Raw genomic sequence first — 121,896 nt, 5'->3', positions numbered from 1 at the left:
CCACCTCATGCGAAGAGTTGACTCATTGGAAAAGACTCTGATGCTGGGAGGGATTGGGGGCAGGAGGAGAAAGGGATGACAGAGGATGAGATGGCTGGATGGCATCACTGACTCGATGGACGTGAGTCTGAGTGAACTCTGGGAGTTGGTGATGGACAGGGAGGCCTGGCGTGCTGTGATTCATGGGGTCGCAAAGAGTCGGACACGACTGAGCGACTGAACTGACTGACTGACAAACAGCTCATAGCAAACAGCTCATAGCACTCTCAAAGGTCAGGCACTGCTTGTGCTTTGCAGAAGGCCCGATGCCTAATCTTCATAACAATCCTATGAAGTTCCTTTTACAGAGATGATAACTGGTGAGGGTCACACACCCTCTCTACTGCACTTTCACAGCAGACATGTTTTTAAATCACTTTTAAATATTGTTTCTCATAACAAACAAGAGTCATGGCATCCTAACTTTCTAAAAGTCAATCTGGATTGTCCAACAGGTACACAGTTAAGGGAGGACCAGACCCCACTGGACACAGAGCAGGTTCATGATTGGTGAGTGATATTCCTGCTGTTCCCTAGTGCCCTGTTCTCCCAGATTCGGGGTGGGGTGGGGGGGAGGCGGAGGATTACAGGTAGTGGCCCCTTGAATCGGAAATAGAAAGGTGGCTGTGGGCAGACCAAGTGACTATGTGAGATTCCTTTCCCTAAGGACAAATGTTCTCATTATTTATTTCCGGATCCATCAATACCTTGATTAGACTGACTGACCTACAGCAAACTAGAGCAGGAACTAAATCCCCACAGTTTAAATGCTGCTGGTGGTGATGGTTTAGTCTTGCAAGCCCATGGACTGTATCCCTCCAGGCTCCTCTGTTCATGGGATTTCCCAGGCAAGAATCCTGGAGTGCACTGACATTTCCTTCTTCAGGAGATCTTCTGGACCCAGAGATCAAATCTGGGTCTCCTACGCTGCAGGCAGACCATCAATGGAGCCGCCAGGGAAGCCCCTCTAATACTGGGGCCTTTGTTGAAAACAGCAGCTAACACTGAGCTCTTAACCAGGTTCGGGGCATTGTAACAGACATAAAACCTGAGTCTCGTGGAAGAGGCAAGATTTTAGCCCACGTCTCTCAGGCAAAGCTGCTGCCCTCACAAGCCATGCTGCCCTATCCCTGCAAGGCTGCAGAAGAGGCATGTGACCGGTTGTGCTGAGTCCTGGAAACCAGTCCATTGGGCTTTGGATCTGTGTTTGTGCTGTGCGTGGGTCATGGTTGATGTCCGCCCTAAGTCCGTCCAGAAGCTGACTTATGGCAGTGATTCATGTAAGTCCTCTAGAGCCAGAGTAGCATTTTTTATGAACCTGTATTTTAGTATGTATGCAGAAAATAAGTGAAACACTGTTGTAAGCCAGGAATGAATATTGATTCATAAAAATCACTTAAAAAGGTTTGTTTTGCTTAAGAGTCTCATATGAGGCAGTCACACTTGAATCGTGCAGTTCATATGGACAATATTTGTATGAAGAAGTCTTGCAACAAAATAGGGGTGTATATACACATACATACTATAAAAACTCTAGCCTTTTCTATGATTTGAGTGTTCATTCACATTCTCATTGAATAATATTATCCTTACTAAGACAAGCAAGATTATGAAGCATAGGAAGCTGTCTATGGAGATCTAGTGACAGGCGTGGCATAGGGACTTTGAAATCACACAGACTGAGGTTCCAATCCTAACTGTCACTTGGCAAGTCCTAAACCCTTCTGAGCTGCTTTATATTTAAAATGCAGGTTATGTTTGCCTCATAGACTTGTTAAAGCATTAAACAAATACACATTAAACTACAAGCAGAGATATTAACACAAAATGAGGTCTCAACAGAAGGAACTACCTCCCACTCCTCCATTTTTCTTTTGGAATCTACCTGCCAAGTTTGATAGTGTTTCCTGACTTCTCCTCGGTTCTTCAAGCTTCTTTCTGCACTCCATTTTGTAGTTCTTTATCTCCTGAGTATCTTGATTTATTCAAAAGTTTTGATTGAACACATACCATATACAAGTTACTGGGTAAGCATTAAGAATACAATAGTGAGCTAAATAATTCTTTTTATGGCTTCATGAGAGAGACGGGCATTAATCACACACATGGGAGCATCTAGTTGCAATCTAGCTGCAATCTAAGCTAAATTCTATGAAGGAAGGGAACACATATCTAGGTTGAAGAGTAAGGGAAGTGAAGGTGAGTGGAGACCTGAAGGAGAAGTGAGAGTCTCTATGGCAGGTGGGGACGGTGCTGGGGACGGTGCTGGGGATGCTGAGACGCCGGAGACGGTGGAGATGGTGCTGGGGAGACGATGGAGACGGTGGGGATGGTGCTGGGGACGCCGTGATGATGGAGACGGTGGGGATGGTGCTGGGGACGCCTGATGATGGAGACGGTGGGGATGGTGCTGGGGACGCCGTGACGATGGAGACGGTGGGGATGGTGCTGGGGACGCCGTGACGATAGAGACGGTGGGGATGGTGCTGGGGACGCCGTGACGATGGAGACGGTGGGGATGGTGCTGGTGATGCCGTGACGATGGAGACGGTGGGGATGGTGCTGGGGATGCCGTGACGATGGAGACGGTGGGGATGGTGCTGGGGATGCCGTGACGATGGAGACGGTGGGGATGGTGCTGGCAGAGGTGGTGGTCACAGTGCTTCCAGCTGTTCATATGGAGGGGCAGGGGAAATGTTAGTCACTCAGTTTTGTCCAACTCTTTGTGACCCCATGGACCATAGACTGCCAGGCTCCTCTATGAGATTCTCCATGCAAGAATAGTGGAGTGGGGTGCCATTCCCTTCTCCAGGGGATCTTCCTGACCCAGGGATCGAACCTGGTGGTGGTGATGGTGCTTCCAATTGTTCATATTGAAGGACAGGGAAGATTCTGGAGATTGGGGGGAAGGAAAACCCTCTCCTTCAACCCTGTGTTTGGCGGCACGATTGACAAAAGAGCCTGCCTGTGTGGGAGGTAAGGGTGATTCAGAGATTCTGAAGTCAGAAGAGCTGCATCATCCCAACTTCCCCCAGGCTTCCTGCTGGCTACTCTGGTGCCCCTGTGCAGCACACATGCATATTCAGACCATCTGGAGGCCACACTCAGGCTGGTATTTTCCCCTCAAAAAGGGGGAAAAACCTAGTGAACCAGAAATTTGGGGTCAAGTATGACTCTCCATAGAATGCTTAGAGAATAGGAACCCCAGGGTCTGCTAGCCCTTCCACTGTGAGCTCCAGCTTGTGCCAAGTGCTGGCCTGAATCTAAAGAAGGAAGAAAGAGAAGGTAAGAAATGACCAGTGAGTTGGAGGAAGAGGCAGGACAAGTGGACCCTGAGAAAGATGCAGGAGGCCAAGTGAGTCATTTTGAACTTGGACAACTGTTGGTAATGTCCAGGTTCAGGGGGTGACCGAGGTAGTGCTGGGGAGGAGGTCTGGAGGAGCTGGCGTAGGAACCAAGAGGTGACGAGGAACTCATCTCTATGACCAGGGAATCTGGGCTCCTGGTAGATCTTAAGAGGTCTAAGAGCAAGTGCCAAAGTCTTTGACAAGTGAAAGCAAAGGCATAGGAGGTGCGCAGGTGGTGAGACGAAAGAGGCTGTGAGGGCAAATGGTGTGTGTGAGCCTGGAACTTCAGAGGAACTGGTTTTCTTACAAGTAGTTGGGGAGATAAGAGTCAGTGGCTCTCACATCTCAGGAAGTGGAGTTCCTGGGTCTGATGATGCCTTTTGGGGGACACTGCGGATTTAACCCTATAGATTTAATCCCATTGTATAAACCAAGATTTAGTTCAAATCATCTCTTAGAAATCTAAGAGGCCTGGCACTGTTAACAGTGTGCGGTAAATAATGGATACGCAGTTGAATCTGTCCCAGTGACTGACAGTTCAGGGAAGCCACAGCTGAGGGGAGGGTGGAAGGACACCAGCAGGACACGCAGGAGCAGACCAGAAGACGAGGTCTGAGGTCAGGAAGCTGACTCAGCTTCGAGGAAGCCGTGGGGACAGGCGGCAGGAAAGGAAGGAAGACACGACAAACTTTAGTTAGTGACTCAAATTTAATTTTGTCAGCGTTGGCTTTTTAAAAAAAGTCTTCAGAATTTGTCTGCAGAAGTGAGAATTTGGAAATTTGCTTTGGCTGTATGATTTTAATATCTAAATGACTAACTTTGCCATCTTTAATATCTAAATGACTAACTTTGCCAACTTTAATATCTAAATGACTAACTTTGCTGTATGATTTTCATATCTAAATGACTAACTTTGCCAAGTTAAAAACTTTGTCCTTCCTTAAGTGTTCAGGTTCCACTATTCATAAATCTACCAAATTTAAACATCACTTTAAAAGGGACTTTGGCTTTTGTTTGATCCTGTTTACAAATTTTGCTAATTAAGCCTAAATAATTTTAGCAGCATTTATAAGTGTAATGTATTTGATATTCTCTGTATTAGTTTGACTTAGTAAAACTTTACTGAGTTCTTAAACAATGCTTATATAACTAATACACTTATAAGAATGATAAACTGTAAACTCTGTTAAATGTTTCAATGTATGACAAGTACTTCGATACATGTTTATACAATGAAAAATTTCAGCTTAAAATCACAATAAATGAAGTAAGCATTTTAAGTTGGAATTACAAGCCTGACTCTAATAGGCCAAATTAAAAAAAAAAAGCGACAAGTCTTTAAAAAACAAATACGGATTCCTTAACACAAAATATTAATGTAAATACTAATTAAAGTCTTCCAGAGTTTGCATCCAGAAACTTTCTGGGTCAAGCATAACCATCTATACAGTGTCCAAGAAGACAGCAACCTCCAGGCTTTGAAAGGTAACACAAATAAGAAATCATTACATCATCATACATAATTTGTGAATTCCTTCATAGAGAGGTGGCCAATGATATGGATTATGAAGCTGGCAACATTCTTGTCTGTGACCGTGGTTGGTACACACTGAGCCCTGTTTGTGCTTTTTAATAGGACTGAAGCTAGAGAAGGCAGTGGTCACACAGCAATGTCCCTGGGTTTGAGTCATTATCATGAGCTCATTTTTTCCATCCACACGGAAGGCAGCGACTTCTATGCAGGTTGCCACATCACATGGTTGGATTTAGCAGCTATCTGATTCTTAAAATATTTCAACGTATTTCCCCAGGCGCTCCAAAGAACTGGGAAATTGATAAAATTCTGCCTTCTTTCCCTATTCTTCCTGATGGATGAGGCCACGCAGAATTAAAATGATACCAGCTGCTCACTAGTGGCTTCGTCTGACTCTGTGGTTGGAAAGAATACACCAACATTTCTTCATTCTTGTTTTTAAACAAGGTCAGCTATCGTGTGGCAAGGATAGGAAGTTGGGGCAAGAAGTCACTGGTCACACTTCTGTCCCTTGAAGTCTCACTGTGTCTGTAATGTCCACACTCCATTTCTCTAGACCCAACTAACCCTCCGAAAAGACTCATCAACCCATTACTCAACAAGTAATAGTTGATTAGCGCGTCCTGCAATCTCAGGGCTGCTGAGGCGTCCCTGTACAGAGGAGCACAAAGGCCACGCCCTCATGAAATATACTCCAGCCACAACCAGCTGCTGTATGCGAATTTGAAATCTCCTTGTCTGTCGTCTAGTACATGTCTTGCAACAGGTGAAGATTATTGCCTTGTCTGGATTCTTGTATATTTGAATCTAACTCATAACAACTGACCTCATATGTCATCTTCGTGGTTTGGCCCTTTGCATCTGGGATAGTGCATCAAAGAACTTGAAGAAAAGTCTCTTTCCCTCTTTTTTCATCTTTCCAAGTTGTAGATTCCTGAAATACTTACAAATTCTTTAAACTAAAAAAGAATCACAAATTTTTATGGGCTTTATGTTCTGAATTAACTTAAGACTGATGCTTCTGATCCTTAGAAATATGTACCAACAAGTTTGAAATCAATGTAGACCAGTCACTTGGACTAACAGATGAAATAGTCAATTTTACTCTGAGAACTTTTGTCTTTTTTCTTTTCTTTCTTCCCTCCTTTCTTTTTTCTTTTTTAAAAGAATGAACATTTAGGCCATCAGGAATGGTCTAGGAATACATTAATTCCTGGAATCATTGTAGCCCAATGAGTCTAGTCCTGGAATGGATTTTGTAAAATTTGGGTGATGAATTGCTCTGACTATGCATGGAGTAGTATTGGCAAGACAGAAAGCTGAAAATGAGCATTCCAGAAGGGATAAAGCCATCTGAATATGATATTAGAAGATTTTATGATTTATACTTCTGTGTAGTTTAGACTTCCTGAGCTACTTAAGAAATAATTTTCTTTCCATCAAGAAATACCCTAGTTAGATCTCTTGCAAGTGAGAAATTAATGTAAACTTATTAAGGTAAAAGTAGATGTTTTATAAGCAAGGCAGAATGACCTGTTGGAGAAATTAGATGTTTTCTCCTTCCTTCTATAAAAAACAGACAAATGGTCCTCTATTTTGGAGGCCTGATATACCCATTCTTTGCTCTTGGAGAGAAGAGGATTATTTAAACTCAGTTTTATTGAGATAATTTGTATAGAATAAAATTTATCAATCTAAGAAGTACCGTTTGATGAGCTTGACAAAGACATACAGTCGTGTAACCATTATCACAATCATGATACAGAACATTTCCATTATGTCCCAAAGCCCCTTATTGGCCCTGATAGTCAGCCCTCTTCCCAAGCTGGTTTCCTGATATCTCTGCTCTCTGTCATGATTTGTGTAGAATTTCATATAAATGGATTCTATACTATGTATTTGCCCGTGTCTGATTTCTTTCACTTAGTATCATTCTTTTCAGATCATCCAGTTCTTGTATATTTCAGTACCTCTGTCTTCTTATTGTTGAGTAGGAGAAGGCAATGGCACCCCGCTCCAGTACTCTTGCCTGGAAAATCCCATGGATGGAGGAGCCTGGTGGGCTGCAGTCCATGGGGTCTCTAGGAGTCGGGCACGACTGAGCGTCTTCACTTTCACTTTTCACTTTCATGCATTGGAGAAGGAAATGGCAACCCACTCCAGTGTTCTTGCCTGGAGAATCTCAGGGACAGGGGAGCCTGGTGGGCTGCCGTCTATGGGGTCGCACAGAGTCGGACCCGACTGAAGCGACTTAGCAGCAGCAGCAGCAGTAGTCTATGGTATAGATATACAACAATTTATCTATTCACGAGTTGATAGATACTTGGGTTGTTTCTAGCCCTGAATGAAGAATATGCTTTTTTGTGGATTTATTTTTCATTTCTAGTCGGTAAATACCCAGGATTGAGACTACCGAGTCATTGATAAGGTGTTAATATAATTTTACAAGAAACTTTCAAACTTTCTGGGAGTGTCATTTTGCACTGCCAGCAGCAGTGTATGAAAACATTTGTTATGTATCCTAATCAACACATGGTATTGTCAGTCTTTATTTCTTTAGCCATTCTAGTGAGCACGTGGGCTTCCCTGGTGGCTCAGTGGTAAAGAATCTGCCTGTCAATGCAGGAGATGCAGGTTTGATATCTGGGTGGGGAAGATCTCTTGGAGAAGGAAATGGCACCACACTCTAGTACTCTTGCCTGGAGAATCCCATGGACAGAGGAACCTGGTGGGCTAGGTCCACGGGGTCACAAAGTGTCGGACACGACCGACAACAACACAGTGAACAGGCCGTGGTATCTTGATGTGTCCCACCTCCCAGTTTTATTGAGACATGATTGACATGTAATACTGTATTAGTTTAATAATACAACAATAATAATTTTGATATTATTATTATTAATAATTTGATATATGTATGTGTTGTGAAATAATTATTACAACCTTTTTACATAATATCCAGCATGTTAACAACATCCATCACTTCAGTTACCATTTTTTCTTGTGTTGAGAACTTTTAAGACTTATTCTCTTAGCAACTTTCAAAGTTATAATAACAGTATTATTAATTATCGTCACCTTGCTGAACATTACTTTCCCAGAATTTATGCATCTGATAACTGAGAATTTGTACCTTTTGATCACATATGAAGAGGTCAATTTTATTCTGAAGGTTTTGGTAAATCTTCCAAGTTTCCAAAATGTGTAAAAGTGAAAAATATTGCTCTTCATATGAGATCATAGGCAACAGAAGACAATCTCACATTCGGGCCCATGAGAAAACTAATAGTTAAAGAAGTTGTAGCTATTAAACAAGATGATTTGAAAATCTGTTTAGAGGATATAGAACTGGAAGACTGTACTTCAGGAAAATGGAAAATGGATAACGAGATATCTGAAATTCCATGATCAGACCAGGCTGAATAGAAACTGTAATAACGAGAGCTTAGCTATGAGAATTTTCCACCATGACAGAACTTTAAAGACATGCTTTTTTATACTAACTAAAGACATTCACGGTTGAAAGTGCCAAAGTCTGCTCAATGTCATATCTTCCTTCACAATATTTAAAATCCACAGGATACTTGGATCTCAGTGAAAATTTGATGATTGGAGAATAATTGAAAACAGTTCAGAGGATGCCTTGTGCTACCTACATACTTTTCATTTAAGACAAAATAATATATAAACTTTGGAGAATGTTACTTTCTTTAGAAAAACCTAACATTGAATTTGGTCAGTGTCAACTTGGTTCTTCACTTAAATCTTATCAGTGGCCAGAAAATTTATCCAATGCAAATATTAAGTAGAATCTAACACCCAGTGTTTTCCAGACACTAGGCATATTTGATGTTAGCAATATTGTTGTTTTCCAGTTGCCAAGTTATGTCCGACTCTTTGCGACCCCATGGACTGCAGCATGTCAGGCCTCCGTATCCCTCATCATCTCCTGGAGTTTACCCAAGTTCATGTCCATTGAATCAGTGATGTCGTTCAACCATCTATACTCTGCTGCCCTCTTCTCCTTTTGCCTTCAATCTTTCCCAGCTTCAGGATCTTTTCCAATGAGTTTGCTCTTCATATCAGGTGGCCAAAGTATTGAAGCTTCCACTTCAGCATCGGTCCTTCCAATGGGTATTCAAGGTTGATTTCCTTCAGAATGGACTTGTTGGATCTCCTTGCAGTCCAAGGGACTCTTGAGAGTCTTCTTCAGCACCACAGTTTGAAAGCATCAATTCTTTGGCACTCTGCCTTCTTTATGGTCCAACTCTCACATCCATACATGACTACTAGAAAGACCATAGCTTTGACTATGACCTTTGTCAGCAAAGTGATGTCTTTGCTTTTTAATACACTGTCTAGGTTTGTCATAGCTTTCCTGCCAAGAAGCAATTGTCTTCTAACTTCATGGCTGCACTCACCATCCCCAGTGATTTCAGAGCCTAAGAAGGGAAGTCTGTCACTGCTTCCACATTTTCCCCTCCTATTTGCCATGAAGTGATGGGACTGGATGCCATGATCTTAGTTTTTTGAATGTTGAGTTTTAAGTCAGTTTTTTCACGCTCCTCTTTCACTTTCATCAAGAGGCTCTTTAGTTCCTCTTCACTTTCTCCCATAAGGGTGGTGTCATCTGCATATCTGAGGGTATTGTTATTTTTCCCAGGAATCTTCATTCCAGCTTGTGCCTCATCCAGCCCAGCGTTTCTCATGATGTACTCTGCATATAAGTTAAATAAGCAAGGTGACAATATACAGCCTTGACGTACCCTTTCCCCGTTATGAAACTGGTCCATTGTTCCGTGTCTGGTTCTACCTGCTGCTTCTTGACCTGCATACGGGTTTCTCAAGAGACAGGTAAGGTACTCTGGTATTCCCATCTCTTTCAGAATTTTCCACAGTTTGTTGTGATCCACACAGTCAAGACCTTAGTGTAGTTAATGATGCAGAAGTAGATGTTTTTTCTGGAATTCTCTTGCTTTTTCTATGATACAATGGATGTTGGCAATTAGATCGCTGGTTCCTTGGCCTTTTCTAAATCCAGCCTGAACATCTAGAAGTTCTTGGTTCATGTACTGTTGAAGCCTGGAATGGAGAATTTTGAGCATTACTTTACTAACATGTGAGATGAGTGCAATTGTGCGGTAGTTTGAGCATTCTTTGGCATTGCCTTTCTTTGGGATTGGAATGAAAACTGACCTTTTCCAGTCCTCAGCCACTGCTGAGTTTTCCAAATTTGCTGGCATATTGAGTGCAGCACTTTCACAGCATCATCTTTCAGGATTTGAAATAGCTCAACTGGAATTCTATCACCTCCACTAGCTTTGTTCATAGTGATGCTTCCTAAGGCCCACTTGACTTCACATTCCAGGATATCTGGCTGTAGTTGAGTGATCACACCACATGGTTATCTGGGTCATTAATATCTTTTTTATATAGATCTTTTGTGTATTCTTGCCACCTCTTCTTAATATCTTCTGCTTCTATTAGGCCCATACTGTTTCTGTCCTTTATTGAGCCCATCTTTGCATGAAATGTTCCCTTGGTATCTCTAATTTTCTTAAAGAGATCTCTTTCCCAGCTTCAGGATCTTTTCCAATGAGTTTGCTCTTCATATCAGGTGGCCAAAGTATTGAAGCTTCCACTTCAGCATCGATCCTTCCAATGAGTATTCAAGGTTGATTTCCTTTAGAATGGATTGGTTGGATCTCCTTGCAGTCCAAGGGACTCTCAAGAGTCTTCTTCAACACCAGTCTTTCCCATTCTATTGTTTTCCTCTATTTCTTTACATTGTTCACTTAGGAAGGCTTTCTTATCTCTCTTTGCTATTCTTTGGAACTCTGCATTCAGTTGGGTATAACTTTCCTTTTTTCCCCTTGCCTTTCCCTTCTCTTCTTTTCTCAGCTATTTGTAAGGCCTTGTCAGACAATCATTTTGCCTTTTTGCATTTCTTTTTCTTGGGGATGGTTTTAATCACCACCTCCTGTACAATGTCAGGAACCTCAATCCATAGCTCTTCAGGCACTCTGTTTATCAGATCTAATCCCTTGAATGTATTTGTCACTTCCACTGTATACTCATAAGGGATTTTTAAGTCATTCCCTGGTAGCTCAGTGGGTAAAGAATCTGCCTGTAGTCAGGAGAACCAGGTTCGATCCCTGGGTGAAGACCTCCTGGAGGCGGAATGACTACCCACTCCAGTGTTCTTGCCTGGAGAATCCCATGGACAGAGGAGCCTGCGGGCCGCAGCCTGTCGGGTTGCAAGAGTCAGGCATGACTGAACCACCAGCACACATACCCGAATTGCCTAGTGGTTTTCCCTACCTTCAATTTAAGTCTGAATCCACACTCAGCTCCTGGTCTTGTTTTTGCTGACTGTATAGAGCTTCTCCATCTTTAGCTGCAAAGAATATAATCAATCTGATTATATTCATTTTACATAGGGACTATTAAATTCTATTCTTCAAAAATTACAGATGTTATTGACATTGTTCAAAGTAGAAACATTTTGAAGAATGATTATTTGTGTACAAAGATCTGTATATTAATTAGTGCAAGGATTACAGCAGATTTTCATTAAGTGATTTTTGATCGATGTTATTTTTTATTATTTTCTTTAACTAGTACAAAATATTTTATGTGAATAAGACACAGACTTTTTTTGATAACTTCATTTTAGAATTTCAGTCAGATTCTCAAAAATATGGATACCATTAAAGTTATATTTAAGTGAATACATTTTCATATTGTGTTCATTTAAAAAAAAAAAAAGTTTTGTGGTTAAATAAGTTTTGAGTTAGAGAAGGTCTGATATCCTACCAAAAAGAAGCTAAGGTATTTTGGACTCTGACCTGGGTTTTGCCACTTGGCTGCGAGCCATATGGCTTGAGTCAAATTCTTTAATCACTTGAACTGAAAGGTGTTATAATATCAAAACTATTTATTTCACCTGCTATTGGGAGACTCAAGTGAAAAGATTCATGTGAAAATGCTTTGAAAACATGAAGAACTGAACACGTACAAAGATGTGCCAGAGGAGAACGTGCGGAGTTTTGAGGAGAGTGTAGGAGAAATCTTCATTGCGAGGAGATGATACTGGTAATACGTTGTGGGTAAATACATGATTTTTACCTTATTTTGTCAGAATATTCTAATCGACTTTGGGATTACAAAGCAATAACATCAGTCTATCTAGGCAGCTCTACTAGAAAAGATTCACAGAGAAAGAATAGAGGTTTTAGTTTCAGGGCAAAAAAATTGGAAAGAAGTTTTCCCAAGGATCCACTTGAGAAATCATGAGGAAGGGTGGGGGGGATTTTGAAGTAATAAGAAGGAAGTCTTTCCGACAACTGGAGAGCCAGGATGGTCAGGAATGAGGAGAAAAGTCCACAGGTAATCAGTAAACTGTACAGAAAACCAGATTCCACCCTCTCAAGTTCACGTTCATGCCTGTAGATTAAGTTTGCCTGAGACTGGGGCCTTTAATGAGACCTGCTGCTGCTGCTGCTAAGTCACTTCAGTCGTGTCTGACTCTGTGCAACCCCAGAGACAGCAGCCCACCAGGCTCCCCTGTCCCTGGGATTCTCCAGGCAAGAACACTGGAGTGGGTTGCCATTTCCTTCTCCAGTGCATGAAAGTGAAAAGTGAAAGTGAAGTCACTCAGTCATGTCTGACTCCTAGCCACTCCAGCCTACCAGGCTCCTCCGTCATGGGATTTGCTAGGCAAGAGTACTGGAGTGGGGTGCCTTTGCAATGAGGACTAGGCATGTAGAAGAGAAAGAAAGAAACCTTAGTTTCGGGTAAAATTCTGGTTTCAAGTCTCATTTCTGCCACTTAGAATTTGCATGGCATTTCCTCCTGTGTCAAAGAGGAACAAGAATGCTTCTTCAGTCTCTGATCTCAATTTAGGAAGGGCAAATGTAATTATGAAAATAAAATGTAGTTTATGACTATCAAGGTAGTTCGTTTCCCTTACAGACACGCTTCACTAGTTTCTGTGGCAAAGAAGAAAGCCAAACTAGGCTGTTTGTTTTGGGAATTACCCACTTTGAGAAACAAGGATGGAAATGCTTAGGCTCAAATCGTAGACGCTAGTGGGAGTCCACATCTTTTCACCGTAAGAGCAGGGATGGCAGGTGGCAGGCAGCTACGGACGGTCAGCGCACCACAAAGGGACCACCACAGGACTGAAACGTTTAAACTCCGTCTCATCCTTATCTGCTCTTCAGGCAAAATTCTGCTGCGTTGGTTTGGATAGTGATTGACGAGTTATTCTAATGCAGGAGACTGTAAACTTGAGAGTGGAGGTGGGCCGTGTAGATATGCTGACGGGGAAATAGTGTTGAAGAGGGCATAGGGGCAGGGGGGAGCCTGAATTTGGGCATCCACGGGTGCAGAAGAATGGAGAGGTGGAGTTTAAAGACCGAGTGTTTCAGGGTAATAGGCTTTGGGTGCTCGAGGCTTCAGGAAAATACTGGTTGGGTAATAAGCCTTCTCGTTGGTTTCGAAGTCTAACTGTGTGGTGGGGGAATCCCACACGGAGGCGTGAAGCATCTCCCCGCAACCCGGGCCCCAGAGCCCTCCTCCGACCCGGGCAGCACCCGGCACCTGTGCGGGCAGCACCCGGGTCACGGTCCCCGCCGGAGACCGTGGGGAAGCGCGGCGGCGCGCTGGGCCACAGGGGTTACGCGCACTCCGCGGAACCGGCGGTCCCGCACCCGCGAGGAGGGGGTGCGCACGGTCCCGCGCGCTCTTCCCGGGCCGCTCCCGGCCGGAGGCTGTGGAAGGCGCTGCAAGGCCGCGCAAGTCCCAGGTACGTCGGTCAGGAATTAGGATCCGCCGGCATCCCCGCTCCGCAGTCGTCTCCGGACCCGGCGGGTGGCCGAGCAGGCAGGGCCCCAGGGTGGCCGAGCGCGGACGCGGGCGCTGGGCATCCCCGCTTCCCGGTCGGCGGCACCCGGGACCCCCGTCGTGCCGCGCGGGTCCCTGGGAGAGTGGGGCACTGGGCCCCGAGGCCGCGACGCTCCCGCCGCCCCGCCCGCGCAGTCCCGGGGAGGAGCGGGGGCCGCCCGGAAAGGGACGGGGGCGCGGCCGGGGTTCGCCCAGCCCTCGGCGTCCTGGTGTCCGCGGGCGGCGGCGGAGCGCAGAGCCCTCGAGCCTCCTAGCGGGGCTCCGCGCTGCGGGCGGCCGCGTTCCCGGAGGCGAGGGGCGGGTGGCCAAGTTTCCCCGAAGGGCCGCCCTCTCGCCGGCCGCTGTGCCTGCCCCGGCCGCTCCCGCCTCCTTCACTCGGAGCGGCTGTGACGGGGCCCAGGTGGAAGCTTTCCAGGGTGCACAGGTGCGTCTGCGCTCACTGCTTACCGCAGAGACCCGGCTTCCAGGGCTGGGATTTCCCACCAGGGCTCAGAAGTGGGACAGGGTCAGGACTCGGATCTGCCCAGGACTCTCGCTCCCCGCACCCCGAGCCTGGCCTCTGTCCCCGGGGTGGGCTTCACGCCCTTTCAACCTCTATAAATGAGAACTTATGTTTAGAACTTCTATCCCAGGCAGGAAAATATTTTTCCTGTTTGGGGAGAAAAAAAAATCTGAGAGAATAGAGAGAAATTGTTCTGGGTGTGAGCAGTTCAGGTGGGTGAGATGCTTGTAATCTTGTAGAAGGTCTCCTCTGCACTGCCTGCAATGTTGCTAACTCAGATCTTGGCAAAAAGCAACTGGGAAGTAGGATGACCTGACTTGAAAGTAGAGACAAAAAAAGGGCAGATATCCTTATTCACCAGTATTTTGTTTCTTCCTGTTCTGAGCAGAAAACATTTGTATCTTTAAACTTTTTGTAGTGAACGCATTTTACAAACATTGCCTGAAGTTGACAACTTGTTTTGGAAGTTTCTAAGCCGTCAGTTAATTTTTTTTTCATTGTGTTACTTAAGAATTTGATTTGATTGGTTAAATATCTTGTTTTGATTTTGGTGATTGAGCATAATTAATTATATGTGGCATCTTGGTGTAACCTCTTCATAAATATCTTTAAGTAAATTGCTTGTCAAAAAATTTTTTTATCTCCACAATATCATTTAAAATTTACATCACTGTGCCCTCATACAGAAGAGGCATGTCTGAGTTTCTGAGTGCTGTCTTCTTCCTTATCTATCGTTATGTTTAAAAAAATCCGGTTGTTGCTTCTTGCTGTCTATTCTTACTAGGTTTATTTTCCATGTTGCTAAAGAACATATGTATTTGGGTACTTCTTTTAACAACTGTCTATGCATAAAATTCTTTAGGTCTTTAATGTCTGGAAATGTCTTAGCTTTACTCTTGGATGATTATTTAAATGGATGTAAATGTCTAGACTAACAGGTATGTTTTCTCAGCCCTTTGGGGCTATTATTCCATTGTTTTGAGGTTAGATGAGAAATTTCTATTCTTTTTTTGCTTGGGATTTAATATACATTTATAATTCATGAACTTACATTTTTCTTAAGTTCTGAAAAATTCTTAGTTATTTGAAAAGACCCTGATGCTGGGAAAGATTGAAGGCAGGAGGAAAAGGGGACGACAGAGGATGAGATGGTTGGATGGCATCACCAACACAATGGACATGAGTTTGAGTAAACTCCGGGAGTTGGCGATGGACAGGGAGGCCTAGTGTGCTGCAGTCCATGGGGTCGCAAAGCGTCAGACACGACTGAGTGACTGAACTAAACTGATATCTTTTAATATTTGGATCCATACCAGCATTTGTGGCAGACCTTATGGGAGATTTCTAGGATGCTAGCTTCTAGCCAGGTGGAGACCGAGGGTCAGAGGGCAGAGATTTGTGAGGGCCCTGTTCACAGAAGGTGTAGCCTCTTCTCTGCGCCTGGCTTTATGGAGAGCCCACTTGCACTTCTCTGCCAGGCATCTGGCCACCAGCCTGTCCCTCTCCAGTCCGGCTTCACCTCGGCATCCCAGCCCTTGCCCTGGAGAGAGGTCTGCTCCTGCTTTCACTCTGAGCCACAGGGCTTCAGCTTCCTCTCAGCTAGATCACCTCTAATGCCAGGCTTACTCCTCAGACTCCTATCCTATCCTAAGTCTGGGACCAATAATTCCTCACCACTCTGGCAACTTTCTGAATTCTTTAGGCACATGATTTTTATACTTTGTGTAGGTCCGCAGCCTTCATTAGATGTGACTCCACTCCATCTAACTTGAGCATCTCTTCCCTTTCCTGGTGTCTTACATTGAAGAGTTCTCTGCCCCCTGCTATAATGTCTTGAGGAAATGTGAGGAGAGACAAGTAATTCTAACCTTAAGTATCAAGTTGTTAACCATAGTTTTAGCATTATCAATAATTATTATTTGTTGAAAACTGGTCATGCAATAGGTGTCATATAACATTTATATGAAATAGCCCAAGACCTCTGCTCATATACACTTCACCTTTTAAAGAGAAAAAGAAGCGAGGAAAAATTTTAAAATGGGCATCAGTTCAGTTCAGTTGCTCAGTTGTGTCTGACTCTTTGCGACCCCATGAATCACAGCACGCCAGGCCTCCCTGTCCATCACCAACTCCCAGAGTTCACTCAGACTCACGTCCATCAAGTCAGTGATGCCATCCAGCCATCTCATCCTCTGTCTTCCCCTTCTCCTCCTGCCCCCAATCCCTCCCAGCATCAGAGTCTTTTCCAATGACTCAACTCTTTGCATGAGGTGGCCAAAGTACTGGAGTTTCAGCTTTAGCATCATTCCATCCAAAGGAATCCCAGGGCTGATCTCCTTCAGAATGGACTGGTTGGATCTCCTTGCACTCCAAGGGACTCTCAAGAGTCTTCTCCAACACCACAGTTCAAAAGTATCAATTCTTCGGTGCTCAGCTTTCTTCACAGTCCAACTCTCACATCCATACATGACCACTGGAAAAACCATAGCCTTGACTAGACGGACCTTTGTTGGCAAAGTAATGTCTCTGCTTTTGAATATGCTATCTAGGTTGGTCATAACTTTCCTTCCAAGGAGTAAGTGTCTTTTAATTTCATGGCTGCAGTCACCATCTGCAGTGATTTTGGAGCCCCAAAAAATAAAGTCTGACACTGTTTCCACTGTTTCCCCATCTATTTCCCATGAAGTGATGGGATCGGATGCCATGATCTTTGTTTTCTGAATGTTGAGCTTTAAGCCAACTTTTTCACTCTCCACTTTCACTTTCATCAAGAGGCTTTTGAGTTCCTCTTCACTTTCTGCCATAAGGGTGGTGTCATCTGCATATCTGAGGTTATTGATATTTCTCCCGGCAGTCTTGATTCCAGCTTGTGTTTCTTCCAGTCCAGCGTTTCTCATGATGTACTCTGCATAGAAGTTAGATAAGCAGGGTGACAATATACAGCCTTGACGTACTCCTTTTCCTATTTGGAACCAGTCTGTTGTTCCATGTCCAGTTCTAACTGTTGCTTCCTGACCTGCATACAGGTTTCTCAAGAGGCAGGTCAGGTGGTCTGGTATTCCCATCTCTTTCAGGATTTCCCACAGTTTATTGTGATCCACACAGTCAAAGGCTTTGGCATAGTCATATTTGACTTTAAATCTTAGTATAATAAAAAAAAAATTGGTATAGATTCCTTAAGATTTGTGTACTATCTTACAAAGTGGACAAAAATCAAGTAAATTTTGGTTGTTCAGTAAAATTATACTAAGAGGATTTTTCCTCCAACAACTGATTAAGCAGGAAGACAATGGCATAGACATAGGCGCAAACAGTAATAGTCATCTCATCTTAACTCTGTTACTTTTAGAGGTGGGGACAATGCTGGATCTGTGGCCTCTGTGGGTTCGTGTCTATTGTCTGCTGTTTCTGCTCTTCTTGTGCTTATTACCTTGCTTCCGTTAGTGCCTGGTTGTTTTTGTTTTATACTGGACATTGTATCTGAAAACTTGTTTCAGATTTTCAAATTACATCTGAGGCCTAGGATGATGCTGTCTTCTTCTGAAGCAAATTTTCCTTTGCTACCTAGTGCTAGGTACCCGTGAGCACTAGCAGTCCAGAAATGATCTTGGTCCTTATTCAGAGATTGAGGCCGCCTGAGCCATCTGGATAAATCAGAGCTGTGATGGAACCTCTGTAAGGACTTATCTTCCTCTAATTTGGCCTTTCCTATCCAATCCATGACTGCCCCAGACCTTAACACTTAACTCCCTGTCTTCTGAGGCTGTCAAAAATGCTCTGCAGCTTGTCAGACTGTGATACTGTGTTCAAAGTGATAAAAATCAAGGCTGAAAATTTTGGCAGAGAATTTGAAACTATCTTGCCTGGAGAATCCCATGGATGGAGGAGCCTGGTAGGCTGCAGTCCATGGGGTTGCTAAGAGTCGGACACAACTGAGCGACTTCACTTTCACTTTTCACTTTCATGCATTGGAGAACGAAATGGCAACCCACTCCAGTGTTCTTGCTTGGAGAATCCCAGGGATGGGGAGCCTGGTGGGCTGCCGTCTATGGGGTCGCACAGAGTTGGACACGACTGAAGCAACTTAGCAGCAGCAGCAGCAATGACATGGCAGATGTGTAAAGGAACCAAATAGAAATTACATAGCTTAAAACTGTAATAATAAAAAAATTTAAAATCAGTGGGTAGATTTAACAGTAAATTAAACATAGTTGAAGAAAAAAAACTAGAAAATAGATCAGAAGAAAATGTTTAGACTGAAACTTGAAGAGACCAAAGTATGGAAAGAACAGAGTGGAGAGAGACATGGAGACATAGCTAAACTAGTGCCCAGAGGAAAATCCATGACCTGAAGCAGGTATGTCAGCAGTGAGGAACGGCTGAAAGTGAATGAGGAAACATCTGTCCAAGGAAGCGCAAATGAGAACGTTAAAATAAATCCAGAGAAAGCAGAAGGAAGAAAATAGTAATATAAGAATAGAAATTAATGAAGTAGAGAATCGAGGCTCTGTTGACTGAAAGTTGGTTTTTTGAAAATGCTAATAAAGATGATAAACCTCTGACAAGACAATCGGAAAAGAAAGCAGGCATGAATAACTCATCTAAGGAGTAGAATAGAGGTCCTGTAGACATTAAAATAATAAGAGGATGTAAGTAACTATGTCAGTAAGTTTGACAAATTAGGAGAAAATTTGATAAATTCCTTGAAAAACATAACTGACAAAAGAATAAAAAGAAAATCTGAATCATTCTGTAACTGTTAATGTATTTAACAACAACAACAGCATTAGGAGGAAGGAAATTCAAAGGGCAATTTTATTTATGAGTGTAGATTCAGAAATTCTAAACAAAATACTATAAACAAAATCCAGAAATATATAAAAAGGATAATCAGTTCAGTTCAGTTGCTCAGTCATGTCGGACTCTTTGCGACCCCATGAATCGCAGCATGCCAGGCCTCCCTGTCCATCACCAACTCCCAGAGTTCACTCAAATTCATGTCCATCGAGTCAGTGATGCCATCCAGCCATTTCATCCTATCGTCCCCTTTACCTCCTGTCCCCAATCCCTCCCAGCATCAGAGTCTTTTCCAATGAGTCAACTCTTCACATGAGGTGGCCAGGGTACTGGAGTTTCAGCCTTAGCATCATTCCTTCCAAAGAAATCCCAGGGCTGATCTCTTTCAGAATGGACTGGTTGGATCTCCTTGCACTCCAAGGGACTCTCAAGAGTCTTCTCCAACACCACAGTTCAAAAACATCGATTCTTCGGCGCTCAGCTTTCTTCACAGTCCAACTCTCACATCCATACATGACCACTGGAAAAACCATAGCCTTGACTAGACGAACCTTTGTTGGGAAAGTAATGTCTCTGCTTTTGAATATGCCATCTAGGTTAGTAATATCTTTCCTTCCAAGGAGTAAGCATCTTTTAATTTCATGGCTGCAGTCACCATCTGCAGTGATTTTGGAGCCCCAAAAATAAAGTCTGACACTGTTTCCCCATCTATTTCCCATGAAGTGATGGGACCAGAGGCCATGATCTTCATTTTCTGAATGTTGAGCTTTAAGCCAACTTTTTCACTCTCCACTTTCACTTTCATCAAGAGGCTTTTGAGTTCCTCTTCACTTTCTGCCATAAGGGTGGTGTCATCTGCATATCTGAGGTTATTGATATTTCTCCCAGCAATCTTGATTCCAGCTTGTGCTTCTTCCAGCCCAGCGTTTCTCATGATGTACTCTGCATATAAGTTAAATAAACAGGGTGACAATATACAGCCTTGATGCACTCCTTTTCCTATTTGGAACCAGTCTGTTGTTCCATGTCCAGTTCTAACTGTTGCTTCCTGACCTGCATACAGGTTTCTCAAGAGGCAGGTCAGGTGGTGTGGTATTCCCATCTCTTTAAGAATTTTCCACAGTTTATTGTGATCCACACAGTCAAAGGCTTTGGCATAGTCAATAAAGCAGAAATAGATGTTTTTCTGGAACTCTCTTACTTTTTTGATGATCCAGTGGATGTTGGCAATTTGATCTCTGGTTCCTCTGCCTTTTCTAAAACCAGCTTGAACATCTGGAAGTTCACGGTTCATGTATTGCTAAAGCCTGGCTTGGAGAATTTTGAGCATTACTTTACTAGCATGTGAGATGAGTGCAATTGTGTGGTAGTTTGAGCATTCTTAAGGATAATACATCCAGACAAATGGGTTTATTTTAAAAATGCGAGGTTGCCTTAACACTAAAGTTTATCTGTGTAGTCACCAATGTTTATTAACAAAGTAAAGAAGGAAATGTTATTATCTCAATAGTTACAGGAAGAAAAAAAGAATTTGATAAAATTCAGCATTTATGAATAAACAGAATAAAGTATAAGGAAAAAGGAAATCAAATGAAAAAAGGAAATAAAATGATCATTGTGCCTGGATGATATGATTATGTATGTAGCAAAAAAACAGGAATTTATAAACTGTGAAAATTGCTGAATTAGTTTTGCAAGGTTGCTCAATGTATGGTAAATATGTAAAATTTAATTGAATTTCTCTCTCTGTATCTATAGGTATATGCCATATATAAGTAATACTATTTTTAAAACTTCAAAAGTGTCAAATGCCTAGGAATAAATATCACAAAAATATGCCAAGACCTCTGTATGGAAAAATCATAAGGTATTATTGCAATAAAGAAGACCAAAATAAATAGAAATATATCATGCTCATGAATTGAGAACTTCAATATTATAATGATGTCAATAATTCCCAAATTATCTATAGATTGATGGTATTGCCAATTAAAAATCAATGGATTTTGTTTTTGAAACTGTTAAGCTAATTCTGTAGTTCATAAGAATATACAGAGGGCCAAGACTAACCAAGGCTCACTTAAAGAAGAACAAGGAGGAAGGCCTTGCTCTTCTGGATATGAAGATGAGTCATATATGTAATGTTGCCAGTACAAAGACAGATGCGTAGACATCGGATTGGAATAGAGAGCCTTGAGGAGGCACACTCACCCTTAGATGGACGTGTGAGTATTGGCAAAGGTAGTATTGTTGTTTCCCCAAAATGATCTTTTGAAAAAGGTACTGAGTCAAACAGCTTCCTCAGTGATTCAGCAGGTAAAGAATCCTCCTGCAGTGCAGAGACATAGGAGACATGGGTTTGATCCCTGGGTCAGAAAGATCCCCTGGAGGAGGAAATGCCAACCCACTCCAGTATTCTTGCCTGGAGAATTTCATGGACAGAGGAGCCTGGTGAACTACAGTCCATGGGGTTGCAAAGAGTCAGACATGACTGAGCCACTGAGCACGGGCGTGCGTGCACACACACACACACACACACACACACACACACACACCGAGTCAAACACTGCTTTCTGCACTTAGTTTCTCAGGAAGAGAAAGTTCTGATGGTCTGATTGTCCCTCAACCCAACAAACCCCCTTGCTCTGCCTGGGATTCTCAGCATCCCTCCTGTCTGCTAGTTGTTAAGTGCAAAACAGGTTGAAGAGCATGGAACCTTTTTCTTTTGGTTAAAGAGCACACTCTTCCTGGAGCTGCTTCTAGTGAAAGGTGGTCAAAGAGAGCTGTTGTTTGGCTTTGTGAGACCTCTAACTCTTGGGGGCATCAGGTCAGACAAGAGGTGTGTTCTAGTGGAAGATCTGAAGGGTACAGGTAGGAGGTGGTAAATCCACTTGGTTAAGCCTAGCCCTTTTCTTAAACTGCTTGCTTTTTCATCCTCTATAATTCATTTACTCATTTTTCAATCCATGATTGGTCCTGCTCCATATTCCTACGTGGTACTGTGCTTTTTATGTCATTGTTCAGTGGTGGTCTACCTGTGTTAGTGTTGTTGGAGGTGTTAGGGAGTTCATTTTTTATCCTATTCATACATTCCATTTCCCTCTTGGTTATTTCTTGGTGTATATGTGTGTGTGTGAAGAATTGATGCTTTTGAACTGTAGTGTTGGAGAAGACTCTTGAAAGTCCCTTGGACAGCAAGGAGATCCAACCAGTCCATCCTAAAGTAAATCAGTCCTGAATATTCATTGGAGGACTGATGCTGAAGCTGAAACTCCAATACTTTGGCCACCTGATGTGAAGAACTGACTCACTTGAAAAGACCCTGATGCTGGGAAAGATTGACAGCAGGAAGAGAAGGGGATGACAGAGGATGAGATGGTTGGATGGCATCACTGACTCAGTGGACATGAGTTTGAGTAAACTCTGGGAGCTGGTGATGGACAGGGAGGCCTGGCGTGTTCCAGTCCTTGGGGTCACAAAGAGTGACACGACTGAGTGACTGAACTGCGCTGATGTATGTTATATCTCATTCATTTATGGCTGGCTCGGTCTGTGTTGCTGCATGTGGGCTTCTCATTGAGGTGGCTTCTCTTTTTGTGGAGCATGGATTCTAGGTGCATGGGCTTCAGTACTTGCAGCACATGGGCTCAGTAGCTGTGGTGCAGCTGAGTCTCCTGCATTGGCAGGTGGCTTCTTAACCACTGGACCCCAGGGAAGTCCCATGTTTTATATCTTACAGAACATTTCTCAAGAACTGGAATTAAGCCATGATGTCAAACATAGTCATTCATTTGAACCTCTTTTCTTTGTAGGTCAAATCACTGGACAATGCCACGTGCTTTGTGGACAGCCTGGGTCTGGGCTGTCATCATCCTGTCCACGGAAGGAGCCTCTGACCAGGCTTCTTCTCTGTCTTGTGACCCAACTGGTGTCTGCGATGGCCATTCCAGATCTTTAAACTCCATCCCCTCTGGTCTCACGGCAGGTGTGAAAAGCCTTGACCTGTCCAACAACGAGATCACCTATGTCGGCAACAGAGACCTGCAGAGGTGTGTGAACCTGAAGACTCTGAGGCTGGGGGCCAATGAAATTCACACAGTGGAGGAAGATTCTTTTTTTCACCTGAGGAATCTTGAATATTTGGACTTATCCTATAATCGCTTATCTAACTTATCATCCTCCTGGTTCAGGTCCCTTTATGTCTTGAAATTCTTAAACTTACTGGGAAATTTATACAAAACACTTGGGGAAACATCTCTTTTTTCTCATCTCCCAAATCTGCGGACCCTAAAAGTAGGAAATAGTAACAGCTTCACTGAGATTCATGAAAAGGATTTCACTGGACTGACTTTTCTTGAGGAGCTTGAGATCAGTGCTCAAAATCTGCAGATATATGTGCCAAAGAGTTTAAAGTCAATCCAGAACATTAGCCATCTGATTCTACATCTGAAGCAGCCTGTTTTACTCGTGGACATTCTTGTAGATATTGTAAGTTCCTTAGATTGTTTAGAACTGAGAGATACTAATTTGCACACTTTCCATTTTTCAGAAGCATCCATCAGTGAAATGAGTACATCGGTTAAAAAGCTTATATTTAGAAATGTGCAATTCACCGATGAAAGTTTTGTTGAAGTTGTCAAACTGTTTAACTATGTTTCTGGGATCTTAGAAGTAGAGTTTGATGACTGTACCCATGATGGAATTGGCGATTTTAGAGCACTGAGTTTGGACAGAATTAGACACCTAGGTAATGTGGAGACGTTAACAATACGGAAGTTGCATATTCCACAGTTTTTCTTATTTCAAGATCTGAGTAGTATATATCCACTCACAGGCAAAGTTAAAAGAGTCACAATAGAAAACAGTAAGGTTTTTCTGGTTCCTTGTTTACTTTCACAACATTTAAAATCATTAGAATATTTGGATCTCAGTGAAAACTTAATGTCTGAAGAAACCTTGAAAAACTCAGCCTGTAAGGATGCCTGGCCCTTCCTTCAAACCTTGGTTTTAAGGCAGAATCGTTTGAAATCACTAGAAAAAACGGGAGAACTTTTGCTTACTCTGGAAAATCTGAATAGCCTTGATATCAGTAAGAATAATTTTCTTTCAATGCCTGAAACTTGTCAGTGGCCAGGCAAAATGAAACAGCTGAACTTATCCAGCACAAGGATACACAGTTTAACCCAGTGCCTTCCCCAGACCCTGGAAATTTTAGATGTTAGCAATAACAATCTTGATTCATTTTCTTTGATTTTGCCACAACTCAAAGAACTTTATATTTCCAGAAATAAGTTGAAGACTCTACCAGATGCCTCCTTCTTACCCGTGTTATCAGTTATGAGAATTAGCAGAAATATAATAAATACTTTCTCAAAGGAACAACTTGATTCTTTTCAGCAACTGAAGACGTTGGAGGCCGGTGGCAACAACTTCATTTGCTCCTGTGACTTCCTGTCCTTCACACAGGGACAGCAGGCACTGGGCCGTGTCCTGGTTGACTGGCCCGATGACTACCGCTGTGACTCTCCCTCCCACGTGCGGGGCCAGCGGGTGCAGGACGCCCGGCTCTCCCTTTCTGAATGCCACAGGGCGGCCGTGGTGTCCGCCGCGTGCTGTGCCCTCTTCCTGTTGCTCCTGCTCACGGGGGTGCTGTGTCACCGTTTCCACGGACTGTGGTACATGAAGATGATGTGGGCGTGGCTGCAGGCCAAGAGGAAGCCCAGGAAGGCTCCCCGCAGGGACATCTGCTACGACGCCTTCGTGTCCTACAGCGAGCGGGATTCCTACTGGGTGGAGAACCTCATGGTCCAGGAGCTGGAGCAGTTCAACCCTCCCTTTAAGCTGTGTCTTCACAAGCGAGACTTCATTCCTGGCAAGTGGATTATCGACAACATCATTGACTCCATTGAAAAGAGCCACAAAACCATCTTTGTGCTTTCGGAGAACTTTGTGAAGAGCGAGTGGTGCAAGTATGAGCTGGACTTCTCCCATTTCCGTCTCTTTGATGAGAACAATGATGCTGCCATTCTGATTCTGCTGGAGCCCATTGACAAGAAGGCCATTCCCCAGCGCTTCTGTAAGCTGCGGAAGATCATGAACACCAAGACCTACCTGGAGTGGCCCGTGGATGAGACTCAGCAGGAAGGGTTTTGGTTAAATTTGAGAGCTGCAATAAGGTCCTAGGATCCTTCATTAAGGGTCAGTCTTGGTCTGGTGGTGGTCCTTCTATCACTAGTTATAACTGAGTCCATTCTGACTTAATTATATGTAAACCATCCAGTGAATATTCATTGGAAGAACTGATGCTGAAGCTCCAATACTTTGGCCACCTGATGTGAAGAGCTGACTCACTGGAAAAGACCCTGATGCTGGGAAAGATTGAGGGAAGGAGGAGGAGAAGGGGACGATAGAGGATGAGATGGTTGGATGGCATCACTGACTCAGTGGACATGAATTTGAGCAAGCTCCAGGAAACACTGAAGGACAGGAAAGCCTGGTGTGCTGCAGTCCATGAGGTTGCAAAGAGTTGGAATTTAGCGACCGAACAACAACCATATATAAACTATTGAATGAGGACCTGCTTACTAAAATGACTAAAACTGTTCAAATTTTGTCTAGAGTGCTGTTTTATCAAAACTGCGACCAAATTGGAAAAACATGGTTCTAGGCTTTTATTTATCCTATGAGACAGTCATGATCTCAGTCCATTATTTATATGTGAATTATCTGTAGCAATTGGCTTAGTTCATTAGGAAACAGCAGAAATGAATAGATTTTAAGTGACTTTCCATCAGCTTTCTGCCAGGGGACTCATCCATGTCTGGAGAGGGTGTTCTTTGTCCCCCAGCTGTCCCTTCTGTGTGTGACTGCTCTCAGGAGCAACAAGACAAAATGTTAAAGTCCTTCAGCCAAATGTATTGTTCTCAGAAAAAAAAAGTGCTGTTTTGTGTCCCCATTAAGCTTTACAGGATACTAAAATACCTAGAGGGTATATTTTAAAATGAACTGTGTGCGTCTTCCTCAGAATTTGATAAGTTTCTCCAGCCATAGTTACTTGAGAGAGCGTATATAACCCAAGGTGCAGTAAATTATGTATTTCTATGGAAATGAAACTGATGAAATAAATACTCAGTTTTGAAGAATTTAAAGCAGTCTTCTATATCCCTGATGCTGATCTTCAGCCTTTAGTTATGTGTGAGGTTCTCATTACTGTCTGGTTACTCTGCTCCCTGAATCATATTGCTTTTTCCTTCTTTTAAAAAGTCTTGTTTCTAATTCTAAAAAGGGCCCTCTTTTTCTCTTTCTGAAATGTTATAGAAGTATGTGTGAGCTAAATAAATTTTTAAGCAAGCATCGACCTAGAGGTTCCTCACAATGACTCAAAAATATTTGATACACAGTGATTTAAAAGAAAGATACTACTTCCATATGTTAATTTTTAGAATCTAGATAATAAGGCATTAAATGAATGCATTAAATTTAAAAGCAAGGAGCTGATCCTGGATTTTGTGCAACTCTCTTGGTAAGCTGGGAACCATGTGTGAAGGAAGTGACCTTGCTTCATCTTCAGCCAGAACTGGGTCTGTGTGGTTTACTGGGGTCTGAAGTCAGAAAGCCCTGGGTTAGGACAGTGCATCTCTGGGTAAGTCGGTCTGACCGCAGATATTCCCTGTCACAAAGACAGGGCAGTAATGAATCCATCAGAGGGTCCTGTGTCGAGACTGATATTCAGCAGAGTCAGTGAAGCACTGGGCGTGTGCCCCGGGGTGCTGTTCAGGCTGAGGAGGCAAGAAGAACGCCCGCAGGAATGGAGACCCGGGTGCCCACACAGGCCAACAGGCGCCTGTGGCGGATGTTAGCGATTATTATTTCCACGGAGTGGTTCATCTCATTAGATATTATGGTTTGTAAATGAACATTTTTGTGTTATGGGTCCTAGTGGGGATCTCGGGTATATTTTCTGCTGTTTGCAGAAAGTTATACCAAAGAAATAAATCCATTAAATGCATATAGGTTTTAGTCCTTGGGAAACCCAAGGGTGGGTTCTTCTCTCTTACAAACTCCTGGGAGCATGCAATGGAGGAGACAGTAGCCAGTCTAATAAAAAACAGGCAAGTTCAGGAAGAGGAAACGAGAGATGCCACAGAAACCAAAGACAAAATGGACTTTTTGCTTTACTTCTCTATTTCCTATGTAAGTATAACATTGTCATGAGAACCAGACAAATTTAACATGGATGTGATCTGTAGATTTAATTTCAATAATTTAAACAGCAACAGGAACAGCTTCATAGTTAATTGATAGATCTAAAATAATTTTTTGAAAAGAATCTTTATTTTTTTTCATTACAAATGTTAAACTGTAGAAATTTTGGAGAAGAAACTACAGCATATAAAAGAAATTAAAGAGTCAGCTCTTATCCCTTCACCTTGAGCTAACCTCTGGTAACTGGAGATAGGTTAGTGCTCTCCATAATTTTTTCAATGTGTATATATATATTACTTCATAAAACTGAGATTAGATTTTACATGCTTAAACTGTATAAAGAAAATAGCATCTCTTTTTTTGCCCCTGATATTATTTGGTAATTATCTAACATTTCTAAGCTCTGAAGTTCAGTCACAATTCCATGCAGACATCTATTGGTTTACTTGCTCAGAGTTCTAAAGGGCCATCATGCAGCTCTCCATAAAAAATAAGTGGCAAATACCCCAGAGGTCGAACACATCAGAGGTCACATACAACAGAGGTCATTTAAGGACTCTTGTACAGAAGAGAAACTAAGTGTTAGTTGGTGTTTATCCAACTGCAAGGTGCTTTGTCAATACCCAGTTCAAGAATCTCGTTTTCTCTCTTTAACCTTGCACATGGCTGCTATGTAATATATATGGAATTGTTGAAATGTCTGCTGAGTAGGGAAATAAACTAGAGTTAAATCTTCTAATAATCTGGATGATGAGCCAGTTGTAATACTGAAGCACTGAGTAGTTTCAAGAAGGAAAATTACCAAAAGGTAGAAATCTTAATGTGAGGGACTTCCTTGGTGTTCCTGTGGTTTAGAATCCACCTTCCAATGCAAGGGATGTAGGTTTGATTCCTGGTGGGGGGACTAAGATCCCATATACCTCGGGGCAAGTAAGCTTCTGCCCTGCAACTAGAGAAAGCCTATGCATTCCAATGAAGACCTGGCACAGCCAAAAAAACATCTTAATGTGAGATCTCATCATAACTATGATGGAATTTTGTATAAAGGACATTGCCAACATTTTTTTAAATTTATTAAGTACAATTGATTTATAGTGTTGAGTTAATTTCTGCTGCACAGCAAAGTGATTCATTTATACATATGTGTCCATTCTTTTTCATATTCTTTTCCATTATGATTTATCACAGAATACTGAATATAGTTCCCTGTGCTACACAGTAGGAGGTTGTTGTTTATCCTTTCTATATATAATAGTCTGCATCTGCTAATCCCAAACTCCCAATCCAACAGTTACCTGGCCCCCCTCCGCACTGGCAACTCCAAGTCTGTTCTGTCTGGGAGTCTTTCTGTTTCATAGATCAGTTCATTTGTGGCATATTTTAGATTCCACATATAAGTGATATCAGGATATTTGTCTTTCTGATTTACTTCACTCAGTAGGATAATCTAGGTCACCTATGTTGCTGCAACGTGTTGCCCGTGTTTTGGCAATAGACGTGTTTCCTTTTTACTTCATTCAAGTGTAATGTCGTCAAGTGTTGCAGATGTCTGGTGTGATGTATAGTGGTGACTATTTAGTAAATGACCAGTAATTTAAAATGAATTAATTTGAGGGAGTTAAACGTGGTAATACCATTCTTAGGTTAATTTGTTCTGACTTGTCTTCTCAGTTCTGTTCATTTTTTCTCTCTTGTTGGATTGGTTCATTTGTTCAGCAGATATTTATTAGTGCCTCTTATGTGTCAGATGGTGCCCAAGTGCTGCAAAGATAGTAGGGAACAAAACATAAAATCCTCTGTGTTCATGGAGAGGAAGAAAGACAGTAGACAAATGAGTCTATGATGTGATTTCAGGTGTTGAAAAGGGCTGGGATAGAAGTGAAAACAGTATGGCCATGGAAAGAGAGTGTGTGTGTTTACGTGTAAACAGGTGGCCCCGAAGAAGAGAGGGGTGCGCTCCCTCAGTTACCCGTGCGTGGGCTGAGTGTGCAGCAGCCCCAGCGGACCCCGCGCGGCTCTGGCCATTGTATGGACGGCAGCACCCGGTGCTAACGGAAGGGCTCAGTGGTACCAAAGCTGCCGTGGGGTAACAAGAACAGAGACCAGAAAAGACCGTGTCCTTAAACCATAGATTTAATGACTCTACTTCTTTGAAGATGTTCAACCGATAAGACGGCATTTGTTATAACTCAATAAAATTGTATGTGAGAAGCACTTTGCAGACCTCTGAAACCCATCCCAGGTGAGATCACTGTAAGCCAAGCTCGGGATGGGATGTCCACGGTGGGTGGTACCAGAAGCGCCACAAGCCCGGATGAGACAGTGGTTGTAACCGGAAAGATGCAAGGCCTCTGTGTTTATTCCACTGCTCAGCTTCTGCTTAAATTCTTTCCACACAGACCCAGTGCCAGCTTTTATTCAGTTCTCTGAATTCTTGGGATCTCTAAAAATTAAAAGAGTGTTAGAAAATATTTCCACATGCAGTACATCGCTTCTGGGGTAAGCGTGCTATGCTATTCCAGCCCTAGTGAATAGTTAATGCCTTGGACGATCCCGATGACCACGGGTTGCCAGGCCACCAGGTAACGAAGCCAGTCCAGGATCTGTCCGTATAGAAAGTGTGTGCGCTCCCAGCTGAATCTCAGTTAAGGAGGTTGCGCTACATCTAGCCACGTAGCAGAAATAGTCACTGTTATTTATACTACATCTGATTTCTAAAAGTAAAACGGTCTACAATAAAATCCCCAAATACAATCCCAAAGAAGAATAAAAGGTAAGGGTCACATACTGAAAGAAAGAGGAAGCGGGGGATGATGAACGCGGAAAACGAAGGACGATGAAAACTACCGTTGAGCGAGCAAAAACAGCTCTGGGCTATTCTGCCCTCGTTCATCAGAGGGAACTCACTGCATGTTAAAAAGGAAGGCATTAGTTCACTGATAATACATATCCTATCCTGGTCCCTCGGCTAGACTGTGCTGAGGGAACTTCATACGTAGTATCTCTATTAGCCGTGTTATACACGGAAAGGCAGACTTTTCATACGTATCGTTTATCTTACACTGAATCTCAATGAGGAGTGCATGTGTTTCTTTAGCTGCCTTGGAAGAATGATGCTTGTTGTTAGATGCTCCATTCAGAAACACAGTTCTGTATTTCACAGAAAAAAAAGTACATGTAATATTCAAAAGTTTATTCTCTCAAGACCGTTTCGTTCTCTCAAAGAAATCAATTGTCTTTTATTATTTAAATGATCGTTAAGGTGACATTTATGACCACATTATCACCCATTTTATGACAAAGACGCATATACTGAGGTTTCACAAGTGAGTTACTAGTCGAAAGCTGTTCTGGCTCAGCCTAGTGAGGAGAGAAGGTGCATGACGGCCTTCTGCTGGGGCTGTTCTTGGCCGGGTTCTGAGACAAAAGCCAGCTGGGAGGGAGCTGAGCGGGTTCTCTGTGCTGGGGTGTGGCTCTGAGACCCAGGGCCCACCTGCGCTGCCGCCCCTGCGGCTCTACTGACAAGTCCTTCCTTACCTGCAGCTCTCAGCCACGGCGGCGCTTCTGCAGATAGCCACTGGTGAACCTGCACAGTGAGGGTTGGTGAAGAGTCAAGGGGGCAGGGATGGGGGGATCTCCTTTAGCACTGTGAAAGTCGGGTGACTGGAACTTAGAAGGAATACGGTAAGTCCCCTGCGTATGAGTGAGTTCCGTTCAGAGAGTGCTTTCATAAGTCCAACAAAGTTATCTAGGTACCCAACTAACATCATCATCTACATACTGTACTTTTCACACAAATAACACATAAAAATCAAGCAAACAAAAAATGACACATTTTTAATCTTATGAAAAGTACAGTAGTACAGTACAGTGGCTGAACAGACACACGAGCTAACTTACATGATTGGACATGCAAAGGCACGTTCCCATCCCTGAAAGTTCACGGCTTGGAGGTGCATACGTAGGGGACTGACTGTAGGAAGGCTGCTGCTGAGGAGCTAAGAGGGAGTTCCTGGCAGGCTGTGGCCATCCCCTCAGGGCTCTTCCACTTAAGGGGGATGCGTTTTAGATCTGTTTACCCCCCTGGAAGAGACACTGCGGTCTTGGGCGGGTGGGGTGGAGGGCCAAGGCTTGCAGTCAGCGCTGGAGGGGGATACTCCCTTCCTGTGACCTTAATGAGATGTGAGTTTATTTGGTCTGGGGTCCCTGCTGTCTATAAAAATCCTGTTGTTGCCATTCACTGACCAAATCTGTAGTAGGTCTTCAGTCCTTTCAATATTATTATTACTTAGGTTAGCCTAAGAAAAGATGAGATATAGCAAGGAATTAAAGAAGCCAAAATTCAGGGGGAAAAACCCTACTAATTCTGGAAATAATACAATTTTGTACACCTTAAAAATACTTTTCTATATTCTAGTTCACAGTTGGGGCTTTTAAATTTTCTATTCTATTTCCCTCCCCATCCACTCATCTTATCCACCCGTTATTTATCATCTGTCTCTCTGCCTATCTATCATCCATTTATCTGCCTACCTACTTATCTTATCCTTCCATATATTCATATTATCCATATTTGCAATGTCCCATCACATTTTCACTAAAGCCCTTATAGTGGAATAAGTGGAATACAAAGAGTAGAATGTATCTTTTTTGGCATTTAACTTAGCTAGAATAGTAACGCAGACATGGGCAAGAAAAGGGACAAGTCACTTTGAAATAGGTAGTTAGGGAAAACAGTGTTTTCTGCCGTACCTGTAGTGATGATAAGGAAAGTTTAAATTAGAGAATGTGTTGCCAGAAAATAATATTTCATAACTTCATAAAAAGGATACGGGTTATTGATCATCCTCTTCAAATCGACCTTCTCTTTGCAGTAAGGGCACGTCTGCTTTTTACCAACAATACACCAACCTCGGATGCAGAATTCATGAAAGCTTAGGGATCTTGTTAGGGAAGATACTGAAAGGCAAGGTCTACTTCATGACGATGTGATGGAAATGATCCCGCCTGTTGGGTGGAGTGGTGGAGGCAGAAATGGCTCTCGGTCATGACTTGGTTGTGTCCATTGCTTTCCTAGAGCCTCTGCAGGACAGTGGAGCCACCAAGGACAGTGAGCTTGAAGTCAAAGCCTATGACCCTGAGGAGTTTACTCATCTTCTTAGCCTTACATGTTCTGACCTCAGATTCTGTGATTAAATTAGACAAAGAATGTGGATGTGCTTTTTTACAGGATGTCTTATGTAAACATATCCTCACTTTTTGTGCATATCTCTGCATTTATCATAGCATCTCCCCATTTAGCTTTTTGGGCACCTACCCATTACCATCTATGTAATGAGATTCAGTTCACTTCAGTTCAGTTCAGTCGCTCAGTCGTGTCCGACTCTTTGTGATCCCATGAATCGCAGCAAGTTCAAATTATTTGTGGTCAAATATTTGTACAGATATTTCTATTAGCTTCATAAGTTTTTTCTCAAGGTTTTATTACTGATAAGGAGCCAGTTATTTTGAAATAGAATATATAGAATCTAGGCACTTACAGATTCATTTGTATACAATCCCTTTCGATGCTTTGTCCCCAAAGTTGACAATGAACCATATGTTTTCCCTCAGCACCAGGGACTGAGTCTTACAGAGCCTGAGTCAAGTCACTCTGGGTCATGACTTTTTGTGTACTTACATATCTCTCCTGGGCAATGTGCTACCTGTGGGACAGTGACTCATTCATCTCTGTGCTCAGCACCTTAAGCAGTGCCTTAATGCCTGTTTGGGGGCTTCCCAGGTGGCACTAATGGCAAATAATCCACCTGCCAATGCAGGAGATGCAAAACTCAAGTTGGATCCCTGGGACAGGAGGATCCCCTGGATGGGGTAATGTCAGCACACTCCAGTGTTCTTGCCTGGAGAACTCCATGGACAGAGGAGCCTGGTGTGCTATATACTCCATGGGGCCTCAGACAGTTGGACATGGACATGACTGAGCGACTAAGCACACACACACACACACACACACACACACGCCTATTTATTGAATGAATATTTGAATGAATCATTCAAAACCAATTACTATTGCAAACTTATTTTCCTCGGGTTCCACAGCTTATAGATTTGAGTAAGATCATTAACTGGGGCTTTTCTGGTGGCTCTGTGGTGAAGAATCTGCCTGCCAATGTAGGAGATGCAGGTTCAATCCCCGGGTTGGGACGATCCTCTGGAGAAGGAAATGGCAACCCGCTCCAGTATTCTTGCCTGGGAAATCCCATGGACAGAGGAGCCAGGTGGGCTACAGTCCATGGGGTCACAAAAAGCGTTGGCTATGACTTAATGACTAAACAACAAACACAATGATTAACTATGAGATTCACCGTGTTGATTTCTTTCTAGAGTCACTGATCCCAGGGTGGCTTTCCCTGATCTGCTACAGCACCCATGTAGACGTTCCCTCACTAACGGAGGGCGTGGAGGTGGAGACAATCAAGGCCACGCACATGATTCCTCGGTATTAGACTGGTGTGCGACCAAGAGTCCCCATTCTTTTATGTTCTTGGAACTGGGGTCACTTTTGCATGTTTGGGTTAACATAAAGTGTATTATAACAAAGATACTAAGTCAAAGCCTGTACAGTTCTTCATTCAAAAGAGCTGGTGTATAGCCCCATACCCTCCAGATAGGTATGGCATTCAGGGCTCATTGAGCAAGCATTGAGATGTTCATCTCCTCTTTAATATCCCCTTTTCTCTTCAAAATCTCATATGCAAAGCCTTCACCCCAGCAGAATTTCTGCAGAGCAAGACTCAGATTCCCACCCCTTGTTAATATGATTCATGTTTGCCCACTCCTTGCTAATATGACTCATGCTAAAATGGGCCATTAATAATACTCCCTGCAAAGCAAATTTAAAGGTGACTACATTTTCGATTACATATGCACACATGTACAACAATCCCTAAGGGCTTTTAAAGGTGGAGAGAGAAAATATTTCCACTTGCAAATGGCAGAAGGGGCTCTGTTCCAACATTTGAAAACTAAATCATATTTAAAACTAGGTCCAGACTTGGAAAATTTCTACTAAGAATGATAGGTTTTTGGGAAATGTATCACACTGAAAAACCACATAGAATCCCACATGGGATATCTTTGTGTTTCTTACCTTAAAATGTTAAGACTTAAATGTTGGAGTAAAGGCTCCTATTACAGTTCAGATGCATTTGGTCCAGTTTTTTACTCTCAGGATTGAATAAATGGAATCTGTCCAGATTAAACAGAATCAAATCATGAGTGCTGCACATCTATGGTGTTACTGACTGAGTTCGGTGGGCTTCAGAGGCAAGAGGCAGATGGTTTGATCACCTTATAATGCCAGAGCTTTGAACTGACTGGGTGCACAGCAATATTATAAAATTGATATTGTACTATCAAACAAAGATAAATGATGCCTTCTTTTCCCTGTATGAAGAGAAGAATTAAAATACTGATTGTTGGTCAACGCAAACACCACTGTGGCATCCAGAGTTACGTGCTCAGGCGGTGCAGCCTCGGCCCAGTGCTCTTGATGCCAGCATCTCTCAGCACATGGAGCCCTTCCTCACTGTTGCTGGAGTCCCAGAGGGTGCTGGTTTCCAGGGCCAGGCTGGTCTGGCCCCCAAAGATCCCTTCTCCGGTGGATAGTGATTTGGGGCACAACCCATAGGCCAGGGAATCAAATGGTCCAACTGTAATTTAAGGTGTCCTCTTTTCAAGACCAAAGCTGATACTTGGCTTTCCCCATCACCACTGTGGACACAAGCAGGTTCCTGAGAATTATTTCCAGGTAAAACATGCCACCATTAATACCGTAGATGTGTAGCACTCATGATTTGATTCTGTTTAATCTGGACAGATTCCATTTATTCAATCCTTAGAGTAAAAAAACTGGACATTGTCATTCTTGTTCTTGTGAGATTCAGACAAGGGCTCCGCCAGGCAAGTCCTGAGCTCTGCCCTGCAGCTGAAACTGCACTCTGTTCTTCACTCCCCACACTCTCTCCCCTGGTCCTCACTGGCTATCTGTGTGCTTAAGGCTTCACCGGCTCTCCCAGCCAGCCTCTGCTCAGATGCTGCAGCCCTCCTGTTCGTGTGGCCTGAAGACTCCTTTTAAAAAAGCAATTACTGGGGGAGGAGGAGGGTGGGGAGGAGGAGGGAAAGAGGTTTACCGCCTGCTAACTAAGAGCAGTTCATTATTCATCAGGGATCAGAGAGAGTCTCAATAAGAAAATGGACAGGAGCATGAAGGCTTGGGGTTTGGTGAAGGGAGCTAAGCAAGGCAGAAGGAAGTGGGGAGAAGGAGGAGACACAGGAGGAGGGTGACAGGACAGTCTTCCCTGATTTTCCATCTCTCGGCTTGAGGAAGGCCAAATGGCCTCCCGTGAAAAGGATACACATGCTTGCATGAAAGCTGGTAGGTGTTTTCAATGAGCCCTTCCTCATCAAGTTCCACAATGATCTTCTGCCCACACACGGCGCAGATGTCGTCCGACAGACTCCTGGTGGGCATCCCACTGCCGCTGTAGAACTGTTGGGGGACAGGCCCAGAGCACACATCATTCTGTGAGCACAGGGAAGCCACTGCCAGCTTGAAGACATAGAGGCTTTACTGCTTCTCTGCTGCTTTAGAACTTGAAACGTGTTTCCCATAGGACAATGCTACTGTGGGGTGAAGGTTTCCCAGGCAAAACCCCACTGAGCCCCAAAGCACATCGCTAATTGTAACCACCTAACTTCTCCACTGAGGAATCCTTTAAGAGGAACAGTTTTATCGAGGGCTATAGTTCAGAATGACATGGGAAGCTTTTTAAATTCACCCAGAACCTGACCCTTCTCCTTATTCTCCTGAGACTCTGATTCCCAGATCTCAAGTAATCCCAGACATCTATGTATCTTTTAATTAACTTTAATATAATTAAAATTTTAATCAATTTAAATAAAATCCCATCTGACTATAGGGAGTATGAAGACTAATCCCATTAGAAAGCAGCGCATTTAGAATTCTAACTTGGGACATTGCATCTCCCCAGGGCTGTGGATGAGGAGCGATTCCTAACATTGGCAGCACATTAGAATGTCTAAGAAGCTTTTTTAAAAATAAAAGATTTATTTTATAATTGTTTTAGATACAAAAGATACAAAGATAGAATAGAGTTTCCACACCAAGTTTCCCCTGTGATTAACATTTTACATTTAGGGTGGTACATTTGTTACAATTAATGAACCAACACTGATGCATTATTATGAAATCAAGTCTATACTTTGTTCAGATTGCTTGGTTTTTCTCAAATGTCCTTATTTTGTTCTAGAATCCCATCCAGGATACCATTAATTGTCTTATCTCTTTAGGCTTCTCTCTTTTTTTATTTTTTAGGCTTCTCTTGGCTTTGGCAGTTTCTCAGACTTTTTTTCCCTATGATTGACAGTTTGGGGGTGGGGGCGGTGCTTATAGAACGTCCTTCACTTGGATTTTAGCTAATGTTTTTTTCTCTTGATTATGCTGAGCTTATGAGTTTTAGGGAAGAAGAGAACAGAGGTGAAATGCCACCCTTACCACATCGTGGCAAGGGTGCGTGCAGTCCACATGATCCATCGTTGCTGATGTTGACCTTGATTACTGAGTTTGAGGTAGTGTTTGTCAAGTTTCTCCACTCTACAACTACCTTTTACTTCTTTTACTTCTTTCTACACTGTACTCTTTGGAAGGAAATCACCATCACCACGAGCACTTCACACTTAGGGAGTGGGGAGTTAGGAGTTATGGTCCACATCTGTATCAGTCAGAGTTCTCCAGGGAAATGGAACAGAGGATATGCATGCATGTGGGTCGGGGGAGAGTGGGCAGAGAGGGAGAAAGGGGGAAGGGAGAGAGAGACTCATTTTAAAGACCTGAGGCTGGCAAGTCTGGAACCTGGAGGGCAGGCTAACAGGCCGAACTCTGGAAAGAGTTTTCAGACTTGAGGCAGAACTCCTTCTCTGAGAAACTTCAGTTTTTGCCCTTAACGTCTTTGACTGATTAGCTTAAAGACCCATCTATATTTTCAAGGGTATTTGCTTTCCCTTAAAGTTAATTACAGCTACAAAATACATTCAAAGCAACATGTAGACTCATCTTTGGTCAAACAACTGGATACGAGAGCCTAATCAAGTTGACACATAAAAGTTAACCATGCAACCTCTTAAAGGTGGAATATCTCCATAAATTATGTGGAATTTGTCTGAATAGATTTGTCTGTTCTCATTTATTTATATATCTATCTGTTCAATCATTCACTTATTTCACTGTGGACTCATGGATATTTATTCTAAACTTCGAGTTATAACCCAATACTATTTACTACGAATACTACTGCTACTGTGTTGCTCAAATTGTTTCAGCCTTGGCTTCTGTGTTTCTTTGACATAGCCTCATCATTGTGGGTTTTTTCTTGTGTGGGCTTTTTTTGAGAGCCTCCTTACTTTCTGGCCCTACAAAATACTCTAGGTTCATATTGTATGTTCCCTGCCAAGACCCAGAATCAGACGTTCTCCCAAGGAACACTGTTTCCTTTTATTATAGACTGGTATTAGAAAACAAGATCGGAGCACTTTGTGTGCTCACTGCTACTAAGCTGTCATTGCTTCCAGGGCTTCTTAGTTGACAAAGCAAGGAAATATATCTGTATACTCTAACCCATGTGTATACACATATCTATAAAATATTTCTCTATATATCATCTACATTAAGATACTTATAATCTATGTTATATGTATCTTCCCTGGTGGCTCAGACGGTAAAGCATCTGCCTGCAATGTGGGAGACCTGGGTACGATTCCTGGGTCAGGAAGACCCCCTGGAGAAGGAAATGGCAATCCACTCCAGCACTCTTGCCTGGAAAATCCCATGGATGGAGGAGCCTGACAGTCCCTGGGGTCGCAAAGAGTTGGACATGACCCAGCGACTTCACTTTTAAACTTTCACTTTCAATCTATGTTAAGCTAAACACCAGTTCAGACTGATGTCTCTGATCCATTCACAGATCATTCTAGCCTTCTCTCCTTGCGTGTATATAGCCTTCTGAGAGCAAGAAACATAGCTTCCATGACCAGTCTTCCATTCATTTGGAGTCCAGTTCCAGAATACATGCGCAGTGGTATCAGGGTATCCCCATAGCCCTGAGGGGAACTTACTTAATGGAGTGCAGTGCTTACATACAGTTCCTTTTGCTTTTAATCTTAGATCTCCACTCATTTCAAAGAGACTTAGGTCAGCACTTCCCCCGTCCCCCCCACTTCAGAGAGGTTATTTTACACATTTGTAATACAGTTGAATTCTCTTGTCACAGTCCGCATTCTATCCTGGCATTTCCTGACATCCTATATGACTTGTTTTAGATTTGCACACTTAAGGTTTAACCTTTCTGCTATAAAGTACTGTTGATTTTGACAGATGCATAGTGTCATGCATTCACCATTAGAGTATCATACAGAATAATTTCACCACTCTAACAAATTCCCTGTGCTTCACACATTCAACCCTGCTCCCTCCCTAAGCCTCTTGGCAACCACTGGTCTCTTTAGCATCTCCACAGTTTGTACCTTTTCCAAATTGTCATATAAGTGGAATCATAGAGTACAGACTGGCTTCTTTCACTTAGCACTATATATTTACGACGCATCCAACTTTCTGCATGGCTTAATAGCTTATTCCTTTTCCTAGGGAGCTTTTAAAACAAAGCAGATGCATTGGCTCCACTCCCAGAGTCTGACTTAATTAGTGTGGGGCTCAGGCACTGGTGTGGTGCTTCCTCTTTACCTCTGTCACAAGCACATGAATAAGTGCATATACACACGTGCACACACACACACCATCAGTTGAAGTCACTGGTGGTTGTGCCAATGGCTTGAGACAGTACTTGGTGGTTGGAACGAGGATGGCAGGAGATGACAAGACGTCATAGACTGGTGGGATGGAATCAGGTGAGGAATCTCTGTAAAGCTGGGGTTTAAAGACTTTGTTCTTTTGCTAGGTTAAATCTTTTCTTCCTGGTCCACTGGAGAACAGAGGAAATTCAACTCTTCCTCTCCTGTCCACAAGCAGGCACAAGAGGCTTTGGAAATTTGTAGAAGGGGGATGGCTCTGGTTTCTGTTGGAGGCACTGGGAGTGAAAATGCTCCCTTCTGTGCTTGCCTTAGACCTCACTAGAAAGGCAGCTGTCTTAGAGATGACACAAGGCTGGCCATTCCAGCATTCCACCACAGAAGTTGGACTCCAGGCTCTAGAGAAAGAGTAAGATGGAGTCTACAGAGATGGGGGAGGTGGGGGATGAAACAAAGGCCTTGTCGACTAGGTCCTGACCGGTAAGTGGAGGGGAGAACACAGTCCAGAAGGCCAGTCTTTCCTCGCTGCTCACAGCGGTTTCTCCATTTCATACCTGGATGTGTGCCAAGAGACTGGTAGAGGACAGAGATGTGGAATTTCTGAAACCACTGGGTCACACCCGGAACCTTTGGGATGTACGTTTTTAAGAGATGCGCGTGTGTTAGACCACAGATGGTTACTCCTAATATCTGCATCTGGAATCCATCTTTCCAGAAAGTGTGTCCATTCTGAGTTTTAATTTTAAGAGCGTTAAAAAAACTATTAGTGATTTTTTTAATTCCAGGGGACAATACACAGTCAGAACACATTTAGCACACATTTTATCTCTTCTATTTCTTCAAATGCTGTATAATAACTGATCTTTATGATGATTATATCAATCTTTATGATTGATTCTAAAGTGCTTTATGTGCATCAAATATGACTTTTATTTGCATCGGCAGATAAAGGGTTTTTGTTATTGCTGAATTTTTACTAATTCTTTATTTTTATTTTTTAGATTAATTTTTACTAAACCTTTCAATGTTGGCAATTGGAGTATGCTAGATATGGTTACTTCCAGATAATTTGACACCCGGAGAATCCAAGGAGCAGTTGGGCTGATAGAACCAAAAAACACCTATTTCTGAAAATGGTCACAAATGTGTAAGATGAGACCATTTTTCTACATACCAAAAATGATTTCAAAGAATGAAAGCAACGCTTACCCCTAGAGTAGAAGCCATGTAGTCCGAACAGATCTCTGCGAAGTCTCTCCCCATTACTCCATAGTAGAGGCCATAGAACAAGGACACGATGCCAAAATCCATGGAATCTCTAGCTTTGATTCTATTGAAAACAACAGCCAAGGGAAGTAAGAATGGGCATCTTGTGGTGGGGGGGGCGGGGTTGGTCTCGGGAAGGACTGCAGCTTGGAAAGTATTTCTTGCCATGGTATCTAACAGAACCTTGAGTGTATTTTCCTTCATTTATTTGTTTAGTGTTTCTTTTTTTTAAGTGAATTTAAAATTCTCTCCATTCCTTTACGTTTTACCACTCAAGGCTAAGTGGACGAAATAATTCTTGAAAGAGTGTTTAACGTCTTCTTTGGACTGCAGTGCTGAGACAAGCCAACTCTAACCAGAGGTTCTCAAGCTTGGCTGTCGGTGGGAAAACCTGGGCAGCTTGTAAAAAACCTCCATCTGCAGGCTGCACCCTGGGCCAATTACATTAGCTCTCTGGAGGTGGAGCCCATGCAGCAATATTTTTGGAGGCTCTCCAGACAAGGATGATTGCAGTGGGGAGCTAACATGAAGAACCTCTTTAATAGTCCAATGGTTCTCAGCCCTAACTGTATGTTAGGACTACCTGGGGGAGATTTTAAGTATATACTAATACACTATCTTCTAGGGCTCTAATTTAAGTGGCTTGGGGTGGGGTCTGGACAGTAGCTAGGGCTGAGAAGTTTGATTCCTGTGATCAAACTTAGATTTTATAGAATGCTTTCAAATACTTAATCTTACCTAAAAATATTGGAGATAGACATCATTAGCCATACTTTGGTTTGAAAAATGGGGACTTAGGAAAAATGATTGCTTAACCTGATAATTGGTACAGGGATTAAGCTCACATTTTGATGTCATTTGTTACTATGCCATAGTGCCATGTATTAATAAAAAAAATTTATTTTGCAAGTTGGATATTTCAAATATGCTAGGATTCTCTACAACAACTATTTCTTTTTTTTAAATTTATTTTTAATTGGAGGATAATTGCTTTACAATGTTGTGTTGGTTTCTGTCATATAACAAACGTGAATCAGCCCCTTCCCCACCCCCGCCCACCGCCTTCTTTTTCTAAAGGTAAAGGTTTCTTTAAAAAGTGAATGATTAGCTCCTGATGTAATATCTGGATCTTAATGATCACACTTTCGATTTGCTCCCTCTGCAAGAGTCACTAATACTAGCAATGGAAGTTGGGGATCTGCCTGAGGCAGGAAGGAAGTGGAGAGAGGAGAGGAGGTGGGGGTCTGTCTCTCTCTGGAACCCTCTACTGGTGGTTTCTGTGCTCTGTTAACTTGAGGAGGGAATGGTACAGCTGTGCAGACCTGGAGGGCAGAGGTCTTTTGGTGTTGTGAACTGGGCATTCCAACACAGTGGGCAGCTTCATCCTTCCAAACTGGGGCAGTGACGAAGAATGAAGATGACCTTTCCTCTATGCCCAGGGGAGCATGGATTTATAGTCTAATTGATAAAAAGTGTAGCAACAAACTTGTAGTTCCAGAGAAAAGAATCTCAATACAATTGTGTTCAACGACAATTAGTAGTGAAAAAAATAGTTCCTTCCCATCTGAGGGCTTCTCTGGTGGTTCAGCTGGTAAAGAAATCACCTGCAATGTGGGAGACCTGGGTTCCCTAACCCCTGGGTTGGGAAGGTCCCTTGGAGAAGCTACCCACTCCAGTATTCTGGCTTGGAGAATTCCATGGATAGAGGAGCCTGGCAGCCTACATACAGTCCATGGGTTTGCAAAATCAGACACAACTGAACGATTCTCACTTCATTTCCCATCTGAAGGGTTAGGTTCTTCATACACCTCATTATAGGAGAATTCCTGGATAAGGATCTTAAAATCATACAGATAATATTTTGGGGATAACTACAGTCCCAAGTGACTTCATAAAAGTAAAAAAATATTTTACACACATTAAAATAATATAGACAGTATGCTGCAAGAATAATTCAATGTCTTTCTATAGCTTAAACAAACAATAATAGATCTGTACAGCTGTATTCTATCCCTTTCTTCCTAGGGAATGGTAGGAGTTCCCTCTCTGAAAATTGCATGAAATATTTATGAAATCAGATTGTTGTGTTGCCACAGGAAGAGCCCTTCCCCCCAGGGCTGGGTCTCCATCAAGTTTCCTTCCTTGTTTTATGACTTATGGGTAGCTAACTTCTGCCTTTCAAATTTCTAAGGTTCCAGAGATTTAGAGTAATTTTTTTTTGGTCACGTGGCCTGTGGGATCTTATTTCACTGACCAGAGATCGAACCTGCACCCCCAGTTGGAGTCCCAACCACAGGACCACCAAGGAGGTCCCAGAGTTAGAGGAATTTTGACGTGAGACATATTCCAGGGATTTTCATTTGAGTGGTTTTCCACAGCTGGTATGTCCACCATCCACAGTGGTATGTCTCACACTTCCTTTCCAACACACAGGTTGATTACAGCTCTGCCCCTGAGAACCTCACTCACAGCACATCTCAGCAGCCATCTTCCCAGTGGAAACATGATTCTGAGTCATGGATATTATTATCCCAACTTCCTTTATTTCTCCCTAGACTTTGTTGCCCCATTACCTCTTCACTTCTCTTTCACTGTCTAAGTACTCAGTTTCCTCTTTTACTAAATGCCTCCAGCAGAAGAGATTTAGAGCAGAAACAAAATTCTAGAGCAGTGCTGTCCAATGGAAATAGATTGGACATAATTAAAAATTTTCTTATAGCCACAAATAAAAGGTAAAAAGAAACAGATCAAATAATTTCACTAAAACATCCCGAGTACTGTCATCTCATGTAATCATAAAATGATTTTCTTATACGATCTTTGAAACTCAGTGTGTATTTTAGACTTACAGCACCTCTTATTTCATATTTTACATGCTCAGTATTTACATGGGTCGGCAGCTACCGTGTTGGATAGCATAGCTTTAGGGGTTTAAAGAAGAAAGATATATAGAGGGATATGAGACTTAAGAATTTTGTAGAAGGGAACTTTTTCGCTCAATAAGAATTGCTCTAACAAATATAGGCCAACTTTTAATGACGATGTCTTTAAAGCTTATAATTTTTTAAAAACTTTGAAATCTGAGTGTTATTTTCCTTTTACTAGTGCCCCCAGTGGCATCTATGATACCAGTGATAGCCCTATAAACAGTGCGTCCCTGGAAAACTGCAGGGCCAAATGTGGCTTCCAGACACTGAGAACTTGACCAGGTTAATGCTACAAGTAAGTGCTTAGAGACATCAATATCTTAATTGGAGATACTTACCTGAAAAATAAATGGAATCCACACATTGTAAATATGATAGCCAAATAACCCACAACACCAAACGCATAGCTGAGTTTGTAGATTAGAAGAAACCATTTGTAAACCAATCTGTGGAGTGAAAAATGGGGAGACGCACCAAACGTGATATATTAGAAAATAGTTTCTCTTTTTCAAACATTGTTATAAGTCAGTTTTTAGTTTCTAAAATTCTGTTCATTTTACAATACACAGAACATGAATATATCATATCAGCTAAACTCCATGATAATCTAGAGTTTTAATATACGACCAACAAGCAATATATAGACAGTACTATCATGCAGGTGTGTTTCTATGTATATATCCGTATATAAATTCATTGTGACTTACGCCCTCATGTAAAGGTGACCTTCGGGACTGGTTATTCTACATGGGGTCCTGTCGACCTCCCTCTCTTCTTTTCTCATTTGACCCTATATTGGCTTACAGTGGCTTTGGCAGGAGTCTTTGGAGGCAAGCGAGTGATGCGAGATGTCCTCCCCGGAGCCTCTCGCTTCCCGCCCGCGCTGCCCCTGCCCTCGCGCGGCCTCACTCACGCGGCCCCCGCGCAGCCCTGGAGCAGGAGCCCTGCGCATTGTTTTCTCTGCTACGTGGACGGGCCCTGTGTCCGTCCCACACTCACCATGGTGGCTTTCAGAGCTTTCCCCCTTCCCACAGGGTCCACATGGAGAAATGAGAGAGGGTGGGGATGCAGGGCAAGGACGGAGCGGATGTGGAAGGAGCCGTGGACCTGGCTGCTTCCCCTGCTGCCCGCAGTAAAAGCTCTTAGGAAAACCGCCCGAAGGGCCGCATGGCTGCTTCCTGCCTGAGAGAGCCTGGGCTGGGGCTGGGGCGCGGCTCCATCCCTGGTTCGGTACAAGGGCCCTGCCTGTCAGAACACACAGGGGCTGGAAGGAGGGGGGCTGGGGGCCCGGAGCAGCAAAGGGGGTGCTGGCACACTGCACACGAGCATAGGGCTCCCCGTTTGCCCTCAGCCCTTTCCCGCCTCCTTCTCTGGAACCCCTCTCCTGCATTTCTCCCCAAACTTCATTCAGAATCTCCCTCTGGAGACAGGGCCCCACGCTTTCGCCTCTGACCCCTGGCACCCTGTCCCCAGATCTCACCTTCCCTGGCTTCCTCCCTGTTGGAGCCATTGCCGCAAATGCTTATGTTCTATATTATTACTGATGCAATGTTTCAGCGTTCTTTTATTTACTTATTAAAATTTTTATTGAAGTATAGTTGACTTATGACTTTATATTACTTTCAGGTGTACAGCATAGTGATTTGATATTTCTATGTATTACGAAATCACCTCCACTAGGAATCTAGTTACCACCTATTACCATACAGTTATTATGATTTTACCAACTATACAGGCATACCTAGCTTTATTACACTTTGCAAACACTGCATTGTTGTTATTGAACAGAAGGTCTGTGTTAACCCTTTGTTGAGCAGGTCTGTAGGCACCACTTTTCCAACACCATGTACTCACTTTGTGTCTCTGTGCCCCATTTTGGTAATTCTTACAAGATTTCAAACTTTTACATTATTATCATATTTGTTTTGGTGATCTGTGATCAGTGATCTTTGGTGTTACTGTTATAATTGTTTTGGGGCACCACAAACCACACACATGTAACATGGCAAACTCAACTGATAAAAGTAGTGTGTTTTGACTTTACTGCTTGGTCTTCCCCCCACCTTTCTCCTTCTTCTCAGGCCTCCCTATTCCCTGGGACACAACGAGATTGAAATCAGGCCGATTAATAATCCTACAATGGCCCCATTGCTCAAGTGAAAGGAAGAGTTGCATATCTGTCACTTTAAATCAAAAGCTAGAAATGATTAAGCTTAGTGAGGAAGGCATGTCAAAAGCAGAAATTGGCTGAAAGCTTAGGCCTCTTGCATCAGTGAGCCAAGTTACGGATGCAAAGGAGAAGTGCTTGAAGGAAGTGCAAAGTGCTGCTCCAGGGAATGTACAAATGAAAGTGAAACAGCTTTACTGCTGATATGGAGAAAGTTGTAGTGGTCTGGATAGATCAAACCAGCCACAACATTCATTCTCTTAAGCCAAAGCCTAATCCAGAGCAAGGCCCTGCTGCTGTTGCTGCTGATGCACTGCTTCAGTCGTGTCCGACTCTGTGCGACCCCACAGACGGCAGCCCACCAGGCTCCCCTGTCCCTGGGATTCCTAACTCTCTTCAATTCCCTGAAGGCTGAGAGGTGAGGAAGCTGCAGAAGAAAAGTCTGAAGCTAGCAGAGGTTGGGTCATGAGATATGTCAGGAAAGACCCTGTCTCCGTAATAAGAGTGCAAGGTGAAGCAGCCAGTGCCGATGTAGAAGCAGCAGAAAGTTACCCAGAAGATCTAGCTAAGACAATTAACGATGGTGGCAACAGTAAATAGAGGCTTCTCTAGTGGCTCTGCGGCAAAGAATCCACCTGCCAAGCAGGAGACATGGGTTGGGTCCCTGGGTTAGGAACATCCCCTGGAGAAGGAAATGGGAATCCCCTCCAGTATTCTTGTCTGGGAAATCCCATGGACAGAGGAGCCTGGTGGGCTATAGTCCATGGGGTCGCAAAAAGTCAGAAATGACTTAGTGACTAAACAACAGATTTTCAACATAGACAAAACAGCCTTCTATTGGAAGATGCCATCTAGGACTTTCATACTTAGGAGAAGACAATGCCTGGCTTCAAAGCTTCAAATGACAGGCTGACTCTCTTGTTAGGGTCTTATGTAGCTGGTGACTTTCAGTAGAAGCCTAAGATTTGAAGATCTTAGGGTCCTGAAGAATTATGCTCAGTCTACTCTGCTTTTGCTGTATAAATGCAATAGCAAAGCCTCGGTAGCAGCACATCTGTTTGCAACATGTTTACTGAATACTTACTAACCCCCAGGGAAAAGATTCATACTATTGCTGCTCACTGACAATGCACCTGGTCATTCGAGAACTCTGGTGGAGATGTACAGTGAGATTAATGCTTTTATGCCCGTAACACAACATCCATTCTTCAGCCCATGAATCAAGGACTGATTTTGAATTTCAATTCTTATTAGTTAAGAAGTACATTTCATAAGGCTACAGCTGTCATAAATAGTGATTCCTCTGACGGATCTGGTCAAAGTAAATAAAAAGCCTTCGGGGAAGGATTCACCATTCTAGATGCCATTAAGAACACTTGTGGTTCATGGGAAGAGGTCAGAATATCAACATTGACAGGAGTTTGGAAGAAGTTGATTCTATCCCTTGTGAATGACTTGGAGGAATTTAAGCCTTCAGTGGAGGAAGGAGTTGCAGATGTGGTGGTTAGCAAGGCAGCTAGAATTCAAAGTGGAGCCTGAAGAACTGCTGCAGTCTCATGAGGAAACAAACGAGGAGTTGCTTCTTATGGATAAGTAAAGGAAGTAGTTTCTTGGGATGGAATCTACTCCTGGTGAAGATGCTGTGAAGCCTGCTGAAATAACAAAGGGTTTAGAGTATTACATACACTTAGTTGCTAAATAAACAGCAGGGTGTGAGAAGACCGATTCCAATTTTGAAAGGAGTTCTATGTGGGTAAAATGCTATCAAACAGCACCACATTGTACAGAGAAATCGTCATGAAAGAGTCAATCAATGCAGCAGACTTCACTGTCTTATTAGAAGAAATTGCCACAGCCAACCCGACCTTCAGCGATCACCAATCTGGTCAGCAGCCACCAACTTGGAGGCGAGACCTTCCACCAGGAATAAGATTACAACTCCTTGAAGGCTCAGGTGATGGTAGGCATTTTTTAACAATAGAGATTTAAAAATAAAGAAATGCACATCATTTTTTGGATATAATTCTGTCACACACTTAATAGTGTAGTATAAACATACGTAGTGTAAACTTTTATATGTACTGGGAAGCCAAAAAACTTGTGACTTGCTCTGCTGTGATAGTCACTTTATTGCAGTGCTCTGGAACCTGACCCAAAAGGTATGCCTGTATATTACGTCCCTGAAACTTCCTTGTTTTGTAACTTGATGTTTGTGCTTCTTAATCCCTTTCACCTATTTCATTCCCCTACTCCCTTCCCCTGTGGCAACATCTATTTTATTCCCTGTATCTATGACTCTGTTTCTGTTTTGTTATGTTTGTTCATTTGTTTTTATTTTTTTTATATTCCACATGTAAGTGGTATATGATATTTGTCTTTGTCTGACTTCTAAACTTAGCATAACCTTCTAGGTCCATCCATGTTCTCAAAATATGCAAACTTTGGTCCTTTCAATGGCTAAGTAATATTCCATTTTACATGTATACTCCCTCTTCTTTATCCATTAATCTATTAAGGAACATGCTGCCATATTTTGGCTATTGTAAATAATGCTGCAATGAACAGGGGGGTGCATACATGTTTTTAAGTTGGTGTTTTTACCCAAGATGTACCCCAGAGAAGAACTGCCGATGGTAAGGTAATCGTATTTAAACATTGTTTTTTGTTGTTGTTGTTATTGCTGTTTTTTAGGAATCTCCACACTGTTTTCCATAGTGACTCCAACAATTTACCGTCCCATCCACAGGGCACAAGGGCTCCCTTTTCTTCACATTCTTGCCAACACTAATTATTTCTTGTCTTTTTGATAATCATGATTCTGACAGATATGAGATAATATTTTTTTGTGGTTTTGATTTCCATGTGATTTGATTTCCCCAGATGACTGATGAGCATCTTTTCATGAGCCTGTTGGCCATTTGTATGCCTTCTTTGGGAAAATGTCTATTCAGGTCCTTGGCCCATTTTTAAAATGAATTGTTTGGTTTTCTAATATAGAGTTGTATGAGTTCTTCATATATTTGGAGATAGACCCCTTATTGAACATATCATTTTCAAATATCTTCTCCCATTCAGTTGGTTACATTTTCATTTTTGCTGATGGTTTCTGCTGCCGTGTAAAAACTCTTTAGCTTGATGTGGTCCCATTTGTTTACTTTTGCTTTGGTTGCCCTTGCCTGAGAAGACAGATCAAAAAATATTGCAAAGACTGATGCCAAAGTGTGTCCTGACTATGTTATCTTCTAGGATTTTTATGGTTTCAGGTCTTACACTTAAGCCTTCAATCCATTTTGAGTTTATTTTTTGTATATAGTATAAGAAAATGGGGTCGTTTCATTCTTTTACACGTAGCTGTCTGGTTTTCCCAACACCATTTACTAAAGAGACTGTCTTTTCTTCATTGTATTTTCTTGCCTCCTTTATTGTAGATTAATTGATCACATTAGTGTGGGTTTATTTCTGCACTCTCTACTCTATTTCATTGATCTAAATGGCTGTTTCTGCCAGTACCATACTGTTTTGATTACTATAGCTTTGTAGTTTGGTTTAAAATCAGACAGTGTGATACCTCCAGCTCTGTTCTTTCTCAAGATTGTTTTAGCTATCTGGAGTCTTTGGTGGTTCCATACAAATTTTAGGATTATTTGTGAAGAATGCCATTGGTATTTTAATAAGGATTGCATTGAACCTGTGGATTGCCTTGGGTAGTATGGATTTTTAACAATATAAATTCTTCCAGTTCATAAGACTGGTATATCTTTCTATTTATTTGTGTCATCTTCAATTTATTTTATCATTGTCTTAGAATTTTCCAAGTACAGGTCTTTTACTTCCTTAGGTAGGTTATTCCTAGATATTTTATTCTTTTTGATGCTGTGATAAATGGGACTGTTTCCTTAATTTCTCTGTTTCATAGTTCATTGTTAGTATATGGAAATGCAACATGTTTCTTTGTATTCATTTTATACCCTGCAACTTCACCAAATTCATTAGTGAGTTCTAGTAGTTTTCCAGTGGCATCTTTAGGATTTTCTGTGTACAGTACTATGTCATCTGCACACAGTGGTACTTTTACTTCTTCCTCTCCAACTTAGATTTATTTCTTTTTCTTCTCTGATTGCTGTGGCTAGGACTTCCAAAACCAAATTGAATAAAAGTGATGAGAGTGTATATCCTTGCTTTGTTCCTGATCTTAGAAGATAACAGTTCAGTTTTTCACTGTTTGAATATGAGGTTAACTGTGGGTTTGTCAGTGTTTATTATGTTGACGCATGTTCCCCCTATACCCACTTTGTTGAGAATTTTTATCATAAATGGATGTTAACTTTTCTCAAGTGCTTTTTCTGAACCCATTGAGATGATCATGTGATTTTTATCATCTGTTTAGTTAATGTTCTTTATCATGTTGATTGATTTGTGGATGTTGAACAGTCCTTGCATCCCTGGAGTAAATCCCACTTGATCATGTTGTATGATTTTCTTCAATGTATTGTTGAATTTGAATTCCTAATATTTTTTGAGGATATTTGCATCTATGATCATCAGGGATACTGACCTGTAATTTTTCTTTTTTGGTAGTGTTTTTGTTTGGTTTTGGTATCAGGGTAATACTAGCCTTATAGATTGAGTTTGAGAGTGCTCCCTTCTCTCTCTCTCTTTTTTTTTGAATAATTAGAAAAGTTTAAATGTTTGGTAGAATTCCCCATAAAGCCATCTTGTCCTGGATTTTTGTTTGTTGGAAGTTTTTTGATTATTGGAGAAGGAAATGGCAACCCACTCCAGTATTCTTGCCTGGAGAATCCCAGGGACAGAGGAGCCTAGTGGGCTGCTGTCTATGGGGTCGCACAGAGTCGGACCCCATAGACGGGGTTTGTTGGAATTTTTTGATTACTGATTCAATTTAATTACTAGTAATTGGTCTATTCAGATTCTCTATTTTATGTTGATTCAGTCTTGGAAGACCATATGTTTCTAGCTATTTATCCATTTCTTCCAGGTTGTCTAATTTGTTGGCATATAATTGTAGTAGTCTCTTATGATTGTATGTTTATGGTTGTAATTTCTCCTGTTTCATTTCTGATTTTATCTGGGCCTTCTCTTTTTCTTGATGAGACTGGCTAAAGATTCATTAATTTTGTCTCAAAGAAACAGCTCTTGGTTTTGTTGATCTCTTCTATCTTTAAAAGTCTCTACTGCATTCATTTTCTTTGCTTTTTTATTATTTCCACTCTTCTACTAACTTTGGGCTTTGCCTGTTCTTTTTTCTGGTTCCTTTAGATTTAAATTTAAGTTGTTTATATGAGATTTTTCTTGTTTCTTGAGGTATACCTGTATTGCTATAAACTTTCCTCTTAAAACTGATTGCTGCATCCCATAAGTTTTGGACCTTATGATTCCACTTTCATTTGTCCTGAGGTGTTTTTTGATCTCCTTTTTTTATTGCTTTATTTACCCATTGGTTGTTTAGTAGCACATTGTTTAGTATCTATATGTTTTTATTTTTTCCAGATTTCTTCCTGTAGTTGATTTCTATTGTCATACTATTATGATTAGAAAAGATACTTGATATGATGTTGATCTTCTTAATTTATTGACACTTGTTTGACATATGGCCTAGCATGTTATCTATCCTGGAGAATGTTCCATGTGCACTTGAAAAGAATTTGTATTCTGCAGTTTTTGGATGCAATGTTGTATACACATCTATTAAGTTCATCTGATCTAATCACTTAAGGCCCATATTTCCTGACTGATTTTCTACCTGGGTGATCTATCTATTGAGATAAATGAAATATTAAAGTCCCCTGCTAATACAGTATTGCTGTCAATCTCTCCCTTTATGTCTGTTAATATGTGCTATATGTATGTAGGTGCTCCTATCTTAGGTGCATAAATATCCCCAAATGTTATATTCTTTTCTTGGACTGACTCCTTTATCATTTTGTAGTCTTTGTCTTTTGTTTTAGTCTTTGTTTTAAAGTCTATCATTTCTGATGTAAATATTGGTATCCTAGCTTTCTTTCACTTTCCATTTAGAAGGAATGTATTTTCCATCTTTTCACTTTCAGTCCCTGTGTGTTTTTAGATCTGATGTGTATCTCTTGAAACTAGCATATAGATGGGTTTGAGTTTTTAATCTATTCAGTCACCATATGTCCTCTGATTGAGTATTTAGTCTGTTTACATTTAAAGTTCTCATATATATATTTACTGCCATTTTGTGAATTGTTTTTTGGTCATTTTTATAGTTCCTTTCTCCTTCTTTTATTCTCTTCCCTTACAGTTTAGTGATTTTCTTTAGTGTTTGCTTAGAGTTCTTTTCACTTTATTTTTTTGGTATATCTATTGTGGGTTTTTGGTTTGTGGTTCATGAGCTTCATATATATGCTGCTGCTAAGTTGCTTCAGTCGTGTCCGACTCTGTGCGACCCCACTGACGGCAGCCCACCAGGCTCCCCTGACTCTGGGATTCTCCAGGCAAGAACACTGGAGTGGGTTGCCATTTCCTTCTCCAATGCATGAAAGTGAAAAGTGAAAGTGAAGACGCTCAGTCGTGTCCGACTCTTCGCAACCCCATGGACTGCAGCCCACCAGGCTCCTCCATCCATGGGATTTTCCAGGCAAGAGTACTGGAGTGGGGTGCCATTGCCTTCTCCGTCATATATATGGACCTGTGTATAAATGTATATATATATATATATATTATATATATACACATATGGATTTGTTTTGAACTGATGCTCACTTATTTGAATGCATTCTAAAAGTAGTACATTTCTACTCCTCTCCAGCCCATGTTTTATGGGTTTGACATCATATTTTATACCTTTTTGCTTTGTGTATCCCTTAACTATTTATTGTAGTTATAATTTATTTTACAGACTTTGTCCTTTCATATTCATACTAGTGATTGACCCACTGCCTTCACCAGTGGATTTACCTTTACCAGTGAGTGTTTTCCTTGATATATTTTCTTATTTCTAGTTATGGCTAGTTGTTCTCCACTTAAAGAAAACCCTTCAACATTTCTTGTGAAGCTGGTTTAGTGGTGATGAACTCTTAGTTTTAGCTTATCTGGGAACCTCTTTACTTCTCCTTTGATTCTGAAGGAGAAATTACCTTGTTGGGAAGAGTATTCTTGTTTGCAACTAAAAAAAAAAATCCTTGTAGCACTTTAAATATATCCCGACACTCTCTTTTGGCTTGTAAAGTTTCTGCTGAAAAATCAATTTATAGCTTTAGGGGGGCTCCCTGGTATGTCACTCATTTTTCCTTGCTGTCTTCCAAATTTGCTCATTATCTTTAACTTTTGCCATTTTAATCATGGTTTGTGTTGACATGGATCACTTTGGGTTCATCATGCTTTGGATTCTCTGTGCTTCCTGGACCTATATATGTTTCCTTCCCCGGCTTAGGGAGTTTTTCTTCAAAGATGTTTTCCGTCATTTTCTTTTTTTCTTTTCCTTTTCAGACTCCCATAATGTGAATGTTAGTATACTTGAGGTTGTCCCAGAGGTCCCTTAATGTATCCTCATTGAAAAAAGTTCTTTTTGTTGTTGTTCTGATTCATTGACTTTTACTGTCTTCCAGTTGCTGCAGGAAGGCGGACCCCTTCCAGGGCCCGAAACTGGGCTCTTGTCTAACACTTGGAAATGAATTGTCTGAGGAGATACATGTGCTGACAAAGCAAGAGATTTTACTGGGAAAGGGCACCCAGGGGGAGAGCAGGAGGGTAAGGGAACCCAGGAGAACTGCTCTGCCGCGTGTTGGTGGTGGCTTATTAGTTCCGTATTCCTTACCAGGATCTCCTGTCATAAAACAACTCATGCAAATGGTTACTATGGTACCTGGCCAGGGTGGGTGGTTTCAATCAGTGTGCTTCCCCTAACACAGTCACTGATCCATTCTTCTGTATCATCTAATCTGCTATTGATTCCCTCTAGTGTATTTTTTTGTTTCAGTTATTGTATCCTTCAGCTCTGATTGGTTCTTTTATATTTGCTAACTTATTTGTTGAAGTTCTCCCTCTGTTAATCCATTCTTCTGAGATTTCTGAGCATTTGTATGACCATCACTGAACTCTTTATCAGACAAATTGCTTATCTCTGCTTCATTATTTTTTTTTCCTGGAGTTTTATCTTGTTCTGTTCTTTTGAAAAAAAAAATTACTTTGTCTCCTCCTATTTGACTTTCTGTGTTTGTTTCTATGAATTAGGAGGCGTGGCTTTGGCACCAGCGTTGCTTTGTGAACTATGTTTCCGGGCAGCTTGGCAAGCTGGTTTGCACTGGAGTGGGCGTGGGCTGGGGATTTCCCAGGGTGTGCCTGGAGCCAGTGTTCTTTAAAAAAATGCTGTGCTTCACCGAGTCCCAGTTAAAAGGGATCTTATGAAACATGATTTAAACGAGGATTTGTGACCTTGTCTGAGAAATGACTTGTCATTTACATTATTTCTATGGTGAAATGCTTTCTCTGCTTCAAGCAATTGACGTACCACCATTATCTAGACAGCATTTTCCTATAGGTGTGATCCTGTCCCATCAGGGAATTACCTGGAGCAGGAAACTCCCAGGGGCTGCAGAAGGTGTCTCCAAGGACTGTGAGGTTGTGTCACCTGTAACAGGGGCCAGAGAGGACTTGGGGGGTCTTCCTGCCACAGCAACTCCTTGGGCTGCTGGTCCTATGACTTGGTGCTGAGCACTGTGGATCACTGTTCAGTGCACGAGATAAAGGCAGAAGTTAATGCTGCCACAAATGGTGACGTGGGAAAAGTGGCTGCTCTAAGAGGATCTTCCCTCCACCCTCACAGCACCAGTTAGCGCCAGAGTGGGCTTCCTTCAACTCCACACATATTCTCTACCTCAAGGGTCCCTGCTCAAGGCTGTGCCAGCATTAGAGCTGTGTCTGCTTACTAACTGTTTGAACTGCAGGGTTTCTCTATGCAAAGCAGCCGGTTACCATAATTAAGCCGCAACATGCTCTTGGGGCAGGGGCTTTGCACTCCAGTAGTCTGTGGCTTGATTCTGGGCTCCCTGACTTACTGCCTGCGGGACTGTGGCCCCCTGCTTAGCTTTTCTTCCTACAATTTCTTCATTTATGAAGTGGGGGAGGGGGACAGGTAACACCAGCTCCTAAATCTGTCCTAAAGATTATGTGAAAAAATGTAGTCATATTTAAAAGAACTGACATGTTAAATGTTCAATATGTCATATCATTGTAATAGATGTGTTATGTTTTCCAAACCTACCCTTCCCTGTCCCCACTCAAATCTTCCTGTTTATTGGCAGTATGAGTTTGTAGAGCCCAGAACTCCCTTGCTATTCAAATTACACTGAAATAGATATGCCAGATTAGACACTGTGTTCGTGTCAGAGCAGCCTCCACAAAGGGAAGCTTGGCTTTGGGCTGGAATTGATGTGATCGGTCCCAGCTCTTTGTGGCTGACCTGTGGCCTGTGTTTGAGCCTGAATATTGCTTGACAGAAACCTGACTGTAGTAGAGAGGAAACCCACTTCCCTTTCTCTGTTCTCTCTCCCACAGCAGGGCCTTGGTGTACTCTGGAGAGGAATAACCAGTTTTTAAACTGCATTGGTACTAGAGATGCCTCTTGGGTTTGCCCTCTGCACCATGCAAATCTGCTCTGACCAGCTTTCCTCACTTGTCATGAAGTCCTCCACTTCCAAATGGGACACAGTGAGACTCACCTATAATGTGATGAGTAAGCAAGCATCCATAAAGACCCTTAGGGCATACTATTTCTCAGGACCTGGAGCTCTTTTATCCAGACTACTTTTCTGGAAGGAATGGAGCCTTAATATGATACTCCCATTGTCTCTTAAAATGTTAGTGGAGCATCTTGGCTCTCAGACTGTGCCAAGGCTAGGAGCTGAGGGGCAGGAAGAAGCTGGAGGAGGAGCAGCGGAGGGCAGGGGGCTCTGGTCATCTGAGATATAGGAGCAATGAAGCGTCAGGAGGTGTTGTAGGTGTTTTAGGCATAGGAGTTCCTCTTCACGGGCAGAGAAATAGCTCAGTGTTTAGCTCAGGGAATTCATTAAACAGTAGAAAAATGACGCTTTCTCACTGAAACAAAATGTGAATTGCATTCAGGAGATGAAAACAAGTACATTTCAATTCATCCAAAACATAGATCTCTTTCACAAGTCTTAAACAATTTATAAAGTATATAGCGTTTTGTAAGAAGGAGAAAGGGTATGGTATGCTCATTTGCTGATGGGTAAGCCAGGCCCGACAAAGGCTGTGTAAAGCCCTAAACTGGCCAGCTTAGAAAGTTTCTTAATATCACCCTAAAGCTGTTCCCTAAGTGGGATTAAACTAAAATACGCATAAACCTGAAATTCATTTACTTGAACGTCAGCTTTCATCATTACATTTATTTATCTGGTTTCTCTCACTGAATATATTTTCCTTCTCCAAAGCAGAAGTAAAAGTTGATATCTGCCTTTCCCACTTCTCTAGAGGATTACAAATAAGCATGCGAATGGCTAAATAATCATAAAAATATTTCATGGATACTTCTGACTTATTCTCCAACACAGATCAAAATCTGACATTGTCTTATTGCCATTGAACACTACACATTTTCTCTTTATCTCAGCAGTCTGAATTGGATTCAGATCTTGTCTACAGAACACAGAGAGCAAGAACTTGTGGACACATTATGAGACTATAAACCCTTTGGAAAGATTAGTGAATGATCCAATGGAATTATATACATTTCCAGAGGTTGGCAGTGGTAACTAAAGTGAGCGTTGGAATATTAAAGCCTCATTTGTTATGTGAGTAATAGCTTGTCTGTTGCTTATGATTTATCAGATGTGAAATACATACATAGCTGTTGGAAGTACAAACTTCTAACTCTTACTTTATGATAAAATGTCTGTGACCTGACTTAGCATAGAACCCTATAAAACGCTGAACTAAAAATCAACATGCAAATAGTGCTCTAGAAAATTTAAACAATGGTTTCACTTCTCTTCCTCCTGGCTCTTACTAGCTATTGTCTAAAACAATAAAATTTACAGGCATGTCTGAATCCCCATTAAATATGAATGTGAACACACAACAGTATAGCAAGTCTCCAAACAGTTTTGCAACAAAGGGTCAAAGAGGTATAATACCTCTTGTGTCCGACTCTTTGCGACCCCATGAATCGCAGCACGCCAGGCCTCCCTGTCCATCACCATCTCCCGGAGTTTACTCAAACTCATGTGTTTCAAGTCCGTGATGCCATCCAGCCACCTCATCCTCTGTCGTCCCCTTTTCCTCCTGCCCCCAATCCCTCCCAGCATCGGAAAAAGGAAATTAAATATACTTTCTAATGGTTGAAATGAAGGGTGTGCTGAGGAAGGAATGAATGAAATACATACCGTGGTGTTCTCCCTGAGAGGGGTTTTCGGGTAGCTCTGAAGAGGATGTAGCTGGTAATAACTGAGAACATCCCCCACATAGACAGAAATCGCCACCAGTAAAGTTTTATCGTGAAATACAAAGGGACAACCCACATCTGCAACAGGGTCACCAGCTGTCAGAAAGATGAACAGAAAGTCTCCTTCAATGACTGAGGGCCAAACAGCATGTCTACTATTGACTCTGGGTTAGGGGTTGGGGGAGCCACCTTCACCACCCTGTCTGGGACATGGCACCTGGTTCACCACCCCACATGCAGAGCTCTGAAGGGCACAGTTATTTGAACATTCAGATGGGAAATAATCCAAAATATCCATCTTCCGTCACCTCCTGCAGATATTTCAGATGGAAGGAACTTTAGGCTGAAACAGCTCTGTGCTGTTGGACAATGCACTTTAGTCGTAAAGTTGGGGACCACAATGCCTGCCTTCCTGTGCTGATTCAAAGTGAGAGTGTTAGTTGCCTCGTTGTGTCTGACTCTGTGACTCCATGGACTGTAGTCCAGCAGGCTCCTGTGTCCATGGGGTTTTCCAAGCAAAAATACCCGAGTGGGCTGCCATTCCCTTCTCCAGGGCATCTTCCCGACCTAGGGATCAAACCTGGGGCTCCTGCACTGCAGGAAGATTCTCTACTTTCTGAGCCACCAGGGTGGGACACAAATGGCATCACAGCTGTAAGGGCTCTGGAAACATCCTGGGCTGCAGGGAGCAGGGGCTATAGTTACTCCCACGGCACATATGCACATGCACAGCGATGGCAAAGGAGGAGGCGGTGTCAGGGCATGTCGCGTCAGGGACCCGCCTGCCCTCCGTCCCAGCGCACTGCGTGGGGCCAACCCTTGCATCCTGACTGCGGGTGACCTTGTCCCTGATGACTGGGTCTGTAGACCACCATTTGCTTCTTGTCTTTTCTCTTCAGTTACTGGTGCCCTTTCCAGGCTGTTCCAGATGGGAATCAAACTCTTTCCTGTCCCTTCTATGTGTCACCCCTTTGTGGCCTGTGCCGCTGACCTGAGTCCCAGTAGCCTTCAGAAGGTCCCTTAAGTTGGCTGGCCTCAGTTCTGCATGGCAGGAAGCAGGACAGACTGAACTGATGGGCTGTGGGTCAATGACGTGATACAGTTACCACAGTGATATTTTTACTCTACAGATCAGGCCTAATGCCAGCTACTCACCTCCTGGTAAAAAGCAGATTGGTTGGAGAAGGGAAAGGCTACCCACTTCAGTATTCTGGCCTGGAGAATTCCATGGATGAAGTCCATGGGATTGCAAAGAGTCAGACGCGACTGAGCGACTTTCACTTTCACTGCAACAGTAGCAATAACCCTTGGTCTTTTATGTTTTAGAACATTCCACTAACTGCCTGTATTTGCTCAGCACTAATATATGAGGTGGATGGCAAAGATGGTTGTCTCACGTGTGGAGTTAAATTGGTAATACTCTGTTCAGGAAGATTCTGAGCCTGAGTCCTGTCTGAGCAGTGAAGATCAATTAATTATAATAATGGTCAATTAATTATGTCTGCCAGGGATGTGGCAAGACTTGTCAGAGCATGCGTGTCATGTGTCTGTCATCTGAGTATAAAAAGACTAATGTTGTTTGCTTAATTTCTTCATCTTTGTGATTAAAAATAGGCGGCTTAGAAAAAAGTTTATGAGTATACTTTTGGGTCCTTTAATAAGAATTTTGTTACAATAGTCTCAAGGTCAATAATCAGAATTATTGATAGAACTTCAAGATGTAAATGAAATGCAGCCTTTCTTCTTTCCATGTCAAATAAGAAGACATTTTCCAGGCCTTTTATTCTTTTTAATTCTTCTTGAATGGGCTGGATCTGAAGTCTTCTTAGAGTTGCTCTAAATTTTCTTTCAAATTACATACAAGATGGTGGAGTAGAAGGACATGTGCTCATCTTCTCCTGTGAGAACTCGAAAACTGCAACTTGCTGCTAAACAAGCATTGACAGGAAAATTTTGGATTCTTTTTTTGGATCCCACCAAAAAAAAGATACACCACATCCAAGGGTAGAGGAGAAACCCCAGCAAGATGGTAGGATTGGCAAAATCGCATTTAGAATCAAAACTCCAGCCTGCCAGACATGCTCAGAGGGCCCAAACCAAACCTTGTGCACGCCAGGACCCAGAGACCCCACAGAGACTGACCTGCTCAGCCTCTGGCTGAGGAGGCCTTACCAATAGCTGAGAAAATAAGAGAAGCAAAAGGCAAAGGAGAAAAGGAAAGATATATCCATCTGAATTCAGAGTTCCAAAGAATAGCAAGAAGAGATAAGAAACCTTTCCTAAGTAATCAATGCTAAGAAATAGAGGAAAACCATGGGATGGGAAAGACTAGAGATCTCTTCAAGAAAATTAGAGATACCAAGGGAACATTTCATGCAAAGATGGGCTCAATAAAGGACAGAAATGGTATGGACCTAACAGAAGCAGAAGATATTAATTAAGAAGAGGTGGCAAGAATACACAGATCTTCATGACCCAGATACCCATGATGGTGTGATCACCCACCTAGAGCCAGACATTCTGGAGTGCAAAGTCTGGTGGGCCTTAGGAAGCATCACTACAAACAAAGCTAGTGGAGGTGATGGAATTCCAGCTGAACTATTTCAAATCCTAAAAGATGATGCTGTTAAAGTGCTGCACTCAATATGCCAGCAAATTTGGAAAACTCAGTAGTGGCCACAGGACTGGAAAATGTCAGTTTTCATTCCAATCTCAAAGAAAAGCAATACCGAAGAATGATCAAACTACCGCACAATTGCACTCACCTCACATGCTAGCAAACTAATTCTCAAAATTCTCCAAGCTAGGCTTCAACAGTACATGAACCAAGAACTTCCAGATGTTCAAGCTGGATTTAGAAAAGGCAGAGGAAGCAGAGATCAAATTGCCAACATCTGTTGGCAATAGAAAAACCAAGAGAATTTCAGAAAAACATCTACTTCTGCTTTATTGACTATGCCAAAGCCTTTGACTGTGTGGATCACAACAAAATGTGGAAAATTCTTCAAGAGATGGGAATACCAGACTGCCTTACCTGCCTCCTGAGAAATGTGTATGCAGGTCAAGAAGCAACAGTTACAACCAGACACGGAACAACAGACTGGTTCTAAATCGGGAAAGGAGTACAACAGGAATGTATATTGTCACCCTGCTTATTTAACTTATACACAGAGTACATCATGCGAAACACTGGGCTGGATGAAGCACAGCTGGAATCAAGATTACTGGGAGAAATACAAATGACCTCAGATAAGCAGATGACACCACCCCTATGGCAGAAAGTGAAGAGGAACTAAAGAGCCTCTTGATGACAGTGTAAGAGGAGAGTGAAAAAGTTGGCTTAAAACTCAACATTCAGAAAACTAAGATCATGGCATCCAGTCCCATCACTTCATGGCAAATAGATGGGGAAACAATGGAGACAGTGACAGACTTTATTTTCTTGGGTTCCAAACTCACTGCAGATGGTGACTGCAGCCATGAAATTAAAAGACACTTGCTCCTTGGAAGACAAGCTATGACAGCATTTTAAAAAGCAGAGACATTACTTTGCCAACAAAAGTCTGTCTAGTTAAAGCTATGTTTTTTCCAGTAGTCATGTATGGATGTGAGAGTTGGACCATAAAGAAAGCTTCAGTTCTGTTCAGTCGCTCAGTCGTGTCCGATCCTTTGTGACGCCATGAACTGCAGCATGCCAGGCCTCCCTGTCCATCACCAACTCCCGGAGTTCACCCAAACCCATGTCCACTGAGTCAGTGATGCCATCCAACCATGTCATCCTCTGTCATCCCCTTCTCCTCCTGCCCTCAATCTTTCTCAGCATCAGGGTCTTTTCCAATGAGTCAGCTCTTCGCATCAGGTGGCCAAAGTATTGGAGTTTCAGCTTCAGCATCAGTCCTTCCAATGAACACCCAGGACTGATCTCCTTTAGGATGGACTGGTTAGTGCTGAAGAATTGATGCTTTTGAACTGTGATGTTGGAGAAAACTCTTGAGAGTCCCTTGGACTGCAAGGAGATCCAACCAGTCAATCCTAAAGGAAATCAGTCCTTTAGGAATATTCATTGGAAGCATTGATGCTGAAGCCGAAACTCCAATACTTTGGCCACCTGATGCGAAGACTCACCCTGATGCTGGGAAAGATTGAAGGTAGGAGGAGAAGGGGACAACAGAGGATGAGATGGTTGGATGGCATCACAAACTCGATGAGTTTGAGCAAGCTCTGGGAGTTAGTGATGGACAGGGAAGCCTGGTGTGCTGCAGTCCATGGAGTTGCAAAGAGTCAGACATGACTGAGTGACTGAACTGAACTGAAATCTTCTTTCAAAGAACACTACAATTGTTATTATACATGTGAATTTGAGAGGAAGGAATGGCAACCCACTCCAGTATTCTTGCACGGAGAATCCCCATGGACAGCGGGAGCTCAGTAGGCTACAGTCCATGGGGTTGCAGGGTCAGACGCAACTGAGTGAGTAAGCACAGCATGACATAGCATATGCATTTGAACAAAAATATACACAGTGAAGGGCTTTCCTGGTGGCTCAGATTGTAAAGAATCTGCCTGTAATGCAGAAGACCTGGGTTTGATCCCTGGGTTGGGAAGACCCCCTGGAGAAGGAAGTGGCAACCCACTCCAGAACTCTTGTCTGGAAAATCCTATGGATGGAGGAGCCTGGTAGGCTACAATCCATGGGGTCCCAAAAAGTTGGACACAACTGAGTGACTTCACTTTATCTTGCTTTTTTTATACTTGGAGAAAATCTGAAGTAACTGTTTGGAGAGTTCAGAAAAAGATATCTTACAACATACTTTTTTTGTTTTTAAATTTCAGGCAGTACTTTCAGGGAAGAGTAAATATTCATTACTTCTGCCTGAATTAATCAGATCATTGCTTTCATTTTCCATCCTATTTTGTAGGTATGGTCAAAGCTAATGGATGAGTTTGCACCTTTATTTGTGAAACTGAGATAAATATGTATATATGTATCCAAACAGGTAAAACAAGTTTTACTGAAGGAAGCAGAATAGTTTAATGAGGGCCAGAAACCACATGCTAGGTAACCAGGACTTAAGATATGTTTCTTTTAGCACTCAGCAGCAACAACTTTTAAGATTTTTATGTGGACCATTTTAAAAGTCTTTCTTGTATTTGTTACAATATTGCTTCTGTTTTATATTTTGTTTTTTTACTGAAGCCTGTGGGATCTTAGCTTCCAACCAAGGATTGAACCCACGTCCCCTGCATTGGAAAGGGAACTCTTAGCCACTGGATTGCCAGGGAAGTCTCTGACTCTACTGTTGATAATGACAGTGTGCAATCCCTCAAAAAAGTCTCCTCAGTATTTAGGTCATTCATTTCTTATAACTGATCACCAAGATTGTTATCTATGGTAAATTATAGCTTTTGGCTTTTTTAAGTTCATTATTCTGGCATTAAAGAAGGAAATGGACATGAACCCCATCTTTCAAAATCTGATCATCTGTCATTTGCATTTTTCATCTTTTTGCTTTAAGTTATGATTCACCTTTACATTTACCCTGTAAAATGATGAATTAAAAAAAAATGAATAACTAAGATTCAGTTCATTTTAATTTAGAGAAACTATCATGCTTCTATATTTTATACTTTAGATTATAAGTCAAAATTTATAAAATTAATCTATTTCCTCTAATCAGTGGTACTATGCTCTAACTATAGTTTGAAGCAATGACTGGATTATATTTTTATAAAGCTAATTCTTTCCCTGTAGAGCTATAAGTCCGACCCATTTCTAGAAGATGCCAAATTTCTCTTACTTGATGCCTGGATTTAATTAACAATAAATAACAATGTTCAATTTATAGACATGCTACTTTTTAAAAATAGGCCTTGGAGATGAGAAATAAAAGGAAAGTAAAAAATCATTATGATGTATTATGTATGCAAATATTAACTTCTTTGACTATCTTTAAAGTGGAATACTCAGAGCCATGTTTTCTCAACATGCAAGGGGAAAGGTCAGAAGTTTGCATTATGAATTCAATAACTGCATGAGAAGTCATTTTGAAATGATGGCCACATTTCAAAGCAATTTAAAAGATTCTTTATCAATTTCCAGAAGAGTTAGACCTGCTCATTTTTAATAGTAACTGCCACATGTGAAATGTAGGAATGTCGTGGCTCATAAGTAAGCACACGAAATATGTGACACCGAGGCGCGTACACGCAGAGGAGGAAGCCTGGCAGCTGGGACACATTAATAATGCCAGAGGGGTCAGCATCCGGGCACGCGTGGATGAAACACATCTGCATTCCTGGCGAAGGGCAGCCCATGCATCTGGATCGCATCACCCTGCCCTCCCCACCCACACATCACGGCAGGAGCAACTTCCCGACTAAGATGCTGCTGAAAGGCACCGTGTTTGTTGTTGTAGCCCTGCACATAATGCAAATGAAAAGAGCTGCTAATTATGTCAAAACAAAGGAATCTTTTCATTTGTCTAGTTGTACAGAATGTTGAATGACTCACACAGTGTGAAAGGAGAGAAAAAAAGGGAAGAGAAAGTCATGTGATGCTGTTTGCACTGCAAATCCCAAACTATCTGCAACCATTTGTGCGTGTGTCTGTATGTGTTTGTATGGGTGGGGCTGGATGCAGAGCAGAGGTGTGCCCAGAGGGGAGCTGAAAAGTATCATAAGAATACCTGATGCCAGGAAATACTGCTGCTACCAGTTCAAACAAGTAAAAGTATGGAATCCTGGCATATGAAGGGCTCTCAGAAATTCACTGGGTCCATATTTCTATCTTCAAGTCAATTGACTTGATTTTGCTATTTAAATTCTTAAAGGCGATTCTGCATATATATATATAGCGCACAATATATATGCTATATATATATATGTATATCACACACACACACACACACACACACACACACATATATATATAGTGGTAAAGAACATGGCTGCCAATGCAGGAGACAGAAGACACAGGTTCAGTACCTGGGTGGGGAAGATCCCCTGGAGGAGGGCACAGCAACCCACTTCAGTATTCTTGCCTGGAGAATCCTATGGACAGAGGAGCCTGGCGGGCTACAGTCCATAGGGTCTCAAAGAGTCAGACACGCCTGAAGTGAGTTAGCACACCTGCAAATGCAGCTATGGATATATTAGTGTCTTGTCTCATTTTTAAAAGATTCGAACAGATAGTACTTTACTGGTACAATAATATGTTCTAGTGTTTCACAGCTAGTATTAATAGGAGTAAGTTTGATTTAAATAGAGCAAATTTTCAGTCTGTGGCAAAGTATTTGCCTGTGTATTGAGGCAAGTTAACAGTAGGATGAGATGGCTGGATGGCATCACCGACTTGATGGACATGAGTTTAGGTAAACTTCAGGAGTCGGTGATGGACAGGGAGGCCTGGCGTGCTGGGATTCATGGGATCGCAAAGAGTCGGACACAACTGAGCAACTGAAGTGAACTGAACTGAACAGTATGTTCGAAGACAAAATTCTGTGTATTTCGTCATCAAGCTTTCTACTGATTTGAAGAGCAGTAGAAAAATTCTATTTTGGTGCCCCACCCCCATTTCTTACAGCTATGAAAAATAGGATACATAAAAGAAGGTGGAGAGGGTGCTGTTGAATGAAACTTTATTTTTAATTAAATGCTGTTAAAAGCATTTGGAAGTAATTTAACTTTGAGGCTTTGCCTCTGTTTCTACCATATCAACACTAGCAGCTGCAAAGAGAAAAATTCAAATATCCAGATGCTCAGTTGATACTGTGCTAAAAATGTGTTTGGAAGAAGGAAATGGCAACCCACTCCAGCATCCTTGCCTGGAAAATCCCATGGACAGAGGAGTCTGGTGGGCTACAGTCCATGGGGTCGTAAAGAATCGGACACAACTGAGTATCTGAGCACGTTAGGTGAGGACCCCTAAACTTCCCTCTCTCTCTCATTACTGGGTGGGTGTTCACCTGTTTCTGCACATTTCAGCATGAACCTGGCACAAGAGAGATTGCTTTAGACTGAGAGTGCCCGACTGCTCCCCCGAAGGTGTGTGGGAGCCTGGGGCTTCTTGCAGGGGAAGTGATGCTCTTGGTTATGGGGGTTGGACTCCTTCGGTGCTGCCTTGAGCCAAGGATTGTTAGGGAGGGGAAGCGCAGCATCAAATTAAGGCTGCAGTGGCTGGCTAATAGCTTTCTTATAGATCAGTAATCAATTAGAATTAAAAACTGAGAAACGAAAAGAAGAAAAAATAATAATAACATTAAAAACCCAGTACCATTTACATTAGCACCAAGAAAGAAGAAGAAAGGAAACAAAATATTTACGTATAAATCTAACAAAATATGTACAGGATCTCTGTGAGGGAAAACTACAAAGGTCTAGGTCTATACGTACAATGGAACATTATTTAGCCTTTAAAAAAAAATTCTGAAACGTGCCACAATGTAAGTGATTCTTGAAGACACTAAGCTACATGAAATAATCCAGGGGCAAAGGACAAATTCTGTAGGATTCCATGTATATGAGATACCAAGAGTAGTCAGATTCACAGAGACAGAGGTAGAATGGTTATTGCCAAGGATGGGAAGGAGGGAATGGAAAGTTACTGTCTAATGGGTTGCGAGTTCCAGTTGGAGAAGTTGAAATTCTGGACATGAATGGTGGTGTTGGTACAACAACATGCATGTCTGTAATGCTACTGAACTGCATATTTTAAAACATTAAATTTCATCTTATATATGTTTTCTCACAATTAAAAAAAAGGACCAAAAAGTAAATAAATAAAGAAAAATGTGTCTGAAACTTTCAGATATTAAGCAGTATCTCAAACAAAATATCAGACCTTTCCTATTTTCTACTCACATGTTTTGGCATCACCTAGGAGCAGTTAACGGGATATTTTCTTTTTTAAAAATTTATTTGTTTTAGTTGGAGGACAACTACTTTACAGTATTGTGGTGGTTTCTGCCACACATCAGTATGGATTGGCCATAGGCATTCCTGTGTCCCCCCATCCCGAGCATCCCCACCTCCCTCCCCGCCCAGACCCTCCAGGTCGTCACAGAGCACCAGCTCTGGGTGCCCTGAGTCACACACCAAACTCACACTGCTTACTGTTTTATACATGGGAATGCATATGTTTCAATGCTATTCTTTCAAATCAACCGGCTCTCTCCCTCTCCCACTGAGTCCAAAAGAATGTTCTTTACATCTGTGTCTCCTTTGGCTGCCTTGCACGTAGGATCGTTGGTACCATCTTTCTAGATTCTGTACATATGCATTAATATATGGTATTTGTCCTTCTCTTTCTGTGGATAGACATAGCCTATTCACTCTGTGTAATAGGCTCAAGGTTCATCCACCTCATTAGAACTGACCCAAATGTGTTCCTTTTATGGCTGAGTAATATTCCATTGTGTATATGTACCACAACTTCCTTATCCATTCAATCTGTCAAGGTTGCTTCCATGTCCTGGCTGTTGTAAATAGTGTTGCAATGAATATTGGGGTACATGTGTCTTTTTCAATTCTGGATTCCCCAGGGTATATGCCCAGTAGTGGGATTGCTGGGTCATATGGTAGTTTTATTCCTAATTTTTAAAGGAGTCTCCACACTGTTCTCCATAGTGGCGGTATCAATTTGAATTCCCACTAACAGTGTAAGAGGGTTCCACACTCTCACCAGCATTTATTGTTTGTAGACTTTTTGATGATGGTCAACTATGTGTAAAAGAATGAAAGTAGAACACTTTCTAATACCATACACAAAAATAAACTCAAATGGATTAAAGACTTAGATCTCAGACCAGAAACTATAAAACTCTTAGAGGAAAACATCAGCAGGACACTCTCTGACATAAATCACAGCAAGATCCTCTGTGACCTACCTCCTAGAGTATGGAAATGAAAACAAAAATAAACAAATGGGACCTAATTAAACTTAAAAGTTTTTGCACAATGAAGGAAACTATAAGCAAGGTGAAAATACAACCCTCAGAATGGGAGAAAATAATAGCAAACAAACAACTGATGAAGAATTACTCTCTAAAATATACAAGCAGCTCATACAACTCAATACCAGAAAAATGAACAATCCAATCAAAAAGTGGGCAGAAGACCTGAACAGACATTTCTGCAAAGAAGACATACAGATGGCTAATCAACTTTATTTTCTTAATAACCTATTTCCTTTGCTGTATTTATGATAAGCTGCTCTGATGTACACAGCTCCTACAGAAATACAACTGAACCTGTCTAGAAGAATTAAATGAGCACTTCAGAAGACAGACACATTTGTTAAAAACTGTATCTGAAAAAGTTCTGAGCTTTTGGATTTGTCTCTTGCTGCTGAAGAACACGGTTCAAATTATGCAGGAAATAATGTGAAAGTAATAATACTTTATGCATAATAAATAATACCTTCAGGGCATAAGTTTATGTAAAATAATAATACCTTCTGGGCACAAAGGTGTTCACACATATTATTGTGTGTACTTCCTACTTCTTTCCTAACTTCCTCCACTTTTAAAAAAAATCTGTAAACTCCCACTCCTGCCATTTTTCACTGATTTACAGAGTTGTCCATCCCAGTACACATAAATAGGACCATCAAAATTTTTTAACCCATAGCCCATGGGAAACAACCTTGTCAACAAGTGATCACGTGCAGCTCCTATTGCCTTCATCTTATGGACTCCTCTAGTTTCCAAAGGTAGGGTGATCTCAATTTGTTTCCAAGACAAACAGTTCAACATCACAGTGGTCCAAGTCTATGCCCCAACCACTGATGCCAAAGAAGCTGAAGTAGAACAATTCCGTGAAGACCTACAAGACCTTCTAGAACTAACACACACACACACACACACACACACACACACACAAGATGCCCTTTCATCACAGGTTAGTGGAATACAAAAGTGGGAAGTCAAGAGATACCTGGAGTAACAGGCAAGTTTGGCCTTGGAGTACAGAATGAAGCAGGGAAAAGGCTAACAAACACCCTCTTTCAACAACACAAGAGAAGCCTCTACACATGGACATCACCAGATGGTCAATACTGAATTCAGATTGATTATATTCTTTTTAGCCAAAGATGGAGAAGCTCCACAGTCAGCAAAGACAAGACCTGGAGCTGACTGTGGCTCACATCATCACCTCCTTATTGCAAAATTCAAACATAAATTGAAGAAAGTAGGGAAAAACACTAGACAATTCAGGTATGACCAAAATCAAATCACTTATGATTACACATTTCAAGTAACAAGTAACAAGTCAATTCAAGGCATTAAATCTGGTGGACAGAATGCCTGAAGAACTATGGATGGAGGTTTGTCACACTGTACAGGAGGTGGTGACCAAGAAAAGGTGGTGACCATTCCCAAGAAAAAGAAATGCAAGAAGGCAAAGTGATTGTCCAAGGAGGCCTAACAAATAACTAAGAAAAGAAGAGAAGCAAGAGGCAAAGGAGAATGGAGAGTTCAAGAGAACAGCAAGAAGATATTAGAAAGCCTTCTTAAGTGAACAATGCAAAGAAATAGAGGAAAACAATAGAATGGGAAAGACTAGAGATCTCTTCAAGAAAATTAGAGATACAAGGGAATATTTCATGCAAAGATGGGACAACAAAGGACAGAAATGGTACAGACCTAACAGAAGCAGAAGATATTAAGAAGAGGTAGTAAGAATACACAGAAGAACTATACAAAAAAGATCTCCATGACCCAGATAACCATGATGGTATGGTCAACTCACCTAGGGACAGACATCCTGGAGTGTGAAGTCAAGTAGGCCTTAGGAGGCATTACTAAGAACAAAGCTAGTGGAGGTGATGGAATTTCAGCTGAGCTATTTCAAATCCTAAAAGATGATGCTGTTGAAGTGCAGCACTTAATATGCCAGCAAATTTGGAAAACTCAGTAGTGGCTACAGGACTGGAAAAGGTGTTTTCATTCTAATCTCAAAGAAAGGCAATACCAAAGAATGTTCAAACTACTGCACAATCGCACTCATTTCACATGCTAGCAAACTAATGCTCAAAATTCTCCAAGCCAGGCTTCAACAGTATGTGAACTGAGAACTTCCAGATGTGTACAACATGGTATCTTGTAAGCTGACTTTAGAAAAGGCAGATAAACCAGAGATCAAATTGCCAGCATCTGATGGATCATAGAAAAGGCAAGGGGATTCCAGAAAAATATCTACTTCGGCTTCATTGACTATGCTAAAGCCTTTGATTGTGTGGATCACTATGAACTATGAAAAATTCTTCAAGAGATGGGAATACCAGACAACCTTACTTGCCTCCTGAGAAATCTGTATGCAGGTCAAGAATAAACAGTTAGAACTGGAACAATGGACTGGTTAAAAAGTGGGAAATGAGTACATCAAAGCTGTATACTTTCACCCTGTTCACTTAACTTATATGCAGAGAACATCATGTGAAATGCTGGGCTGGATGCATCACAAGCTGGAATCAAGATTGCCAGGAGAAATATCATCAAACTCTGATATGCAGATGATACCACTCTAATGGCAGAAAGTGAAGAGGAACTAAAAAGCCTCTTGATGAGGGTGTAGGAGGACAGTGAAAAAGCTGGCTTAAAACTTAACATTCAAAAAACCAAGATCATGGCATCCAGTCCCATCACTTCATGGCTAATACATGCGTAAAAAGTAGAAACAGTGACAGATTTTATGTTTGGTGGCTCCAAAATCTCTGTGGACAGTGATTGGAATGAAATTAAGATGCTTGTTCCTTGGAAGGAAAGCTATGACAAAACTAGACAGTATATTAAAAAGCAGAGACATTACTTTACCGACAAAGTTCGGTGTAGTCAAAGCTATGGTTTTTTCAGTAGTCATGTATGGATGTGAGAGCTGGACCAAATGTGAGAGCTGGACCATAAAGAAGGCTGAGCACCGAAGAATTTGATGCTTTTGAAATTTGGTGCTGGAGAAGGCTCTTGAGAGACCCTTGGACAGCAAGGAGATCAAACCTGTCAATCCTAAAGGAAATCAACCCTGAATATTCATTGGAAGAACTGATGCTAAAGCTGAAGCTCTAATACTTTGGCCACCTGATGGGAAGAGCCGACTCATTGGAAAAGACTCTGATGCAAGAGAAGGGGGTGACAGAGGATGGGATGGTTGGATGGCATCACTGACTCAATGGACATGAGTTTGAGCTAATTCCAGGAGATAGTGAAGGACAGGGAAGTCTGGCATGCTTCCATGGGGTCACAAAGAATCTGACATGACTTAGTGACTGAACAAACAAGCAAAGGTTTCCAAAGGTACCCAGAGCAGCACATTTCCCCCTAATTTCCTTCAATGAGGTTGTTTCATAAACTTGTGATGCACTTTCTCTTCACCATCTGCGTTTCTCCCTGGGATTCCCCAACCTCCAAAATGATTTTTTAAAATTTGCATACTCTTAGGTCTGCTTTTTGTGCTACACAGTTCAATCAGATCAGATCAGATCAGATCAGTCGCTCAGTCGTATCTGACTCTTTGCGACCCCATAAATCGCAGCACGCCAGGCCTCCCTGTCCATCACAAACTCCAGGAGTTCACTCAGACTCACGTCCATCGAGTCAGTGATGCCATCCAGCCATCTCATCCTCTGTCGTCCCCTTCTCCTCCTGCCCCCATCCCTCCCAGCATCAGAGTCTTTTCCAATGAGTCAACTCTTCGCATCAGGTGGCCAAAGTACTGGAGTTTCAGCTTTAGCATCATTTCTTCCAAAGAAATCCCAGGGCTGATCTCCTTCAGAATGGACTGGTTGGATCTCCTTGCAGTCCAAGGGACTCTCAAGAGTCTTCTCCAACACCACAGTTCAAAAGCATCAATTCTTCGGTGCTCAGCCTTCTTCACAGTCCAACTCTCACATCCATACATGATCACAGGAAAAACCATAGCCTTGACTAGACGGACCTTTGCTGGCAAAGTAATGTCTCTGCTTTTGAATATGCTATCTAGGTTGGTCATAACTTTCCTTCCAAGGAGTAAGCGTCTTTTAATTTCATGGCTGCAGTCACCACCTGCAGTGATTTTGGAGCCCAGAAAAATAAAGTCTGACACTGTTTCCACTGTTTCCCCATCTATTTCCCATGAAGTGATGGGACCAGATGCCATGATCTTTGTTTTCTGAATGTTGAGCTTTAAGCCAGCTTTTTCACTCTCCACTTTCACTTTCATCAAGAGGCTTTTGAGTTCCTCTTCACTTTCTGCCATAAGGGTGGTGTCATCTGCATATCTGAGGTTATTGATATTTCTCCCGGCAATCTTGATTCCAGCTTGTGTTTCTTCCAGTCCAGTGTTTCTCATGATATACTCTGCATATAAGTTAAATAAGCAGGGTGACAATATACAGCCTTGACGTACTCCTTTTCCTATTTGGAACCAGTCTGTTGTTCCACGTCCAGTTCTAACTGTTGCTTCCTGACCTGTAAATAAATTTCTCAAGAGGCAGATCAGGTGGTCTGGTATTCCCATCTCTTTCAGAATTTTCCGCAGTTTATTGTGATTCACACAGTCAAAGGCTTTGGCATAGTCAATAAAGCAGAAATAGATGTTTTTCTGGAACTCTCTTGCTTTGTCCATGATCCAGCAGATGTTGGCAATTTGATCTCTGGTTCCTCTGCCTTTTCTAAAACCAACTTGAACATCAGGAAGTTCACAGTTCACATATTGCTGAAGCCTGGCTTGGAGAATTTTGAGCATTACTTTACTAGCGTGTGAGATGAGTGCAATTGTGCGGTAGTTTGAGCATTCTTTGGCATTGCCTTTCTTTGGGATTGGAATGAAAACTGACCTTTTCCAGTCCTGTGGCCACTGCTGAGTTTTCCAAATTTGCTGGCATATTGAGTGCAGTACTTTCACAGCATCACCTTTCAGGATTTGGAATAGCTCAACTGGAATTCCATCACCTCCACTAGCTTTGTTCGTAGTGATGCTTTCTAAGGCCCAGTTGACTTCACATTCCAGGGTGTCTGGCTCTAGGTCAATGATCACACCATCGTGATTATCTGGGTCGTGAAGCTCTTTTTTGTACAGTTCTTCTGTGTATTCTTGCCATCTCTTCTTAATATCTTCTGCTTCTGTTAGGTCCATACCATTTCTGTCCTTTATCGAGCCCATCTTTGCATGAAATGTTCCTTTGGTATCTCTGATTTTCTTGAAGAGATCTCTAGTCTTTCCCATTCTGTTGTTTTCCTCTATTTCTTTGCATTGATCACTAAAGAAGGCTTTCTTATCTCTTCTTGCTATTCTTTGGAACTCTGCATTCAGATGTTTATATCTTTCCATTTCTCCTTTGCTTTTCGCTTCTCTTCTTTTCACAGCTATTTGTAAGGCCTCCCCAGACAGCCATTTTGCTTTTTTGCATTTCTTTTTAATTGGGATGATCTCGATCCCTGTCTCCTGTACAATGTCACGAACATCATTCCATAGTTCATCAGGCACTCTATCTATCAGATCTAGGCCCTTAAATCTATTTCTTAGTTCCACTGTATAATCATAAGGGGTTTGACAAATGCATAATGTCTTGAATCCAAAATTACAGTACCACACAGATCAATTCTATGGCCTTAAAATACCCATTTCAGTTGCTTAGACTTATCCTTGGGTGGAGGAGTCTGGTAGGCTGCAGTCCATGGGGTCGCTAAGAGTCGGACACTACTGAGCGACTTCACTTTCACTTTTCACTTTCATGCATTGGAGAAGGAAATGGCAACCCACTCCAGTGTTCTTGCCTGGAGAATCCCAGGGGCGGGGGAGCCTGGTGGGCTGTTGTCTATGGGGTCGCACAGAGTCAGACACGACTGAAGCGAATTGGCAGCAGCAGCAGCAGCCTTATCCTTTTCCTTCCCTGAGCAGCTTGTTTTCTTTGCTTTTGCATTTGGATGTCATGTAACTGGAATCAGCATGTAGCCTTTTCATATTGGCTTGTTCCTCGGTGTCTTTTTGGGACTCGATAGCTTAAATCTTTTTCGGCTGACCAACATTCCATTGTACGGAGGTGCCACAGTTTGCTCATTGAGCCACATTTTAAAGCAGCAGAACCCAGGATTTTTGGTACCGGGGACTGGTTTTGTGTAGGACAGTTTTTCCATGGACAGAAGGTGGGAGGGGGGGTGATCTCAGGATGACTCATGCACATTCCATTTATTGTGCGCTTCATTTCTTTATTATTACATGAGTTCCACATCAGATCTTCAGACACTAGATCGTGGGAGCTGAGGATCCCTGTTTTAAAGGACATCTGGATCGTTTCCAGTTTGGGGTGATTATGAATAAAGGTGCTGTAAATATTTTCATGCAGCATTTTGTGTGAGGGTAGGTCTTCAGTTCAATCGGGTAAATTCCTAGTGGTTTGATCACTGAATAATATACTATGACTTTGTATCCTGCAACCTTGCTATAATAGTTATTATTATTATAGTATATAATAATAATATACTATATAAATAATGTTATTTATAAATAATATATTTATAAATATATACATATATTTATATGCATATAAATAATATGCATTTAGCTTTGTGGAAGACTGCCCAACTGCTTTCCACAGTGGTTTTATCATTTTGCATTCCCACTCAGCAAGAGTTCCTGCTGCTTCACATCCTTGTCAGCATTTGGTATTGTTAGATTTGAGCCATTATAATACCCTTATATTGGTAACTAATTGCAAGTTATTGTTTTAACTTGTAATTCCCTAATGACAAATGATGATGGGCTTCTTTTCATATGCTTATTTGCCATCTGTATATCCTGATGAGCTATCTTTTTAGATATTTTGCCATTTAACTGAGTTGCTTTTTTATGATTGAGCTCTAAGTATATTTTGAATACATATTTGAATTTTTTTTGAATATTTTGAATAGCAGTCCTTTATTAAGCATGTATTTTATAATTACTTTCTCCCAGTTTGTAGCTTGTCTTTTCATTCTCTTAACTGAATCTTTCACAGAGCACTTTTTACTTTAAATAAAATCCAACTTACCAATATTTTCTTTCCTGGATCTTGCTTTTGGTGTTATATCTAAAAACTCATCAATTTTTCCATTTTATCTTCTGAAAGTTCTACAGTTTCACATTTAGGTCCATGATCCACTTTGGGTTTATTTTTGTGAAATATGTAAGTTCTATGTCTGCTGTTAAGTCGCTTCAGTCGTGTCCGACTCTGTGCGGCCCCAGAGACGGCAGCCCACCAGGCTCCCCCGTCCCTGGGATTCTCCAGGCAAGAGTACTGGAGTGGGTTGCCATTGCCTTCTCCAATGCATGAAAGTGAAAAGTGAAAGTGAAGTCGCTCAGTCGTGTCCGACTCTTAGCGACCCCATGGACTGCAGCCCACCAGGATCCTCTGTCCATGGGATTTTCCAGGCAAGAGTACTGGAGTGGGGTGCCATTGCCTTCTCCAAGTTCTATGTCTAGATTATTATTATTTTTTGCATATGAATGATCAATTTTTTCAGTACCATTTAAAGTAAAAGTATCCTTGTACCAAGAAAAAATATCCTTGCTCCACTGAATTACCTTCACTCCTTTATCGTGGATCAGTTGACTATATCTATGGGGGTCTATTTATGGGCTCTCTCCTTTTTTCCATTGATCTATGTGTTCTTCCTTTCACCAAAACCACACTGTATTCATTACTACAGTTTTATAGTAAGTCTTGAAGTAGGGTAGTGTCAGTCCTCCAACACCGTTCTTCACTGTTGTGCTGTCTATTCTAGGTCATTTGCCTTTCCACATAAAGTGTAGAATCAGTTGGTCAATGTTCACAAAACAGTTTGCTGGGATTTTGAATGGGATTACAGAACCTATAGATCAAGTTGGAAGGAATCAACAGCTTGAAAGTATTGAACTTTCCGATCCAGGAACACTGATTATATTTACATTGACTTGAGACCTTCTCAGTTTTTGCATATAGCTCTTGTGAATATTTTGCTGGATTTATAAATAAGTATTTCCTTCTTTGGGTGCTATTGTAAATGATATTGTGTTTTAATTTCAAATTCCAATTATTCATTGCTAGCATATAAGAAAGTAATTGACTTTTTCATATTGACCTTGTATCCTGCAACCTTGCTATGATCACTTATTAATTCCAGGAAATGTCTGTTGATTTTTTGGGAGTTTTCCATATAGACAGTCATGTCATCCACAAACAGAGATGGTTTTATTTCTTCCTTCCCAATCTATATACCTTTTATTTCCTCTTTTTTTGTCTTATTGCACTAAAGCTAGGACTTCCAGTACAATGTCGAACTGGAGTGGTGAGAGGAGACATTCTCGCCTTCTTCCGTATCTTAAGAGGAAATTATCCAGTTTCTCACCATTAAGTATGTTAGGTTAGGACAGGTTTTTGTAGATATTCTTATCAAGTTGAGAAAGTTTCCCTCTATTCCTAGTTTGCTGAGAGTTTTTATATGAATGAGTGTTGGACCCTGTCAGATTCTTCTTCTACATCTATTGGTATAATCATGTAAATTTTCTTCCTTATCCTCTTGATGTGGTTGCTTACATAAATTAATTTTTAATTGTTGAACCAGCCTTACCTACCTGGGACAAATTCCACTTGGTCATGGTGTATAATTCTTTTCATGCATGGTTTAATTCAATTTGCTAATATTTTGTTTAGGATTTTTATATTTATGTTCATGAGAGATGCTGGTCTAGAGTTTCTTTTTCTCATAATATCTTTATCTGGTTGAAGTATTAGGTTGAAGTGCTGGCCTCAAAGAATGAATTCTGATGTATTCTCTCTGCTTCTAATCTCTGGAGAGATTGTAGAGAATTGGTATCATTTCTTCCTTACATAGTTGGTAGAATTCATCAGTGAAATCATCTGGACTTGGTGCTTTTTGTTTTGGAAGGTTATTAATTGCTGATTCACTTTTTAAAAACAGACATTATTCAGATGATTTATTTCTCCTTGTGTGAGTTCTGGTATAGTTTGAGTTTTTCAAGGAATTAGTCTATATGTGGGCATAGGGTTGTTCATAATATTAATTTATTTTCTTTTATGTCCATGAGATCAGTAATAATGATCCTTTCTTCTGTTCTGATATTAGTAATATATATTCTCTCTCTTACTTTTCTTGGTTAACTGGCTAGAGGTTTATTAAATTTATTGATCTCCTCAAAGAACTAGCTTTTGAACCAGTCTTGAACTCCTCCTCTCAGCATGACTTGTAATTTTTCGTTGAGAAGTTCTTATTCAGGCTCTTATTTGGGTATTAAGAACCTTTAGTGTGGGGTTCTGTGTTAATCTGGCTGGACTAGCCCATAGGAGTGGGACTATGTTTGATATTTGCTCTGTGTCAGACTCTTCAATTTCCATTAGTACACTTGTTTGTGTCTCTCTTTTCGTCTTTGGTTTCCCTAAAAACTCATTGTAGTTTGTGTGGCTTGCAGCCCTTTTAGCCATAATGCACTGTTATACTGGACACCAGATGATGGGGTCCACCAGGAGGCAGTGGAAGCATTCTATCATTCTGTGTTTATCTTTCAGTGAGCTCCATCCCTGGAATATGACCTTCACAGGTGTTTCTGAACTTTTTGTTTTCCCATTAGGTGAGACAGGAAGGCTAGAAGGGCCTGGGGTTGGGTCATTTCCCTTTTTCTCCTAAGGCTAAGGCTCTTATCTTATCGGCTTTCTCTTATCGGCTAAGGCTCTGATAAATTCTTAGGCCTTTGTGGTGGCGAACACTTATTCAAAATGATTAATTTTCCCCTGCAAGCCTGTTGGAAACACAAAAATTTTCCTTGGCTTTTTACCATGAGAAGACCTGTTGGGGTTCCAGGAGGTAAAATCTACAAAAATATGAGGGGTCCCTAAGACTGTGGCCCCTGGAGGTTCCCGCTCTCACACTGGCCAGAACTCTGCTCCCAGCAATTCTTCCAAGTTACCCATTGAGCATTTCTTCCAGTCTATGGCTCTGGCAGCTTCTGTTCCCAATAAGCAGATCTTGGTTATGATTCCCTACATGCATCTGTTTTTCCAGATTTAGGGGTGATGGCTTTTCCTGGGAAACAATTCAAACAGGGACAGATTTTATTTTGGGAGGCTCCAAAATCACTGCAGATGGTGACTGCATCCATGAAATTAAAAGATGCTTGCCCCTTGGAAGAAAAGTTATGACAAGCCTAGACAGCATATTAAAAAGAAGAGACATTACTTTGCCAACAAAGGTCTGTATAATCGTAGTCAAAGTTATGATTTTTTTCAGTAGTCATGTATAGATGTGAGTTGATATCAGACTGAGCACCGAAGAACTGATGCTTTTGAACTGTGGTGCTGGAGAAGATCTTGAGAGTTCCTTGGACTGCAAGGAGATCAAACCAGTCAATTCTAAAGGAAATCAACCCTGAATATTCATTGGAAGGACTGATGCTGAAGCTGAAGCTCCAATAATTTGGCCACCTGATGTGAAGAACTGACTCATTGGAAAAGACCCTGATGCTAGGAAGGATTGAGGGCAGGAGGAGAAGGGGACAACAGAAGAAGAAATAGTTGGATGGCATCATGGACTCAATGGACATGAGTCTGAGCAAGTTTCGAGAGATGGAGAAGGACAGGGAAGCTTGGCGTGCTGCAGTCCATGGGGTCACAAAGCGTCGTACACAAGTGAGCGACTGAACAACAACAATTTTTCCTATGACCTCAGTTCTCTGATAAGTCCAGGAGAAGTCACTGATACTCAGCTTGTTCAGCTTTTTCCCTTGTAGCAAGTGATGATTTCAAGCTTTTTATGTATCAGAGCTGAAACCAGGAGGCCTTCCTATTTTTAAAAATGCCATCTTTTTAAAGATCAGAAAACTGAGGCTCACTGTGGTAAGCTGAGCAACTAGAGTTGTCTGACTTCTAAGCCAGGGCTCTTCTCTTCACAGCCTGCCCCTCATTCCTGGAAATACATCTCACAGAACCAGTCCAGGGAACACTCCCAGACAAAGCAGATGGCAGAGTAGGGGGGTATGGCAAGGCAGGATACACAGATGTGATATCTGAAAAAAACATTACATTCAAGTCTCCTAATGGAGAATGTAGATTAATGGGGGAGGGGTGGTATTCACTTTAGCTTTACAAAAGCATTCAGAAAAGCATTCTTTTATTAGTACACTGCTTTTACAGTGTATGGTTAAATTTACACAAATGTTATTTACAAGTCATAGCCCTTGAATGCATTCAGAGTCAACTGATGGTACTGAACATTCACTGTGCATCTAGAAATTCTCACAGGGAGATGTTCTCAGTCCCGAGTCTGGAAGGTGGGCTCTTATGTGCATGACGTGCTAAGTTGCTTCCGTCGTGTCTGACTCTTTGAAACCCCAGGGACCGTAGCCTGCCAGGCTTCTCTGTCCATGGGATTTTCGAAACAAGAATACTGGAGTGGGTTGCTGTGCCCTCCTCCAGGGAATCTTCCTGACCCAGGGATCCAATCTGAGTCTCTTATGTCTCCTGCATTGGCAGACGTGTTCTTTACCACTAGCGCCACCTGGGAAGCTCCTCTTATTTGCAGTGTTTACATTTTGCAGATAAGGAAAGTGTGATTCAGAGATATTGAAGGAATATCAATAGCCTTGATGTAAGAGAAAATAACTAATGAGGTTGGATTTTTGTTTCCTCTCTGCAACTAATTAGTTATGTGACCTTGACCAAGTTATTTAATTTCTCTGAACTATATTTCACAAAGGGAGTAAAAATTATCACCTCCCAGGGTAAGTTAGATAATGTACAAAAAGCACTTAATCACAACTGTAATAATATGTAACAGTTACATATAAATTTATATATGGTATTTCATATATATTTTATAGTAATAATTATTATGGACTAACTATTATAGTATATTATTATATTATACTATATTATAGTAATTATAGTTAATATGTTATATATAATGATATATTATTAATGTATTGGTGAAGGTTACAGCATCAATTCATGAAACTTCATCAAAAACTTCACTATATGGTCTCTTGTAAAAAGAGCCAGGAGCTTCCTGAACCTTATAAACATGTTAAAAGCTCTAGTTCTGGTAGGTCCTACATAATCTTAAATGCCAAAAGAAACAAGTTAAAAGTGTGCTTAGTCACTCAGCTATGTCTGACTCATCATGACCCCATGGACTGCAGACCGCCAGGCTCCTCTGTCCATGGGGATTCTCCAGGCAAGAATACTGGAGTGGGTTGCCATGCCCTCCTCCAGGGAATCTTCCCAACTCAGGGATCGAACCCAGGTCTCCTGCATTGCAGGTAGATTCTTTACCATTTGCGCCACCAGGGAAGCCCAAGTTAAAAGTTAGGTTATATGTTAAAAACAAGTTGGGTTATTTTTGGATGACAAAGCTGTTTAGGTCAGCTTTTATGGAAACATGTCCATCAAATTTCATACCAAAGATGTTAACCTGAATAGGCCGTTAGATCCAGGTTTTTGGATACAGTTCATGCAAACCACAGTAAGAGAGCTGGAAACCGGTGCTGGAGTCAGCTACAGGCGCTCTGGGAACTATTACCAGCCCCAGTGTTTGCAGATGTCACCAAGGGCTCCTGAGATGGCCGAGTTCTGATGACGGCTCTGGCAGTGAACCTCCAAGAAGATACACAGAGCAAGGGGTGAAGCCAAAGCATTGGCATGGGAATGGTCAGCCTCACACGCTGGCTCTTACCTTGAGCCAAGACTGTCATCAGAGACACACAGGGTCTCTCCACCTGTTCCTGTGGGGCCATGCAATAACAGTAGATGGACTATGATGGGCAAAGAAGTAGAGAACATTCTAGAGGCCAGCTGTATCTTTGTGCTAACCCAGAACGGTTCCTTTGGCACCACCACAAGACCCAAATCTGTGCTTGACCACTGAAGGCATCCTTAGGCTCCTGGCTTTGTCAGAATGGGTCACCCTAAGAGATGCAACAATCACAGTCACCTGGTTACCTCCAAGGTATCCTCAGGACCACAGAGCACATCTGAGCAGACATAAAATAGTGCAGCTGTGTGGCAGGACACAGTAACAGCGCCTCAGGGAGAAGGGGAGTGACTGCGGGAGCCCAGTTCTGGGGGGCGGAGCGCAGGCAAAAGCAAGGTCCCTGGAGAGGCGTTCTGGGCAGTACAGCTTGTGCAGTGGGCATCGGGAAGCACCTGGGGAGGCCACTCCCGCCGGCCGACAGCTGTAGCCAGCCACCGAGGCTCAGAACCGCCAGCGGCAGCAAGTCCTCCAAGGGGCCCCTGACTGCTCATGGGCGGCTGCGTCACTGGTGCAGCCAGCGTGTGAAGCTCCACAGTGGTGGAGGCAGCGGCAGCTTCAGCTTCGATATGAGCAACCTCGTCAGACACGAGGACAGATCCTTTCTAGCAAAAGGTACCTCAAAAAATCACCAAATAAAAATGGCAGAGGAGTGGTGGGATACAGTTCAAGTCAGTTGGCTCATGTGGTGTTTCCTTTCAAAGGGGATTTCTTTCTAAGTAAATCCACATCTGTGTCTTCGTGGAAACTGAACTCAAACCAACTCAGAGGTAATTATCAGTTATAAAGGAAGGATGGAACAGGGCTACAAACCCTTTCCTTAAGAATCCAGGTTTCTTTTTAAGGACTCTGGAAATTCTATGCTAGGTATTTCCATTTTGAAGATTAGAAAACCATATATTTAAGGGGCTTTTTCTTTGATATGAGAGAGAATAACTAATGAGGTTTGAGCCTACTCTCCTTCACTGAAGAAAGTTTGTTCAAGTGGAATATAGAGGGTGTTCATTTTAATCTACAGGACAGTGGTGACATGACAGCACACGGATGCATTTGCTTAAAAAACAAACGGAAATCTCCCAAGATTCCCCTTTCTAAATAAAATGGTCAAAATTAACTTAGATTTACATATTAGAGGAAACTTAGAATTATTTTCAGTCCCATGCTATGTAGGAAACAATTTTTATGATAGGCGGAAAGAAAATAAAATACTCGTCTAAGCCAGCACTTCATTTGTCACAGGCAAGTTTTCTGACACAGTGACCAGTCTGAGACCCAGGGCCACGGACAGCGTGAACTGCGGGCCCTTCTCCAGCGTCTCCCCACCCAGCCCATTCTCAGGCCTGCATCGCTGGTTCTCAGAGTGTCATCCCTGGACCAGTAACGTCTGTACCACTTGGGAACTCGTTCAACGTGCAAGTTATTTGGCCTACATTGAGTGAAAAAACATCTCATTTGACGAGTCCCCCAGCTGATTCTGCTGCACCCGGGGCAGTGAGCAGCTCTGCTCTCAGCATGGCAGCGCCTGTCTCAGGTCCAACAAGCCCAGGCCACGACTGAGGCCATGAGATGGGGAGGTTCCAGTGGGCGTGCTGGGTGGGAGGGGTCTATGACAACAGGGTCCTGCTCCATGTGGAAAAGGTCAGCTCAGTGTCTGCTTTACCACGGCCCCCTGGGGACAGAAACCATCCACGCCAAGACAGTTTAATGCTGATGAAGCCAAGTTAGACAGCCTCAGCCTTTTGTCTCTGCCATTCCTAATCCTCCTGTCCTGGGCCATTGGCAGAAACAGTTCAGCCCAAAAGGAAAGTAGGCTTACTTAAGCCTGGGTTTCTCAGCCTTGGCACCACTGGTGTTTCTGTCATAAGGAGCTGTTCTTGCGTGTGGAGCGGCATCCCTGGCCTCTACTGCTACATGCCAGTAGCCGCTCCCTTCCCCGCTTCCCTCCTGCTAAGGCGTGACAATCACAAATGTTTCCAGATGTTGCTCAGAGTCTCCCGGGGGCAAAACTGCATGGGGCTGAGAGCCACTGACTTAAACCAAACCATTTCCTTCAAAGTGGTAACAAAGGAGGGATGTGTTGGGAAGAGGCGCAGGCTTCCAGCGGCCCCGGGGGTGACTCACGTTGTAGGAGCGGCCGTGCCTCTGTCTCCACTGCACCAGCACTATCTGGGCAACGACCAGGGCGCAGAGGAAGATCAGGACCATCTCCACGTGCATGGACTCGTGTCCCCGATGCATCTTGTACATCCTCTCCTGCTGCAGGCTGCAACCAGCAAAGGCGGTCAGCTGAACAAGCCCTCAACTCTCGGACAGTTAGCAAAACAAGAAAAATAGGCAGGACTCATGAGAAGCAATTGGGAATTTCAAACGGGGGGTTTTTGAAGCTTTGACTACAAAGTTCTCCTAAGTTCTCAGTTCCCCCCTTTCCCCCAGGCTTGGGGGAAGGGACAGCAGAGAAGAGGAGCCTGAGTCTGTCAGTGAAACCAATTCCTCTCTGCCTTTAGCTTGCCCGTGTGCTTTTGGCCTCAGCCTTGTCCTTTCAAGGTGAGCAGTGGGGACGGAAGCTCACTGGTGGGCTCTGAAGACCTGGGTTCCAACCTCCCATCTGCCACATCATCCCCTTGGGAAAGTCAGTTATTTTCTCTGCACCTCAGTTTCCTCATTTTCAAATCTAAAATAATGATCTCTCTGTACCTCACAAGATAGGTGCTCTATAACTGTAGAGCACATATATATGATATTTTATTTGTATCTGTATGAACAATAGTCTTCCCTGGTGGCTCAGATGGTAAAGAATCTGCCTTCAATGTGGGAGACCCAGGTTTGATACCTGGGTCAGGAAGATCCTCTGGAGAAAGAAACAGTAACCCACTCCAGTATTCTTGTCTGGAAAATCCCATGGACAGAGGAGTCTGGCGGGCTACAGTCCATGCCGTCGCAAAGAGTCAGACACAACTGAGAAACTAACACTTTCACTTTCATATGAAGAATAATACTTACTATTATGTTGTATCATATGAAATTGCCATTTTTGAAAGTAAAAAAGCCCTCCAATCAAATATTGGCAATTTCAAGTAATTTCTAACATTCTTAGGTAAAAGGAGATGGTGCCTATGGAGAGAATACTATTTGTGGGGCTACGGAAAACCTCGGAGTTGTAGAAATTATTTTCATCATAAGGAGAAAGAAGAGGCCTAAGTATTATCTTAGGCACAAACATTCAGAGGATGACTAAATGCTTCCGTGTTTAGTTGGACTTTTAATATTATACAGTGGTAGATAAAACCACTGAAGTAGCAAGTCACCTGGTCTAACCTCCTATAGAAGAAGTGGTCTCCAAGAGAATCTAGAGCAGAGCTGCTTGACCGGGACTGTGATCTGGAAATCACTGAGGAGCTTTTAAAAATCACAGTGTCCAGGCTGGACCCCACAGCAATGGAGTGACCATTGCTTGGTGTTCTAGGCTGAACTGGGTTCCCTCAAAATTCATAAGCTGAAGTGCTAACCCCAGGACCTCAGAATGTGACTATGTTTGGAGAAAGGGTCTTTAAAGAGGTAATTAAGGTACATGGGGTCATTAAGACGGGTCCTAACCAACATGACTGGTGTCCTTATGAGAAGGGGAGGTGAGGACACGGGGAAGACCGTCTGGATACACAGGCAGAAGCCAAGGAGAGAGGCTTCAAAAAGAACCAAAGCCTGCGGCCCCTGGGTCTTGGACTTGAAGCCTCTAGATCTGTGAGAAAATAGGTTTTTGTTGTTTTAGCACCCAGTCTGCATGATCTGCTATGGCAGCCTGAGCAAATGCATAGAGATTTCCAGGATGCGATTGAGGCATCAGTAATTTTCACAGTTCCTCTTATGATTCTAAAGTGCAGCCTAAATTAGGATCTACTAACCCAGAGGAAGAGAGAGTGGTTCAGGAATTAGGTAAAATGGAATAGTATTTACAAGGAATATGAACCTTGACAATTACTTTATAACTATTGGTTAGCATCATCTTCTACCCCAAGTGAGGCACTATCAGTTACAGAATCTCTTAGTTTGCATTTAGTTAGGGCACTGATCAGACAGCACTTCAGGGTAATATCCTGTGACCTTTTAAAGCCACTTATTGGGTACCTGGTTTGGGTCTCTCTCTACCAGCATTTCTACAGAGCTACCTCAGCAAGGGCTCCATCCAAATCCCAGGGGTGCCCCCTGCTGGAAAATGCACAGAAATGAGCCCACAGAGCCTCCTAAATATTTCTGCTTGCTGCTGCTGCTGGTAAGTCGCTTTAGTCGTGTCCGACTCTGTGCGACCCCACAGACAGCAGCCCACCAGGCTTCTCTGTCCCTGGGATTCTCCAGGCAAGAACACTGGAGTGGGTTGCCATTTCCTTCTCCAATGCATGCATGCATGCTAAGTCGCTTCAGTCATGTCCAACTCTGTGTGACCCTATGGATTGCAGCCCACCAGGCTCCTCTGTCCCTGGGATTCCCCAGGCAAGAGTACTGGAGTGGGATGCCGTTTCCTTCTCCGTTAACTTACTAACTTGTGCTGTTAAACCGCTGCACTGTTTGAACCTCCTGTGTTCCCAGCATTTCCATGAATAATTAATAATTTCTCAACTATTCTCAAACTGCTCAGAAATCTATCTTCTCAGATAAAATCTGAGACTGTTAGTGCTGGGAGGTACCATAGATGTGCTGAGACCCCTTCATTGATCAAATGGAGAAGCTGAAGTCCATATTAGGTAAACAACCTGAATAAGATTATGTGACTATTGGTCTCTGTATTGGAAGCTGAGCTTAGGAGCTGAGAATGATTTCTAGAAGCTCTTTAAAAAATATATTCATTCTTCTGAAGAAATGGGAAGTGAAAAAAATAAAAGGGTACAAGCACTTAGTTATAGTTTTTACATTCCAGGTCCAAAATAACTATTTAACACTCTGTGTAATACATAGATAGAAGAGTGGGTTTGTCATCAGTCGAAAATAGGACTTGCATAGATATCAAACAAAATATACTTTATAACATTAACGATTTTGTGAATATATGGTGAAAATGCATCTTAGATGGTTAACCTACGTGGAAGTACTTTGGAAAGTATAAACTAGTGTAGAATGTAACAGATATCATCTGTTTTGATTAGGAATACATTCATAATTGGTGACCATAATGCAAAAAAAAGGAAGAACTGTTTTATTTCATTCGGTGACCACAGGAGTCCAATGGCCCCAGAGTAGGTACCATAACACAGAAGAAAGAGCCTAAAAGGAAAACAAGATGTATCTTGTGCCTAAAAGGACAAGGACATATAAGGACATATATTGAAGGACATATACATTTGTGGAACAGCATGTAGCCCATTGCAGAAGGCAGATGAAACCCCTGCAGTTTGGGTCTATACAATCATTGCGCATACATGGCTTTGCTAACCCACCTTCTATCCTGGGGAATTATAGTAAAATGATGGCTGCATTTAATTTCTCAAACTATTACAATGGAAATCCAATTTTTAGTATATCAGCTATTAAAAAAATACAAATCACTTACTTCCACTCATCATCCGCAGAAAGCTTTGTGTGAGAGATCTGAAAAACATAAGAGATCCCTTCTCAAAATTTTCTTGTTTCCTTAGCTTCCATTTTACAGCATTACATGAGAAACGCAAACCATGAAAAATACTGATGTTTCCTAGTACTGTAATAGTTTAGAATGAAAGCTGTAACAAAATATTTAATTACGGAACTAAAAACACACACACATACACCCACACAAAACAGGAATCAGGTCACTATTAATAAATACTTGATTCTGCTCTCCAAGGTCAGGAAACCAAATGAGGCTCCATGCCTGTGGTTTTCTTTGGCAATTCAGTCAAAGTTGTAGGAAGTGGTCTCCCAACAGGCAGTGCCCCCCTGGCTTCTGGTGTAATCTATGAATTGGAGAGCTTGTGAAAAACATTTGTTTTGCTGATGCCTTAAATGATGCCAGTGAGAACTTGGAGATGACATTCTCCAGGTTCAAGGATGTAGAGTCAGAGCTGACCAGCTTCTCGTTTGGAGCACTGTTGTGTCCTCCTGTTCCTTTAAACCCTTAAACCCTGATCACAGGGAAGGGGGCAATCTGGCCCAGCCCGTGGGCTGGGTGGGAGAGCATACAGACCATTCCCAGGAAAGTGCTTGAGACTGACCTACAGGGTGCACCCACGTGCTGCTGATCCACTGTGTGGATCACAATAAACTGTGGAAAGTTCTGAAAGAGATGGGAATACCAGACCACCTGACCTGCCTCTTGAGAAACCTATATGCAGGTCAGGAAGCAACAGTTAGAACTGGACATGGAACAACAGACTGGTTCCAAATAGGAAAAGGAGTATGTCAAGGCTGTATATTGTCACCCTGCTTATTTAACTTCTATGCAGAGTACATCATGAGAAACGCTGGACTGGAAGAAACACAAGCTGGAATCAAGATTGCCGGGAGAAATATCAATAACCTCAGATATGCAGATGACACCACCCTTATGGCAGAAAGTGAAGAGGAACTCAAAAGCCTCTTGATGAAAGTGAAAGTGGAGAGTGAAAAACTTGGCTTAAAGCTCAACATTCAGAAAATGAAGATCATGGCCTCTGGTCCCATCACTTCATGGGAAATAGATGGGGAAACAGTGGCAGACTTTATTTTTTTGGGCTCCAAAATCACTGCAGATGGTGACTGTAGCCATGAAATTAAAAGACGCTTACTCCTTGGAAGGAAAGATATTACTAACCTAGATGGCATATTAAAAAGCAGAGACATTACTTTCTCAACAAAGGTCTGTCTAGTCAAGGCTATGATTTTTCCTGTGGTCATGTATGGATGTGAGAGTTGGACTGTGAAGAAGGCTGAGCGCGGAAGAATTGATGTTTCTGAACTGTGGTGTTGGAGAAGACTCTTGAGAGTCCCTTGGACTGCAAGGAGATCCAACCAGTCCATTCTGAAGGAGATCAGCCCTGGGATTTCTTTGGAATGAATGATGCTAAAACTGAAGCTCCAGTACTTTGGCCACCTCGTGCGAAGAGTTGACTCATTGGAAAAGACTCTGATGCTGGGAGGGATTGGGGGCAGGAGGAGAAGGGGACGACAGAGGATGAGATGGCTGGATGGCACCACTGACTTGATGGACGTGAGTCTGAGTGAACTCCGGGAGTTTGTGATGGACAGGGAGGCCTGGCGTGCTGTGATTCATGGGGTCGCAAAGAGTCAGACACGACTGAGCGACTGAACTGAACTGAACTGAAGGCTAATCTTTGGAAAGACATCATTGTATAACTTTCATGGAGAATACAGACAGCTTAACTTCTAGTCCAGTAGCATCAAAAGCTAAAATCCCCAATGATGGCAAAGAAGAAAAGGCCTTGTGTAATAAAGCTTTTATTACACAAATCAGACATTAAATAGGTTTTCTTTTTTCCCTCCTTTGTTTTCTTGAAATCAGCTCAGTTCAGTTCAGTTGCTCAGTTCAGTTCAGTTCAGTTGCTCAGTCATGTCTGACTCTTTGCGACCCCACAAACCACAGCACGCCAGGCCTCCCTGTCCATCACCAACTCCCAGAGTCCACCCAAACTCATGTCCATTGAGTCGGTGATGCCATCCAACCATCTCATCCTCTGTTGTCCCCTTCTCCTCCTGCCCTCGATCTTTCCCAGCATCAGGGTCTTTTCCAATGAGTTAGCTCTTCGTATCAAATGGCCAAAGTATTGGAATCTCAGCTTCAACATCAGTCCTTCCAATGAATACCCAGGTCTGATCTCCTTCAGAATGGACTGGTTGGATCTCCTTGCAGTCCAAGGGACTCTCAAGAGTCTTCTCCAACAGCACAGTTCAAAATCATCAATTCTTTTGTGCTCAGCTTTCTTTATAGTCCAACTCTCACATCCATACATGACTACTGGAAAAACCATAGTTGCTCCATTGTGTCCAACTCTTTGCGACCCCATGGTCTGCAGCACGTCAGGCTTCCCTGTCCATCACCAACTCCCGGAACTTACTCAAATTCATGTCCATAGTGTCTTGAGATGGCAGAAGCAATTCCTCTGTGTGTGTGTGTGTGTGTGTGTGTGTGTGTGTGTGTGAAGCAATTCTGACAGATGGAAAGAAACAACACTATCCATAGTTCAGGCTAGGAGTCCTCTGACTCAGTTTCCATAAGACATGTGTGCCTTGGTCAGAGACTGGAGCGGTTCCTTATAAGGGGGATGAAAGCTCTGGGAGACACAGCTTAGCTGAGGTTTAGGCAGGTTTAGGACTTGCTGGGTGATGGTGGAGAGGAGGTGGTTGGGGCAGCAAGTGCTGCCTGCAGCTTCCCTGGGGCTCTCTGCCACTGGCTGATCCTACCAGGCAGTCCCTGATATCCAAATGAAGGTTGTGGCACTTGGGCTCAAGGCAGCCTTCCAGTGGCAGCCCTCAGGGAAAAGCAGGGCCAAGTCCCCTCCTTAGTGGGATATGGCCAACTTAACTGGCTTCTGCTTTGGGAATGAGCCTTGTAGCCACACAGACCCATCCAGTACCAAACACTGAGCTGACTGGAGCTCTGGGTAACCCAGGCACATCACCAACCTGTGCTTGTCGCCATTTCCTTCTCAGAGGCTGGAGACTGACGTAAAAACTGCTCTTATCTACTTCACTGCAATATTGTGAATATAAATAAGACATTAGATGAGAGTTTTCTAAGAAGGTGCTTCATCCAAGGGTCAGTCATCTTAGTAAAAGTTGCAACCAAGACTTCATGGGTCCCCTTTTTGCTGTTCAAGATCTTTGGCTTCACAGTGCTTTTTGTTCAAATTAGCTTAAAACAGGGAATTGGGTTTTTAGTTGAGAAGATACACTTCCTTTGACTTTTACAAGTAATGTAGCTTTGGGTATAAATGTGTAACTACCCACCAGATTCCAAGTCTTGTTTGTTTTTTTTTTATTGAAGTATAGTTGATTTACCATATTATATTAGTTTCAGGTATACAGCATAATGATTCAGTATTTTACAGATGATCCTCCATAAAAGTTATTACAAGATAATAGCTGTAATTCCCTGTGCTATTCAACATGTCCTTGATGCTTATCTATTTTATACATGGCAGTTTCTCTCTCTTAATCCACACCCCTAATTTGCCCCTCCCTACAACCACCAGTATGTTTCCTGTATCTGTGAGTCTGTTTCTGAAGTCATTTTAAATGAAGTATGATAAACTGTTCTACTGAAAACGAGGAAAGCGTAGGGAGTGGAAATTGCAGCTGAAACGATTTCTGCTAAATACAATTACGAACTTCCTTAGATCAAGTGATATTGAAACAATATTCTTTTTCTTAGAGAAAAAGCAAACTACGATGGTGGTACAATTAGAGACATCTCTTTTCTAGTAATGGTTTCCTATAGTACAATTTTTTTTTTCCTAGGTGGAATCTGTTTTTTGAAAGATTTTTTTTTTTGTGGTATGTTATTATGTAAGCTCATCCAGGGGCTTAACAGGACTTATTTTGGAAACTGAAATGACACTAAAATTCATCTGAAGGATAAGCATAAGGCTATCCAGGAAAATTCAGAAGACTAGGGGTGCGGTCTGTCAGCCACTGAAACCCACAGTACAGCCCAGAAATTACCTGACAGCCTACGGGCCCAGGAACAGGAAGACAGTGAGTGAGCAGAAGAACCCAGGAGCAGACCTAGCTACAGATGATGAGCGAGCTACTTCAGAGCAGTGAGAAAGAAACAGATCGTTCAATAAATGGTGCTGAGACATGGAACTCTACTCAGGGTTATGTGCCAGCCTGGATGGGAGGGGTTTGGGGGGAGAGTGATATACATATGTATGGCTGAACTCCTTTGCTGTTCACCTAAAATTATCACACCATTGTTAATTGGCTATACCCCAATACAAAATAAATGAAAAAAAAAAAAAAAATGGTGCTGAGACCATTAGCTAGTCATTTGAGAAAACTAAAGCTGGATCCATACCCGGCTTCAAAATAGATTCCAAAAGGATCAAATATTTAAATGTGAAAAGGAAAACCTGAAAAGTGCTAGAAGAAATACAGTTAAGCATTTTAATAATACCTCAGTGAAGAAGGCATTTCTAAGTATGACAGGGAACTCAGATACTGTAAAGTAAAAAAATCGATGAATTTTGAGGACGAAAAATAGATTAAAATCACCTGTATTTGAAAGATAAACTAACATATGTGAAGGCAAGAAGTGACTAAACTGAATAGAAAAAGAGCTTTTACAGTTTAATCCAAAAGACATAAAGCATTTGTAAAGGGCAAAGCACATGAACAAGAAATTCATAAAAGAGGAAATACAAATGGCTCATTTATACAAAGATGGTGTAACTCACTAGTGATAACTCTGGAAAAGCCCTCCTGAAAGCAGACGTTCTATGCTGAAGACCCTCGGGAGGGCTGACGGGTGGAGGAAGCCTAGCACGTCTAGAAATGTGGCTGCAGCCGTGTTGAAAATAGAAGGCTCAGTCAGTGTGAGACTTTGTGTCATTCTCCACCCCACCCCAGCCTGGGGGGATTCAATGGGGCTCAGAGACCCAGGCTCTGGCAGGGAAGCGGGAAGCATTTAAAGTCCTCGTCTGGAGGGGAGATTCCAGCCTGGTCTTCCATCAGGCCCCACGGGCACTTCCCTGCTCTAGAAGCCTCCCCCCTACCCCCATGCATCTCAAATTTGGAAACACAGAGGCTTTTTTTCCCTCTTTTCTAACTCAAGAAAATATTTTGAGGGAATTCCCTGGTGGCCCAGTGGTTAGGACGCTGTGCTTTCAGTTTGGAGGGTGCCGGTTCAATCCCTGGTTGGGGAACTAAGATCCGGGAAAAAAAGAGGGCCAAAAAAAAGCAGAAATATTTTGAAAGCTTGAGTAAAAATTGACTGAAGATGGCTGGTATAGGGCTGATGCTCTCAGGTGGACTGGGGAAGAAGGGGAGAAATAAACAACAGCCTGAGCCCTGGAAAATCCAAGATAGAGTTTTTAATTTGCACCCCCAGCTCCACCCCAGGCCATCCAAAGCTGGTGTCTCAGTGGACCAGGCCCCCATCATAACCACACTGCCTCTCTCCCTCCATCCAGTGGGTAGTTTGGAAGCAGCTATGAACTGCCTGGAAATCCTCAGCGTGAGAAGTGAGGAGGTGAGCTGTGCAGTGGGTTGCTTCCTATCAAGAGTCCTTGAGGCATCTGATGGGACCGGTCCTGGCATTGGTTTCTGTTCTGCAGGGGGATGAACCTGTCCCTCCCTACCCAACCCACAAAGATATGGCCTATTTCTGACCTCTGGTTCCTACGACTGTGATCTCATTTGGAAAAAGAAAGAATCTTTACAGATGTGAATAAATTAAGGATTTGGGGATAGGATCATCCAGGATTTAGGATGGGCCCTGAACCCTGGAGTCGATATAAGAGAAAGTCGAAGGGAGATCTGACACCTGGAGAGACACAGGCATGGAGAAGGAAGCCATGTTGAGACAGAGGCAGTGACTGGAGAGAAGCAGCTACAAGCCCAAGACACCTGGATTCCCTTGAAGTTGCGAGAGGCAAGGAAGGTTCACCCTAGAGTCTCTGAAGGAACCATCACCCTGCCTACACACAGGTTTTAGACTTCCGGCCCCCAGAACTGTGGAAGAGTAAGGTTCTATTTTTCTTTTTTTTGGTAAAGACTGATTGCTTTATTTTTGGCTGTGCTTGGTGTTTACTGCTGAGTGTGCACCTCCCCTGGTCGTGGTGAGCTGGGGCTGCTCTTTGCTGCTGCGCACGGGTGTCTCATCACACTGGCTTCTCGGAGCACAGGCTCTAGGCATCCTGGTTTCAGCAGTTGTGGTGAGAAGGCTGAGTTGTTCCTTGGCATGCAGGATCTTCCCAGACCAGGGATGGAACCCGTGTCCCCTGCAATGGCAGGTGGATTCTTATCCACTAGACTGCCAGGGAAGGCCTATTTTTTTTCTATTTCTATTTTTTCCCTTTCTATCAATATTTTTTAAAATTTTCTCTATTTAAAAAATTACTTTTTATTGGACTATAGTTGATTTACAATGTTGTGCTTCAGGTGTACATATTCTTTTTTAGATTCTTTTTTTAAGATTCATTCTTTTTTAGATTCCTTTATCATATAGGTTATCCCAGAATGTGGGCTTTCCTGGTGGCTCAGATGGTAAAGAATCTGCCTGCAATGCAGGAGACCTGGGTTTGATCCCTAGGCTGGGAAGATCTCTTGGAGAAGAGAACAGCAACCCACTCCAGTATTCTTGCCTGGAGAATCTCATGGAAAGAGGAGCCTAGAGGGCTAAAATCCATGGGGTTGCAAAGAGTCAGACACGACTGAGTGACTAACATTTCATTTTCATTTTTTTTTTCAGAATGCGGAGTTCCCTATGCTATACAGTAGGTCCTTATTAGTTATTGATTTTGTATATAGTGCTGTGTATATGTCAATCCCAATCTCCCAATTTATCCCTTCAGTAAACTCCTCTTGTTACGGCAGCTCCAGGAAATGGATACCTGCACATCCAGCCCCGGCAGGTAGCCACTACACTCAGGTGAGCAAACCGCCGTGCGGGCGGGGAGGGCATGCCTCCTGTAAGCTCTGGGTCAGGGAGGTGGCACAGGTCCTGGTGGGCCTGCAGACAGGCCTGTGAGAGCAGCTTGGCTTATAATCTTTAGACACAAGGCATGTGGGCCTTTATCTGTACTCTTGCTCTAGGCCTGCCACCTGGCTGGGGATGCTGGCTTCCAGGCAGCATGTGGAAGAGGACGTCTCTGCGATACCGTCCAGGCCAAGAGAAAAGACTTACAGATGTGGACTGGCATCATCCTTCCTATGAAAAGGCCTGGCTAGGTCCTCCTCCAGTGCAGCCTACCCTTCCACAAGCTCTCCCTGCTTAAAGAGCTTCCAAACAGTGTTTTACCATCTCCCCTTTAACACAGGCAGACAGCCAAAGATGACCAAGCGCTGGAGACAGAAGAGGGCTCTGCACCCATGAGGACAAGGACCCCAGGCTTTAGAAATGGAAACAGACAAAGATCTTAGAAATAAAAAATTTGAGAACTGAAAATAAAAAATCTAATAGAAATGTTGAAGATAAATAGTGAAACTCCCTCAGAAAGAATAAAAAAAAAAAAAAAAACCCAAAGGAGGTGGAAAAGAAGAAAGAAAATATAAGAAAATTAGAGAATCTGTTCAGGAAATCTCATATCCAAAAAGAGGATTTCCAGAATAAGAGAGCAGAGATGGCTAAAGTCAAGAAATGTAAAAGAAATTATACAGGAAAATTCCCATGGCTTGAAAGACACCTGTTTCGAAGGAAAGGACTCACCAGGTGCCCAGTAGAGCTGATGAAAAATGAGCCACATCAAATTACATCAGTAGGAAGTCTGAACATTGTGGTTCAAAAGGAAGGGCCTATACAGAGAGAAGACATGGGTCAAATGCAAAGGATCCAAACTCAGGAGTTACAAGAGAGATCCTCTGACAGGCTCCAGCATGTTGAGAAGAGCCTGGCAAGTGAGTTTGGGGATGAGTCCAAGTCTGGCGGTGAGTTTGGTGACGAATGGGTGAATGGTGCACAGAAAATGAAGGAACCAGAACTGAAGGGAGTGCAGAGTAGTTCAGGGTGTACATGTAGTGACCGGCTGGGAGCGACGAGCATTTGGTTAGAGTCCCTGACATGGGCAGTGAGTGAAGACTTAGCCAACGTGTGATGTCACTAACGTGAGGCTGGAAGAAGGCAAGTCACGGGCATGGGGTGGGGTGGACAGGTTGGTGGGAGAGAGTGTAGTTCTTTCTTATCCTCCGTAGCAGGGAATCGATCCAATAGCACTAGTGACTAAAAATCAAGAAGTGTTGTATGACTGCATGGTTGAAAATATGGAGCACAGACCAGAAAAAATGACTGAAAAAGTTGAAAATCATTGCCTCTGGGGAGTGGAAATCAGACGTGGGGAAGGGTGAGTGGAGTGGAGCTGCTGTTTTTGTGTTTTAAGTCTACAGAATGGTACAGAATTATTTGACTGTTTAAATTTTGGATGTTCAAAACATTGATAATAATAATAATAAAGCCTACCGACCATATTATCCTCCCCCTGGCCACCATTGTTAATGTCCCTCCTGAAGTCCCATGTCCCTTTTCAGCCTCACCTCCCTCCATTGCCTCAGCACACTCTCTGCTCCAACCAAGCAGAACTTTCTGTCCCTCAGTGCTTTTCCTGCACCCTCCAGCCTCCCTTCTGGGCTGCTGGGGGCCCACCTCCTCCAGGGAGCCCTGCAGGATAGGCCCCTCCATTGGCGGAAGTGGAGACACTGGACATCTTGAGGGACATGCAGTTTCCTTAGACCCTCTTCATTTTGGAAATGAACTCCCAAATGTATGCCTAGCTCTTTCCCTTATCTTTCCCCCTTCTTTAAGACAAGCCTTCTGAATTTCTACCAGGGTCACAGTGAGCGTTGCTCCCTCCCCCCTTTCCCATGCTCACCACTCCCCAACAATTTTCTTCACCTCCAACAAGTTGGTACTGCTGTTCCCTCCATCCAGAATTCCTAGCCTCCCCAGTCATCACAAGGTCAGCTCTCACCCACTCTCCAAGCCCAAGCTTAATGCCATGCCCCTCACTAGCCTTGCCCATCCCCGCTGCCAATTGCAATCCCTTGCTTCTTAGAAATCTTACAAAGCTTCACTTGAACCTGTTTTGGGGACAGTAATTTCTCCCTACTCTCAATGAGTTCTTTTTGTCCTCCTTTTTCTGCTCTTCCAGAATGTGAACTCCCAGAGGAAAGGCCCACCTCTAATTGCACGGTTACTCCCTCCCCTACCCCAGTCCCCAGTACTTGGTCATGGCCTAAGAACTGTCAGATGAATGAAAAATAAATAAATGGATAGGGTTTTAAACCACCACCAGGAGGAGGAAGAACGTGACAGTCCAGTGATTCTCAGAGCTCAAGCAGCAGCACCCCCTGGGAACTGGTTAGATTGCAAATGATCAGGGTCTACCCCAGAAGTGAGTCCTGGAGACCCTGGGGATAGAAATCTACATCTGTGGGTAGAGCCCTCCAGGTGGCTCTGCCCCAGCCTCCTGAGTGAGAACCACGGAGTCAGCCTGATGTACCCCCAGCATCCCTCAGCCGTCTGCCTCAAGGCCCGGCCTTCACCGGGCCCTGGGGGTTTCTGCCAGGGAGCGGGGAGCGGGTGGGCAGCTAGTGTGCAGGGCGGGGAGAGGACAGGGCCAAGCAGGGTAAGGTTCATCCCGGAAAATACAGAGTGGGTGGGGGGAAGGAAAGGAAGGAACCGGGGAGGACGAGAGAGGGGGAAAGGAGGGAAAAGAGAAGGGGAAGGGGAGAGGAAGAGGAGAGACAGAGGGAGATGGAGAGGAACTCTGCCTCCCAGAGTGGGGAGTAGTGAGGACAAGCCAAAGCGTCTTCCAGAAGGTCATTCGCCCCTCCACCGGGTGCGCGCGCGGGAGGGGGCCTTGGAGACCGACCTGTGCAACCGGCAGCCCCTGCGCGGGCCTCGGGACCGCGACCCGGTGACCCCGCCCCGCCCGCGCCCGTACCTGCTCGTGCTGGGGGGCCCCCTCCAGGCCCGGGGCCGCCCTCGCGGCCATGCCTCCGGCGCTCAGGGCCCGCTGCCCGGGTGTCCGCGTCCGCGGGTCCCCGCCGCCCCGCCGCCCCGCCCCGGGCAGTGCGGGCCAGATACCCGCGCGGGACCCTCCTGCGGAGCAGGGATGCTCATGCGGGCCACCGTCGCCGCTGAGGAGGCCCTCTGGGCCTCGGGGCCCTCTGCAGGGAAGCCATTCCGTCGGCCACTATCGCCGGGAAACCAGTTGCGCTTCCCCCAACCCCGCACCCCGCACCCCATCAGCCATGCGCGGGGCTGGACCCAGCGGCTTTGTTACCCGGAGACCAGGCGGGAGGAGATGAGAGAGTGAGAAACGGAGGTGAGAGAGGGGCGAGGAGGAGAGGCGCCCTTGTTTTCTCTTCAGTTCTCTCCCTCAGTGGAAGACAAGAGGTCAGGTGCAGGTCCCCATGTGGGGAGACCAGCATGGTCTCTGACCTCTGCGGCCGCCCAGTCCTGAGCCTTTCCCCCGCCTGGCCGCTTCTTGCTCAGTTCTCTGCAGCCTCAGTCATGGGGACAGATCCTGGGCAGAGTCCCATCGGCCCTTCCACAGTCTCTCCAAAGGAGAAGACTTCCCTGTGGGAGAACGTACACCCGCTTAGCGCCCGTGCTGCTGCAGGCCCCGGGCCTTCCCCTGAGGGAGCACCCTCCGCTTGTCTTGTGCCCTTCGCCTTCTAAGAGACCCTCCTTTCCCCTCAGCGTGAGACCTCGCAGCCTGGACTTACACAGGGACAGCTGGAATACTTCCACAAGCCTTTAGGAACACTTGTGTCAATTCTGGGCACTCGACAAAGAGAGGACACCTGAGGAGATAGTGTGGCTCACAAAATGTGGCTTACTCGATTCCAGCTTGTGATGGCTCCCGTTTTTTGTGATGGCATGTACAAGGAGATACCAGGGACACTGACCACAAGATGTGGACCCATCCTGGCCACTGTGGACCTACAGCCGGCAGGGGGAGGAGACAAAGATGCAGTACAATTCACCACGAGAAGTGCGTCAGCGCTCCAGCCTTGGTGCCTCAGAGCCCTGGAGGGGTTGTTAAAACTCTGTGGCAGGGCTGGACCCCCGTTTCTGGTGGGTCTGGGCTGGGGCCTGAGAATCTTCCTTCTTCACAAGTTTCTTGTGGTGGCTGCCCACACCCGCAGGCTGCTTTGTATTGTGATCAGGGTGATGCAAAGGCCTGGAGGCTGGAGAAAACTTTGTGAACTGGAGAATCTGAAATAAAAGTAACAGCTGACACAGATGTAAGGCTGACGAGGTACCAGGCCCTCTTCCGAGGACTTTACTGTGTTCAATCCTCATAACAACCCCCTGAGCAAGGCGATATTATCTGCAAATGGATAAAACCACCTCTAAAATAATAGGTGAGAACACTAACACACAGAGAGGGGCAGGTGTTTGCTCAGCTTTCAAGGTGGTAGGCAGTGCGGTGGGGATTTGAACACAGAGAAGACTGACTCCATGGCTTGGGCCCATAACCACTCAAGGAAGGTCCTGGGGGACTAGATCAAAGTCTATGTAATTCATATTAAACAGTTTGAACTGCAGCCTAAGGCATGGGAAACCATTTCAGAGTAGTAAGAACGTCACATTTCTAGATCAGCCTTTTGGCTTCAAGGGTGCGGAAGGGAGCTTAACTAGGACCCATTGCAGGAAAAGCCAGGAGCCTGTTGCTAGCTAAGGTGGCAGGGGAGTCTGTGGTGGTATATGGTAGTCTGTGCAGAGCCTGGGTGAAGGGAGATAGAGGCCTGTGGATAGAGCTGAATGACTTAGGCGATCAGTTCTCTAGGGCTTAAGTTATCTTCAAGGACGGTGCCCGGGCGAGCAGTTTGAGCAGCAGGACACTTGGGGAGACAGGGCTGCCATCTCTGACAATGGAAATGTGGAGAGTGCAGCAGATTTGGGGGAACAAAGATAATGAGCTCATTTGCACATGGTATCTCTCTACCTGGCTCCTGGCCTCTCTTCAAGTGGCAAAGGCCACTTTTTCTCTCTAGCCCAGCAGGTCCTCAAATTCTAGATTCTTCTAAGTCTGCTCCCCTCCCACCTCCAAAAAAGACCAGAATTTCCTGTCCCTATGAATTCTGGCTCATTATCATAAGTCCTGGCTCTCTGCTGTGAGACTCTCTTCCTTGGTTGATTGACACCCGAAATATCCACCTATTTCACTGGTGACAGAGGTAAACACAAAGGCAGTCATCTTTCTGGCTTCAGCTCCACCATCAAAAAGTCTTGTTTCTCGCCCTCTGGTAGGTAGTGGTAGATTGGCTGTGATCTATTTTCCTGTCATTGGGGCCTCCCTGGTGGCTCAGAGAGTAAAGAATCTGCCTGCAATGCAGGAGGCCTGGGTTTGATTCCTGGATGGGGAAGATGCCCGGGAGAAGGAACAGCTACCCACTCCAGTATTCTTGCCTGGAGAATCCCATCGACAGAGGAGCCTGGCGGGCTACAGTCCACGGGGTTGCAAAGAGTTGGACACGACTGAGTGACTAACACCTTGACTCGTCTTCATTCTCCTGTCGTACTGGGTTCCCTCTGTGGCCAAATTCCTGGTGGCCAGGAATTTGTTTCTCAGTCAGTTAACCACTCTGGAGTAGTTCACCTCATCAAATTATGTAATCTGCAACTTTGTTTCCTGGATCAAATGGTTGGCAGCTGACTCTGTCATCATTGAGGAAAAGAGGAATCTGTTGTTTAGCTGTAATCTCTCCAGCATGTTAGCCCTACTCTGCCCTTTCCTGTCATCTTCTGGTCTAGAATGTGGAGGTGAGTGTAATGATGTAGCGGAAATGAGCTAATATCATAAAGGTGATTGAAAAACAAAGTGGAGTCAAGACTAGCTATACAAATATGGTATGTGGTGTAGAAAGAGACAAACAGACCCATGGAACAGAGCAGGAAAACTCCAAGTGGACACACGCACTGGAATGGTTAATCAGCAGGGAAAGGATAGACTAGTTGGTAATTAGCTTATCCATCTGAGAAAAAGTGACCGCATATCAGGACAAAGCAGATAGTTTAAAAAGCAAAACTTTAAGATGATTTCAAAAATTATCTTTGTCATCTCAGTGTAGTAAAGATATATTAAAATAAGACTCAAAAAGAACAAACCATAAAGGAAAAGATTCACAAAGTAGCCCATGCTAAAATGGAAAATTTCCATATGTGCATTTATCTAGCTGCTAAAGATTAGTGCACAGAATAAACAACAATGTTAGGAATAAATTTTTAAAAATATCCTCATCAATAGAAAATGCTCAAAGGATATAAACCAATTGGAAGAGATAAAGTTATGAGATGTTTCTGTAATTTAAAGAAAATTCTCGCATTTATGTATATGAGTTAAACTAGAGTATGGTTCACAGGAATGCCTTGTATAGGTTAAATTACCAAATGCAATGTGGGTCCCTCCAGCTTTTTACCCACTCTGTGTGTGTGTAGTCAGTCCTGTCTGACTCTTTGTGAACCCATAGACTGTATCTCCCCAGGCTGCTCTTCCATGGAATTTTCCAGGCACGAATACTGGAGTGGGTTGTCATTTCCTCCTCCAGGGGGTCTTCCCCACCCAGGGGTGGAAACTGCATCTCTTGGGTCTCCTGCATTGGCAGGTGGATTCTTTACCATTGAGCCAGGGAAGTCCTCCACCCACTCTGTGTGCAGGCGTGCTCAGTCGTGTCTAACTCTTTTCGACCCCGTAGACTGTAGCCCCTCAGGCTCCTCTGTCCATAGGATTTTTCACTGACCACCTGTTCATTTTCCCCCTTTCTCAGCTGAGACCAACCAAACTGCCTTAGGCTGATGGTGCCACCTAGTGGTATGATCTTTAAAAAGACCTCTGCTGCTGCTGCTAAGGTGCTTCAGTGGTGTCCGACTCTGTGTGACCCCATAGATGGCAGCCCACCAGGCTCCACCGTCCCTGGGATTCTCCAAGCAAGAACACTGGAGTGGGTTGCCATCTCCTTCTCCAGTGCATGAAAGTGAAAAGTGAAAAGTGAAAGTGAAGTTGCTCAGCCGTGTCCGACTCTTAGCGACCCCACGGACTGCAGCCAACCAGGCCCCTCCGTCCATGGGATTCTCCAGGCAAGAGTACTGGAGTGGGGTGCCATTGCCTTCTCCTTAAAAAGACCTCTAGGTTGCTTTATAAATGACCTTTTCCAAGTAAGTTTCTTTCCCCCCTGTGCTCCTTTCCTCTTTCTCATATTGTTGTAGCCACAAATTCTGGGAAACAAACTCACTCAGAAGGACAATGCAGATAGTGGAGTGCAGTTGATTACACTGGCGGGCCCAAGGCAGAGTCTCCTCTTAAAGATTCTGACCAGTTTTTCTGAAAACCCTAACTGTACGTGCCAAACTCACCTCCCCAGATTCCCTGAAACTAGTCTGAACAAAGGAAAAGAAAGATACAATCAAAGTTAACCTGTGATTCATATGCCTTAAGCCTAGGTAGTAACAGAGGACAATTATCAATAGGCCTGTGGTCGTACCCCAATAAGCATAATAGAATTTATGATTCTATACAGTTACACAGATAATAAGGGTAATCTTTTAGGCAACAGAAAGTCTATGTACGAGCCCTGGGGCTCCTCCATCCAGGGGGCCTGGTTTCCCAGTTGGTATGTCGTTTCCATAGATACTGGGTTATACCATTATAACCCAGATCAAAGTCCACAGTCCGGCCCAAGATGGAGTCCTGCTCTCAAGATGGAGCCTGTTCTGTCTGTTTCCTCCTTCATTCCCGCCTCTTGATGCTCTTAACTCATAGAATGAGCATCATTCATAGGGATATATTGCACCCTGACTTTCCGACCTCTAATTTGGAAGAACGACATCAACCTTTGGGTTACAAAGTTCATAATACGTTGTGAAGTAAAGGGTCCACAAACAGAACTATCAAGGCAACTATAACAATGGTAAATACAGTTTTCCACCCATCACCCTTCATCCAAGAAAGGACCGAAATCCAAAAAGGAAGATTATCATCAGATATAACTTTTACCTGACCTTCATGTCATCTAGGGTGGCTGATATATAGCCAGATAAATCAGGAATATATACACAACTTTCAACTTTGATTATAGCACAGGTCCCTCTTTGTACTGAAACTATGGTTAGTCTGAAGATGATACCAGCATGTCCTTGTAGCAGCAGTTGATTGTAGAGCTTCATCTCTGTTTCTTCTTTAAGATGACCTTGGTTTCACGGGGATCAGTGGGGTCCTGTTGTGTAGTCTGCTGGGCGTCCTCCGGGTCTGCGTGGTATGCTCTCTTCACCCTCATGTGGAGGACCCAGGGAGTGACACCTGCATCTTTAACTGCAGTGGGGCTGGTTAGAGCAACAGTATATGGACCCTTCTAATGTGGGGCCAAGGAGTCATGTTTCCAGTCTTTGACCACACCTGATCCCCGGGCACAAATTCGTGAATCTGTTCCCCAAGGGGGAATGGCACCCTTTCTTATACAAACTTAGTTACTTGATTTATTACCTTACCCAGTTGTTCCATCTGCTGTGAAATCTCATCTCCCCTTACCTGAGGCAAATTTGTTGACACCTGTTTTATTATGGGAGGGGGGTCTCCCATACACCATTTTGTACGAAGAGCCATGGGACTGTGGGGTCATCCTGAGTCTGAGCAGAGCCATCGGAAACAAGTCCACCCAGGAACAGTCAGTCTCTAAGATCCACTTGGAGACTGTCTCTTTAAGTGTCCGGTTAGTTCCTTCCACCATCTCAGAACTCTGGGGCCTGTATGTTGTATGTAATTTCCACTTGATGTTTAAAGTTTTGCTTACTTGTTATACTAAATCAGCTATGAAAGCCGGGCCATTGTCTGATACAATGCTTGTAGGAAATCCAAATCTGGGGACTGTCTCCCTAAGCAGGCACCAGGCTACTTCTGATGCTCTTTCAGTCCGGGTAGGAAAAGCTTCTACCCATCTGGAGAATGTACATACGAGGACCAGCAGGTAATGGTAGCATCGGTGAGGTTTCATTTCAGTCAAGTCCACTTCCAGGTGTTCAAAGGGCAGCGTGCCTTTCACCTGAATCCCTGGAGGTTTCTGTCTGTGCCGAGAGGCAACACTGACCTGTGAGCAGGCAGTGAAGTTCTGAGATTTTGTCTTGCATAGGGAAGAGAGATAGGGAACCAAGAAATATTTTCAAATTAGCTCTTCCAGTTTATCATGGCCTAGATGGGTTGCTTGGTGTGTTTGGCTTACCAGAGTGGGTGCCAGCTCGTCTGGTACCAATAATTTGCCACTTGGCAATTCCCACCATCTCTTTTCAGTCTTAATGGCCCCTTCTGCTTTGGCTAGTTGGTTTTGGGCTTCAGTGTATTTTGGAGAGTCTAGCGTTAGCTCAGGCAGCTCTGCCAATATGAGAGCTTTAATAGGGGCTTTACTTGTCACCCCCAAGCCCTCGGCTGCTTTTTATCGGTCTTATCTGTCAGTCTGTTCCCTGAGCCCGGGGGTATCCTCTTTTTGACGTCCTCAGCAGTGTATGACTGCAACCCTTTCTGGTTCCCAGGCAGCATCTAATAGGGTCTTAATTTCTTCCTTATTTTTAATATCTTTTTTATTGGCTATCAAAGGCCTTCTCCTTATACAGAGCCTCGTAGTGTAGCAAAAGCATACCTGGAGTCTGTGTAAATGTTTGTCTTCTTACCTTTTGAGAGCTGGAGGGCCTGGATTAGAGCATATAGTTCGGCCCATTGAGCGGACCAGTGTGATGGCAGACAGCCAGCCTCGACGATGGGTTTTTCCATGACTACTGCATATCTTGACAGTCATTGTCCTTGTTTCACCGGGCTGGTGCCATCGGTGGACAGGACCAAATCTGGGTCCAGGATTGGCTGATCTCTCAAGTCAGGTCTGCTGGTGTATTTCCTTGCAATCATGTGAGGGCCCACCTTCCCCCACAGGAAGGACAGTGGCCAGATTCAGGGCCTGACAAGGCTCAGTAGTAACATGGGGGGGGGGTCTCACATAACAGTCCCTGGTATTGGGTAATCCGGGATGTTGACAGTCATTTATGGGATCCCCTCATAGAAAAGTGTTGACCTCATGTGGGACTTGTATGAACAAATCTTGGCCCAAAGTCAGCTTGGTTGCCTCCCGGACCAGTAAGGGAACTGCAGCAACTGCCGTAAGCATCCCAGCCACCCAGTGGCAACACCGTCCAGCTGATTAGAGATAAGTCACTGGTCTGCCCATATCCCTGTAATCTGGGACAACATTCCCATGGCCACCTTGTCCTTTTCAATCACGTAAAGAGTAAATGGCTAAGCAAGATCTGGCAGGCCCAAGGTGGGTGCTGATGTCATTGTACTGGGTTTGAGTTCTATTATCAGTGGGACTTGTTTTTCAAGGCTGGGGTGGGTTGTCTTCTGCCCAGACCTGAGGGAATTGTTGAGTTAACTTTCTCTCTCGACTGTTTAGCCTGACGGTTTCCCTTCCAGGAGATCCTGCAACCTCCCTTCATCTTGAGGGGTTACGGAGAGTAAGAGTAAATAGGTGGTTAAGCCCACCCAAACAGTGGGTCTTTAGCTGGGGGAAAGGTCACTTGTGTCCCCAGTTTAGACAGCAAGTCTCTTCCTAACAAAGGTACCGGGCATTCAGAGATGTATAAAAATTCATGAGTCACTTGGTGTCCCCCCATCTGACATTTTCATGGTAGGCTAGAGGCACAAAGGCTGCATTTATCACCATCTGAGACCCAGCAGCCTCTGGCTGGGTCTATTGGCGTCTAAAGTCTGTAGGCCTCACACAGTCTTTTGCAGAACTCAGAGGGTGATTCGCTTTCCCTTTGAATCACTTTGGAGAGTTTTGCAATACTCATAGCTTTTCGGGCCCCCGTCTTGGGACCTTGTAAAATAGTCACCTGGTATCTCTCCACGTGGCCCCTCCCTTTCTCTGTGTTACAGTCCCAATTGGGGCTTTCATCGGGGGTGGCTGGTTCTGCCCACCACTGCGGGTTTGCAGTACCCTCAGGTGCCATTTCTCTTAACCATTTTCTGGCCTCAGTTAGGATCCTGTGTCTCTCCTCAGTGCTGAAAAGGGAGCCTAGTGGTTGGATTATGTCATCCTATGTAGGGCAGTGGGTTCGAAAAATAGTCTCCATTAGCCTAATGATGGCTTGTGGCTCCCCCGAGTAGGGTGGAGTGTGTCTCTGCCAGTTTAATATATCTGTGGAGGAAAATGGCTGGTAATAACAGGCTACAGGGGGCTGATGGTAGTGCCCATGCGTCCTGAACTGGAGGCTGTTGTAACTCTCTGAGGGGCATCTGTAGAGGGGTTCTTTCCCCCTGTTCCTTGGCGGAGTGCAGCCTCTGTCTAATTGCTGTGTTTTCTTCCCCCTTCCCATCAGCACTCACTGGGAGAGGTGGATACAATCTAGGAGGTCTAGCTGAGGTGGAATTCTGGGGGCGTTGACCAGAGGTCTCCATTGCTGGGACTGCAGCCTGCTGAAACGGCAGCTCTACGAACTCCGGGAGAGCTGGTGGAAGAGCAGTGGCTGCTGCAGGAACTTCATCTGGCCCTGGATTGGGCAGTAAGGCGGCCTCCGGTCCTGGTGGAGCACTGGGAGGCAGACGTGTCATTATCCAGTATGGAGGAGGGGTCAGGTCATCCTCGTCCAAATCTGTAGAATTTCCTTTTTTATCATTAGTCAACTTTTGTGCCGTTAATATTTTTCCCTTTCCCTCTGGATACAGAACCTTGTCCAAGTAGGGGGATCTTGAGCTAACCCTAGCCGTGAGTAAATATATGGATATTGATCCAGGTGTCCCGGCTCTCCTGTGACTACTGTATAGACTGCTTCCACTATTTGTAAGTTCATGGTGTTCTCTGGTGGCCATCCTACTCCCACAGGGGCCATTCGACCTCACAGAGTATGTGGAGGCGGTTAGGCTTCATCTTCACCCCACAGTCTCCCCCAAATCCCTTCTTTAAAATTTTAATCATGTACTCTAATACAGTTGCCTTAGATTCACTTCCCCCCATTTTGCTTACCTTCTCGGACCTTCTTCTACTTTTCCTTTTCCTTCTGTCTACAAAGTTCTCAGTACCTTATGGACTTCTGATATTTCCACTCAATGACACTTAAATTGCCATTCTGCCTCCTTCTTAATTGGGGTGAGAAGAGTCTTACCTGCCATATCCCAGAGGGAAAAGGGGGATCAGCCTGTCTTCACCTGCTGGTCAGCACAGCCAAACTGGAACACCATGTGATCCAAGACTGTTTCTCCCTTAACTTTTAAAGTCCATTCTGTCTTGGTGGGCTTGATCAGGTGTGGATGAAAATACACATGGGTTAAATATCCCATGTCCCAGGCTGTCTCCAGAAAAGCCAGTTCATACTCACTTATGTAACCCCCTTTCTCTAGCCTGACAATTCCGAGGGGGTCAAGAATTTCACAGCAGTTGGGACACCTCCTTTGGGAGGGCAGAATACGAGCACACAGAAACCAAGTTTCTTCTCCTAAAAATCCCCTGGCAATTACTTGGTAATAATTTTCCCCAAGACGGCGTGGACACCACCTCCTAAATGACCTTCACAAATTTCCTTTCTAAGTCCTAACATGCTCGTCAACCTGTGTACCAAGCAATCGTTGCTACCTGCCTATTCCAGGCTCCTGTGGGTCTGCCCCCCTTCTAATCCCTCCCAGGGCGGTGATCAGACCCCGCTTCCACCCTACCATGTGGGTTCCTCCTCACCTGAGCGCTCAGTTCCCCTGCTGCCGTCCACTACCTGCTAACATGAAAGGTCCGGGCATTGAGAAGCAGAATCCTTCCAGAAGGGTGAGGCGCCTTCCCCCCTCTAAAAGATTCGAGCTGCAAGGCCTCGGAGTAGTCCCAAATGGGACTTGTCTCCTCAACGTGAGGAGTTTCCCGGCCAATGCACCAAATGTAGCCACGCCTTCTGGGAAACAAACTCACTCAGAAGGACAATGCAGATGGCCGAGTGCAGTTTACTACACCGGAGGGCCCAAGGCAGAGTCTCCTCTTAGCCAAGGACCCTGACCAGTTTTCTGAAAACCTTATATACCCTAAGTGTACGTGCAAAACCCACCTCCCCAAATTCCCTGAAACTAGTCTGAACAAAGGAAAAGAAAGATACAATCAAAGTTAACCTGTGATTCATATGCCGTAAGCCTAGGTAGTTAACAGCAGACAATTATCAGTAGGCCTGTGGTCATACCCCAATAAGCATAATAGAATTCATGATTCTATTCGGTTACACAGATAATTAAGGTATTTTCTTTAGGCAACAGAAAGTCTATGTACGAGCCCTGGGGCTTTTCCATCCAGGGGGCCTGGTTTTCCAGTTGGTAAGTCGTTTCCATAGATACTGGGCATATAGCTCAAAGTCCACAGTCTGGCCCAAGATACAGTCGGGCTTTCAAGATGGAGCCTGTTCTGTCCGTTTCCTCCTTCAATATCCTTTTCATATTGATAGATAAAATCTGTATCTCACCGTTATTATTACAGTTAAAATGGATCATTCAGGATGTCTTTAACCATATGCAGTGTGGCCATGTGGAGGAGGGAAATGGAGGGACAGAGTCTAGGCACCTGGTTGGGGCTGTCCTCTGTGCTAGGCTGGTAATAGCAGATTCCGTCTAAATGGGGGGAAGGAAGGCAGGTTCAAAACCATCCGGGCATTGTGAGTAATCAGCAGCTTACTTGGTCTCAAAAATCAGTATTAAAAGGGTCACCAAAAGTTCTGCCTTTCAGCGATTCTTGGGGTCAGAGGTAGCCTGAGGCATTGATGGCGGCGATCATTCCTTAAAGGGCAGGGACCCCAAAGCGAGGTTCTACCTTGGAAGATGGAGTGGCTCAGTTCAGTTCAGTCGCTCAGTCGTATCCGACTCTTTGCGACCCCGTGAACTGCAGCACGCCAGGCCTCTCTGTCCATCACCAACTCCCAGAGTACACCCAAACTCATGTCCATTGAGTTGGTGATGCCATCCAGCCATCTCATCCTCTGTCATCTCCCTCTCCTCCTGCCCCCAATCCCTCCCAGCATGAGTCTTTTCCAATGAATCAACTTTTTGCATGAGGTGGCCAAAGTATTGGAGTTTCAGCTTTAGCATCAGTCCTTCCAAGGAACACCCAGGACTGATCTCCTTTAGATTGGACTGGTTGGATCTCCTTGCAGTCCAAGGGACTCTCAAGAGTCTTCTCCAACACCACAGTTCAAAAGCATCAATTCTTTGGTGCTCAGCCTTCTTCACAGTCCAACTCTCACATCCATACATGACCACTGGAAAAACCATAGCCTTAACTAGATGGACCTTTGTTGATGGAGTGGCTACCTAGAGATAATTAAGCTAATCTTCCAACCCAGCACTTCAACCTGCGTTCCCCCAGCTCCCTCTGGATGATAGGTTAGTCTTTAGGTGTTGACACTGGCCCCTTAGAATTGGCAGAAATCATGCAATTTCATCTGATTGCCGGCTGCCTATGTTCCTAACTCTAGTCAGTGTTTCCTAGTCCCTCACAGGGTAACCTTTACATTCTCCTGGAATTAAATCTGCTTTTGCTTAATCATTGTCCTCAAGACAAGTGAAAGAGACTCAACTTTATTCTTTAGCTCATTCTTTATTAGTATTGTAACATTATTGACTTTTTTTTTTTTTGGCTAAAATGTGGAGTATTTAGCTATATTATGGTTAAATGGAGTTTTGTGAGCTGGCCTATGGCCCCAATCACCATTTATAACATCTTTTCTTTGGGAAAGTGTATTCTGCCTTTCAAACCATAGCCTTCCAAATGCACATTTGGAACACAATCCATTTGTGAGTTGGGAACTCTGTATTGATGTCTCTTGGCCCAGGGCAGCCCCACCACCAAACGACATGTGGTTTAAAGTTCATGTAACAGCTGGTTCATTTAAATAATGTTAGCTGGAGCTCAGCTTTCAGGTTCTCAGGTTTCTGGTTAATTTAAAATCGAGGAGGCAGCAGAGTGGCAGCGCTCAGAGACAGCATGTATGGGGCTCCCGCTCCCCATAGAGAGATGGCACATCCCCCCTTTTCATGGTTTTCCCTGCAGGCTTTAGGACTCAGCCTCTTCCGAGGGCAAGCTTTTCAGTTCTGCTGAACAATTGATCCTGAAATAGAAGAACTCCTTTTAAAAACCAACTATACTTCCAAGGCTGGGAGTTCAGCTAGGGTCATTCTGGTTTATTGAGTGCAGGGGCCCTCTCAGCAGGAGGAAAAACCACATTTAAATCCTTGATGGGGATCCTCCCCCTCCCCTCCTTGTTTTCCTTTCGCGGTGCCTCTGCTAAGAAGTCTCATCTTTACTCATCTTTACTTGCTGTCCCAGGCAAGCCAGCCTCCTCACTGTCCTAAAAGACTTAATATTTATCACACACCTCCAGTGTGCCAGGCACAGGGCTAAGCAGGCCATTTGCCTAATATCATTTAATCCCCGAAATGACCTCCAAAGGAGGGCATCATATCTCTATTTTGTCAATGAACCCATTTATAGTAGAAAAAGGTAATTGTTTTATCTAAGAATGCAGAGCTGTTGACATTGCCCACCAGTGCTCTCATCCCTGGGTGGGGCTGGAGGCCCTGCACTTCATGGGGGTACCTCCAGGAAACCCCATCCTGGGGTGGAAATGGTCATTTCTAGTTAAAATCCAGGTATTGCCATCATAATTCCTCTGGGTATGTGTGTTAGTCGCTCGGTCATGTCCAACTGTTTGCAACCCCATGGACTGTAGCCCACCCACCAGGCTCCTCTGTCCATGGAACTCTCCAGGTAATAATACTGGAGTGGGTAGCCATTCCCTTCTTCAGGGGATCTTTCCGACCCAGGGATCGAACGTGGGTCCTTTGCACTGTAGGCAGATTCTTTGCCATCTGAGCCATTAGGGAAGCCTCATAATTCCTCTACTTCAGGTTAATTGCCAAGATCGTGTTGCACCTTTGTTCCATAAAAGTCACATTCCCGTGAAAGAAAGCAGTAACATTCCTACTTTCTCTTGACTTCAGGTATCTGTCCTATTTGGAAGTTTGGAGCAAGATCAGTTATAGAAGCAATGCCAAGTGAACATAGTTATTATTTTCTGGAAAACAGACTTCCAGTGTGCCTTTCTGGCCTTAGGTACTTTGATCTCTACCTGCCATAATAGCTAAGACTTATTCTAGTGCCTACCAGTGCAAGGAACTTTAATGTATTTAATCCTCAAAATCACCCTGTGAGATAGGTGTCCTATTCTTTACTGTCACTTGCAATTAAGGACAAATAAGGGCTTTGGGGAAGATCCCCTAGAGAAGGAAAGGCTACCCACTCCAGTACTCTGGTCTGGAGAATTCCATGGACTACAGTCCATGGGGTCGCAAAGAGTTGGACACAACTGAGCGACTTTCAGTTTTCAAGGGCTTCTGGGTCATCCCTTATGTTTACAATGCCTGTACCTTTCCTCATTTGAATCTGCCCAAGTCCTACCCCTCAGCCAAGGGCCTGGACAACATTATTCTCTCACCAGGCTTGCCCAGATCCTGAGGGTGGGGTTGGGTGGGGGGAGCACAGCTTTCTCAACCCTGTGCTCTCAGGGCGATTTTTCATCTGCCTCTATTCCAGACAGCTTTGTTTTCAAGGTGCTGGCTTGAATGTCTCAGTCAGCTACCGACTGCAAAGGCTTGAAGAGTAGAGACCCAGTCTCACCATCTTTATTCCACCTTTGTATCTAGCACCATGCCTGCCCTGGAGCCTCATGGAATTAGTGCTTTGGTCATGTTTCCAGGACAGATGCTTTCCCTTAGCCCGTGGCCTACAGAGGTTCCTTCAGGAAGGGGAGGGAGATATTGACATTGTGGCCATAGACTTTGGCCATCCCCCCATTATAGGACATTGACATGGATATAAAATAAAAGGCCTAAATTGTGTCCTTTTCATAGCTCCATGCAGTTCAGAAGGTGTGTCTACTATTTCTTGTTTAATGATGAGGCATTTTTCACCAGATGGGGACACACTTCTGCCATCACTTAGAGATGAGATTGGGAGAAGGAAAGTTGTGTCAAGGTTAAGGCTTGAGTCTGTTCCATCCTGCCTGTTATTGTATTTTATGCTTGTCTTGAAGGAATGTAAGTTTTGGTGTTTAGCCACATAACTGCTGAAAATATGTGGCATGTGAGTGTTGGTGATATAGTTGCTTTTCTAATTTATTCCATAAATGCAGTAATCCTAGCACATCATATAATAGCTGGAATAGTGCATCGATGAAAATAAAACACATATTTACAATATTTTAAAGTATCAGACAAATGGAATATCAGTAGTTTTTGTTGGTTGTTGTTGATTTCACCTTTCTTTTGGTTGGAGGAGGAAGGATTTCAATTACACCAAGTAACTAGATGGTTATAAACGAACATTAAGAGCTGGGCGTATTGTCCAATTATGGCTATTTTAAGATTTTAATATCTTGGCATGAAATTACTTATGTATGTTTAATTTTTATGGCAAACACATTTTTCTGGGTTCTCAAAAAAAGGAAAATTTTAGAAGCTGCCCTAGATACAATAGTTAGTGGGTTATTTTGAGTAGAGTTAAACTTTCCCAGTTTAGGATTTTCCTGAAGATATTGACCAGAATGGCTGTTGTCATGGGCCATAGTCTTCAAAGGCAGTTTCGCATGGAGAAGGCATGTGTGAGCTCAGTGCACACCAAGACTTGAGTCCAGGTCCGGCTGCCACTACTGGCACTTGAGAAATGTTTGGAGACAGGGTCTTTCTCATTGCCCCTTAGCTGCTGTTGTGTCCTTATCCGAAGTAAATATTCAAGGCATTATTAGTGTGAAATGAGGATGAAAAATCTCTTGGGAAGATGTCATCTGAGGGAAGAGTCAGCAAAGAGAATGGTCAGAACTGGTAACCCGATCCTGAAAAACTTGATCATGTACTGGGTTTGGGGGAGGTTAATTATCCCTGTTTTCCAAATAGCCTGAGGAATGGAAAGGACAGCAGCCAATGGGGAACAACTCCCAGGGAGAGCTGTTCATAAAAGGAAGATAGTTGTGGAAGGTGAAGTTCAATTGGTTTAACACATGTTGATTCTGAGGCCTCGCTAAACCATGCAGGCAGGATTGTCCACAGTGAGAGACAGGCTGACTCAGGAGGAGTGTTAGGGTTAGAGACGGAGGCCAAGGTCACTCTGTAGAGTAAATGGCATTGTCTAGAAAGTCTGTAATGTGAACAAAGAAGGTGGCCTGGGAGTTTAGTTGATAGTTAAGACAATGGGATTTAGAATTAAAAATGCTTCAAGTGTTGTTTATAACATACTTGCTGTATTGCCTTAAGTCTTGAGATATCTGACTTTTTTTTAAAAAATAATAGATTTCAGGTGTAATTCACATACTATACAATTTACCCTTTTATTATCTTTGTCTGGTTTTGGTATCAGGGTGATGGTGGCCTTGTAGAATGAATTTGTGAGTGTTCCTTCCTCTGCAATTTTTTGAAAGAGTTTTAGAAGGATAGACATTAGCTCTTCTCTAAATGTTTGATAAAATTCTCCTGTGAAGCCATCTGGTCCTGGGCTTTTGTTTTTTGGGAGATTTTTGATCACAGCTTCAATTTCAGTGCTTGTAATTGGGTTGTTCATAATTTCTATTTCTTCCTTGTTCAGTCATGGAAGATTGAACTATTCTAAGAATCAGTCCATTTATTCCAGGTTATCCATTTTATTGTCATATACTTGTTCATGATAGTCTCTTATAATCCTTTGTATTTCTGCATTGTCTGTTGTAACCTCCCCTTTTTCATTTCTAATTTTGTTGATTTGATTCTCTCTCTTTTTTTCTTGATGAGCCTGGCTAAAGGTTTGTCAATTTTGTTTATATTCTCAAAGAACCAGCCTTTAGTTTGATTAATCTTTCCTTTTGTTTCTTTCATTTCTTTTTCATTTATTTCTGCTCTGATCTTTATGATTTTTTTCCCCTTCTACTAATTTTTTTTTTGTTGTTGTTGTTGTTCTTCTTTTTCCAGTTGTTTTGGGTGTAAAGTTAGGTTGTCTATTTGATGTTTTTCTTGTTTCTTGAGGTAGGGTTGTATTGCTATAAATTTCCCTCTTAGAACTGCTTTTGCTGCATCCCAAAGGTTTTGAGCTGTTTTCATTGTCATTTGTTTCTAGAAATTTTTATATTTCCCTTTTTGCTGGGAGCCAGCACAGGAGTTCCCACCCATGACAAGGTCATGTGGGAGAGCCCTGACGGACAAGGCGAGTCAGGGCTTGAGGGCCCACCCTGAATCTGCCTGAGCGTCTACCCCAAAACCAGAATCTGTCTGTTTTACTATTTTATGACTTTCACCAACTCCTCTGACATTAATGGGGAGCTATCCCTGATCACCTTTCTCTGAAGGAAATCAACTTCGAGCCCTAGTTAATTAGCCTCCTGGGCATAATAGGAGTGTTTCAATCCAAACCCCTCAGATGGCTCTCTAACTTGCCTGACAGGTTTATCCGAACTCCTACAGCAACGCATACGATTGTTTACAGTCTCCCAACCGCGAGAGGTACGGGAAGCTTAAGATATTAAAATAGTATAGAGCCTCTTGGAGACTTAGAAATTGTTAGAATAGAACTAGTAGAAGATTTCATTTTTGAGCCAATGCTTGTTGCCAAGTTTCCACATCCCCTGTATTGTGTCCTTGGGAGTATATTAATTAATATAGTTGGTATATAGAAAAAATAAGTAGTGGCCTTGGTGCTAACAACTTTAGACCCTTAAGGTAATAAATTCTTTCCTTGTTGTAAACCCACTGCACCTCTGCCCTATAGGAATGCAACTTTATCTAACACCTTCGGAGGATGGCGCCAAACTTTAAAATAATTACTCTTAGAGAAACTAAGTCTTATGGTTGACAAATCTTTATCAGAGTCATAAAATGTTAACAGGCCTTCTGGCCAAAAGATGATGTAAATCACCTAAACCACTTGTATATGATAAGTTTGCAGAAAAGAAAGCCTGGTCTCGATAAGGATCAAAGACTTTGCATGATTTTACACCCCTTATTATCCTCTATGCACAACTTAAGGTATGTAAGCTCCCTTTGAAAATAAAGCTACAGGCCTTGCTCAAAGCTTGGTCTCCCCGTGTCGTTCTTTCTTGCTTCCCTTTCTCTCCTTTTCTTCTCTGTTCTTCCTTCAGGGTGACTGACTTGGAGCGTAGGGGCTCTCTGAGACCACTTACTTGCCTGGGCTTCTAAGACCCACTCAAGAAGATGCCTAAGGTGGGGCACCTTCTGCTATTCGAGAGGGCACCTGTGGCCTCTGTGGTCAGTGCAAACCTGGTGTCACAGATTTTACTAGTTTCCACATAAACCAGTTAGTTCACCTCTGTCTCTTTTTCCTTTTATCTATCCTTTTCGCCAACGCCGTTCTCCCGAGGGAATCCCTGGATCCAACCGGGGCTGGACCCCGGTAAATGGCGCCTGAACCAGGCTCCCAGTAAGGTAAGCCCCCAATTGTGCAGTTTTCAGATGGCTAGGACCCCTCTGTCTCTTTTTCCTTTTATCTATCCTTAATCGCCAATGCCATCCTCCTGAGGGAATCCCTGGATCCAACTGGGGCTAGACCCCGATACCTTTTGATTTCTTCAGTAACCTATTGGTTATTTAGTAATGTATTGTTTAATCGCCATGTGTTTGTGTTTTTTACAGTTTTTTTTCTTGTAATTGATATCTAGTCTCATAGTGTTGTGGTTGGAGAAGATGCTTGATATGATTTCAGTTTTCTTAAATTTACTGATGTTTGGTTTGTGACCCAAGATGTGGTCTATCCTGGAGAATGTTCCCTGTGCGCTTGAGAAGAAGGTGTATTCTGCATTTGGATGCAATGTCTTGAAGATATCAATGAGATCCATCTCATCTAATGTATCATTTAAGACTTGTGTTTCCTTATTGATTTTCTGCTTTAATGATCTGTCCATTGGTGTGATTGGGGTGTTAAAGTCTCCTACTATTATTGTGTTACTGTCAATTTATCCTTTTATATCTGTTAGTGTTTGTCTTGTGTATTGAGGTGCTCCTATGTTAGGTGCATAGATATTTATGTATGTCTTCCTCTTGGATTGATCCCTTGATCAATTATGTAGCGTCCTTCCTTATCTCTTGTAATGTTCTTTATTTAAGGTTTATTTTGTCTATATGAGGATTGCTACTCCAGCTTTCTTTTCTTCCCATTTGTATGGAATATATTTTTCCATCCTCTCACTTTCAGTATGTATCTTGAGGTCGGTCTGAAGTGGGTTTCTTGTAGACAGCATATATATGGGTCTTATTTTTGTATCCATTCAGCCAGTCTGTGTCTTTTGGTTGGAGCATTTAATCCATTTACATTTAAAATAATTATTGATATATATGTTCCTATTGCCATTTTCTTAATTGTTTGGGGTTGATTTTGTAAATGTTCTTCTTCTCTTGTATTTCTTGACTATATAAGTCCCTTTAACACTTATTGTAAACCTGGTTTGGTACTACTGAATTCTCTTGATTTTTGCTTGTCTGAAAAGCGTTTTATTTCTCCATCAATTTTGAATGAGAGTCTTGTTGGGTACAGTAATGTTTGTTGTAGATTTTTCCCTTTCAGCGCTTTAAACATATCCTGCTATTCCCTTCTGCCTGCAGAGTTTCTGCTGAAAGATCAGCTGTTAAACATATAGGGTTTCCCTTGTATGTTATATGTTGCTTTTCCCTTGCTTCTTTTAATAGTCTTTCTTTGTGTTTAGTCTTTGTTAGTTTGATTAGTATGTGTCTTGGAATGTTTCTCCTTGGGTTTATCCTGTATGGGACTCTTTGAGCCTCTTGGACTTGATTGACTATTTCCTTTTCCATACTGGGGAAATTTTCAGCTATAATCTCTTCAAAAATTTTCTCATACCCTTTCTTTTTTTTTCTTCTTCTTCTGGGACCCCTATAGTTTGAATGTTGGTGTGTTTGATATGTTTCCAGAGGTCTCTGAGGCTATCCTCAGTTCTTTTCATTCTTTTTATTTTAGCCTGTACTTCAGAAGTTATTTCCACCATTTAATCTTCCAGCTAACTGATTATTCTTCTGCTTCAGATATTCTGTTATTAATTTCTTCTAGAGTATTTTTATTTTCAGTAATTGTGTTGTTTGTCTCTGTATGTTTATTCTTTAATTCTTCTAGGTCTTTGTTAATTGAGTCTTGCATGGTCTCCATTCTGTTTCCAAGGTTTTTGATCATCTTTACTATTCTTTTTCAGGTAGTTTGCCTATTTCCTCTTCATTTATTTGGACTTCTGTGTTTCTAGTTTGTTCCTTCATTTGTGCAGTATTTTTCTGCCTTTTCTTTTTTTTTTAAAGTTATTGTGTTTGAGGTGTCCATTTCTCAGGCTTCAAGGAAAGTTGAATTCTTTCCTTGAAGAAGGTTGAATTCTTTCTTCTTTTAGGTTTCTGCCCTCCTAAGTTTGGTCCGGTGGTTTGTGTGAGCTTCACATAGGGTGAGATTTGTGCTGAGTTTTTGTTTGTTTGTTTGTTTTTCCTCTGATGGGCAAGGCTGAGTTAGGTGGTAATCCTGTCTGCTGATGATTGGGTTTGTATTTTTGTTTTGTTTGTTGCTTAGATGAGGCATCCTGCACAGGGTGCTACTGGTGGTTGGGTGATGCTGGGTCTTATATTCTAGTTGTTTCCTTTGTGTGAGTTCTCAATATTTGATATTCCCTAGGGTTAGTTCTCTGGTAGCCTAGGGTCTTGGAGTCAGTGCTCCCACTCCAAAGGCTCAGGGCTTGATCTCTGGTCAGGAATGAAGATTCCACAAGTAGATTGTTATGGCATTTAGTGAGATTAAAACAAATACCCAAAAACAAGAAACCAAAGATGAACCCCAGACAAATGGCAGTTACAAAATCAGGCACATAATAATTAAAATAATGGAATATACACATATACATATACACATGTAAGCAAAATCAAAACAGTTCAACAAAATAAAGTACAATAGATTGACCTGGCAAACAAAGGAAACCAAAAATTATACCTACCAGTTAAGAGCAAAACTAAAGCACAAACTGGAAAACAAAACTAAAGCAAGGTGCCAAGTGGGGGGTAAGGCAATGAAAATAAAACTAGCAAATATGTTGAGAGGAAAGGAAAGAAAGGAAATAAAGAAAAGAAAGAAAGAATAGATATGCAAAATTAAATGGAGGTAGATGAAGAAGATTTATATACATTAAAGATTAACTTCAAGGGGAAAAGAGCAGTAGGAAAAGCAAACAAATGAATAAATGTAGAAAAAATAATAATATGTTTAAAAAATTAAAATTAAAAAAGAGAAAAGAAAAAAATAAAGGAAGAAGAAAGAAAGAAAAAAGGAAAACTCCACAGAACTGCAAAAGCCCTATGTAGAGGCAGAGGTTTATAACAACAACAAAAAATGTGACTGAGGAAAAAAAAAAAAGCAAGCTCAAAACTTAATTAGATTTCATAGTGCCAATAAAATTGACAACTACAACAGAGTGGGGAATAAAGGGGGAAAAAAAGAAAAAAACAAACAAAAGAATCTACAGAACAAGTCAAAACATAAGAATAATATATGTTTTTCTTTAGTCACTGCTGTCAGAGTCCTTTCCCTCGCTGGGAGTCATAGTCCATCTCACCTCCCTAGGATGCCTCCAACACTGTGCTGATCTCTGGACCTTCTGTAGGGGCAGCTCAGATTCTAATCTGGTATTACCCCTATGTGTTTTTGCCTCCAATGTCCACAGCTATCAGAACTAGTCTGTTTTCTTTTGTGGGAGCTCGCAATGATCTTTTACGTATTCCATAGACACAAAGTCTGCCTAGTTGATTGTGTGGATTTAATCTGCAGCTTGTACAGCTGTTGGGAAGGTTTTGGGTCTTCTACCTTAGCCACACTGCCCTTGTGTTTCAATTGTGATTTGCTTCCACCACTACATGTGGGTTGTCCAATGGGGTTGGCTCCTGAGGCTGCCCTGGAGGACTTGGGTTTGCCCCTGTGAGGGCCAGAGGTGATGCAGCTGCTTGGGTTTCTGGCAGCACCAGGTACTCAGGGGGGTTGGCGGCTAGGGCAGCAGGAAATATAGTGCTCTAGAAGGGTATGGCAGCCAGTATTGGCCAATACGCTCCAGTATTCTTGCCTGGAGAACACCCCTGACGGAGAAGCCTGGCAGGCCACAGACCACAGCATCGCAAAGAGTTGGACACGGCCAAAGCGATCCTGTGTGCATACATGCAAACTTTTTTTTGCCTGTGGCAGCTCTGCCCCAGTGAGGGTTGAGCGTGAAGGAGGCACAGCTGCTTGGCTTGTGGGGACCCTGGTGGTGCCAAGTGTGCAGGGACACGGAGTGACACCACTGTAGGAGTTATGGTCCTATCAGAGTCTTTTTTTGAACCTCTTGTAGCTGGTGATCAGATGACGTCTTTGATCAGTCTTTCTCCATAGCTCCACCTGTTCAGGCACTTAGAGGGCTCCCTTGCTAGGGGTCCTTCTCTGTTGATCCGTGTGTCAGGCACATAGAGGGACCCCCCCCTTGACTGCAGTCCTACTCTGTAGACTGGCATGTCAGGCACTTAAAGGGGCACCCTGGGTGGGGTCCTACTCTGTAGTTCACTGCATCAGGCGTTTGATGGGCCAGCCTCTCTGTTGTTCAGATGCTCATGCTGGGGTGTGGGGAGAGAAAGGCTATGGTGATGGCTCCACCCCCTATGCATGACTCAGCAGTATTGCCTTGCTTCCATGGCTGTCTGGCTTTCCTCCCCAGGCATTTCCCACCACAATCTCCTCCCTCACATCCCCTCCATCCGTCTCTCCACAATCAACAGGAGACCTCACCCTGGGATTGCTCCACAATCCCTAAACTCCAGCTCTGCTGCTGGGCATTCTAGGGGACCTACATCCCTGTTCAGGGTATGTATGGCTGTGGCAAGGACTGTCTGACTCTCATTCCATTTAGGCTGTCACAGATCAGCTGTTTCACTCTCAGCCTTAAATGTTTCTCCTCTGACTTAGACAATTCCCCTGATGTGGGGATCGGACCCCTGCTTCAGTTTCCCCAATGGCCGAGAGCAGGTCCAGTCCTGCTAACACGCCTGTTTTTTCCCCTAGTTCCTTCATCCTACCGAGTTTTGTGTGGTTCTATATATTCTTTTCCGCTGGTCAGCTACTCGTGTCTGCTCTCAGCTGGTGTTCTGCATGCACTTCTGTGTTTTGAAGGTGTGTTCCTGATGTATCCAGTGGAGAGAGATGTACTCCATGTCCACCTGCTGCTCCGCCATCTTGTTCCTCTCTCTGTATTAAGTTTTGAGATTGAGTCCTCCAACTTTGTATTTCTTTTCCAAGATTCTGTCAGCTATTCTTGGTCCCTTGAATTTTCATGAGAATTTTAGAATCAGCTTGTCATTTTCCACAAAATAGTGGCTGGAATATTGATAGAGGTTTTACTGAGTCTGTAGACCAATTTGGGGAAGTATTGCCGTCCAAGCAATATTATGTCTCCCTATTCATGAACATGGATGTCTTTTCATGTATTTAGTTCTTTCATTTCTTTCAATGATTTTGAAAATCATTTTCAGTGTAGAAATCTTGCCCTTCATTTATTAAATTTATTCCTAAATATTTTATTTTAAAAATTCTTTGGTAAATGGAATTGTTTTCTCAATTTAATTTTTGGATTGCTTAATGCTAGAGTATATAATTACAGCAATGAAATTAAAAGATTCTTGCTCCTTGGAAGAAAAGCTATGACCAACCTAGAAGGCATATTAAAAAGCAAAGACATTACTTTGCCAACAAAGGTCTGTCTAGTCAAGGCTGTGGTTTTTCCAGTAGTCATGTATAGATGTGAGAGTTGGACTATAAAGAAAGCTAAGTGCCAAAGAACTGATGCTTTTGAACTGTGGTGTTGGAGAAGACTCTTGAGAGTCCCTTGGACTGCAAGGAGATCCAACCAGTCCATCCTAAAGAACATCAGTCTTAAGTGTTTATTGGAAGGACTGATGTTGAAGCTGAAACTCCAATACTCTGGCTACCTGATGAAAAGAGCTGACTTATTGGAAAAGATCCTGATACTGGGAAAGATTGAGGGCAGGAGAAGAAGGGGATGACAGAGGATGAGATGGTTGGATGGCATCACCGACTCAGTGGAGATGAGTTTGGGTGAACTCCGGGAGTTGGCGATGGACAGAGAGGCCTGGCATGCTACAGTCCATGGGGTAGCAGAGTTGGACAGGACTGAGGGACTGAACTAAACTATAGAATTACAATAGACTTTTGAATGTTGATCATGTACTTTGCAGTCTTATTGCATTCACTTGTTCCAATCGTTTTTAGTGGATTTCTTAGGATTTTCTATATACAGGGTCATGTAATCTGCTAATAGAGGTAGTTGTTTTACTTCTTCCCTTCTGACCTGTATTGTTATGCTCTTGCACTCTCTTCTTTTCCCCTCCCTCCACTCCACCTTTTTCCCTTCCTGCCCCACTTCTTCCCCCCCCCCCCCCCCGCCTTTTTACCTTGTTATGCTACCTAGAATTTTCAGTAATATGTTGAATGAGAGTGCTTAGGGTGTATATATATATTTTTCCTGATCCTAAAGAGAAAGCCTTCATTTTTTCCCCCCTATTAAGTATGAGGTTAACTGTGGTGTATATAGGTGATTTTACAAGGTTGAGGAAACTCCCTTCTGCACCTAGTTTATTGAGTGCTTTTATAAAAAATGTGCTGAATTTTGCCGAGTGCCTGCCTGCATTTATTGATAATATCATGTTGTTTTTGTCCTTCAGTCTATTAATAGAGTGTATTACATTAATTGATCTTTGTATGTTAAACTAAGCTAGCATTCCTGGGATGAGTCCTGCTTGATCACAGTGTATAATCCTTTCAGTATGCTGCTAGATTTTTGAGACTTTTTGCATCTATATTCATACAGTACATTGTTTGGTAACATTTTTTACTGATATTTCTTTGGTTGTGGTATCAGGGTAATACTGGTCTCATAGTATGAGTTGAGAAGTATTCCCCTCCTCTTCTATTCTTTTGGATGAATTTGTAAATGACTGACATTAGTTTTCCTTTAACAGTGTTAGCATTATCTAATTTATTGGCATAAAATTGTTCATAATATTCTCACATAATCACTTTTACTTTTGAAAGGTTGGTGGTAATAGGTATTTCATTCCTGGTTTTAGTAATGTGGGTCTCTCTCTTTTTGTTGGCTTTCCTCGTGGCTCAGATGGTAAAGAATCTGTCAGCAATGCAGGAGGTCTGGGTTCGATCCCTGGGTTGGGAATATACCCTGGAGAAAGGAATGGCTACCTACTCCGGTATTCTTGTCTGAGAATTCCATGGACAGGGGAGCCTGGCAGGCTACAGTCCATGGGCTTGCAAAGAGTTGGACGTGACTGAGCGACTAACACACACACACACACACACACACACACACACACAGCTAAAGTTTTGTCAATTTTGTTGATTTCTTTGAACAATCAACTTTATTTTCATTTATTTTCTGTTCTCTATATTATTGATTTCTCCTCTTGTCTATTTCCTGCTGAATATTTATTTAACTGCATCTTATATATTTTGGTATGCTGAGCTTTCATTTTCATTCACCTAAATTTCAAACACACTTAGAAATGTGGTGTTTAGTTTTCAACATATTTGTGGAATTCCCAAATTTCCTTCTGCTATTTATTTCTAATTTCATTCCTTTGTGTTTGGAGAACATACTTGGCATGATTTTGGCCCTTTCAAATGTACCAAGGCTTGTTATATGGCCTAACATATGGTCTATCCTGGAGAACATCCCGTGTGCATTTGTATTTTGAGTATGAGGATTTGGGGGCTGATCAAGGAAAGATGAAACATGAGATGACCATGGTGTACAGTGAGCTTTTTGGGCAGTATTTGGACATGTTTCCATGAGAGGGGAAGAGCCTCACAGCAGAAGGCCTTCCAGAGACAAGGCCCGCCATCCAAAAGGGGAAGAGAGGAAGTGAATTCCCAGGGAAGAGAGAAATGGAGAGAGGGCTTATGTGTCAAGATGATGTCCCTCAGCAGCAATGGCGGGTCTCAGATTCAGAGAGCTCTGAGGGGCAGCAGTAGTTTGGAATCTTTTACACTCAGTGTTTGTCTTCTCTATGGCTTGCAGATATTGGGTGCAATTTTGCAGGGTATGCAAAGCAGACAGGCCCTAAATGGCTAAACACACACTTACTTTAGATATATTTAAAGTAATTGGATATGTAAGAATTTGAGTTTGGCATTGAGTTGATGGTGCCAACCTCTTGTGAAAAAGTAAATAATGTAAGGGCCAATATACACTAGCCATCTTTGGGCCACTTACAGAATAATTTGAGAAAAATATGTATTCTGCTATTGCTTGATGGAAAGTCCTATAGATGTTTGTTTGTCTAGTTGGCTTATAGTGTATTGGAATCTTCTATTTGCTTTCAATCTTCTAGCTCTTTGTTCACCCCCTTGCTGAAAGTGGGTTTTGCAGCTTTTAATATTTTTGAGTTGTCCATCCACTTATCCCCTCCCCCTTTCCCCATTGCTTAGATAACTCCTTCCTATACCATAGACAGTTGTTCAGGATTCACATCGATGGTCTGATCTGCTAAGCAGGGGTCTCTTTACTGGTTTCGGTTGGTAATTTTAGTTCAAATTTTACTTTCTAGTCTCTCATCATAGACCAGTGCACACATTCTAATCCTCTGAAGGACAAGAATTTAAAGGAACGAGACCAGGAAATATGAAGGGAGCATGCTCCACTCAGAACCTGTCCACTTTCTATATTAGTGGTTGTTCAGATTGTTAGAAGTCCAACACACTAAAAATATTGTTAATGGTTTCCCCACATCACCTCTGCCCCCCAGTTCTTATTCTGAAAACAAGCAATCACTAACTATTTATTTTATTGAAGTATAGTTGCTTTACAATGTTGTGTTAGTTTATGCTGTATAGCAAAGTGAATAAGCTATATGTATAGGTATGTGCCTTCTTTTTTGGATTTCCTTCCCATTTACACCATAGAGCACTGATTAGAGTTCCCCGTGCTGTACAGTAGGTTCTCATTTGTTATCTGTTTTTTTTTTTTTTTGGAAAGTTTTGCATATTTATTATTTTTTTTTTTTTTCGTAATTGAATTCATGTTTAATAATTACAGGCACCGTGCCCCCCCTTCCCCCTGCCCAGGCAGCAGGGGTGGTGCAGGGGCTGGGGCATATGCCCCCAGCAGCGAGGACGGCAGTCCCAAGAGTGATTTTCAGAAAATAAAAAAGGACCCCAGGGGCAGGTGGTGGTGCCCCCCCAAGACACACCAAATTTCAAGACTTTATATATAATATATCTCTGTGCCCCGGGGTGCATATTTATTTTTAAGTTCTTTCTACATAAAGTCATATTTTTCCCATCAGTACATTCTTTTTTTTTTTTTTTTACATTTTTATTTCTTTTTTTTTTTTAATTTTATTTTATTTTTAAACTTTACAATATTGTATTAGTTTTGCCAAACATCA

General features: G+C 42.9%; 2 protein-coding genes across 12 annotated transcripts; one reads left to right on the top strand and one right to left on the bottom strand.

The window, feature by feature from the left end:
• The first annotated feature begins 526 nt into the window (after positions 1 to 526).
• TLR2 (toll like receptor 2) lies at positions 527 to 40,546 on the top strand. 5 transcript variants are annotated; one of them, XM_061383926.1, is made up of 2 exons: positions 527 to 549; positions 22,939 to 40,546. In XM_061383926.1, the coding sequence occupies exon 2, from the start codon at positions 22,955 to 22,957 to the stop codon at positions 25,307 to 25,309; it is 2,355 nt and encodes a 784-aa protein (XP_061239910.1). In that variant the 5' UTR covers positions 527 to 549; positions 22,939 to 22,954; the 3' UTR covers positions 25,310 to 40,546. The 5 variants fall into 5 exon arrangements, with proteins under 5 accessions (XP_061239910.1, XP_061239909.1, XP_061239905.1 ...); XM_061383925.1 differs by lacking the exon at positions 527 to 549 and adding an exon at positions 3,132 to 3,324; XM_061383921.1 differs by lacking the exon at positions 527 to 549 and adding an exon at positions 3,371 to 3,394.
• RNF175 (ring finger protein 175) lies at positions 27,439 to 96,663 on the bottom strand. 7 transcript variants are annotated; one of them, XM_061383931.1, is made up of 9 exons: positions 95,668 to 96,653; positions 85,305 to 85,342; positions 81,887 to 82,028; positions 56,959 to 57,113; positions 43,746 to 43,853; positions 40,424 to 40,544; positions 35,749 to 35,942; positions 32,164 to 32,265; positions 27,439 to 29,965 (listed from the first exon to the last, which is right to left on the bottom strand). In XM_061383931.1, exons 3-9 carry the CDS (start codon positions 82,010 to 82,012, stop codon positions 29,845 to 29,847), a joined length of 927 nt encoding a protein of 308 aa, XP_061239915.1. In that variant the 5' UTR covers positions 82,013 to 82,028; positions 85,305 to 85,342; positions 95,668 to 96,653; the 3' UTR covers positions 27,439 to 29,844. The 7 variants fall into 7 exon arrangements, with proteins under 7 accessions (XP_061239915.1, XP_061239912.1, XP_061239919.1 ...); XM_061383928.1 differs by having other exon boundaries at positions 35,749 to 35,882; positions 95,326 to 96,652; XM_061383927.1 differs by having other exon boundaries at positions 29,447 to 29,965; positions 95,326 to 96,655.
• Between the last annotated feature and the right edge of the window lie 25,233 nt (positions 96,664 to 121,896).

The sequence above is a fragment of the Bos javanicus genome, chromosome 17 (genome assembly GCF_032452875.1).
Source record: "Bos javanicus breed banteng chromosome 17, ARS-OSU_banteng_1.0, whole genome shotgun sequence".
NCBI lineage: Eukaryota > Metazoa > Chordata > Mammalia > Artiodactyla > Bovidae > Bos > Bos javanicus.
The sequence above is the reverse complement of the archived record's forward strand: the minus strand, read 5'-3'. Positions and strand labels throughout refer to the sequence as shown.

What these genes read in the sequence shown, in the direction of transcription:
- RNF175 (XM_061383927.1), bottom strand. Translation starts at nt 95,376, where the DNA reads ATGGCCGCGAGGGCGGCCCCGGGCCTGGAGGGGGCCCCCCAGCACGAG. An exon ending in GGGCCCCCCAGCACGAGCAG is followed by an intron (nt 85,343 to 95,325) that starts GTACGGGCGCGG and finishes TATGTTTTTCAG; the next exon opens with ATCTCTCACACAAAGCTTTC. An exon ending in AAGAGGATGATCAATAACCC is followed by an intron (nt 29,966 to 32,163) that starts GTATCCTTTTTA and finishes ACTGAGATTCAG; the next exon opens with CTGGGAGCGCACACACTTTC.